Genomic DNA, 144,179 nt, shown 5'->3' on the forward strand with positions numbered 1-144,179 from the left:
TAAGCATCCCAGAGCGATAAAATGTATATACAGTTCACTCATTACTTACCTTAAAATATTTGCAGTCTTAATGTAGGGTCAGGAGTAAGTAAATGAGATAAAACAAATAAATGGGAGAGAGAAAGAATGAGTGCATGAGAGAGGACAGGCGCAGAGTTATGTAAACAAACCAGGCGAAGGTAAGTTTTGTAAACGAAGTGTACACGTCTGGTTTGTGTACAAGTTACATTGTGTACAGGTTGTCTCTACATTGATACGGTAGAATAAATAAAGAATACTCCCATTCTCATGTAACATCATTTTGAGAAGAAATGATGCTCTGAGTGAAGGCAATGAAAATAAGTCACTCTGTCTGACTTTTTTGGGTTATCCTAGGTTCTCTACACATATGTTGTTATGTATGATAATATATGTAACTGTATTTGTGTATACCTGAATAAACTTACTTACATACATACGAAAGGAATAATTTTCTACAGTTACCCCCAGTAACACATTTTCTCTTATGTTAGATTAGAGAAAATGTTATTCTTGCCATCACTTGTACAAGTTATCTGGCTACCACATCTCATATTTGTTTATTTATTCTATTGTGGGGTGTATTTATCATCTTTATATGTTATGTTTATGTTTATTATATAATTTTGAAAAAATATCAAAGATGGATTAATGAAAATGTGTATTTAACGTAATATACGACATTTAAATGAGACTCGGTGATTATTATTATCATTACTAATATGACATCTGGAGACATAAAACACTCTTACTTATTTTAATGTGTACCTGCATGCCAGCACAGTGTGTAAGTTTATTTAAGTACAGGTATACATAAGTATAATTATCAGAGTATATATAAAATATGAAATAACTTTTAAAAACACTTAAAATTTTGGAGTTTCCAGACATAATGGAGAGACTTAGTGCTTACGGATCTCACAGAGAATGTAAACACACTGGGTGGGGCACAGTGACTGTATTAGAAAGTCAGGTGGGGGAGCCGTATAGCGAGTTTTGGTCATAATTTGAAATGACCGTATTAGCGGAACGCCGTAAAGCGAAACGCCGTAAAGCAGGGCCCTACTGTATGTTTATTATGCACACCATACCCATCCTGTGGGTGGTATTTACCCCATACCCATCCTGTGGGTGATAGCTAAAGGATTACAGAGGTACATAATGGGTCCAGGGATTGTACCTCAACATTACAGAGGTGCACAATGGGTCCAGGGATTGTACCTCAATATTACAGAGGTATATAATGGGTCCAGGGACTGTACCTCAACATTAGAGGTACATAATGGGTCCAGGAATTGTACCTCAACATTACAGAGGTATATAATGGGTCTAGGGACTGTACCTCAACATTAGAGGTGCATAATGGATCCAGGAACTGTACCTCAACATTACAGAGGTATATAATGGGTCCAGGGACTGTACCTGAACATTACAGAGGTATATAATGGGTCCAGGGATTGTACCTGAACATTACAGAGGTATATAATGGGCCCAGGGACTGTACCTCAACATTACAGGTACATAATGAGTCCAGGGACTGTACCTCAACATTGCAGAGGTATATAATGGGTCCAGGGACTGTATCTCAACATTACAGTGGTATATAATGGGTCCAGGGATTGTACCTCAACATTACAGAGGTGTATAATGGGTCCAGGGACTGTACCTCAACATTACAGAGGTATTTAATGAGTCCAGAGACTGTACCTCAACATTACAGAGGTATATAGTGGGTCCAGGGACTGTACCTCAACATTAGAGGTACATAATGGGTCCAGGGACTGTACCTCAACATTACAGAGGCACATAATGGGTCCAGGAACTGTACCTCAACATTAGAGGTACATAATGGGTCCAGGGACTGTACCTCAACATTACAGAGGTATATAATGGGTCGAGGGACTGTACCTCAACATTAGAGGCACATAATGGGTCCAGGGACTGTACCTCAACATTACAGAGGTACATAATGGGTCCAGGGACTGTACCTCAATATTACAGAGGTACATAATGGGTCCAGGGACTGTACCTCAATATTACAGAGGTACATAATAGGTCCAGGGACTGTACCTCAACATTACAGAGGTACATAGTGGGTCCAGGGACTGTACCTCAACATTACAGAGGTACATAATGGGTCAAGGGACTGTACCTCAACATTACAGTGGCATATAATGGGTCAAGGAACTGTACCTCAACATTACAGAGGTATATAATGGGTCCAGGGACTGTACCTCAACATTACAGAGGCATGTAATGGGTCCAGGGACTGTACCTGAACATTACAGAGGTACAAAATGGGTCCAGGAACTGTACCTCAACATTACAGAGGTACATAATGGGTCCAGGGACTGTACCTCAACATTACAGAGGTACATAATGGGTCCAGGGACTGTACCTCAACATTACAGAGGTATATAATGGATCCATTGACTGTACCTCAACATTACAGAGGCACATAATGGGACCAGGGACTGTACCTCAACATTACAGAGGTACATGATGGGTCCAGGGATTGTACCTCAACATTACAGAGGTATATAATGGCTCCAGGGACTGTACCTCAACATCAGAGGTACATAATGGGTCCAGGGACTGTTATTCAACATTACAGAGGTACATAATGGGTCCAGGGACTGTACCTCAACATTACAGAGGTATATAATGGGTCCAGGGACTGTACCTCAACATTACAGAGGTATATAGTGGGTCCAGGGACTGTACCTCAACATTAGAGGTACATAATGGGTCCAGGGACTGTACCTCAACATTACAGAGGCACATAATGGGTCCAGGAACTGTACCTCAACATTAGAGGTACATAATGGGTCCAGGGACTGTACCTCAACATTACAGAGGTATATAATGGGTCGAGGGACTGTACCTCAACATTAGAGGCACATAATGGGTCCAGGGACTGTACCTCAACATTACAGAGGTACATAATGGGTCCAGGGACTGTACCTCAATATTACAGAGGTACATAATGGGTCCAGGGACTGTACCTCAATATTACAGAGGTACATAATAGGTCCAGGGACTGTACCTCAACATTACAGAGGTATATAGTGGGTCCAGGGACTGTACCTCAACATTACAGAGGTACATAATGGGTCAAGGGACTGTACCTCAACATTACAGAGGTATATAATGGGTCAAGGGACTGTACCTCAACATTACAGTGGCATATAATGGGTCAAGGAACTGTACCTCAACATTACAGAGGTATATAATGGGTCCAGGGACTGTACCTCAACATTACAGAGGCATGTAATGGGTCCAGGGACTGTACCTGAACATTACAGAGGTATACAATGGGTCCAGGAACTGTACCTCAACATTACAGAGGTACATAATGGGTCCAGGGACTGTACCTCAACATTACAGAGGTACATAATGGGTCCAGGGACTGTACCTCAACATTACAGAGGTATATAATGGATCCATTGACTGTACCTCAACATTACAGAGGCACATAATGGGACCAGGGACTGTACCTCAACATTACAGAGGTACATGATGGGTCCAGGGATTGTACCTCAACATTACAGAGGTATATAATGGGTCCAGGGACTGTACCTCAACATCAGAGGTACATAATGGGTCCAGGGACTGTTATTCAACATTACAGAGGTACATAATGGGTCCAGGGACTGTACCTCAACATTACAGAGGTATATAATGGGTCCAGGGACTGTACCTCAACATTACAGAGGCACATAATGGGTCCAGGGACTGTACCTCAACATTACAGAGGTACATAATGGGTCCAGGGATTGTACCTCAACAATACAGAGGTATATAATGGGTCCAAGGACTGTACCTCAACATTAGAGGTATATAATGGGTCCAGGGACTGTACTTCAACATTACAGAGGTACATAATGGGTCCAGGGACTGTACCTCAACATTACAGAGGCACATAATGGGTCCAGGAACTGTACCTCAACATTAGAGGTACATAATGGGTCCAGGGACTGTACCTCAACATTACAGAGGTATATAATGGGTCGAGGGACTGTACCTCAACATTAGAGGCACATAATGGGTCCAGGGACTGTACCTCAACATTACAGAGGTACATAATGGGTCCAGGGACTGTACCTCAATATTACAGAGGTACATAATGGGTCCAGGGACTGTACCTCAATATTACAGAGGTACATAATAGGTCCAGGGACTGTACCTCAACATTACAGAGGTACATAGTGGGTCCAGGGACTGTACCTCAACATTACAGAGGTACATAATGGGTCAAGGGACTGTACCTCAAAATTACAGTGGCATATAATGGGTCAAGGAACTGTACCTCAACATTACAGAGGTATATAATGGGTCCAGGGACTGTACCTCAACATTACAGAGGCACGTAATGGGTCCAGGGACTGTACCTGAACATTACAGAGGTACATAATGGGTCCAGGAACTGTACCTCAACATTACAGAGGTACATAATGGGTCCAGGGACTGTACCTCAACATTACAGAGGTACATAATGGGTCCAGGGACTGTACCTCAACATTACAGAGGTATATAATGGGTCCATTGACTGTACCTCAACATTACAGAGGCACATAATGGGTCCAGGGACTGTACCTCAACATTACAGAGGTACATGATGGGTCCAGGGATTGTACCTCAACATTACAGAGGTATATAATGGGTCCAGGGACTGTACCTCAACATCAGAGGTACATAATGGGTCCAGGGACTGTTATTCAACATTACAGAGGTACATAATGGGTCCAGGGACTGTACCTCAACATTACAGAGGTACATAATGGGTCCAGGGACTGTACCTCAATATTACAGAGGAACATAATGGGTCCAGGGACTGTACCTCAATATTACAGAGGTACATAATAGGTCCAGGGACTGTACCTCAACATTACAGAGGTACATAGTGGGTCCAGGGACTGTACCTCAACATTACAGAGGTACATAATGGGTCAAGGGACTGTACCTCAAAATTACAGTGGCATATAATGGGTCAAGGAACTGTACCTCAACATTACAGAGGTATATAATGGGTCCAGGGACTGTACCTCAACATTACAGAGGCACATAATGGGTCCAGGGACTGTACCTGAACATTACAGAGGTACATAATGGGTCCAGGAACTGTACCTCAACATTACAGAGGTACATAATGGGTCCAGGGACTGTACCTCAACATTACAGAGGTATATAATGGATCCACTGACTGTACCTCAACATTACAGAGGCACATAATGGGTCCAGGGACTGTACCTCAACATTACAGAGGTACATGATGGGTCCAGGGATTGTACCTCAACATTACAGAGGTATATAATGGGTCCAGGGACTGTACCTCAACATCAGAGGTACATAATGGGTCCAGGGACTGTTATTCAACATTACAGAGGTACATAATGGGTCCAGGGACTGTACCTCAACATTATAGAGGTATATAATGGGTCCAGGGACTGTACCTCAACATTACAGAGGCACATAATGGGTCCAGGGACTGTACCTCAACATTACAGAGGTACATAATGGGTCCAGGAACTGTACCTCAACATTATAGAGGTATATAATGGGTCCAGGGACTGTACCTCAACATTACAGAGGCACATAATGGGTCCAGGGACTGTACCTCAACATTACAGAGGTACATAATGGGTCCAGGGATTGTACCTCAACATTACAGAGGTATATAATGGGTCCAAGGACTGTACCTCAACATTAGAGGTATATAATGGGTCCAGGGACTGTACTTCAACATTACAGAGGTACATAATGGGTCCAGGGACTGTACCTCAACATTAAAGAGGTATATAATGGGTCCAGGAACTGTACCTCAACATTAGAGGTATATAATGGGTCCAGGGATTGTACCTCAACATTGGAGGTACATAATGTGTCCAGGAACTGTACCTCAACATTACAGAGGTATATAATGGGTCCAGGGACTGTACCTCAACATTACAGTGGTATACAATGGGTCCAGGGATTGTACCTCAACATTACAGAGGTATATAATGAGTCCAGGGACTGTACCTCAACATTAGAGGTACATAATGGGTCCAGGGACTATACCTCAACATTGGAGGTACATAATGGGTCCAGGGACTGTACCTCAACATTACAGAGGTACATAATGGGTCCAGGGACTGTACCTCAACATTACAGAGGCACATAATGGGTCCAGGGACTGTACCTCAACATTACAGAGGTACATAATGCTTCCAGGGATTGTATCTCAACATTACAGAGGTACATAATGGGTCCAGGGACTGTACCTCAACATTACAGAGGTATATAATGGGTCCAAGTTTATTAAGCACCCAATACCTAACTAGAGTGTGGTGGTCAAAAGATTACAGAGGCACATAGGGACCCAAGAAAAAAAAAAAAGATTGTGCTTGCTAGAAGTGCAATATAATGGCTGGGATAACTTGTAATGCACCTTGGAGTCTGAAGCAACAATGAATAGAGATGGATAGCTGTGAGTATAGCATCAAATTCTGTTGTGTAAATACTGGCAGACTCTAGCCTAATTTCCTATAATTGCTCATCTGGAAAAACAGCTGTACACCCTACTCCACCTGGGGATTTGGAATTGACGATGTACACTACAGTAATACGAGAGGGTGATTACAAATTTCAATGAAGAAATAGTAGGCATGCAAGCCTTCATGTATAGGAGGAGGAAAGAACAATCCTGTATCACTTTATTATCATTATTATATTCATGGGCGAGTGCTAAACTTATAGGGGTCAGAGCACCTGGGAGAATTTAAGGAATTCAGATTTGATTCTAGTAATTAGAGTACAGGTACAGTTTCTTGCATAAGGAGCCCCTGACCAGTACCAAGTCAGGATGAAAAATAAGATATAGTGACATGGAAGAAAATACATTAAAAGATGTAGTCAGATTTTGAATGTGGAAAATTGTGTTGCAATAAATGGGGTAGACTATTTAATAAACTTTTCTGGTGTCCTTCTCATGCCATTGCAGTTTACACTGATGTTCTAAATCCTGTGACAGTGTTGGATTTGCAGCAGTGTTCCTGGAAAGTGTTGTGCCAAGTCACTAATTAGACTCGGCTAGCATTTTCACATCTGAACAGTATGCAATTCTCATAGCGATTATGCATATTGCGTCCAGGCAATGCATATAATAGTCTCTGTGAGTTAAAGACCTGGGAGTGATCATGTCGGAGGATCTCTCCTTCAAGGACCATAACATTGTATCAATCGCATCTGCTAGAAAAATGACAGGATGGATAATGAGAACCTTCAAAACTAGGGATGCCAAGCCCATGATGACACTCTTCAGGTCGCTTGTTCTATCTAGGCTGGAATATTGCTGCACACTAACAGCACCTTTCAAGGCAGGTGAAATTGCTGACCTAGAAAATGTACAGAGAACCTTCACGGCGCGCATAACGGAGATAAAACACCTCAATTACTGGGAGCGCTTGAAGTTCCTGAACCTGTACTCCCTGGAATGCAGGTGGGAGAGATACATGATTATATACACCTGGAAAATCCTAGAGGGACTAGTACCGAACTTGCACACGAAAATTACTCCCTAAGAAAGCAAGACTCGGCAGACAATGCAACATCCCCCCAATGAAAATCAGGGGTGTCACTAGCATGTTAAGAGACAACACAATAAGTGTCAGGGGCCCAAGACTGTTTAACTGCCTCTCAGCATATAATAAGGATTACCAATAGACCCCTGGCTGCCTTCAAGCAGGCACTGGACAAGTACCTAAAGTTGGCACCCGACCAGCCAGGCTGTGGTTTATATGTTGGATTGCATGCAACCAGCAGTAACAGCCTGGTTGATCAAGTCCTGATCCACCATTAGGCCTGGTCACAGACCGGGCCATGGGGGCGTTGACCCCCGGAACTCTCTCCAGGTAAACTCCAGGGTCCCTGGTCATGTGGGTGTTCAGGACAATGAGCAGACAGCCTCTGTTCATGACCTTGGCTTCATATAGGAATATTCCATTCTCAGACTATTTTACTGTAATCTCTAGCCATCTTTGCAACTATTGGCAACAACCTCCATTGAAGATACCACGAGACTCCAAGTGGATATCAACCAAATCTTCGAAAGGGCCACTCAAAACAATATGAAGTTCAACGACGAGAAATTTCAACTACTACTCAGATGCGGGAAACTTGAGGAAATTAAAAATGTATCAGGGTATACGACAAATTCTAACCATGCAATAGAGCGGAAAAGTAATGTGAAGGACCTGGGAGTGATAATGTCAGAGGACCTCACCTTCAAAGACCACAACAATGTATCTACCTCATCTGCAAGGAGAATGGTAGGATGGATAATGAGAACCTTCAAAGCTAGGGATGCCAAGCCCATGATGATTCTCTTCAAATCACTTGTGCTCTTTAGGCTGGAATACTGCTGTACACTAACAGCCCCCTTCAAGACTGGCGACATTGCAGACCTGGAGAGTGTACAAAGAACTTTCAAGGCACATATAAGCACGATAAGGCACCTAAATTTTTGGGAACGGTTGAAGGTCCTTGATCTGTATTCCCTGGAATGCAGGCGAGAGAGATTCATGATAATATACACCTGGAAGGTCCTGGAGGGGTTGATACCAAACCTGCACACGAAAATCAATCCCCATGAAAGCAAAAGACTCAGCAGGAGATGCAACATTTCCCCAATGAAAAGCAGGGACGCAACGAGTACATTGAGAGACAACACAATAAGTGTCCGGGGTCCAAGACTGTTCAACTGCCTCCCAGCCTACATAAGGGGGATTACCAATAGACCCCTGGCTGTCTTTAAGAAAGCACTGGACAGGCACCTAAGTGTGTCTTGTAAGACTGTAGTGTGTCTTGTATGACTCTAGTGTGTCTTGTAAGACTAGACTCTGTCTTGTAAGACTGTAGTGTGTCTCGTAAGACTCTAGTGTGTCTTTTAAGACTGTTGTGTGTCTTGTAAGACTAGTGCGTCTTGTAAGGCTGTACCTGACCAACTGGGCTGTGGTTTGTACATCAGCTTGCATGCGGCCAGTAGTAAGAGCCTGGATGATCAGACCCTGATCCACTATGAGGCCTGGTCTCAGACCGAGCCACGGGAGCGTTGACCCCCGAAACCCTCTCCAGGTAAACATTAGTCTGAGTTGATTCATAACAAGTTATATTCTATTAAGCCTTGTTTAGGTTCTTGGTCTCTTCTTACCATAGATGTTGTTGTTGGGAAACTACACTCTCCTGTCTTTGCATCGAGCACATAGGTCTCGCTCGTGGGTATCTCACAGAGGTGCCCAGTTCCACTATGTGAGAATTGTAAAGTTCCAATAGCAGTTTGCCATATTTTATTACTGTCCTGTATACCAGCAAGCACACATAATTTACATCCAATGTCACCACCAGAGCTGGATTAATATTTTGTAGGCCCCTGGGCTACAGGTACTGAGGGGCCCCCAGTGATATTTTCAAAAGGAAAAAAGTTAATCACAACAGTCAACAGTTCATCATATATGTAATATAATAACGATTATTATTATAAATTTACAGCAGTAACTGTGAACACTTTTCACTTAATCTCTGGAGACCCTCCAGCTGGCAGAGGCCCCTGGATTGCAGCCCCCTAAAGTTCATGCCTTAATCCAGCCTTGGTCACCTTTAACATCCTTTATCTTCCCTCCTAGTTGATGGCCCCACCTTTGACAGACAGAGCTTTGTTACACCAACTTTAATTATACTTCATTTAGCACTCCTCACTGCCCTTACTAACTCTGCCTCTGTTATACTCTTCACCCTCACTGATCTCTGATCAGGCATATTACACCTAAAAGGTGTAATATGCAGCAGTATATAACACTTATGGGTTTAGTACCTGGTTATGATTATAAAATAATAAATGAACTAGTCTTACTGAAATCTATTGTTAGTCTGTAAAAGGATCATGAAGGTTATGGACGTAAACAAGACAACGAATACAATGGGACATTTGGTTCATTGTCGTTTCTAAAACACATTGAAGAATCTTATTACGTATGTGGAAGTAAATGTTGCTGGCCCATAGTTGCTGTGCCAAGGGGGTCTGAAGCCCCCGTCATCTTCCCCAGCCCACCCTCCAAAATAATAATAACTCGGCTTCCAGACAGGTCCCAAAACCCACTTCCAACAAAATTTCCATGCATAAGCCCTTCTTAGATAGAAATTCTGGAGATGGCCATAATGGGCCATTTGAGCTTAATACAGCTGCTGTGGGTATCAGTAGCATCCATTTTATAAGGGCAGGGACACCAGTAGCTGTATACAAGTTTTTCTGCTGTTAACATTTTAATGTAAAATACAGCCTCTCCTCACTTAGCAACGTACAATGGACCCCCGCTTAACGATCACCTCCCAATGCGACCAATTATGTAAGTGTATTTAAGTAAGTGCATTTGTATGTGTATGTTTGGGGGTCTGAAATAGACTAATGTACTTCACAATATTCCTTATGGGAACAAATTCGGTCAGTACTGGCACCTGAACATACTTCTGGAATGAAAAAATATCGTTAACCGGGGATCCACTGTACTTGTTTACCGACCACTCAGACTTACGACCAGCTCTCCAACCAGTATGCAAACCTAAATAATGTATATTAGAGCTGATTTCCCGTATTCTGTTTATTACAGTATACCTGGAGTTTACCTGGAGAGAGTTCCGGGGGTCAACGCCCCCGCGGCCCGGTCTGTGACCAGGCCTCCTGGTGGATCAGAGCCTGATCAACCAGGCTGTTGCTGCTGGCTTCACGCAAACCAACGTACGAGCCACAGCCTGGCTGATCAGGAACTGACTTTAGGTGCTTGTCCAGTGCCAGCTTGAAGACTGCCAGGGGTCTGTTGGTAATCCCCCTTATGTGTGCTGGGAGGCAGTTGAACAGTCTCGGGCCCCTGACACTTATTGTATGGTCCCTTAACGTGCTAGTGACACCCCTGCTTTTCATTGGGGGGATGGAGCATCGTCTGCCAAGTCTTTTGCTTTCGTAGTGAGTGATTTTCGTGTGCAAGTTCGGTACTAGTCCCTCTAGGATTTTCCAGGTGTATATAATCATGTATCTCTCCCTCCTGCGTTCCAGGGAATACAGGTTTAGGAACCTCAAGCGCTCCCAATAATTGAGGTGTTTTATCTCCGTTATGCGCGCCGTGAAAGTTCTCTGTACATTTTCTAGGTCGGCAATTTCACCTGCCTTGAAAGGTGCTGTTAGTGTGCAGCAATATTCCAGCCTAGATAGAACAAGTGACCTGAAGAGTGTCATCATGGGCTTGGCCTCCCTAGTTTTGAAGGTTCTCATTATCCATCCTGTCATTTTTCTAGCAGATGCGATTGATACAATGTTATGGTCCTTGAAGGTGAGATCCTCCGACATGATCACTCCCAGGTCTTTGACGTTGGTGTTTCGCTCTATTTTGTGGCCAGAATTTGTTTTGTACTCTGATGAAGATTTAATTTCCTCATGTTTACCATATCTGAGTAATTGAAATTTCTCATCGTTGAACTTCATATTGTTTTCTGCAGCCCACTGAAAGATTTGGTTGATGTCCGCCTGGAGCTTTGCAGTGTCTGCAATGGAAGACACTGTCATGCAGATTCGGGTGTCATCTGCAAAGGAAGACACGGTGCTGTGGCTGACATCCTTGTCTGTCGGATATGAGGATGAGGAACAAGATGGGAGCGAGTACTGTGCCTTGTGGAACAGAGCTTTTCACCGTAGCTGCCTCGGACTTTACTCTGTTGACGACTACTCTCTGTGTTCTGTTAGTGAGGAAATTATAGATCCATCGACCGACTTTTCCTGTTATTCCTTTAGCACGCATTTTGTGCGCTATTACGCCATGGTCACACTTGTCGAAGGCTTTTGCAAAGTCTGTATATATTACATCTGCATTCTTTTTGTCTTCTAGTGCATTTAGGACCTTGTCGTAGTGGTCCAATAGTTGAGACAGACAGGAGCGACCTGTTCTAAACCCATGTTGCCCTGGGTTGTGTAACTGATGGGTTTCTAGATGCGTGGTGATCTTGCTTCTTAGGACCCTTTCAAAGATTTTTATGATATGGGATGTTAGTGCTATTGGTCTGTAGTTCTTTGCTGTTGCTTTACTGCCCCCTTTGTGGAGTGGGGCTATGTCTGTTGTTTTTAGTAACTGTGGGACGACCCCCGTGTCCATGCTCCCTCTCCATAGGATGGAAAAGGCTCGTGATAGGGGCTTCTTGCAGTTCTTGATGAACACAGAGTTCCATGAGTCTGGCCCTGGGGCAGAGTGCATGGGCATGTCATTTATCGCCTGTTCGAAGTCATTTGACGTCAGGATAACATCGGATAGGAATGTGTTAATCAAATTTTGTGGCTCTCTCATAAAAAATTCATTTTGATCTTCGACTCTCAGTCTGGTTAGCGGCTTGCTAAAAACTGAGTCATATTGGGACTTGAGTAGCTCACTCATTTCCTTGCTGTCATCTGTGTAGGACCCATCTTGTTTAAGTAGGGGCCCAATACTGGACGTTGTTCTCGATTTTGATTTGGCATAGGTGAAGAAATACTTTGGGTTTCTTTCGATTTCATTTATGGCTCTTAGTTCTTCCCGCGATTCTTGACTCCTAAAGGATTCTTTTTATTTATTTATTTATTTATTTATTATAAATTTGTGCACACATACAGAGGTACAAAAAAATACAGATAAGAGCAGTATGCCAAAGCCACTTATACTATGCATAGCATTACGGGCTGGCTTAAAATTAACTTAAGATTAACTAAGCAATGATGAAGTCAGTGATAAAACATTAATGTAAACAGATTACTATAAAGCACAAGTGAGTATTACAAAGACAGGTCATATGAAGGATTCTGTTAGGTAGTGTATTTAAAAAATAATAAAGTTAGATTGGGTTTTAGGTTTAACATTTATGTGATATAATTGTGAGAAACATTTAAGATATACAATTTATAAGGTTCAGTTATTCAGTATTTATTTGGTTTTGGGTGAGTAAGTGATCTTTGAGTAGAGACTTGAATTTATAAACAGGTAGTGTTTCTTTTATATTTACAGGTAATGAATTCCAGATTTTAGGGCCTTTTATGTGCATTGAGTTTTTGCATAGTGTGAGATGAACACGAGGAACATCAAAGAGTGATCTGTGCCTTGTGTTATGGTCATGTGTTCTGTTGAGGTTGGCAAGGAGATGTTTGAGGGGAGGGTTAATATCAGAGTTAAGTGTTCTATGTATGTAATAGGTGCAGTAATAAGTATGGATGTTTTGTATGGTGAGTAGGTTTAGTGTATTGAATATTGGTGGAGTGTGCTGCCTGTAGTGAGAATTTGTTATCATTCTAACTGCAGCCTTTTGTTGGGTAATTAGTGGTCTGAGATGGTTAACTGTTGTTGAGCCCCATGCACAAATTCCATAGGTGAGATAGGGGTAAATAAGAGAGTGATATAGGGCCAGGAGGGCTGACTGTGGAACATAGTACCGTATCTTCGATAGTATGCCTACAGTCTTGGAAATTTTCTTAGAAATTTGTTGTATATGTGTATGAAATTTGAGTCTATTATCAAGGTGGATTCCTAAGAATTTTCCCTCTGTTAGCTTTGTGATAGGTGATCCGTTTATCATTATGTTAAGAGGGACATCTGTAGCTCTGTTACCAAACTGAATGAAGTAGGTTTTGTCAATGTTTAGTGTAAGTTTGTTAGTCCTCATCCAGGTAGATATTTTCTGTAATTCGGTATTTACAGTATTGGCTAGTGTGACTGGGCTCGGGTGAGAGAAGACGTATGTAGTGTCATCTGCAAATAGTGTGGGTTTGAGTAATTGCGAAGCATTTGGAAGGTCATTTATGTATAGGAGAAAGAGAAGAGGGCCAAGGACACTTCCCTGTGGGACACCAACTGTAATTGGTTGCGCAGAAGAGTTTGCCCCATTTGCGTACACATATTGGCTTCTGTTGCTGAGGTATGACTTGAGGTAATTGAGGGAGTGCCCTCTTATACCATAGTGTGACAATTTTACGTGGAGCAAGTCATGGTCAACTGTATCAAAAGCTTTACGTAAGTCAATGAAGATCCCCAGTGGGACTTCTTTTTTTTCTATTGCAGTGTATATATGTTCTAGCATGTGTATAATAGCATCATTAGTATTTTTATTAGGCCTGAATCCAAATTGGCAGGGGTTGAGTATGTTTTGGGAGATAAGGTAGGAGTAGATTCGTTTGTGAATTAGTTTTTCAAAGATTTTTGAGAGAGGGTGTAAGTTGGATATTGGCCTATAGTTATTCAACTCTGTTTGGTCTCCTCCTTTGTGGATCGGGGTGACCCTTGCTATTTTGAGTACTGTAGGGAAGGTGGAGGATTCAATGGATTTGTTAAAGAGTGTTGCAATGATTGGAGATAGCACTTGTGACACTTTTTTATATATAAAGGGTGGTAAGGTACTTAAATCTCCTGCCTTGTTTTTTAGTGCATTGATAATAAGGGAGACTTCATATGGGTTAGTCGGAGCTAGGAACAGTGTGTTCGGGTAGTTGCCGGTGAGGTAGTTATTTGGTGGGGTATCTGAGCTTGGGATTTTATGGGCAAGGTTTTGTCCTATAGTGGAGAAGAAATCATTGAGTCTGTTTGCTGTTTCTGTTGGTGGGAGTTGGGGTTCATCTGATTTTGCTAATTTTATTTCGCTATTTCGTGATATCTTTTTTGTTCCCAGAATTTCAGATAGTGTTTTCCAGGTCTTTTTTATATCACCTCGTAAGTTGGATAATCTGTTCTCATAATACAATTTTTTTGCCCTTCTTATCAGGCTGGTTAGGATTGACGAGTAACGTTTTGTTTGGTCTCTGGTTATGTGACCCATTCTGTACTGTTTTTCATATTGGTGTTTTGTATTTATGGATTTGAGAATGCTGGGTGTTAGCCAGGGACTGTTCAGTCTCTTTGCTGTCATCTGTTTAGTTTTTTTAGGGCAGTGCTTGTTATAGAGGTATTGGGTCTTTTTTAGAAAATTATTAATACATTCGTCAATATCTGTATAGATTTCTAGCTCAGTGTGCCAATCAATGTTTGCTAATGCTGTTGCGAAGTTATTAATGGCTGCCTCATTGTGAAGTCTGAAGGTGACTTTAGTAGTGTCTTGGGGTAGTTTACCAAGAGTTGTTATGAGGAAAGTAGGGTAGTGGTCTGTGGTATTATCTGTAATTATGCCTGATTTTAAAGGGGATATGGTGTTGGTCCAGATGTGGTCAAGTAGGGAAACACTAGTCTCTGTAACTCTTGTAGGTTTTGTTACTGTTGGTAGTAACATACAGTTACTCATTGTGTTTGTGAATTCAGTAACGTGTGGGTCCTGGTCTTGCAGGAGATTTATATTGAAGTCACCTGAGAGTAGTAAGTGATCTTTGTTCATGCGTGCATCAGTTATCATACTTCCTAGATTTTGACTAAATTGGCTAATGTTTGACTGTGGAACTCTGTAGATGTTTATCAATGTGAGAGGTTTTTGTAGGTATTTGGATTTGAATTTAGCTATTATATATTCCCCATGTTCATCCCTTGTGCAAGTATTAGTGATACATTCTAGTTGGTCTGAGTAGTATATGGCTGTGCCACCCCCTTGTTGGTCTGGCCTACAGTTGTGTATGGCTGTGTAACCAGGAATGGCATAGACATCTGTACTATCAGGCTTTAGCCAGGTTTCAGTTAGTGTAATGATGGACATATTGGCATGTAAGGAATTTAGTAATGCTATGAGGTCATCGTAATGCTTGCTTAAAGATCTGATATTGTAGTTAAAGATAGTTATGTTGTTGTTGGCACTGAGAAGTGCCTTTGATTGTTCTGCAGTGTAGTAATTACAGTAACTGTTTGATTCATTTAAGTCATTAAATAAGAGGTTGGTATCAGGATCAATGCTTGTAATCATAAGATTTGTAGTGAATCTATAGTTAGAATTAAGTATAAAACAAAGTAAATAGTCTTAAGCTAAAAAATAGCACCTGAATTATTTAACAAATGTAAAATAATGAGCTAAGGGACTAATACAAATAAAGTGATGATCATATAATAGTGCTTGGGAATATGATAGTAGGTAGTACTATAAAGGTAATTTTTTAAAGTTATAATTATAGTTTAAAATTATAATAAAAAGGGACTAATATAGGTTGTGAATAAATGAGCTTTAGAATATAATGGCAAGATTGTGAGCTTATTCTACTTTAGCACCTGAGAATAGCACCTTGATTATTTTAACAGTTGTGGATATATAAACTAGGATAGTTATATAAAGCTAAAATAAAGGAGAAAATATAAAAGGGACTAAAATTAAGTAATGGTAAGCAAAGTTAAATGGACAGATGGTAGGAATTATAATATAAACTTATAATATAAAAATACAATTTGAAATGGTACTTGCAATTGCACTAGAGTCTGGTATGGGTTGTTGACAAGATCAAGGTTATAACTATAGATTTAAATTGACAAAATAAAATTCACAATTAAAGTACCAAAAGAATAATAGTAAAAAATCACAATGGTAATGTCTTGGTTATAATATGATAGTAAGATGGTAGACAGGTACCCAGGTACACAGGTACAAAGGATAATACAAGGTTGGGGTTGAATATAAAAACTTGAAAATTTGGCAACAAAATGTTATGGGATGCTTGCTATTTCTCTGACCAGTGTCTCCCTACGCATTTCAGATATATTGACCTCTTTTAGCCGCTCTGTTATTCTTTTCCGTCGCCTGTAAAGGGGGCGCCTGTCTCTTTCTGTTTTACATCTACTCCTCCTTTTTCTTAGAGGAATAAGCCTTGTGCATACATCGAGTGCCACCGAGTTAATCTGTTCTAGGCATAAGTTGGGGTCTGTGTTGCTTAGTATATCTTCCCAGCTTATATCGGTTAGGACTTGGTTTACTTGGTCCCACTTTATGTTTTTGTTATTGAAGTTGAATTTGGTGAATGCTCCCTCGTGACTAATCTCATTATGTCGGTCTGGGGCTCCGCGCATACATGACTGAACCTCAATTATGTTGTGATCTGAGTATATTGTTTTTGATATGGTGACATTTCTTATCAGATCATCATTGTTAGTGAAGATGAGGTCTAGTGTATTCTCCAGTCTAGTAGGCTCTATTATTTGCTGGTTTAAATTGAATTTTGTGCAGAGATTTAAAAGCTCGCGTGAGTGTGAGTTTTCATCAGAGCTGCCTCCTGGTGTTATTACTGCAACAATATTATTTGCTATATTCCTCCATTTTAGGTGCCTTAAGTTGAAATCCCCCAGGAGCAAGATGTTGGGTGCAGGAGCTGGAAGGTTTTCCAGACAGTGGTCAATTTTTAACAGCTGTTCCTGGAATTGCTGGGATGTTGCATCCGGAGGCTTGTAGACTACCACAATGACTAGGTTTTGGTTCTCGACCTTTACTGCTAAAACTTCCACTACATCATTTGAGGCATTTAGCAGTTCTGTGCAAACAAGTGACTCTGCAATGTACAGGCCAACCCCCCCCTTTTGCCTGTTCACTCTGTCACATCTGTATAGGTTGTAACCTGGGATCCATATTTCGTTGTCCAAGTGATCCTTCATGTGGGTCTCAGTGAAAGCCGCGAACATTGCCTTTGCCTCTGCAAGCAGTCCACGGATGAAAGGTATTTTGTTGTTTGTTGCTGGCTTTAGACCCTGTATATTTGCAAAGAAGAATGTTATCGGACTGGTGGTATTGTTGGTACTGGGGGGGGATTTTTTTTCCGGCATTAGTATCTGTATCTGTTGGTTTGGAGTGGAGGCCATCGACTGTGGTTCCACTCCAGGAATGACTGGATTTGGTGTACGATTTCTGCCATTTCCTGCCAGTTTTTTTTCCTTCCTGGCACTAAAAAACCTCTCCCTCTTGAGTGGCTGTGGCTACCCAGGTTTTCCCATGGCCTGGATGTTTTGTATCTTTTTGTTCCCTTTAGATGGTATGCCTGGCAATTTAAGTTATAGCACAGTCTTTCCTGTACTGAGGAGGTACACAGTTCAGGGTGAAAAAGCTTACAGGAAGGGAGTTTGCATTTTCCTGTTGTCATATGGGCATGGCATTTTCTAGGGTGGTCATAGTTGCACGTCCCATCTGTTTTTCCAGATTTCCCATGCCAGCAGATACCGAGTGCATAGTATGTGCACAGGCTTGGTTTCCGTTTGCCTTGGGTTTCTGTGACTGTATTCCCTGTTGGTGCATGTTTCCCTGTCTTACTTCTATCCTCCCTAGCACCAACAATGGAGCTCCCACCAGTTGTTTTTGGTAATATATCCTCACTATTGCTAGTGGAGTCCTCTTGTTTGCTATTTCCTGCGGTATTTCTAGTTTGCAATATTGGTTTTATCTTATCTTTGACTACACTTGTTTCCCTACTATGGCTCCTGTCCCCTATGAGGTCATTTATATGTATTCCTTCCTGCGTATAATTCCCGACTACCTGGACAAAATCTCCAGCTTCACCATTACTGTCTCCCAGGACAGCATCTCCAGCTTCCCCATTACTGTCTCCCAGGACAGCATCTCCAGCTTCACCATTACTGTCTCCCAGGACAGCACCTCCAGCTTCACCATTACTGTCTCCCAGGACAGCACCTCCAGCTTCACCATTACTGTCTCCCAGGACAGCACTATCAGCCCCCCATTTACTGACTACCAGGACATCATCTCCAGCCTTACAGTTTCTGACTACATGGCCAGTATCAAGGGCAGTACCATTCAGCCCAGACTTTTTATGTTCCCATCTGTTGTAGAAAGCTTCCAGGTTTTCTATGAAAGCAGCTTTGATGTTGACCTCTTTTAATACCCTTGTGATTTTAGTCCACAGATTTATCTCATTTGGGCATACCCAAAAACACTTCCCTGTTTTAATACTGCTTGTAGCTAGTTCTTGGATATCTGCACAAGGGGCGTGACACCAATTTCCACAGAAATGACAATTTATGCATGTGGAAGCCCGTTTGTTTGACTGACCACAGACTACACACAGCTTCATAATGATCTGAATGGTTGATTTACTGCAATTCTACTAGCAACCTCTTGAATATTCTATTAATAACCTGCTAGGTAGTGCACAACGAAACCGTTTGAAACCAGTCCAGGGTTCGGACCAGTCAAGGGTTCGGACCAGTCACTACAGTACACTACTGTACAAACATTTAAAAATATACTAGAAATGTTATAAATGGTGCAAAGTTGCCATTAAAAATATATCTAAAGATGGTTGACACAGTACCGGTATGCTCCTCACTTAACAACCAGTTCACTTACCAACCTACTCTTAGGAACGGAAACCCATTGTTAAATGAAGAGGCTGTAATACATATTAAGACACAATACAACTAGACACATTTACTATGTCAGTTGTCTTAAAACACCAACCAGTTTATTCTATCTTAAGCAACCTTCCCATTGTCAACCAAGTCACATTGTATTCTAAATTACCCCATTATGTACAGAAAATATTTGTATCTTGCCAGTGATCCAAGCGTTATCATGAGGTTCCTTTCCTAAGTGCTGCTGAAATCATGCTGAAATGTCACATAAAAGCTAAATATTTTTTATCTTTTAACACAATGGCTATCTTCCACCAACGTAGACTAAAAAAAAATGGAAACAAATACAGTGGAACCTCCTGCGTTTATCGGCCAATTCGTATTTAGGCTGTTTTTTTTTGCAGAAATTTTGCTCCATATTTCGGCCATTGCCTCGTATATCAGCCATATTAGGAAACTGATGTGGCTTGTTTATTAAGGCGACTGCAAAATAAGCCACCATGGGCAGGGAGTGTAGCAGGCAAGCAGGGAGTGTAGCATGCAGGGAGTGTAGCAGGGAGGCAGGGAGCATGGCAGGCAGGGAGTGTAGCAGGCATGCAGGGAGTGTGGCAGGGAAACAGGGAGTGTAGCAGTGAGCGTGGCAGGGAAACAGGGAGTGTAGCAGTGAGTGTGGCAGGGAAACAGGGAGTGTGGAAGGGAGGCAGGGAGTGTAGTATGGAGGGAGGGAGTGTAGCAGGCATGCAGGGAGTGTAGCATGGAGGGAGGGAGTGTGGCAGGGAAACAGGGAGTGTGGAAGGCAGGCAGGGAGTGTAGCAGGCCTGCAGGGAGTGTAGCATGGAGGGAGGGAGTGTAGCAGGGAGGAAGGGAGTGTGGCAGGGAAACAGGGAGTGTGGAAGGCATGCAGAGAGTGTGGAAGGCATGCAGAGTGTGGAAGGCATGCAGGGAGTGTAGCAGGCATGCAGGGAGTGTAGCAGGCATGCAGGGAGTGTAGCAGGGAGGCAGGGAGTGTGGCAGGCAGGCAGGCAAGGAGTGTAGCAGGTAGGCAGGGAGTGTGGCAGGCAGGGAATGTAGCATGGAGGGAGTGTAGCAGGCATGCAGGGAGTGTGGCAGGAGGCAGGGAGTGTGGCAGGGAAACAGGGAGTGTAGCATGGAGGGAGTGTAGCATGGAGGGAGTGTAGCATGGAGTGAGTGTAGCAGCGAGTGTGGCAGGGAAACAGGGAGTGTGGAAGGGAGGGAGGGAGTGTAGCAGGCATGCAGGGAGTGTAGCATGGAGGGAGCATAGCAGGGAGGCAGGGAGTGTGGAAGGCATGCAGGGAGTGTAGCAGGCATGCAGGGAGTGTGGAAGGGAGGCAGGGAGTGTAGCAGGCAGGCAGGGAGTGTAGCAGGCAGGCAGGGAAGTAACCCCAGAGAGGGTTTTGATACCTAAAGTCCTTATGGAGCGGGATTTCCCTTCCAAACAATAATCAGTCCTCCGTCTCTCCATAAGCCAACAAGAGTCTTCAATAAAGGTATGTAATAGTGATTTAAATGTTCATTTATCTATGTATTTAGTTCTCATTGTTTTGTGTATGTAAAACTATAATTAATCTTTAAAAAATGTATTTTTTGTTAATATTTTTGGGTCTCCAATGGATTAGTTGTACTTACATTAATTCTTATGGGAAATATTGCTTCAAATTTAGGCCGACCTTTTGGAACAGATTACAGCAAAAAAACGAGGTTCCACTGTACATTGAAAATCATTCATTCAATAGCTGTCTTACCTTAAAGTGTGCAGACATCATACAACATCCCCACCCCTCCTTCAATTCAGGCACTGTACTTCCCACCTCTAGGACAGAAGCATATCATTCTTACCTAATTACCTATACTAATTATTATTCGTATTATGATCATAACTAAGTGCTAAACTCATAAGGTTCATACAGTGCTGCCCATTAGTTCATAAGTACTAGTTTGTCTGAAATGCTTGACCCAACAAAGGCATTCCTTACAGCATGCAAAACTGTAATGAATTAACCATACCCCCGGCCGGGATTGAACCCGCGGTCATAGAGTCTCAAAACTCCAGCCCGTCGCGTTAGCCACTTGAGTCTGTAATGAATTGTAATTCATTATAATATTTATGCAAGTTTTAAATTATTATATTAACTTGGAGGAATGGGAAACAAGCAGGTATGATTCAAGGAAAGAGAACAAATACAATTCCTTGGCTAAAGTCCCTTGTTGACATCAACTGGCTGCATTCATGGGGAGTGTTAAACACATAGGGATCAAACAGCACCTGGTAAAATGGGAGGAATTCAGGTTCAGTCTACAGAAGAATGCAGCTGCAAGTCTTTACCAGCATTAAGCAACCTTCCTTGAGAAGCCTATGTATTATTTTTTAAATGCCAGCTGTCTCCCACCAAGGCAGGGTGAGCCAGAAAAGAAGAAACAAAAGCTTCTTTTTTGCATTTAGTAATTTATACAGTAGTAGTTACTAGTCCCTCACTCCCAGCATTTTTGTTGCCTCTTATGACATGCATGGATTACAGAGGAAGTATTCTTCTCTACTTTCCCATGGAAATTATTATCATGGTGTGCTTTGACTATTGTGGTTTACCTCTATATGTATTTACTGATTTATTCTTTTTATTTTATTAATTTGAACATGATACAGAGAAGTACAAAAGAATACAGTTAAATGCAGCATGCCAAAGCCACTTGAATGCATAGCATTACGAGCAGGCTTAAAATTAACTAAGATTAACTAAGCAATGAAGTATTCAGTGGTAAAACATTATTGTAAACAGATAACAATTAAGCACAAATGAGTATTACAAAAACAGGTCGTATGCTTGCTTGCATTGCTGTATAATCAGTATTTATTTATTTATTTAATTTGAACATGATACAGAGAAGTACAAGGAATACAATTTTTAAAGTGCAGCATGCCAAAGCTCTTTGTTTGCAGAGCATTATGGGCAGGCTTAAAATTAACTTAAGATTAACTAATAACTAATTAATAGATATCCACCACACATCTAGTTACTAGGTACATAAAGGACACAAAAAATTGTCAAAAAGTTATTTATTTAAAATTGCATATACAGTACAGTACCTGTACTGGCATTTCTGAGGTGTTCATGTAATACAGTTGAAGAAACTGTACATTCAACAATATAAATTCAAAAATTAACTGTTTAAATAAACCCACTTTCATGGTTTGATAAAGATGGTTATAATTTAATCAGTACAGTCTATGTTAAAATTAAAGACAACAAAGACTTCGAACATTCAAGATATAAATGTACTAGAAGAAACTGGTAAAAGAAAAGTACTTAAAAGTACATCAAAATACTTAACACTAATATTAAAACTAAGAACTCAAATCTGCTATAAATGTTTTATTATTGCTACTATTATTATTAAAGCTTAAAGCTTATGAACATTTTTGTTAGATATAATAAAAAAAATCTGGTTAAGGATTACTAAATACTCTTTGTCAAATAGCTACATAAATAATAAGTACCAACAATGGCGCATAAAGAGGCACTGTCATTAACATTATAGTCATCACATCAATGGACGAGGACTAAGCCCGTGTGGGTCGTGCAGGGCCGACAGTGGTTCACAAAAAGTGATTAATTAAGGCACATAAGGGAAGGCTCTAGTTTTAAATGGGAAGACATAGTCATCTATGCTTCATCTGTCACTGGCTTAGCAGGTGTCACAGTCCATCACACATGTCACAACTGGCTTCAACACTGTTGCTTGTTAATACATAACAATCGATGTACATAAACTACAGTGTTGTGAATTACAAGACACAATATAACAAACTCTTGTAAAGGTAAATGTAACTAAAAAAGTTCCTACAAAATTAAACGGCTTGTACTATGAAAGCCTTTCCACGTGCTATACAGTTCTTAATGTATTTTTCAATCACAATTATAAAAAAACACTATATAGAGTAGCTTTATAAGAAAGCTGACTGTACAGTGCTCATCACGGCATTATGCCGTGGCGCTCACCCGGCATTATGCCGTGGCGCTCACCCGGCATTATGCCGGGGCGCTCACCCAGCATAATGCCGTGACGAGCACTGTATACTTACATCATATATTAGTTCAAATAATACAAAACAAACTAATACAGTACAACAAATTTTCCCATTCAACATGAGGGTTGTATAAATATAATTTTAAACAAAGTGCCAACCAGGTTAAAGCATAAATTTAATACAATTTTTCCCTATACACAATGGATCTATTTATAAAAATGCAGTACACAAAAAGTTTAATGTAGTTAATTCTCATTTCAAGGCAATACGCTGTATAGCCCTTGTGGCTTAGCGCTTCTTTTTGATTATAATAATAATCAAGACAATACAAGTCAAGGCAAAAATATGATCTCAAGCTTTTGAGACAAATATATTAGTAAAAAAATGTAGAAAGTAATGTATTTTCTGGCATATAAGGTGCACTTTTCCCCCCAAAAATCTTGGAAAATCAGCCTGTGCCTTAGATGCTCAAGGTCTGGGGTCAAGGGTTGGCTTTTGTTACACTTTAGCAGTGTTTATTAACGTTATGTTACAACTGCTCGGAAACGTCGTCTTGAATGTCTTGTATGCTCGTGCATCTTATATGCAGGAAAATACAGTAGGTAATCCAATCTTACCTTTCTAAAATACATTAACATCACTAGCAAGTTTCATGAGGAAAGTAACTGGTTACACCAGTGGTCTCCAACCAATAATCATTATGGAGATTTTCAATTGAAATCTCCTGTATTTTTTGCAACTTTTAATTGTAATAACATTTTGCAGTATTTTTTACAGCTTATTAATTTTAATATTATTTTGACACATCAATAGTCTATATATATATGGTTCTTTTTGTATTAGGGTGATTGAGAACAATATCACCAGTTTCCCTTCCCAGCATCCCACAAAAAATAATTTTATATGAAGGTAGAAGTGTCAGACAGAGAAAATGTATTGAATGTTGATGAAATGAAAGCAAAAATTTTATGCTGTAGATAAGGAGGAATGAGATATATTAGAATGAAGGATGAGGTGAGAGTATGATATTAGTGAGGCTGAGAGAATACTAAAACTCATGAATAAGACAAACATGCAACATTCGGTTATCTTATGCATTTTACTATTTTGAAGTCTTTGATGGAAGATGCCAGCTGTGCAGGCAAATATTTTGTTGTCTAAAGTACACAAGGGACAATAAATAACAAAAAAAGGCACAATACCGTGACTGGAACGATACACAAATAACCCGCACATAAAAGAGAGAAGCTTACGACGACGTTTCGGTCCAACTTAGACCATTGACAAAGTCAATGTGACTTTGTCAATGGTCCAAGTCGGACCGAAACGTCGTCGTAAGCTTCTCTCTTTTATGTGCGGGTTATTTGTGTACACAAGGGACCTATGCCATATATAGCAGAAATTTACTAAACAAGATAGTTAGTTTTGGTGAGATTTATACTATGTGTCATTAAGTGCTTTGTTATTATAATAATAATACACAGTGGAACTTTGGTACTCGAATCTAATTGGTTCCAGATGGCTGTTAGAGTACAAAACGAATTTTGCTTTTGGTTGGCTTGTTATCACTAACCCTCTTAGGCCCCATGGTGACTTATTTATACAAATAATATAAAAAAAATAAAAAAATGCGAAGAAACACGAAATAGTTTACAGTGAAGTTCTGGCAGGTCGTGTTTGTTTGGTTGACTACTGAGCGATTTGTTTACCAAACAAAGCATTCAAATAACGAATTGTTCGAGTATGGACCTGTTCGAGTACCGAGGTTCCATTGTGTTGCGTGTCTTGTTTATCAACTTTTCGGTACTGTACATATACCATTGATAATATAAATGGTTGGAGTGATGAGTAATGTATAGAAAGCAAGCGGGGAGAAAAAAGTTTGAACGACTGGTTTGTTAACCCTTTCACTGTCGGTCCTGTAATACGTATTATGGTTTGCAAGCCAGTGTCGGTCCCATATTATTACGGTTTGCAAGCCAGTGTCGGTCCCATATTATTACGGTTTGCAAGCCAGTGTCGGTCCCATAATAGTACATCAAAATTCTAACGGCTTCCACTCTTGTTGGAGATAGCTGGTAGGCCTACATATGAGAGAATGGGTTTAGGTGGTCAGTGTGCAATATAAAAAAAAAAAATCCTGCAGCACAGAGCATAATGAGAAAAAACTGTGTGTTTTTGGTTTAAAACAAGAGACTTTGCAGTGTGTTTTTGTATGGCATTTATGGTTGTACAGTGGACCCTCGACTAACGATCAGCTCCCAACTCGACCAGTTATGTAAGTGTATTTTTGTAAGTGCTTTCGTACGTGAATTTTTGGGGGTCTGAAACGGACTAATCTATTTCATAATATTCCTTATGGGAACAAATTCGGTCGGTAACGGCACCCAAACAGACATCTGAAATGAAATAATATCGTTAGTCGAGGGTCCACTGTATTCTCATTTTCTTGGTCCCATTTGATAGTGGAAGATATACATATCACAGAAATAGATGATTTTGATTGGTTTACAGATAAGTACCCTGAAAATGAGCTCAAAATAGCAGGAATGTTCAATTTTTGCCGATGTTCAAGAGTAAACAAATCACGTCACGTGTCCAATACATGTCAACTGGTGGGTCCAATATGCTTTCACAAATGCACTGATATTATTTATACTGTTTTTACAATAATGCAGTAGTCTGCATAACAGCAAATCTTCTATTTTGTGTGAATAAAAATTTAAAATGGAAAGCATGCATAATATAAGAGGCCTGGAAACGTGACTAATGAACAGAGAAAATGTTATTTTAGTGCTAGGAATGTCTGCATTATCGTATTGTGTTGCTTATAAGACTTGTTTTAGTTTCAATGGCTCGGCATCAGACGTAGTTGGGAGAGCTACAGCCCACCCCATACCTCAAACTTATAGTTCCTGTCACTGACCTACGGTTTATAGGATGCAGGGTGGTTTTTGGAAACATGTAAAAAAAAAAAATTTAATAAGCTGTGAAATACGGTAATTCTGGACCCTATGATTACTTTATTGGGTAGCTGAAATAGGTAAATGGGCGATTTCTTGTACTCAGTCGTTAGAACAAAAGAAGCTCTATAAAAAATAGCTAAGAGTTTGGGCGACTGGCACAATGGCATTGGCCAAAAATAGGACCCAAAGTGGGTGAAATCACTGCTGCAAAAATATCGCCGAGACAGCTAACTTTGCAAGAGTGTAATTCCGTAAGTTTTCCACCAAATTACATACTTTTGGTTTCATTACCATCGGGAAAAGATTATCGTTTCAAAAAAAATTTTTTTTTATTTAAAATCTTCGACATTGAGAGCAAGTTTGCAAGCAGGGGTCTCGACGGTGAAAGGGTTAACCCTTTCAGGGCCCAGAGGCTAAATTTCAAAGTGTGCACCAGTGTCCAAGAAAATTTAAAAAATAACTTCGTTATTTTTTCTTATGAAATGGTAGAGAATCATTTTCTAAAGGTAATAAAACAAAAAGACTGAAATTTGATGAAAATTGATGAAATTATGCTCTCGCGAATTTTGAGGTGTCAGCAACATTTACGCATCGGCGATTTTGCCGACTTTGACTCCCATTTTAGGCCAATTACATTATTCCAGTCGACCAAATTCTTAGCTATTTCGCTAGTATTACTTCTTTTCTATCGATTGAGCACAAGAATTCGCCAAGTCAACTGTCTCAACTACAAAATAAAGTGATGGGAAATTTGTAATTAGGCCAATTTAATGCAAAGTTCAAAATTCTCCAATTTCAAAATAGGGTCCAGAATAAACAATGAAGGCATTCCTGGCACTAAACTAACATTTCCTCTGTTCATTTGTTACGTTTTGAGGCTTTACCAATGAATTCCATTTTTATTTTTTATTCGCATAATGAATTTTTATTCAAACCAAAAAATAGAAGATTTACTGTTATGCAATATTGTAATAATTATATAAATAATATCACCACATTTGTGAACATATATAAGACCCAACAGCTGGCGTGTATTCGACGTGTGAGGTCATTTGTTTACTCTTGAACATCAGCAAAAACTTTAACATTTCTGCAACTTTGAGCTGTTTCAAGCCATTTTCAGTGCTAAAACCAATCAAAATCTTCTCTATTTCTGTAATATATCTTCCATTCTATCAAATGAGACCAAGAAATTGCAAATACAACTATAAAAACATACGAAAAAACACTGCAAAGTCACTGTTTTAATTGAAAATTACGGTCTCGGTTCTTTTCTCTCATTATGCACTGTGTGCTGCAGGATTTGTTGTATGTCCTGCACACATACCACACAGATGTATTCTCTCATATCTAGGCCAAAATTTACCGCTCACAGCTTATCAGAGTGAGCTGAGCTTGTGACGTAGATCTACGGTTTGGACCCTCAAAGGGTTAAATACATGTATGAAAGAAAAGAAAGATGTTAAGTTCTTCCAGAGACCATACCAGTGAGTGATCCAAGACCAGATTTCCCACTGACAGCATGAGCAACTGGGCCATTGCTGCCATCAGATTGGAGGCCTACAAAGATTATCATCCAGCACTTTTTGTAGGAAGCAGTTAGTCTATACAACACTTCTATAATCATGGGAAGCATTACTCGTAGGAAACGCACAGCACTTAGGGAATGGAAGGTAAATATATTTGATCTGAGGAAAGGGAAGGTAGTACCAATTTCTTGGATCAAGAACCTTCCAACAGTGTGAAGGCAACTCCCTATAAGGTGTTACTCTGTACAAAGTGGATAGTTTAAGACAGCCACATAATAAATCTCAAGTTACTATTTTAATGGATATGTCTATTACTAGACTACCGATCCTCAGACACCAAGTAATTACTCTCAACACTTACCTACAACTGTCATCATTGAAAACACTCAAATTTAAAATAATGTCCATTGTTTTACCAAATTTGTTCATACTTTGTATGTACATGTATAGAGTGCTTACATTTGGCAGAGATTGGTCAAGAACTATAGATTTAATATTTAAGATTTTCTTAAAGCCGAACTATAAATACATATTTATTCTTGCTTAGCGTTTTACCAAGTATATTCATACTTTGTCCATGTTCATTTTATACTCATAGAGAGAACTCAGGTTTAATATTTGCAATGCAGCGCTCTATGGACCTTGTAGGTTTAGTGATTAGTTTTGATAATAATATTTAAGATTGGCTGAAGGCTGAATTATACAATAAACCACTTATTAATATGACATTAAATTGAGCAATGCACTTTTGTGCATGCTCTTACACTGAATCAACATGAGAGGATTGATTTATGAGGAAATTTGTGGTAATGCATGTGGTGGGTTTTTTCCCTCTGACTTGCTGAGCATATGGTTCTAGTGTTTTGGAGAGGTCTAGCTCCTCCCCTTCCTGTACCACCATCCAAGGTGTCTATGCTGCATTGCGGAAGCATCTTGTGTGCTATTCATTGTGTTCATGGAAGGATTTTGCATCTTTTCATCAGCCCATACTGTAAAGAATGATAAACAGACCAAAAGGGCCGAATAAGACTGAGAAAGCAAGGAAAGGGGTCTCACTTTATGGTCAGATTATAGAGCGAAAAGAACTAACCTATTATAAAAGTGTGTGAGGACAGAGAGCATTCCCAACACTGTACATATAGTGCTGGATGATTTGAAAGAGTTAGATACCTGGCTTCATTAAGCTTAGTTGTGAGAGCGTAAGAGCTGTTTATGCTGCTGCTGTGCATGCATTTTTCCTGCTGACTTTGTACAAATTATTTGAGACAGCTAGTCCTGAGCAATTTAATGTCAGAGACAGCTATGTTCAAACCATAATACATATATACGGTGCTGTAGCTGTGGTTCGTTTCAACTTTTTTTTTTTTTGTCTTGCTGGCCATCTCCCACCTCGCCTTTACACTTTGTTTCCCACCTCCAGGACTCAAGTCCAGCTAACTCATTTCCTGAATCCCTTCACAAAACGTTACCTTGCTCACCCTCCAACAGCTCATCAAGTCCCAAAAATCATTTGCCTCCACTCCTAACATGCTCACACATGCCTGCTGGATGTCCAAGCCTCTTGCACATAAAACCACCTTTACTCCCCCATCTTTTCCTATTCCGAGAATATTTGGGTAAATATTCTCACCTTAATAAATGACATTGCAATGGAATATTGACTCAAATTACAATTTTAACATCACAAGTGGGGGGTGGACCTATTCATGTATTAAAATCATACATGAATATGTATGTCAACAGGGCATTTTCAAAATCTCTATATATGAACAGAAGAAAAAAGTAAATTTTGTTTAGCATTTCCCTACTGGATCCACCCACCATTAACATGGTTGTGACAAAATAGGTCTCAAAAACAACAGAAAATAGGACCAAGAGAAATATAAAAAAATATTAGAGAATAAAGTGAAGGATTAGTGAAAAAAAAATTAAATGTAGTGCAAAACAAAGATGGAAATAGAAAAATTATTTCCAGCTTTTGAGATGAAACCTAATATATCCTGATCAGGTTTATACGTGTAACAAAGATAAAACTGCCATCTGGATTTTCTTCAATTTTCTTGCTAGTTCTTGCTCTTATTTTCTCTTATCTCAGTAGGGAAGTGGAAAAGAATTCTTCCTTCATAAGTCATGCATGTCGTAAGAGGTGACTAAAGTATAAATTACTAAATTTAAAAAGAAAAACTTTCTTTTTAGGTCACCCTGCCTCAGTGGGATACAGCCAGTTCATTAAAAAAAAAAAATCAACACGTCAGCCATCTCCCACCAAGGCAGGGTGACCCAAAAAAAAAAAGTTCACCATCATTCACACATAATCTCCCAAACCCCTCCTTTAAAGTGTGGGCACTATACTTCCAACCTCCAAGACTTGAGTCCATCTAACTGGTTTCCCTGAATTCCCTCCACAAAATATTAACCTGCTCACACCCAACAGCTCGTCAGGTCCCAAAAACCATTCGTCGCCATTCATTCCTATTGTGTTACACACACACACATGCCTGCTGAATGTCCAAACCCCTTGCATACAAAACCTCTTTTACCCCCTTCCTCCATCCTTTCCTAGGATGACTCCTACCCCTCCACTACAGATTTGTACACCCTCCAAGTCATATATAAAACAGTAAAACAAAACTGAAGTATAAATAGTGTAGCATGCACCAATCTGTATACACTGTAGGAATAAAACACTCATGAACAACAAACATTGAAGAAAACTTTCTGCCACAAAGTGGTGAAACATCTCCTTTAATGTTTTGATTGTGATATTCATTTTATTCACACAGTCTGCCAGTAAAAACAAACTGTACTTGTATGCACTGTGGATTCAGCCACTGCCTACTGCCAGAGTGAAAAGTTGCCAGACTGGCAGCAACTTGTTTCGGTCAGAGTGAGTTGGTGTGGTTCGGCTGGCAAATGGTAACGACATGTATGATAGACAGTATGATAGACATGTATGATAGACAGTGTTGTTTTATTACGAGTCATGATGGTAGCTTTGAGGGGACTTGAGCTAGAGTTCACCACAGCCACTCTGGTGTGAGATCTATCTGTATAACCCTCCATTTGTGATCACAGTGGGACTTAGTATATTTCTATACACTGTAGGGAAATTAACATTAGAGAATTTTAGGACTCGCTTGCTATAGGTTCAAACCTCACCTGTTAAAGGTACACGCTTATACAGTATTTAAGTGGCGCAGTACCGAATAAACAATGTTAAAATGAACATCCAAACTAATCACTAAAACATCAACAATAATTACTGTGTGATTAATTTTAAAATTAAAAATAATAAAGTGAACAAAACCAAAACTAGCAGCAGCCAACTATTACAAGATCAGTATAGAAATGAGAAATATTCCAGGAGCATCATTAATGCTGCTCAGCTGCATGCTATGAGATAAAAATACATATTATAACCTAGTTTTACTAATACAGTATACCATATGCATTATAATAAATGTTACTTTTTTTACTTTCCCTCAGTTATCTACAATTTTATATTATAATAAAAGAAGTGCTAAACCCTACATTTTTATGTACATTTTGACCCAATGTCTTATTTTGCCTGCATTTTTAATCGCATTTCACAGTAGCCATCAGTAGAAAAACACCGAAGACCCTTGGGTTGCAAACTGTTGACAAATTGTTAAATACACACAAAATGATCTGGATTGTTTAAAATCCTTCCAACAAACCTTACAGCTAGAAGTACAGTTAACAGTAGTCTTTACTGTATATCTATATAACAAATCCAACATGGTATCTAAATATAATATTGAAGCACCACAGTCTAAGTTCAACTGCTATATATTTTAAGGTATAAAATTGGAAATCTTTTAGGAAGACATTTAAATACAGCCAAAAGGCATGGTCCCTCTGAAGGCACAAACAGTATGTAATGGAAGGCACGTGTTTAACTTGTTTTAACCTTATGTGATCGTTTAGCACTCTCTCTCTTTACTTTTCCCACAGCATCATCATCATTGACCTCATCAACATCAACAAAGTTGATGGGTTGGTAATTTTCTGTACCCTTATTCCTTGTAGATCTTTTAGCTGGAGATTTTTTCGGAGGCTCAGCATCAAGATGTTTCATTATGTGCTTCTCTAAGGAAGTTTTGAGGTTGGTGCGATAGCTACATATATCACAGAAGAAGCTGCGCTCACCAGTGTGCTGCTTCTGATGTATATAGAGTTGTGACTGGTATGGAAAAACTCTGTCACACTGCTGACACTTAGGAAGCTTGTGAGGCCCAACATTAAAAGGCTTATTGTTGCGTAATATGAGTCCTTCAAGATCTTTTTCACTGTGTTTTTGCATACAGTGGATAATGATGTTTGCACGGGCCCACTCTCTATGCCCACACTCAACGCAAGAGAATGGCAAAGCCTCTTGATGGGTTCTCTTCTTGTGTTGCTTTAAGTGATAATTATCTGTAAATTTCTCCTCACAGTATTCACATTTGAACTCCCGCTGTGGCATGCTAAGCTCAACATGTCCTACTGTTCCATCAATACACACCGTACGTAGGAGAATTTTGGGGTTATCACAGTTCTTGTGTTTGCGATGAATGTGATCACGAATAGTCATCTTGCTAGTAGCATAAAATGAGCATACACTGCACCCAAAGGGTTTGACACCTGTATGTGATCGCCTGTGCACTTTATATTTCCAAGTGTCATGGAAGACTTTGGAGCAATCAGGGCAGGTTATGACCATCTTGCGGGATACACTGGTCTTCTTTGAGACAGTTACAATGAGGTGGACCTTAGAGCCATCACCATTATCCAAAGATTCAATATGAGCATTAGGGTGCTTTGCTCTGATGTGCTCTACAAGGTCTGTCTTATGGGTAGCCTTCATTCCACAGGCAGCACATTCAAAACGTTTTCGTAAGATATTACGCCTCTTCTTTCCACCTGATGTAGTAGTATCAGTTGTGTCTGAAGAGTTTATGCTACAGTCTGGGCTCACATCTTCATTTCCTTCTCCAGTTTCATTTTTGTCATTTCCATTTTCATTATTAGTATTTTCATTTTTGTTTCTATTTTCATTTCTATTTCTATTTTCATTTCTATTTCTGTCTTCATTTTTGTTTTTATTTTGAGGGTCAATTTCAATTACATCTTCATTTCCAGCATCTGCATCTTTCTCTTTTTCTTCTTTGTCATCCTCTGTTGATACATTTTTTTCTTCAGTCTTCTTTCGGTTTCTGGGAATATATTTCAGTTTAGGCTCATCTGAATGCACAATAAGATGAACACTAGTCATGTGGCGCTGCATGTGTTCTCGATAACTTGTAGCAAAACTACAAACATCACATGCGTATGGTTTCTCTCCCGTGTGACATCGGACATGTCGCTCAAGGGAATATTTACTTGTGTATATGCGATCGCACATTGCACAAACAAAACGCATCTTGTTGCTGGCATCTCGTCCGAGAGCAACTCCATCCTCCATCATGACTTTTCGAGGTGCCTGTTTTGACATGAGCTCATCCAGATCAATCTTAATATCATCAAGTGACACTGGCTCAACGCGCTCCTTTTTTATGACGTGTTGCTTGATGATATGACTCTTCAACTTCTCCGGGTTCACAGAAACAAAGGAACACACACGGCATTCATAAAGCTGGTTTTCATGTTCAATCAACATATGTTTTTGAAGGAAGTACCGATTTGGAAACCACTGATCACAAGCTTTGCAATTAAAACTTGTCCTTTTTACCTGAAATAAAACAAAATAAAATAAAATCTGCTGCAATCAAATTTTATTTTCAAAATGCACATACCGTTCAAAATTTTTTAAAAAATTTGGTGACATTTATTTTCTAAAATTTGAAAAACCTGGTGTTAGCAGAGCATTATGGGCAGAGAAAAACAGACTTGAATAGTTTCTTCAATTATCTGAACATTTTTTTAATGTTAAGTTTAATATAATTAAGTTGGAAATCACCGCCTTACTTGCCAATGGAGGATAAATTTGCTTTCTTCCCAAATAGTTGGTTGATCAAATTATAACTGTATCAAAGTTTATATTGTTAATTTTTTATGGAATAATATAATCAAGGTACTGCATGAAAAAACAAAAAGTATAGCTAGGCAATAAATTATTGTACATAAATCAATATGATTCAAATACAGTATATCATCCATTAAAATGTGACCTTATAGGATTTTTAGGTTTTTTGATGGTTACAAAATTGATGAATTTTCTTTATCATGACTCCATGAAGTCACAACTGTGCAATTTTAGGGTAAAAATATGGAACTGTACTGGGGAAAGTTCCACTCCATCTTGTGGGTCAGGCCATTGTCTTTAAGAGGCAAGCCTAGCTGCACTTAATGTACACAACCTTTCATGCCACACTGCATAAATATCTCATACCATCCTCAGCTCTTTTGTTTTTTTTTTTTATTATCACACTGGCCGATTCCCACCAGGGCAGGGTGGCCCGAAAAAGAAAAACTTTCACCATCATTCACTCCATCACTGTCTTGCCAGAAGGGTGCTTTACACTACAGTTTTTAAACTGCAACATTAACACCCCTCCTTCAGAGTGCAGGCACTGTACTTCCCATCTCCAGGACTCAAGTCCGGCCTGCCGGTTTCCCTGAATCCCTTCATAAATGTTACTTTGCTCACACTCCAACAGCACGTCAAGTATTAAAAACCATTTGTCTCCATTCACTCCTATCAAACACGCTCACGCATGCCTGCTGGAAGTCGAAGCCCCTCGCACACAAAACCTCCTTTACCCCCTCCCTCCAACCCTTCCTAGGCCGACCCCTACCCCGCCTTCCTTCCACTACAGACTGATACACTCTTGAAGTCATTCTGTTTCGCTCCATTCTCTCTACATGTCCGAACCACCTAAACAACCCCTCCTCAGCCCTCTGGACAACAGTTTTGGTAATCCCGCACCTCCTCCTAACTTCCAAACTACGAATTCTCTGCATTATATTCACACCACACATTGCCCTCAGACATGACATCTCCACTGCCTCCAGCCTTCTCCTCGCTGCAACATTCATCACCCACGCTTCACACCCATATAAGAGCGTTGGTAAAACTATACTCTCATACATTCCCCTCTTTGCCTCCAAGGACAAAGTTCTTTGTCTCCACAGACTCCTAAGTGCACCACTCACTCTTTTTCCCTCATCAATTCTATGATTCACCTCATCTTTCATAGACCCATCCGCTGACACGTCCACTCCCAAATATCTGAATACGTTCACCTCCTCCATACTCTCTCCCTCCAATCTGATATTCAATCTTTCATCACCTAATCTTTTTGTTATCCTCATAACCTTACTCTTTCCTGTATTCACCTTTAATTTTCTTCTTTTGCACACCCTACCAAATTCATCCACCAATCTCTGCAACTTCTCTTCAGAATCTCCCAAGAGCACAGTGTCATCAGCAAAGAGCAGCTGTGACAACTCCCACTTTGTGTGTGATTCTTTATCTTTTAACTCCACGCCTCTTGCCAAGACCCTCGCATTTACTTCTCTTACAACCCCATCTATAAATATATTAAACAACCACGGTGACATCACACATCCTTGTCTAAGGCCTACTTTTACTGGGAAAAAATTTCCCTCTTTCCTACATACTCTAACTTGAGCCTCACTATCCTCGTAAAAACTCTTCACTGCTTTCAGTAACCTACCTCCTACACCATACACTTGCAACATCTGCCACATTGCCCCCCTATCCACCCTGTCATACGCCTTTTCCAAATCCATAAATGCCACAAAGACCTCTTTAGCCTTATCTAAATACTGTTCACTTATATGTTTCACTGTAAACACCTGGTCCACACACCCCCTACCTTTCCTAAAGCCTCCTTGTTCATCTGCTATCCTATTCTCCGTCTTACTCTTAATTCTTTCAATTATAACTCTACCATACACTTTACCAGGTACACTCAACAGACTTATCCCCCTATAATTTTTGCACTCTCTTTTGTCCCCTTTGCCTTTATACAAAGGAACTATGCATGCTCTCTGCCAATCCCTAGGTACCTTACCCTCTTCCATACATTTATTAAATAATTGCACCAACCACTCCAAAACTATATCCCCACCTGCTTTTAACATTTCTATCTTTATCCCATCAATCCCGGCTGCCTTACCCCCTTTCATTTTACCTACTGCCTCACGAACTTCCCCCACACTCACAACTGGCTCTTCCTCACTCCTACAAGATGTTATTCCTCCTTGCCCTATACACGAAATCACAGCTTCCCTATCTTCATCAACATTTAACAATTCCTCAAAATATTCCCTCCATCTTCCCAATACCTCTAACTCTCCATTTAATAACTCTCCTCTCCTATTTTTAACTGACAAATCCATTTGTTCTCTAGGCTTTCTTAACTTGTTAATCTCACTCCAAAACTTTTTCTTATTTTCAAGAAAATTTGTTGATAACATCTCACCCACTCTCTCATTTGCTCTCTTTTTACATTGCTTCACCACTCTCTTAACTTCTCTCTTTTTCTCCATATACTCTTCCCTCCTTGCATCACTTCTACTTTGTAAAAACTTCTCATATGCTAACTTTTTCTCCCTTACTACTCTCTTTACATCATCATTCCACCAATCGCTCCTCTTCCCTCCTGCACCCACTTTCCTGTAACCACAAACTTCTGCTGAACACTCTAACACTACATTTTTAAACCTACCCCATACCGTAAGTAAATCAATTTTCTATCTTTTGATCTTATCTTGTGTCTGCATAGTAACCATAGCACCCAGGAAGAATTTGAGTGATGCTGGTAGTGGCTAGATGCATTCAAGTCTTGGTATTATGAATATTATTATAATCAAGGGGGAAGCGCTAAATCTGCAGGATTATACAGTGTCCCGGTGGTCTGGTGGCTAAAGCTCCCGCTTCACACACGGAGGGCCCGGGTTCGATTCCCGGCGGGTGGAAACATTTGACACGTTTCCTTACACCTGTTGTCCTGTTCACCTAGCAGCAAATAGGTACCTGGGTGTTAGTCGACTGGTGTGGGTCGCATCCTGGGGGACAAGATTAAGGACCCCAATGGAAATAAGTTAGACAGTCCTCGATGACGCACTGACTTTCTTGGGTTATCCTGGGTGGCTAACCCTCCGGGGTTAAAAATTCGAACGAAATCTTATCTTATCTTATCTCGGGAGGGGGGGGGGGTGCGGAAGGTATTCAGGTTTAATTCAGGGAACTGGAGCACATATCCAATTCCCTAAATGAAGAGCCCCTCACCAGCATCAAGGAACCTTCCTTGAGGGTGGTGTCATGAAGAAAATTGAGATACATTACAGAAGTTTAAAAGTGGTGCAAGTATCGTGGAGTCAGCAAGAGCCTATGGGTTCAGTGAAGGATCAGTTTGAGAGCTATAATATAAAATATGCAGATAGAAACAGATACGGGGTGGGGTGCTTATAAAAAGTGACAGCTTACAACCATAACACAATTTGAACAATCTCCAGAATCAAGGGTTTGAAGTGTTGCTGTTCAAAATGAAACCAATACTAGTAGGAACTGTTTACCACGCTTCCAATTATAACAAGTTTTTCAAACACTTTGCAAGAGTATTGTCTGAACTGAACCCAAATGTTAGAATAATACTGGGTGAATTCAATAGCTGATTTCAACACAATAAGCTATATATGTGTATAAGCAAATCCAAGGATTAAATAATTAAATTAATGAAGCAACCCAGACTATGCAGTTCTCATAGCATGTGACTGCTATGAAAACAAAAACTAAAGTCAATCAGGCATCATTTGCATAGGATTTAGTGACCATATTATCACTAATCACCTAAGAAGTATGGTAAAGAAGCACTATAAAATATTCAAGCTGAAAAATGGTGACTAGTGTGTAATAACAAGTTTCATAATCACAGAACAGGTGGGGGGCTTGAAGCCATGGTAAGCTAGTGTTAAAACCACCTGGCTGGTAGACAACACAATGGCCTGGTAGTTTAAGGCTAGACTGCCACAGGTCTGAGCCCGACTCACCCTGATTTTTTTTTTTAATGAGCTGGCTATATTCCACCAAGGCAGGGTGACTCAAAAAGAAAAACAAGTTTTTCTTTTTAAATTTAGTAATTTATACAGGAGAAGGGGTTACTAGCCCCTTGCCCCTGGCATTTTAGTCGCCTCTCATACAGATCCACATCCCTTTATCTGAAATTCAAAAAGTTCTGAAAACCGAAAGTTCCAAAAGCATGGGTAACCCGATAAATGTTTTCCGACTGGTTCAATAACCACTTCGTACCAGCTGCACAAGCTCATTGCAGGCGAGCTGGACTAGAAGAAGACTGTAAAATTTTATTGTTCCTGGATAATTGCTCTGCACATCCCCTTGCCAAACTTCTTGTGAAAAGTAATGTTTTTGGCATCTACTTGCCCCCTAATGTGACATGTGTATTACAGCCTTGTGACCAAGGAAATTTATGCTCCATGAAGAGTAAGTATAAAGACTATTTTTTAAACTGTATACTTGGTGCAGTCAACAGAGGAGTAGGAATCCAAGACTTCCTGAAAGAGTTCAGTGTTAAGGATGCCATTTATGCAGTTGTTTTCTCTAACATAAGCCCCCAAGACAGAGATAGGAGAATGATATTTGTATACCATATCCTCTTCATACCTTCGTCAAACTGCTCGGTGTTATGCCAAATATTATTTATTCTGGAGTATTTAACATGTTTAACCCTTAAACGGTCCAAATGTATATATACGTTCACTCGCGTAGTGCCCCAAATTTTTTGAGAAAAAAAAAAAAAAAAAATTTTTTAAAGAAAAAAAAGAGCATATGGTACCCAGGCATCCCCAATTATTTTAACATGGTACACAGTGAGTGCGCACACCCATTCTCTCATGTCTAGGTGACTCAGGCTTATCATGGCAATGTTGAATGAATGACAAAGAAAACGTATATAGTATACGTTTGGGGCGCTATGCGCGTGAACGTATACTATATACGTTTGGACCGTTTAAGGGTTAATGTTATTTATGTTGTTTATTATGCCATATTAAATCAATTGTGATAGGCAAATAAGCTGTAGTGTTGATATTAGCGTAATAATAAAGTGTATTCTCCTGCTTCGTGAGACTGAGCTCATGGCAACCGACAGTGGCTTCAAAGCCACCCTATCTTTAATGGATAATGTACTGTGTAGGTGCTTTACATAATGAGAAGCATTTCTTGTATTCATTGGAATCATGGCTAGGGCTAAAAGCAAGCAGGTTAAAAAAATAAATGGAGAAAAAGAAGCTGGCATGACTTATGCAGCAACTAGTGCCACCAAACAGTACCAGCAGGTTCGTGTGGCGACCCTGGAAATTTGAAATTATACTAGCCAAAATTAGTGCCGAATAACTGAAGGAACCGAATAACTGATTGCCGGATTTGTGATGGCGGACCTGTAGTGAGTTACTAAATGCTGTAAAGAGGTTTAATGAGGATAGGTTTGAGCGTGCAGGAGAGAGGGTGATTACTTCCCGGTAAAAGTAGGTCTTAGCCAAGGATGTGTAATGTCACCATGGTTGTTTAATATATTTATAAATGGGGTTGTAAAAGAAGTAAATGCAAGAGTGTTGGGGAGATGGGTGGGATTAAATTTTGGGGACTCAAATACAAAATGGGAGTTGACACAGTTAATTTTTGCTGATGATACTGTGCTTTTAGGAGACTAAAGAAAAGTTGCAAAGGTTAGTGGATGAGTTTCAGAGGGTGTGTAAAGGTAGAAAGTTGAAAGTGAACATAGATAAGAGTAAGGTGATGAGGGTATCAAATGATTTAGATGAAGAAAAATTGGATATCACATTGGAGAGAGGGTGTATGGAAGAAGTGAATGTTTTCAGATATTTGGGAGTTGACTTGTCAGTGGATGGGTTTGCAAAGGATGAGGTTAACCAAAGAATTGATGAAGGAAAGGTGAGTGGTATGTTGAGGTATCTGTGGAGACAAAAAATGTTATCTATGGAGGCAAGGAAGGGGATGTATGAAAGTTTAGTGGTACCAACACTCTTATATAGGTGTGAAGCTTGTGTTGTAAATGCTGCGGCAAGGAGGCAGCTGGATGCAGTGGAGATATCCTGTCTAAGGGTAATGTGTGGTGTAAATATTATGCAGAGAATTCAGTGTGTGGAAATTAGGAGGATGTGTGGTCATTAGAAGTATTAGTCAGAGGACTGAAGAGGGGTTGTTGAGGTGGTTTGGTCATTTAGAGAGAATGGATCAAAGTAGAATGACTTGGAAGAGCATATAAATCTGTAGGGGAAGGAGGGGTAGGGGTCGTCCTCAAAAAGGTTGGAGGGAGGGGGTAATAGAGGTTTTGTGGGTGAAGGGCTTGGACTTCCAGCAAGCGTATGTGAGTGTGTTAGATAGGAATGAATGGAGACGAATGGTTTTTTTGACCTGACGAGCTGTTGGAGTGTGAGTAGGGTAATACAGTGGACCCCCGGTTAACGAACTTTTTTCATTCCAGAAGTATGTTCAGGTGCCAGTACTGACCGAATTTTTTCCCATAAGGAATATTGTGAAGTAGATTAGTCCATTTCAGACCCCCAAACATACACGTACAAACGCACTTACATAAATACACTTACATAATTGGTCGCATTTGGAGGTGATCGTTAAGCGGGGGTCCACTGTATTTAGTGAAGGGATTTAGGGAAACCGGTTAGCCAGACTTGAGTCCTGGATATGGGAAGTACAATGCCTGCACTTTAACCCTTTGACTGTTGCGGCCCCAAATCCTAAGTGTCTCTTGTGTCACAAAATATCCAAACAATAAACTATTTTTTCTTATGAAATGATAGAGAATCTTTTCCCGATGGTAATGGCACCAAAAGTACGAAATTTGATGGAAAACTTACGGAATCATGCTCTCGCGAAGCTAGTGATGTCAGCGACATACATGCATAGGCGATTTCACTCACTTTGAGCCCTATTTTCGGCCAATTCCATTGTTCCAGCTGGCCAAACTCATACCTATTTCTTTAGAAGTCCATCTGTTCTATCAACTGAGTAAAAGAAACTGCCCATTTACCAATTTCAGCTACCAAATAAAGTGGTCAAATTGGCAATTTAGCCAATTTCACACAAATTAAAAAAGATGCCATTTACAAAATAGGGTCCAGAATAAACAATGCAAACATTCCTGGCACTAAAATAACATTTTCTCTGTTCATTAGTCATGTCTCCAGGCCCCTGTTATATTACTCTTGCTTTCTATTTTGAATTTTTATTCACACAAAAAATAGATTTACTGTTTTGCAGACTAATGCATTATTGTAATAGTTGTATAAATAATGTCAACCCATTCGTGATTGTGTATTAGAATGGCTAGTTGGACACATATTGGAGTATGACATCATTTGTTTACTCTTGAACATTGGCAAAAATCGAACATTTCTGCTAATCTGAGCTCAATTTCAAGGTCCTTTTCATCATCAAACCAATCAAAATCATCTATATATCTGTAAAATGTCTTCCATTCTATCACATGAGACCATAAATACTATATGAAAATAAACCTCAAATTCAGCATTTTAATCCAAAAACACGGTCGGAGTTTTTATTTTCTCGTTATGAAATGTGTGCTGCAGGATTTTTTAATACTGCGCAAACTGGCCACACAGACCCATTCTCTCACATTGGGGCCTACCAGCTTACTCCTGCTTGATCTGAAGCTGTTGGAATTTTGGCGTATTAATACGTCAAAAACACTGGCTCGTAAGACGTATATACAGTGGTCCCTCGATAATCATCGGGCTCGATAGTCATCCTTTTCAGAAATAGTTGCGTTATTTTCGTCCAAACATTGGCTCGCAAATGATCGGTTGACTCGATAATCGTCGTTCGTCCTGGACGCGTACTCACAGCTCTGAGCCGCCTCGGCCTCCCTTCCCAGCCAGTGTGCCATTGTTTACCAGTGAGCGACAGTCCCCTCACTTGTTCATACAAAATATTTCATAATATTCCATTCATTTTAGTGCTTGCAAGTGCTAAATAAGCTACCATGGCTCCAAAGAAAGCTCCTAGTGCCAAGCCTTTGGTAAAGAAGGTGAGAAATACAATTGAATTTAAGAAAAACATCATCAAACAATATGAAAGTGGCGTACGTGTGGCCGAACTGGCCAGGATTTATAACAAACCCCATACCCATATCTTCCATCGTGGCAAAGAAAAAGGAAATCAAGGAAGCTGACCCTGATGAGCCTATGTCAGCTGTGAAATCTATTGTGGCATTGGGAAGTTCCATGGGGTTGGATGTGAGTTTGGAGGATGTGGAAGAGTTGGTGGAGGACCACAACAAAGAGCTAACCACTGAGGAGCTGCAAGAGCTTCAGCAGGAACAGCAACAGATCGCAGCTCAGAATCTTGCTGCAGAGGAGGAGGAAGAGAGATGGAAGAAGGTGCCTTCTTCAGAAATTAAGGAGATTTTTGAAATGTGGGGTAGGATGGAAAGATTTATGGAGAAACATCACCCTGAGAAGGATGTTGCAAGTCATATTGGCAACTTGTACAGTGACAGAGTCTTAGCCCATTTTAGGGAAGTTTTAAAGAGATGCCAGAAACAGAGCTCTCTGGACACTTTTTTTGCCAGACAGTACTCCAGTGACTCTCAAGCTGGTCCTAGTGGCATTAAGAAACAGAGAAGAGAAGTATGTAACCCCAGAAAAGGACTTGGTACCTGAGGTGTTGATGGAATGGGATTCCCCTTCCAAACAGTAACTAATCCAATCTGTCTCCTCCTCCAGTCTTCCATACACTAAGAAGAATCACCAATAAAGGTAAGTGTTATGCTGTTAATGTTTCATTCATCATGTGCCATTGTATTGTTTATGTACTACATCTATATTTCATGTAAAAAATTTTTTTGTTTTAATACTTCTGGGTGTCAGGAACGGGTTAATTGTATTTACATTATTTCTTATGGGGAAAATTTATTCGAAAATCATCTATTTCGATAACCGTCGCACTTCCAAGAACGGATTAACAACGATAAACGAGGGACCACTGGATATAACTGAAACAGAGGGTTAAAAGAGGGGTTTGGGATATTGACAGTCTGGAGGGACTTCTAAACTGTCGTATATGAGTGCCTCTGCAAAGACAGTGATGATGCATGAGTAAAGTGAAAGTGTTGAATGATTAAAGTATTTTGTTTTGGGGATTTTCTTTCTTTTTTGGGTCACCCTGCCTCGGTGGGAGACGGCCGACTTGTTGAGAGAAAAAAAAGACTAATCAAAATACTATTTTCTTATCCAAGAACACTACAGTGTACAGTATCATTATTCTAATACTTAGTGAGTAATACTAAACTACAATAATGGAAGAGGTGGCAGGTAATCAGGTTTGATTTGAGGGAGGAAAGGGTAGCTCCAATTCCTTGAATCATGAGCCTTTTGCCATCATCAAACCAACCCTCTCTAAACCAGGGATGAAATCCTCACCTTGTTCACTGAACCTGAAGACATTAATATCTTGGCATCATTGGATGGAGAACCAGAAAGTGAGTCATCCTCGTCGGGACTATCCAGGGTGTCACTTCCTAGGTCTTCGACATCCTTTTCTTCCCCATCATCTGGTTTACTGATAGTCCCATCATCTTCAGGTACAAAAGCCATTACGTCTTTATTTGATGCAATATTCACTGCTGCTTTTTCCACATTTCCAGGATCAGCGGGTCCAATAATTTGCCCGTGCTCAAGATTATCAGGCACAATAAGTTCTCCATATTCATCAGAGACAACAACTTCTTCATTTTCATCTGGTACAACAATAAGTCTTCTTCTATCTGTCTTCATTTTTTTTACCGTTGTCTTGTTTACCTCAGCAAACATTGCTTTGATGACTTCACGTTCGATCAATTGCTTTGACTTCTGAGTTGATTTTTTTGAAAGAGTCCTTTTCGTCTCATTGTTGTTATTATTTGCAGATTTTGCAAAACTTTTGTTACTGTTTGCAGATTTTTCAGGATTTTTGTTACTGTTTGCCGATTTTTCAGGATTTTTTTTACTGTTTGCAGATTTTTCAGAATTTTTGTTACTGTTTGCAGATTTTTCAGGATTTTTGTTACTGTTTGCAGATTTCTTATAAGTTCTGATATTTGTGGATTTTTCTTGGATTTTACTGTTTGTGGATTTTTCTTGAGCTTTATTGCTGTTTGTAGATTTTTCAGGAATTTTGTTATTATTATTGTTGTTGTTGTTGTTGTTGTTGTTGTTATTGTTTGCAATTTTTACAGTTTTGTTTGCTGATTTTTCAGTTTTCTTTGCAGATTTTTCAGTTTTTACAGATTTTTCAGAAGTTTTGTTTAGAGATTTTTCAGTTTTGCCGTTTGCAGGTTTTTCCATTTTTTTCTTGTGTGTGTTTTTTTCTGGAACTCTGCTGTTTGCATGGTTTTCTGTAGTCTTGTTTATAGGTTTTTCCGGAGTTTTGTCATTTGTGGGTTTTTCCGGAGTTTTGTTGTTTGTAGGTTTTTCCGGAGTTTTGTCATTTGTAGGTTTTTCCAGAGTTTTGTTATTTGTGGGGTTTTCTGGAGTTTTGTTTGTAGGTTTTACCTGAGTTTTGTCATTTGCAGGGTTTTCTGGGGTTTTGTCATTTGCAGGTTTTTCCGGAGTTCTGTTATTGTTTGCAGCTTCCTGGTAAGTACTATCAACTATTTCCTTTGCCTTTTTCTTGGGGGACTCAATTCCATTCTTCTCCGGACTATGTTCACTCACTTCATCTTCTCTTCCTCTTTTCTTCGTCTTTGTCACAGGAGAGAAGAAATCTTTAATAAGCTGTTGTTTTCTGGGTGATTCTCTTTTTTTACCTTTTGGTGACATTTCCTTACTTTTCTTGATCCTTTTCTCTGGAAAACAAAAATAATATATTCAGACAACACAAGTGAAAAGCATTGCAGTTATTACTGTTACTAATACTTTATTAGATTATCCTGGGTGGCTAATCCTCTAGGTTAAAAATCCACACAAAATCTTAACTTACTAAGAAATAAGCTGTTTTAACCCTAGTGTCATTTAAACCCTAGAGGGAGAAAGATTAAGGACGTGACAATACCAAAATTTTTGCTGATACCAAAACTCAATTTTAGGTTGAAAGTGATAATATCAAGATTAGCAGACACCCATGACTTATGATGTGGTTATGTAACAATGAACCCATCATTAGTTGAAAATAATTAAAGTTGAACATGAATATATGATAAATAAGTTAATAAATAACTACTCTCACTGAATAATTAAATACGTAAATAATTACTGTAACTACTGAAATACAGTTGAGAATCTTTCATCCAAAATACTTGGGACTGGAAGTTTCAGATTTTGTAACATTTGAATATGTACTGTACAGGTACTACATTATTATTATAATCAAAAAGAAGTGCTAAGCCACAAGGGCTATACAGCTACAGGTACTACAAAAAAAAAAAGATCCCTGCTTACGAAAAGAAGATAAATGCCCCCAATTCTGACTGGCTAAGGTTTGGATATAAAGGACTCTCCTAAAATGTGCTGAAATGCACTAAATTTGAGTGAAACAATGCTCAATTTATGCGAATTATTATTATAATAAAAAAGAAGTGCTAAGCAACAAGGGCTATGCAGCTAAATTTATGCGAAACACTAAAAAAATGTGCAGATACTATTAGCTGCAAAAATAACACATGCATTGCTCTCATTCTCAAGTAAGTATACAGATTATTCTAGATCTGCTAAATCACAATCAAGCTTCTGTTCCTCAGTGTGTGCAGCTGTTTCTTGTTGTGATTGGCTGTGTTCTTTCTACTCACTGTCTCGATTCGTGAAAGTTTGTGACTATGGCTATGGCTACACATTGATTTTTGATGTTTTTTTCATGCATTTAAAAAAATGCATGATTTTACTATTTAATAAGTAGTAGATTTACTGTTATGGAGGCAACTGCATTATTGTAATAGTAACTGTATAATGTCAGTGCACAAGTGAACATGTATTAGACCAGCCAGTTGGACACATGTTAGATGAGTGATGTCATTAGTGTCTTCTGAAATATTGACAAAAATCAAAAATTCTGCTAATTTGAACTCAACTTCTGGCTACTTCCAGTCCTCAAACAAATCAAAATCAACTCTATTTTTATCAGTCACCCAGGATAACAAAAGAAAGGCAGTACATCATCGAGACTGTCTTATTTCCATTGGGGTCCTCAGTCTTGTCCCCCAGTATGCGACCCACACCATTTGACTAACACACAGCTACCTACCTACCTACTTGTTAGGTGAACGGGGACAACAGGTGTAAGGAAACACACCCAATGTTTCCACCCTTGCCAGGGATCAAACCATGGACAGTGTTTTTGAAGTGAGAGCATTGCCTACCATATGTTTTGGCTTCAATGACATTACTCATGAGTTTAACCATTACCAAACCAATGCTTTTCTTATCTTTTTCAAATCTAAATTTTTCCAACTCGAAACCATTGCTGCAAGTTCTGTCTTGGTTAGATATTTTTAGCACATTATTTACATTTCCTTTATTTATTCCTATTTTACATTTATACACCTCAATCATATACCCCCTAATTCTATGCCTTTCTATTATTACTATTATAATCAAAAAGAAGCACTAAGCCACAAGGGTTATACAGCACTGCTATGCCTTTCTAGTGTATGCAGATTCAGGGCCCTCAGTCTGTCATCGTAGGTAAGATTGCCGACACGTGGAATCAACTTTGTCATCCTTCTTTGTATGTTTTCCAGTGCATTTATATCCATTCTGTAATATGGTGACCATATGAATGAGGCCTAATCAATGATATATAGAACTGAAGAATAACCGGAGGGCTTGTTATTTATACTTCGTGATATGAATCCAAAAATTCTATTTGCTTTATTGCAAACACATACTGTTGTCTTGCAGTTAGGTTACTGCTAACCAGACCTACATCTTTTTTGCAGTCAGTGATATTAAGATCTACATTACTTAGTTTATAAGTGTCATGGTTATTTTTTTTTTTCACTTAGAACTTTGCATTTGTCTATACAGCCTCTCTTCACTTAACGACGGAGTTATATTCCTAGGACCACGTCGTTAAATGAATTTGTTCGCTAAGTGAGGAGCATACTATAATGGTAGTGAGTTTGTGTCAACCATCTTTGATATTGTTTTAATGTCATCTTTGCACCATTTATAACATTTCTGGTATATTTTTAATTGCTTATACAGTAGTGTACTGTATATTGAAATAAACAAAATAGAGGAAATCTCTAATATACATTATTTAGGTATAAATACTGGTCAGAGAGCCCGTCGTAAGTCCAAGGCGTCCGTAAACGAGTACATCGCTAAGTGAAGAAAGGCTGTATTAAACTGCATCTGCCGCTTCTCCGACCACTGCATCAGTCTATTCAGATCTTCCTGCAGTGCTCTAGTGTCCTTGTCAGTTGTCATGGTGTCATCGGAAAATCTGCTTATATTGCTATTTATTCCCTCATCTGTGTTGTTTATATAAATTGTGAACAAGGGGCCCAACACTGAACCCTTGTGATTTCTCCCCACTTTTACTTTTTACAATTTTGGTCCAGGACAGGCCAAAATGCTATTATCAAGTGTGGGTTTTTGATTACGAGCACCATAATTTTTCTTAGCATGGGCCACCATCTGTGTTGTTTATATAAATTGTGAACAAGGGGCCCAACACTGAACCCTGTGAAACATTGCTTGTGATTTCTCCCCACTTTTACTTTTTACAGTTTTGGTCCAGGACAGGCCAAAATGCTATTATCAAGTGTGGGTTTTTGATTACGAGCACCATAATTTTTCTTAGCATGGGCCACCAGTAATTCATCATTGTGTCCTTATACTGGGAAAAAGTAAACCAGAACACACACACACAAAAAAATACAGAACAAGTTATGCCGATTGCAAAGACAAGAATACTCATTAAAAAAATCTAGATCGGATTAAATTAGATTCTTTATTTCCAAACAGTCTTTACGAAATACATAATAATCAGAAATCCTTTTGGAGGCAAAAGATTTCAGGCAAAACTTAGTCTAGTTTTAAGAACGACATGTTTATCTCTTTCATGAAAAAATCTAATAAGTTATGTAACTAATAATAATGCGCTATTTCTTAATTATGTATTTCCAATTTATTTCGTGCAGAAGAAACAGGAGACATAATTAGAGAATTGTTGAAGAGAGGTAGGGTGCTCATGGCTCAAGTGGTTGCTGTCTCGGCTCACAACTGAGGGACCCGGGTTCACTCCCCAGGCAAGAAGAAACATTGGGAATGCTTTCTTACTTCTGCTAGCCCCATTCGCTAGCAGTAAGTAGAAGCCTTGATGCTAGGCAACTGTTTTAGGTCTAGTCTAAGAGGTCTGGAAGTAGCACAGATCTGCCAGAAGCGGAGGTCTGGGGAAAGCACTGGTCTGAGAGAAGCACTGGTCAGGGAGAAGCACAGGTCTGGGAGAAGCATAGGTCTGGGAGAAGCACCGGTCTGGGAGAAGCATAGGTCTGGGAGAAGCACAGGTCTGGGAGAAGCACTGGTCTGGGAGAAGCACAGGTCTGGGAGAAGCACAGATCTGGGAGAAGCACAGATCTGGGAGAAGCACAGGTCTGGGAGAAGCACAGATCTGGGAGAAGCACAGATCTGGGAGAAGCACAGGTCTCGGAGAAGCACAGGTCTGGGAGAAGCATAAGTCTGGGAGAAACACCGGTCTGGGAGAAGCACAGGTCTGGGAGAAGCACAGATCTGGGAGAAGCACAGATCTGGGAGAAGCACAGGTCTGGGAGAAGCACAGATCTGGGAGAAGCACAGGTCTGGGAGAAGCACAGGTCTGGGAGAAGCATAAGTCTGGGAGAAACACCGGTCTGGGAGAAGCATAAGTCTGGGAGAAGCACAGATCTGGGAGAAGCACAGATCTGGGAGAAGCACAGGTCTGGGAGAAGCACAGATCTGGGAGAAGCACTGGTCTGAGAGAAGCACAGGTCTGGGAGAAGCACTGGTCTGGGAGAAGCACAGGTCTGGGAGAAGCACAGGTCTGGGAGAAGCACAGGTCTGGGAGAAGCACAGATCTGGGAGAAGCACAGATCTGGGAGCACAGGTTTGGGAGAAGCACAGATCTGGGAGAAGCACAGGTCTGGGAGAAGCATAAGTCTGGGAGAAACACCGGTCTGGGAGAAGCACAGGTCTGGGAGCACAGGTCAGGGAGAAGCACAGGTCTGGGAGAAGCACAGGTCTGGGAGAAGCACAGGTCTGGGAGAAGCACAGGTCTGGGAGAAGCACTGGTCTGGGAGAAGCACAGGTCTGGGAGAAGCACAGGTCTGGGAGAAGCACTGGTTTGGGAGAAGCACAGGTATGGGAGAAGCACTGGTCAGGGAGAAGCACAGGTCTGAGAGAAGCATAGGTCTGGGAGAAGCACCGGTCTGGGAGAAGCACAGGTCTGGGTGAAGCACAGGTCTGGGAGAAGCACAGATCTGGGAGAAGCACAGATCTGGGAGAAGCACAGGTCTGGGAGAAGCACAGATCTGGGAGAAGCACAGATCTGGGAGAAGTACATGTCTGGGAGAAGCACTGGTCTGGGAGAAGCACACAGGTCTGGGAGAAGCACAGGTCTGGGAGAAGTACATGTCTGGGAGAAGCACTGGTCTGGGAAAAGCACAGATTTGGGAGAAGCACAGGTCTGGGAAAAGCACAGGTCTGGGAGAAGCACAGGTCTGGGAGAAGCACAGGTCTGGGAGAAGCACTGGTCTGGGAGAAGCACAGGTCTGGGAAAAGCACTGGTCTGGGAGAAGCACAGGTCTGGGAAAAGCACTGGTCTGGGAGAAGCACAGGTCTGGGAGAAGCACAGGTCTGAGAGCACAGGTCTGAGAGAAGCACAGGTTTGGGAGAAGCACTGGTCTGGGAGAAGCACAGATCTGGGAGAAGCACTGGTCTGGGTGAAGCAGAGGTCTGGGAGAAGCACAGGTCTGGGAGAAGCACTGATTTGGGAGAAGCACAGGTCTGGGAGAAGCACTGGTCAGGTTGAAGCACAGGTCTGGGAGAAGCACTGGTTTGGGAGAAGCACAGGTCTGGGAGAAGCACAGGTCTGGGAGAAGCACAGGTCTGGGAGAAGCACAGGTCTGGGAGAAGTACATGTCTGGGAGAAGCACAGGTCTGGGATTATTATTACAATCAAGGGGGAAGTGCTAAACCCGGAGGATTATACAGCGCCTGGGGGGGATGTGGAAGGCATTCAGGCTTAATTTGGGGAACTGGAGCACAGATCCAATTCCCTAAATCAAGAGCCCCTCACCAACATCAAGGAACCTTCCTTGAGGGGACAGGTCTGGGAGAAGCACTGGTCTTGGAGAAGCACAGGTCTGGGAGAAGCACTGGTCTGGGAGAAGCACTGGTCTGGGAGAAGCACAGGTCTGGGAGAAGCACAGATCTGGGAGAAGCACAGGTCTGGGAGAAGTACATGTCTGGGAGAAGCACTGGTCTGGGAGAAGCACACATCTGGGAGAAGCACAGGTCTGAGAGCACAGGTCTGAGAGAAGCACAGGTTTGGGAGAAGCACTGGTCTGGGAGAAGCACAGATCTGGGAGAAGCACTGGTCTGGGTGAAGCAGAGGTCTGGGAGAAGCACAGGTCTGGGAGAAGCACTGATTTGGGAGAAGCACAGGTCTGGGAGAAGCACTGGTCAGGTTGAAGCACAGGTCTGGGAGAAGCACTGGTTTGGGAGAAGTACTGGTCTGGGAGAAGCACAGGTCTGGGAGAAGCACAGGTCTGGGAGAAGCACAGGTCTGGGAGAAGCACAGGTCTGGGAGAAGTACATGTCTGGGAGAAGCATTGGTCTGGGAGAAGCACAGGTCTGGGAGAAGCACAGATCTGGGAGAAGCACAGGTCTGGGAGAAGTACATGTCTGGGAGAAGCACTGGTCTGGGAGAAGCACACATCTGGGAGAAGCACAGGTCTGGGTGAAGTACAAGTCTTGGAGAAGCACTGGTCTGGGAGAAGCACAGATATGGGTGAAGTACATGTCTGGGTGAAGTACATGTCTGGGAGAAGCACTGGTCTGGGAGAAGCACTGGTCTATGAGAAGCACAGGTCTGGGAGAAGCACAGGTCTGGGAGAAGCACAGGTCTGGGAGAAGCACAGGTCTGGGAGAAGCACTGGTCTGGGAGAAGCACAGGTCTGGGAGAAGCACAGGTCTGGGTGAAGCACAGGTCTGGGAGAAGCACTGGTCTGGGAGAAGCACAGGTCTGGGAGAAGCACTGGTCTGGGAGAAGCACAGGTCTGGGAGAAGCACAGGTCTGGAAGAAGCACAGGTCTGGAAGAAGCACTGGTCTGGGAGAAGCACTGGTCTGGGAGAAGCACTGGTCTGGGAGAAGCACAGGTCTGGGAGAAGCACTGGTCTGGGAGAAGCACAGATCTGGGAGAAACACAGGTCTGGGAGAAGCACTGGTCTGGGAGAAGTACATGTCTGGGAGAAGCACTGGTCTGGGAGAAGCACAGGTCTGAGAGAAGCACTGGTCTGGGAGAAGCACAAGTCTGGGAGAAGCACAGGTCTGGGAGAAGCACAGCTCTGGGAGAAGCACAGGTCTAGGAGAAGCACTGGTCTGGGAGAAGCACAGGTCTGGGAGAAGCACAGGTCTGGGAGAAGCACAGGTCTGGAAGAAGCACTGGTCTGGGAGAAGCACAGATCTAGGAGAAGCACAGCTCTGCGAGAAGCACTGGTCTGGGAGAAGCACAGCTCTGGGAGAAGCACTGGTCTGGGAGAAGCACAGCTCTGGGAGAAGCTCCGGTCTGGGAGAAGCACAGCTCTGGGAGAAACACTGGTCTGGGAGAAGCACAGGTCTGGGAGAAGCACTGGTCTGGGAGAAGCACAGGTCTGGGAGAAGCACTGGTCTGGGAGAAGCACAGGTCTGGGAGAAGCACAGCTCTGGGAGAAGCACTGGTCTGGGAGAAGCACAGGTCTGGGAGAAGCACTGGTCTGGGAGAAGCACTGGTCTGGGAGAAGCACTGGTCTGGGAGCACAGATCTGGGAGAAGCACTGGTCTGGGAGAAGCACTGGTCTGGGAGAAGCACAAATCTGGGAGAAGCACTGGTCTGGGAGAAGCACTGGTCTGGGAGAAGCACTGGTCTGGGAGAAGCACAGATCTGGGAGAAGCACTGGTCTGGGAGAAGCACAGGTCTGGGAGAAGCACTGGTCTGGGAGAAGCACAGATCTGGGAGAAGCACTGGTCTGGGAGAAGCACATATCTGGGAGAAGCACTGGTCTGGGAGAAGCACTGGTCTGGGAGAAGCACTGGTCTGGGAGAAGCACAGATCTGGGAGAAGCACTGGTCTGGGAGAAGCACTGGTCTGGGAGAAGCACTGGTCTGGGAGAAGCACAGATCTGGGAGAAGCACTGGTCTGGGAGAAGCACTGGTCTGGGAGAAGCACTGGTCTGGGAGAAGCACAGGTCTGGGAGAAGCACTGGTCTGGGAGAAGCACAGATCTGGGAGAAGCACTGGTCTGGGAGAAGCACTGGTCTGGGAGAAGCACTGGTCTGGGAGAAGCACTGGTCTGGGAGAAGCACTGGTCTGGGAGAAGCACAGATCTGGGAGAAGCACTGGTCTGGGAGAAGCACTGGTCTGGGAGAAGCACAGATCTGGGAGAAGCACTGGTCTGGGAGAAGCACAGATCTGGGAGAAGCACTGGTCTGGGAGAAGCACTGGTCTGGGAGAAGCACTGGTCTGGGAGAAGCACTGGTCTGGGAGAAGCACTGGTCTGGGAGAAGCACAGGTCTGGGAGAAGCACTGGTCTGGGAGAAGCACTGGTCTGGGAGACCTTTACTTCGAATGTGAGTCAGTCTTTTTGATACGAGGAAAGTGAAAGCTACCTCAGTTCCTCGGATCAAGAACCTTCATATGTGGACTGAACGTAGCAGCGCTTATGACCCCTGTCGGTTTAGCGCTTCACTACGAATATAAGAAACTGAACGTAATTTATCTAGGAAACATTATACCCACAGGGACCACACAGCGCCCTGGGGGGACTGGGAGACGCCCAGGGTCGATCCAAGGAAGTGGAGGGGACTCAAATTACTCGGATCAAGAGCTCTCCGACAACCCAAAACATACAATATAAAATCCACGGAAGCACCATCCTCGGGCCTCAACATGGCTGTGTGGTCCACGTAGACTGTTGTTTCTCTATTTTCCCTAATTATTCCTAGTAATTACCCATAAATTACACAGCTAAATGCGCCTACGTGTGAGTATAATCATGTTTAGTGTCTGCCAAGTGAAACGAATAAAGAATAAAGGAGAAATAAGCAAAAATAACAGAGAATCACCCGGGAAGGGAAGGTAAACACAAGAGAAACAAACTAAAATGGCTGGGTAGTTTACGTAGACTAAATTTACTTTTTTGAAACTAACGTAAGAATATTCTGGGGTTACTTGTAGCTTTTATTACTTTTATTGTAATTTATGAAGGTTATTAAAGTCACGTGTGAGGTGCGTCGTTGTTGTATTGAGAAAATTCAGCAATTGTGAATTCTTGTAATTAACGAATTTATGGAGTTTGTGATGCTATGTAAATATTAATAATATAAGTAAATATGTAAGTAAATATATAAGTAAATAAGTAATCTAGCTTATATAACTTATATAGAATGATGAAGACCATTAATTAGTACTAATTATGAGGAAATTCAGCAGATATGAAAATATATTGGTATATTTGGAGTATTAATGATATATAACATTGTAATAAGTGTTATATCAGGTGGAACAACAATTTTTGGGAATTTTGATAAACCCGGAGCTTATAAAACTTAGAAAAAGTAGAAATAATGTTTGTATTTTACTAAAGCAGATATCTAAATATAATTTATATTAGTGTTTTAATGATATACGAGGTTGTTATTAGAGTTATATTAAGCAGAATATGAGTTGATGTGAATTTTCAAAAAGTGGGATGCTATAAAAGTGAGTAAATATGGTAAAAATAAAAGTTTGGTTTAGTAATCCTTGTGTGCTAGAGGGATATATAATGTTGCTTTTTGAAAGATTATATTAAATGGAATAGAAGTTAGAGAGAATTTTGATAAAGCAGGTTATAAAAGTGGGAGAAAATGCATTACGGATGATTCCATATTTAACGTTCAACCCATGTATACGTTGTTATTAGAGTTATATTAATTGGAACATGAATTTAAACGAATTTTAATAAAGCAGGAGGTTATAAAAGTGGAAAAATATGGTGGAAATGTTTGGAATAGTGATCCTTGTGTGTGAGAGTGCGTGCGGGCGCGCGGGCGCACTTCTTCATCACAGCAGCCATGTCGAAGAGAGGTGGGTGACTTGCTGTACTTTTATCTCTCTATTTCCGTATCATCCGTCAATTACGGCGTGTGATGGTGATTTGGTGGGGAAGATATATTGTTCACCTTCTCCCCCGCCATGGTTTTGATCCATAGAAGCCCGTGATGGAGGGAGGATTTTGTGTTTTGCGGGAGGTGTGTTGGTTCCCAGAGACGAGTGTTGGTGACCAATTAGAAAATATTCCACAATAATAATAGTAATATCAATTCATAATAAATAAGTGGTACAGTAAATTGAAAGGCTACTGTAAGCCATTTTAACAAAGCCACTGTACGTAGAGATATTCTGTTGACTAGTGACTAGAATTAGTGGATATATTTCGTGTAATAACATTTGTTAATATTTGAGTTAAATATTTGTTAAATAGACAATATATTATTTATGGCTTTAGGAAAAGACGTTTCGCCCGCCAGGGATTTTGTGGGAATTGATAAAGTCCCGATTGTTGGGTAAAGTCTTAAGTGGGCGAAACGTCTTCAGTAAATTACCTTAAACCTTATATTGTTCTATTATCATTATTGCTGGTATATAATAATAATGTTAATTATTGCATCTTAGGTCTAAAGTTTGTTATAGGTTGTTGGTAGGCCTAGCCACAGGAAAATACTTACGATATTCCAGAAATAGTAAATTATATAGAACAGGATGATGATAAACTATGTACAATTATGGTCATAAGTATAACATTGTTCTTAGGCAAATATAGAAACTAAAACCTAACAGATCCACAGGTCCTGATGAACTGTTTGCAAGGATGTTCAAGGAATGTTAAGAGGAACTTAGCAAACCTTTGGCTAATTTTTTTAACATATCACTACAACCGATCTACCGATAATCAAGGGGAAGCGCTAAACCCGTAGGGTTATACAGCGCCTGGGGGGGGGATGTGGAAGGCATTCAGGCTTAATTCGGGGAACTGGAGCACAGATCCAATTCCCTAAATCAAGAGCCCCTCACCAATATCAAGGAACCTTCCTGAGGGGTCAACATATCAGTACAGACTGGCATAGTGCTTAATAGGTGGAAAATGGCAAATGTGGTACCTATTTACAAGGCAGGTGACAGGTTCTTAGCATGAAAGTACTGTATGTAATAAAGATGTGTAAAGGTAGTTATTATAGGAAAGTAGGTGACCTGACCTGACTAGGTTGGGTGAATTGGCTTAAGCCGGTAGGAGACTTGGACTTGCCTCGCATGGGCCGGTAGGAGACTTGGACCTGCCTCGCATGGGCCGGTAGGAGACTTGGACCTGCCTCGCATGGGCGGGTAGGAGACTTGGACCTGCCTCGCATGGGCTGGTAGGAGACTTGGACCTGCCTTGCATGGGCCAGTAGGCCTTCTGCAGTGTTCCTTCGTTCTTCGTTCTTATGTTAAGATATACGTTAACATAAAGTAGTTATTCAGGGTTCTTACATGTGTGGTCTGCTAGCCTTCATCACTGTTAGGTATGAGAGGGGATGGGGGAGGACCTGTTGCCTGGTTCCTTGTTATTGAGTTTATAAGACAAACAGCAAAGACCACAGTTACAGTTGAGTTAGATAATACAAGAGGGCAGAGCAGGTGCAGAGTGTGAAGGTCAGCATTACTGGACTTGTATTATCTGCTATAATACTTGCTGCATTACTACAAAAATTGCAATTTCAACTTAAGTTTAAAATGTAGTTATGTGGCTGTGTACATTGTTTTCAACCCCCCTCCCCCCCCCCTTTTTTTTTTTAGTAGCAATCTGAAATTTGTTTTTACTATTTGACTTGCTGATGAGCAATGTTTTGTTGACTGTCATGATTGTTTAGACTAACAAAATGATTTATAAACATTCACTACAAGTTTGATGAGAAAATTTTAAAAGAGCGGTTTAACTTAGCTGATGTTAAAAAGTGGCAATTTTGGTAAAGCTAATAAATGGAGGCATACAGTAATGGCTGGTACACTTATTAGTTTTGAATGTCTTGACAATTTCATGTGTGAATGGTTGGATTAGTAGGCTTGACCTAGCATGGTCCAGAAGGCCTACTACTGTGCCATTTTTTTTTTTTTCCCCTCAGAACTTGATCCAAAGATTTTGAACTTCCCAAAATATTCTGCTGTATTTTATAGTTAAGCTTTAAATAATAAGAAATTAAAGGGAACTAAATGGAAATAAGTTTAACTTTTTGGGGTTATCCTGGTGAGTACCTTATACATGTTACTATGTATGATAATTGTAATCTAAATTTGAATAGTTGTACTTGTATGTATCTAAGTAAACATCCTGCAAAAATTGCTTCTGTATGTTGACAAAAGGAATTTTTTGCAAAAGTTATTTTGTAGAATTTTCAGTACTGTAACTGGTCTTGTTGTTGTTTATAATATATATCAATGATCTTGATGAGGGAATTACTAGTGATATGAGCAAATTCGCCGATGACACAAAGATATGTAGGATAATTGATTCAAACGTAGATGTTATGGAACTTCAGGAGGATTTAAACAAACTCTATTCTTGGTCAGAAAAGTGGCAGATGCAGTTCAATGTAGATAAATGCAAGGTTCTGAAGCTTGGGAGTGCCCATAACCCTAGTACTTACAAGTTAAATGATGTAGAACTTAGCCATACAGATTGCAAAAAGGACTTGGGGGTTATGGTGAGCAGCAACCTTAAACCAAGACAGCAATGCCTAAGCGTACGTAATAAGGCAAATAGATTACTGGGATTTATATCAAGAAGTGTAAGCAACAGAAGTCCAGAGGTCATACTGCAGCTTTATACATCATTAGTAAGGCCTCACCTAGATTATGCAGCTCAATTTTGGTCTCCATATTACAGAATGGACATAAATTCGTTAGAAAACATTCAGCGTAGGATGACTAAATTAATACATAGCATTAGAAATCTTCCTTATGAAGAAAGATTGAAGACTCTTAAGTTACATTCACTTGTTAGACGTAGAATGAGGGGAGACCTGATCGAAGTGTATAAGTGGAAGATAGGTATTAATAAAGGGGATATTAATAAGGTCTTGAGGATGTCTCTCCAAGAGAGAACCCGCAGTAATGGGCTGGGGGCTGGAGTTTTGAGACTATGACCGCGGGTTCAATCCCGGCCGGGGGTATGGTTAGATAAGTTTAGATTTTGAAAGGACATAGGAAAGTATTGGTTTGGAAATAGGGTAGTTGATGAGTGGAACAGTCTACCTAGTTGGGTTATTGAGGCTAGGACTTTGGGTAGTTTCAGATTTAGGTTGGATAAGTACACGAGTGGGAGGGGTTGGATTTGAGTGCGACTTTCACATCAGAGCTTATTTCTTGGGTGGCATTGAAAATTGGGTTGGGCAAATGTTTTGTTAGTGGGATGAATTGTAAAGGACCTGCCTAGTATGGGCCAACAGGCCTCCTGCAGTGTTCCTCCGTTCTTATGGTCTTGGAAACATTATTATAAAGAAGTAATCCTTTGAAAAATATAATCTTATATACATAGGCTGTTTTTAATCATTCTTTGTGAAGTTTGATTAATTTTCTCTCGTCAGGACGTGGAGCGTCTTGTGGCGGGAAGTTCCGCATTTCCCTCGGTCTGCCTGTGGGTGCAGTCATGAGCTGTGCAGACAACACAGGTACATATATAGTGTCTATATATACAAAAATTGTACTTATAAATTTTAATTAATGCAATTCTTAATTGTACCTTGTATTGATGCCCCTTATAATTTCTTCAGATCTAGATTGTTTTCCATTGTTTCCAGTTTTTTTTTTTAACCATCTGCCATATTTCATCAAGGTAAGATAAGGTGACATCTCCCCAAAGGAAAAAAAGATTGATTCAATAGCTGTCTTATCAGAAGGGCACAGATTCAGTATTGCAGTTCAAAAATGGAAATGACTGTCTGCAACTTAGCCCACCCCTCCTTCAGAGTACAGGCACTTATTCCCTCCAAGGACTCAAATTCGGCTAACTTTTCCTTGATTTCCTTCAAAAAATTACTTCACTCACAGAATGTCATCAAATCCTTAAAACCCACTTTTCTATGTAAATAATTATTTTTACAAGTACATGTACAAGGTATACAGGCCTAGCTGACATCAATGACATTACTACATAGAAAGCTGCTTGTTATGCACAGCATTTCGGGCAAATTAGGTCAATTTTGTCCTAGCATGTGACCCACAGTAGTCAAGTAACACCCAAGTACCCATTTTTACTGATGGGTGAACATGGACAAACAGTGTAGGGAAACACGTCCAATGTTTCAACCATTGTAGGAATCGAACCCAGACCCTTGGTGTGTGAAGCAAGAGCTTCTGCCACTTGGCCCAGTGGCAAAATAAACACACACACGAGGTGTCCCGTAGCTCAATTGCCATAATACTCAGCTCTCACGCTTAGGTCTGGGGGTTGATCCCTGGTATGGGTGGAAACATTAAAACACCAGCGCAACTATGCTGACAAGCTGTCCATATTCACCTATCAGTAAAATAAGTAGTACCTGGGTGTTAGTCGACTGGTGTGGGTCTCATCCTGTGAACAAAATCGACTTAATTTGTCTGAAATGCTCAGCATAACAAGAGACTTTATATGTAGTAGTATATCATTGATGTCAGCCAGATCTGTATACCTAGTACATGTACTTGCAGAAATAGAGATTACGTCTGCAGGATGTTCAATTTCCTACCACCTAACTCTCTCACTCCCTCCAACTGCTCTTGGGACAACCCCTGATTTATATAGTAATTTTACGTATCATTCAACCTGCCTTGCAGAAGAGTGCTTGCTTGAGGGAATTCAGGTCGTTAGCAGAAAGTCAAGATTCCAATGCCTAAGTGTTTGTGATAAAGCTAATAGTCTAATTGGCTCTATATCAAGAACTAGAAATTTTAGAAGTCCCAACTTTAATATTTCTTGGGTAAGGCTTCTTTCAGATTATACAGATTAATTATGATCCCCATATTACTAAATGAACATAAATGGGCAAGAAAATATTAAAGCAGAATTACAAAGTTAATCTTGTGTATATAAAACCTCTGCAACAAAGATAGGATAAAGGCACTAAGTTAACACTTTAGGAAACATGAATAGGACACTGATAAAGCACTCAGTATTGAATGTAAATTGAGAAATTTAATTTTAGAAAGGATCTAGAAAAGTGGTGGTTTGTCATTAGCTTGTAGGACAAGCAGCATCATTGAAGTGATAAATTTGGGTAACTTTTAAGACTAGATTATGAACTACACTGGAGTGGCTTGGTATAGTGATAAAGGGAAGTAAGCAAAATTAAATTGATAATTATAAAATAACTTCTCTCGCATTTTTGGGAAACTATGCGGTATATTATTTTGCACCCCATCAACGTTGAAATTAGTTTGCCATTTACATGTATGTATTTGTTAGTTGTACCAAGTTTACTTGCAGTCATGGACAGTCCGGTAGCATTACTTTGCTCCATAGTTGTACAGTAAAATTCTCTATCACTTGTGCATTTCCAGAAGAAAATTAGTTTAAAGACTGACGAATGTGGTAAGTCCTGCCACTGATGATCTCTTAAAGGCTACTTGTCTGCATCCTGATACATAACACAGTCCAGAACTACTACAGTACTCTTCTATTATACCACAGGTTGGGGTTCAGTTCCTGCCCATGGTATGGTTTGTTTACGATAGTGTCATTACAATTTCGTGAGTCGCTATTATGTTCCTGTATTCTAATATTTAGTATGGTATGTACTGTACAGTTTTAATTAGTAAAAAAAAATATTTTTAATGGATGTGCTGTTGGAATGTGAGCAAGGTAACAGTTATGAGGGAGTCCAGGGCAACCAGTTAGCTGGAGTTGAGTCCTGAAGGTGGGACTGCAGTGGTTGCACTGAAGGAGGGGTGGAGATGTCTCAACTGGAGTTTAATCTGAAATGTGAAGTTTTCACACCTCTGACTAGACACCAATTGAATGAATAATGGCAGGTGAGTTTCCTTTTTTGGGTCATCATGCTTGATGACTGGCGAGGTAAAGCATTCAAAAGATCACTTGCTTTGAAATCTATGCCGGAGCAAGAAATAAAACAAGCAGATTGCCTTTGCAGGCACTATGTTGTGGTTTAATTTTTGTTAGAACACTCCTGTTGAGTGCGATGTGGATCTGAAGTTATTTCTTACAAATAGAAGCGGAGTGGTGGAATGGCCAGGGAAGTTTTAATTGTGCCAGAAAAATGTATAAAGTCTGAAGGAACAAACAATTTATGAAATAGTTTTGTGTAGGACCTAAGCAAATCTTGTTTGTGTTATAGAGACTTCCCACACTTAAACAAGAGTCATGGTAAAGTATTTTGGGATAACATTATTTAATCCTCAAGACAGAAAAATGTTACATGTTAGTTATTATTATTATTATTATTATTATAATCAAAAAGAAGCGCTAAGCCACAAGGACTATACAGCGCTGCTACATGTTAGTGAAATTTTACTTCTGCTAAATTGATCGTGGTATAGTATTTTCACAGTTGGTGATAGACTTTCTAAGGGGCAGTTGAAGACAGCCTAATAAGTGGCTGAACTGACTGCAAGCATCATATATTCCTCAGAAATAGATCATACATAATAGACCCTAAATAGATAAAAACATACCATCTTTGTAAAAGAAATGAGCCACTTACAGGCACAAAAAGGGTCATCTTAGCTACCACCATTATGTTTATGTTAACCCTTAAACTGTCCAAATGTAGATCTACATTTTTTCAACATTTGAAAGTATGTAAAAAAAGTAGATCTTTTTGTTATTTTTACATTTGAAAACGTATAAAAAAAACTTTGATCTATTTTTTTTTTTTTTTTTTTTTTTTTTTTTTTTTTTTTTGTTACATTTGAAAATATGTAAAAAAAACAGATCTACTTTTGGAGCACTACGCATGTGAACATAGATCTGTTTGGACAGTTTAAGGGTTAACAGATGCTAGGTGTGTAGGATTCTGGGTTGTGGAACACACATTGCATATGCTGGAGGAGTTTCAGGGTAGAATGATATGTATTGTTAACAGTATAGCTATGACTGAGTCCTCGTTTAAGCTGTGTAGGTCTACCATGGGCTGGTGAGGTGACCCATGCAGTTGCTGTGAGCCTAGGACATCACAAGCAGACGTCTGGGTAATCACCGACTCTGGCACAAATCCAAGAAGGGATAAAAATACTGTAAATGTTAAACTGCTAGGAAATCTTTTTAAAAGTCAATTCCTAAGGCTTCTTCCAGGTATATAGGGCTAAGATTTGAAGATAGTCCACTGTAATGTAAGACAACTTACCAATAAATGTAGGCTTTTGAGTTATGCTTGTTTTTTACTTGTATGAACATAAATTTGAATAATTATAGAGGACTAAAATTATGAAATATCAATGACTACCTCTCAGGTAATGAATAGATTTGTAGACTTCAGCTATCGGGGAGTTACTCCTGTACTGTCACAAGTGTGAATTGGAAGTCTGCTGAACATTTTGCACTGGCAAAATTGCATGTCTTTTTGTTTCATGGTCGTGTAAGATGATGGCCAAATATTACAAACTTGTACTAACATTGTACCCTTTACTTTCTTACATTTCATGAATGTTCTTTTTCTTAAAATTGCCTTCTCAATTTTAGAGTCCTGGTCAGAGACCAATATAGTATTCTTAAAACTGACAGGACAAATTTGAACAATACTACTTAATTGCCTTTGACAATTTTCAAGAGTTTTTTGAGACATGTAGAAACTAACTCATGAAATTATAATGACACGATGACAAACAAACCTTACCACGGGCGGGGATAGAATCCGTGATCAGAGAGTTATAAAACTAGCTCATTGGTCTGGAGTTTTATAACTGACAGCGGGTTCTATCCCCGCCCATGGTATGGTATGTAGAGACTAGTTAAATTTAAAAAATTGCATGATTTCAGCATGTGGGCAAGTTACTGGAATCATTTCTGTGATTGTGTGATGCAATTGGAGCTACCTTCATATAAATAATTTGACCAATGTCCTAACAATTTGAGAGTTTTCTGAACAACTTATTGGTTTCACACACAAGTTTTTGAAAGTGGTGGATCATGATAAGCTACATAAATAAATGTGTGGGAATAAATAGTGACCTAAAGATAAGTTTCTCTCCTTGTTAAGTAGAATACAGTGGACCCCCGGTTTACGATATTATTTCATTCCAGAAGTATGTTCAGGTGCCATTACTGAACGAATTTGTTCCCATAAGGAATATTGTGAATTAGATTAGTCCATTTCAGACCCCCAAACATACACGTACAAACGCACTTACATAAATACACTTACATAATTGGTCGCATTGGGAGCTGATCGTAAACCGGGGGTCCACTGTACTTGGTTTTCTTTCTTATGTACCCTGTTGGGTAGTGTAACCACCTAATAGGTAGTTCAGGTGCACTCGCCTGGTGGCTACCAGCCCAGTTTTCTGCACGTGTTGACCCAGTTAATAGATAATAAATTCAGTGAAGAAGATACTGAATTTGCCCTCTAGAAAGACAAAATTAGGGGGCAATATGATTGAAGTGTACTAATTAAAAACTATAATGAAGTATATAAATGGCAAGTTGACAATATCTAATTAAGACTGGACTTGTAACAATGAATTAGACAAAGAACAGAGGAATGCCTGATTTGGCAATATTGTGGATGAATGGAACAAACTAGATCAGCTGGACAGGTATGAGTAGGAGTGATTTTGTGAGACAAACCAGTAGGCCTACTTCAGTGCTTCGCTTCACTGTTCTTATGTCCTTTTGAGTTCCATCAAATTTATAAGTGTAAAATATGTAGTACTACTAAATATACTTTTTTTGAGTTTATATGTGGCAAATATTTCACAATTAATTTTTGGTGAATTAAATAGTCTTTATTAATTGCACGAACTTAGAACACTTGCATTTTGGTAGGGAACATGCTGTGTTGATTTAAAGATCAGTAATACTTTACATGAATCCACTTTTTAAGCTCAGTAGTATCATAAACACTATTCTGTAGTTACTTTTTTTGTCATTAAAGGTTAAATCATAATGCAGTATTATGATTTATAATTTTTAAATGCTTGAGCAAAATTTTGCTGTTTTAGGGACCTGTTGTACGACAGTGATGAAAGATGTAATTAAATATTTGTGTATTGTTCCAGTCATGGTATTGTGCCTTTTTGTTATGTTATTTATTAAATATTTGGTTTCCATTCTTTACCAAAGCTACTTAAACCTGCACTAATACTCTGTATCACTGCTCTAGGTGTCCTGAAATCTTTATGAATGCTTCTCGCTTGGAAAAACAATTCATGGTTTGATTGGCCTAAAATTGTTCCAGAATGTAATTTATAATTTTTCTTTACAGGGGCTAAAAATCTCTACATAATTGCTGTTCAAGGGGTAAGAGGTCGTCTGAATCGTTTGCCTGCTGCTGCTGTTGGCGACATTGTGGCAGCCACAGTAAAGAAGGGAAAGCCGGAGCTCAGGAAAAAAGGTGTGTTATACAAGGAAAAATAATATATTGGAAAAGTTAACTTGTTAGCAGTTACTATGCTTTATTTTTCATTTTTAATATATAAATAGGGTCCAAATGTTGCACCATTGATAATGGTAAATAAGACATGTGCAGAACATGATTTTACTGATATTGACTAAAAAGCTTAGTCTACACAGTGAAAACTTGCAGTATTGATAAAAGCTGGCCTGCAAAATATTTGTCACAAATGCATGAGTAGTTTGTTAGTTTTCAGTGGTTGTGATGCCTGTTGCTTCGATTTCTCTCAGTCCACTAAGTTTGATAATCCAGTGTATTTGTCAGGAAGCATCTCCCCCTCCCCAACAAACCGGTCATATCCCACTGAGGCACGGTGACCTAAAAAGAAAAACGCAAGTTTTTCATTTTAAATGTATTAATGTATACAGGAGAAGGGGTTACTAGCCCCTTTCTCCCAGGCATTTTAGTTGCCTCTTATGACATGCATGGCTTGAGGAGGAGGAATTCTGTTCCACTTCCTCATGGAGAGGAAGCATCTTATTCTTTTATCATTTTACTTAAATATTGTTTTCTTGGTCTCTTCATTTTCTCCTCCATGTCTCCATTTTCCTAAGATTAGTTAGTAGAACATCTGTATGCCATTTTTTGTGTGATCTTTGGGATGGTGGGAGGAGTACTTTAGTTCATTTGTTTGGTTTTGACCTTTCCAGTTCATAAGGTTTATTTTGTTGGTTTAGGAACTTTTTCATTGCAGATCAGCAAGAAGTACTAATGTCAGACACTGAAGGTAGAGGTTCAAGTCTTACTATGTGATGGATGTGCATGTGTCAGAGAGTGCCAGTACAAAGTGACCATGAACTGAGAATGAATGTGGATGTTTCAGATTCTATATCTTATTCTGTTTTAGTCAGTTTGAATTTTATTTTTGTATTCTAAAGGTGATGCCCTATTGGTTTGCTTCTTTGTCTATCTGCTTACCTTTCCAATATTGTTGAACATTTTGAACTCTACATTGTTCCCATGATAATGGGTTCCTTACCCACAGGATACAAAGTGACTTTTAGATAAATTGCTCGACTAGAGATGCCCATTCATATTTTTACTGCAATTAGGTCACTGGGCTCTTTAAGACATTTGCAGAGATTAGATGTAGACTATGGTTTAGTAACTTTTAAACCTTTAACTGTCTGTCACATTGAACTGCGTCATTGAGGCCAGGGTCCCTGACGTAGTTCTACGTCATGAGCTCAGCTCGCTCAGATAAGCAGCGAGCACTAAATTTTGGGGTCTGTGGTGAGTGCACAGTAAAAAGAAAGAAGAACCTGCCTCATGCAGTGCATGATCGGAAAACAAGCGACTGAGGTTTTTATGGCTTTATTGGTGGTTTTTTGATATCTTTTTTTGTAGAAAGACATACTACTGAAATACAGATGATTTTGATTGGTTTCACTACTGGAATTAGCTTGAAATTCAGCTCAAAGTAGCAGAAATATTTGATTTATGCCAACATTCCTGAGGATGGGTGAGGCCCCTCTCCCCTTCTGTTTTATGGGTTTTTAATAGATCTGATTAAATTATTGGGATGCTGTAAACCATGATCAGTCATTCCTGGTTATATTACCTGGAGAGAGTTCTGGGGGTCAACGCCCCCGCGGCCCGGTCTGTGACCAGGCCTCCTGGTGGATCAGAGCCTGATCAACCAGGCTGTTACTGCTGGCTGCACGCAAACCAACGTACGAGCCACAGCCCGGCTGATCAGGAACCGACTTTAGGTGCTTGTCCAGTGCCAGCTTTAAGACTGCCAGGGGTCTGTTGGTAATCCCCCTTATGTATGCTGGGAGGCAGTTGAACAGTCTCGGGCCCCTGACACTTATTGTATGGTCTCTTAACGTGCTAGTGACACCCCTGCTTTTCATTGGGGGGATGTTGCATCGTCTGCCAAGTCTTTTGCTTTCGTAGTGAGTGATTTTCGTGTGCAAGTTCGGTACTAGTCCCTCTAGGATTTTCCAGGTGTATATAATCATGTATCTCTCCTGCCTGCGTTCCAGGGAATACAGGTTCAGGAACCTCAAGCGCTCCCAGTAATTGAGGTGTTTTATCTCCGTTATGTGCGCCGTGAAGGTTCTCTGTACATTTTCTAGGTCAGCAATTTCACCTGCCTTGAAAGGTGCTGTTAGTGTGCAGCAATATTCCAGCCTAGATAGAACAAGTGACCTGAAGAGTGTCATCATGGGCTTGGCATCCCTCGTTTTGAAGGTTCTCATTATCCATCCTGTCATATTTCTAGCAGATGCGATCGATACAATGTTATGGTCCTTGAAGGTGAGATCCTCCGACATGATCACTCCCAGGTCTTTGACGTTGGTGTTTCGCTCTATTTTGTGGCCAGAATTTGTTTTGTACTCTGATGAAGATTTAATTTCCTCGTGTTTACCATATCTGAGTAATTGAAATTTCTCATCGTTGAACTTCATATTGTTTTCTGCAGCCCACTGAAAGATTTGGTTGATGTCCGCCTGGAGCCTTGCAGTGTCTGCAATTGAAGACACTGTCATGCAGATTCGGGTGTCATCTGCAAAGGAAAACACGGTGCTGTGGCTGACATCCTTGTCTGTCAGATATGAGGATGAGGAACAAGATGGTAGCGAGTACTGTGCCTTGTGGAACAGAGCTTTTCACCGTGCCTGCCTCGGACTTTACTCTGTTGACTACTACTGTGTTCTGTTAGTGAGGAAATTATAGATCCATCGACCGACTTTTCCTGTTATTCCTTTAGCACGCATTTTGTGCGCTATTACGCCATGGTCACACTTGTCGAAGGCTTTTGCAAAGTCTGTATATATTACATCTGCATTCTTTTTGTCTTCTAGTGCATCTAGGACCTTGTCGTAGTGATCCAATAGTTGAGACAGACAGGAGCGATCTGTTCTAAACCCATGTTGCCCTGGGTTGTGTAACTGATGGGTTTCTAGATGGGTGGTGATCTTGCTTCTTAGGACTCTTTCAAAGATTTTTATGATATGGGATGTTAGTGCTATCGGTCTGTAGTTCTTTGCTGTTGCTTTCCTGCCCCCTTTGTGGAGTGGGGCTATGTCTGTTGTTTTTAGTAACTGTGGGACGACCCCTATGTCCATGCTCCCTATCCATACGATGGTATGGGCTCGTGATAGGGGCTTCTTGCAGTTCTTGATGAACACGGAGTTCCATGAGTCTGGCCCTGGGGCAGAGTGCATGGGCATGTCATTTATCGCCTGTTCGAAGTCATTTGGCATCAGGATAACATCAGATAGGCTTGTGTTAACCAAATTCTGTGGCTCTCATAAAAAATTCATTTTGATCTTCGACTCTCAGTCTGGTTAGTGGCTTGCTAAAAACTGAGTCATATTGGGACTTGAGTAGCTCACTCATTTCCTTGCTGTCATCTGTGTAGGACCCATCTTGTTTAAGTAAGGGCCCAATACTGGACGTTGTTCTCGACTTTGATTTGGCATAGGAGAAGAAATACTTTGGGTTTCTTTCGATTTCATTTATGGCTTTTAGTTCTTTCCGCGATTCCTGACTCCTATAAGATTGCTTTAGCTTAAGTTCGATGTTTGCTATTTCTCTGACCAATGTCTCCCTACGCATTTCAGATAGATTGACCTCTTTTAGCCGCTCTGTTATTCTTTTCCGTCGCCTGTAAAGAGAGCGCCTGTCTCTTTCTATTTTACTTCTACTCCTCCTTTTTCTTAGAGGAATAAGTCTTGTGCATACATCGAGTGCCACCAAGTTAATCTGTTCTAGGCATAAGTTTGGGTCTGTGTTGCTTAGTATATCTTCCCAGCTTATATTGGCTAGGACTTGGTTTGCTTGGTCCCACATTGTTTTTGTTATTGAAGTTGAATTTGGTGAATGCTCCCTCATGACTAATCTCATTTTGTCAGTCTGGGGCTCTGCGCATACATGTCTGAACCTCAATTATGTTGTGATCTGAGTATATTGTTTTTGATATGGTGACATTTCTTATCAGATCATCATTGTTAGTGAAGATGAGGTCTAGTGTATTCTCCATTCTAGTAGGCTCTATTATTTGCTGGTTTAAATTGAATTTTGTGCAGAGATTTAAAAGCTCATGTGAGTGTGAGTTTTCATCAGAGCTGCCTCCTGGTGTTATTACTGCAACAATATTATTTGCTATATTCCTCCATTTTAGGTGCCTTAAGTTGAAATCCCCCAGGAGCAAGATGTTGGGTGCAGGAGCTGGAAGATTTTCCAGACAGTGGTCAATTTTTAACAGCTGTTCCTGGAATTGCTGGGATGTTGCATCCGGAGGCTTGTAGACTACCACAATGACTAGGTTTTGGTTCTCGACCTTTACTGCTAAAACTTCCACTACATCATTTGAGGCATTGAGCAGTTCTGTGCAAACAAGTGACTCTGCAATGTACAGGCCAACCCCCCCCTTTTGCCTGTTCACTCTGTCACATCTGTATAGGTTGTAACCTGGGATCCATATTTCGTTGTCTAAGTGATCCTTTATGTGGGTCTCAGTGAAAGCCGCGAACATTGCCTTTGCCTCTGCAAGCAGTCCACGGATGAAAGGTATTTTGTTGTTTGTTGCTGGCTTTAGACCCTGTATATTTACAAAGAAGAATGTCATCGGACTGGTGGTATTGTTGGTACTGGGGGGGGATTTTTTTTCCGGCATTAGTATCTGTATCTGTTGGTTTGGAGTGGAAGCCATCGACTGTGGTTCCACTCCAGGAATGACTGGATTTGGTGTACAATTTCTGCCATTTCCTGCCAGTTTTTTTCCTTCCTGGCACTAAAAAACCTCTCCCTCTTGAGTGGCTGTGGCTACCCAGGTTTTCCCATGGCCTGGATGTTTTGTATCTTTTTGTCCCCTTTAGATGGTGTGCCTGGCAATTTAAGTTATAGCACAGTCTTTCCTGTACTGAAAAGGTACACATTTCAGGGTGAAAAAGCTTACAGGAAGGGAGTTTGCATTTTCCTGTTGTCGTATGGGCACGGCATTTTCTAGGGTGGTCATAATTGCACGTCCCATCTGTTTTTCCAGATTTCCCATGTCTGCAGATACCAAGTGCATAGTATGTGCACAGGCTTGGTTTCCGTTTGCCTTGGGTTTCTGTGACTGTATTCCCTCTTAGTGCATGTTTACCTGTCTTCCCTAGCACCAACAATGGAGCTCCCACCAGTTGTTTTTGGTAATATATCTTCACTATTGCTAGTGGAGTCCTCTTGTTTGCTATTTCCTGTTGTATTTCTTGTTTGCAATATTGGTTTTATCTTATCTTTGACTACACTTGTTTCCCCACTATGGCTCCTGTCCCCTATGAGGTCATTTATATGCATTCCTTCCTGCGTATAATTCCCGACTACCTGGACAAAATCTCCAGCTTCACCATTACTGTCTCCCAGGACAGCACCTCCAGCTTCACCATTACTGTCTCCCAGGACAGCATCTCCAACTTCACCATTACTGTCTCCCAGGACAGCATCTCCAGCTTATCTGAGAAAGAGTTAGTCTTCTATTTTTGTGTGATTAAGAACTCAAAACAGAAGGCAAGTGTAATATAGGAGAGGCCTGGACTACAGGTGCGTCTTGACTTATAATGGGGTTACGTTCTGATGAACTCATCGCGAGTCAAAAATATCGTAAGTCGATTATGAATATGATTGCACCTTGATCCATAGGTTGGACGAGTGTAGTTTTGTTTAGCGGCAAAAACACAGCCTTTACATCAGGATGCAGGTCACCAAGATGCTGTGGATGTCCTGGAGCATTATCTAAAATCAGGAGAATCTTGTCTACCGAGGTGGCTCGGTAGATGTGAGGTTGCTATCCCAGATTACTGGTTTACTGGCATGAAGGGTAGGGTATGGCACAGGTTTCATGCTGCATCTGCACTACTTGCGGTGCTGGGGTTGTCTTGGGCGAGGGAGAGGGATTTACAGCCCTTTCATTCCTCCTAGGAGGTATCCCTCCCTGTCCTCCCCCCCTCCCCCTTTTTTATCTCTAAAAAAACAAAAAGAAAGAAATGACATAACCATGGAGTCCCAAGTCCATGAAACAACTTTCCCCCCGGGTCCCTTTCTGCTACCACACCTCGTTCCGACCCTACCTCGTTATTTGACCACTCTTTGTACCCCTGTGCCTCCTGCTGGTGCCATTTTGTCACCTGCTCCGGGTACTGGGGTTCCGCCTGACTCCTTTGATAACTCTGACCTCCGCACTTCTTTGACCATGCGTCCGGCTTCTCCCTCTATGCTGCTGCGATTTTTTTGGATCGCCCGCCCATCACAAGTCAGACAACTCTGGTCCCACACCTAAACGCCCAAGACCATTACCTGATGATACCCCTTCGCTTCCTTCTTGTTCTGCCCAGAAAAGACCAGTACAACACTACCTCCCCTTACACCCCGTTTCAAAATGCACAGTAGACTAAGTTTTTTACTCTGCGACCGACTTCTGACAATCTTTCCAATCGTAGTATTAGGAAGGCGCTCCTATGTCACGTTGGTCGAGATGTATCCTTTCATGCTCTCAAGCTGTGCATGCTTCGTCAAGGTACAGAATGCTATCCATGCTCATGATCTTTCTCTCCATACAACCATAGATGCTATTCCTGTAACTGTTGAAAAGCATCATTCTCTCAATTCTTGTAGTGGTACTGCCATTCTACTTCACCATTGTCCAACAGAATTTCCAAACATATGGTGATGACATTCTGTTCTCACCTCTTCCTCTTCTCACTTGCAAGTTTGTGTCTACAAGATCTCGTACAACTCCTCCTCCTCCTCTATCATCCCTCTACTTCTCCAAAGTCCAAAAAATCACTATTGTTAAAAATCTCATTTAACCCCTCCTCCCCTTATTCTACCTGAATATTTTTCCTTTCCAGTCTCTGTACCTGATTCTTCACCTCTAACTGGCTCTGTTACGAGCGTGGAGGTTCATCCTTCTCGTACAATACCTTCCTCCCCTGTCCCCTCCCAAGTTTCTTCCTCTTCTGTGCCCTCCCAGGTCGCTTCCTCTCCTGTCCCCTCCCAAGCTGCTTCTCCAGTCCCCTCTACCCTTTTTTCCCCCCTCCCCTACTTTGGTACATTCCATCGTTGCCCCCGATCTTTACTCACCCCCCCCCCCTCCAATATCATCCCACATACAACGTCCTTGTCCTGTGAAAGACTTGAAGCTATCTCTGAATATATTGAGGGGACTAGACCATTGATGGACACCGATCTACCTCCTATTCCTCCTCTTCACTCTTCTCCGTCTGCACAGCTCCTTTCTATGCAGCGTCCCAATCCTTCGCTGCTTGTGCGTTTGATGTGGTACCTATAAACACACAATAGTCTCTACTAATTAATATGGCTTTCATAAGGGCCGTTCTCCCATTGACTCCTTACTACGCTTGGTACGTATGACTCGGGAAATAGTAATGACACAACTGAATTGTATGCCATTCTCATAGCACTTATCCGTATTGCATCTATACCTGTGTCACCATTGGCCGTTTCAGACTCCCTTAGTGCTTTACAGGCTATAAGAAAATTTGATACACCTCATCCCCTGGTTCTTCATATCCATCTTTGGTTATGACTCATCTCTATCAAGCACAAAGTTATTGTGTTTTGTGGGGTCCCTGGTTGTGTTGATGTACAGGGCAATGAACAGGCAGACACTACTGTGCAGTCAGCAGTACCTGAGGTCCCAGTTTTGTAGAGAGGTGTTCCGTTCAGACAATTTTGCTGTAATTGTCACCCACCTTCGCACCCATTGGTAACAACGTTGGTCTGAAATGCTACATAACAAATTACCGTGTATTAAATCAAGTACCATGGTACCTTGACTTACGAGTATACAGTAATTTGTTGCATGACCGAGCTCGTAACTCAATTTGATCATACAGTAGGGCCCCACTTGTACGGCAGGTTAGGTTCCAGGCTACTGCCGTAAAGAGGAAATCGCTGTAAAGTGGAACACCCTTTTCTTTTTTTCCTTATAAATGCATACAAATACTAGATAACAAGTTTACACTAACATATATTAAGTTACCAATAGAACTAGGCATCAAAAAAACAATAAAGTACAATACACACACAGTGCACTCATTACTTACCTTAACCCTTCCAGGGTTTCGGACGTACTACTACGGCTTACGCACCAGGGTTTTTGACGTACTAGTACGCCTAAATTCTAGCGCCCTCAAACCTAGTGCGAGAAAGCTGGTAGGCCTACATATGAAAGAATGGGTCTATGTGGTCAGTGTGCACAGTACAAAAAAAATCCTGCAGCACACAGTGCGTAATGAGAAAAGAAAAACTTCGACCGTGTTTTTGGATTAAAACAGTGACTTTGCACTGTATTTTCGTATGGTATTTGTTGTTTTAGTCTAGTTTTCCTGGTCTCATTTTATAGAATGGAAGACTTGTTACAGAAATTGAGATGATTTTGACTGGTTTTATAATGAAATGTACCTTGAAATTGAGCTCAAAGTAGCAGAAATGTTCGATTTTTACCAAAGTTCAAAAGTAAACAAATCATGCTGAGCATCCAATACACGTCAACTGGTGAGTCTAATATTCTTTCAAAAGTGTGCCGATATTATTCATACCATTTCTACACTAATGCAGTAGTCTGCATAACAGTAAATCTTCTATTTTTTATGAGAAAAATTCAAAGTGGAAAGCAGAAGAATGTAAGAGGGGTATGGGGACGTGACTAATGAAAAGAGGAAATGTTATTTTAGTGCCAAGAATGTCTTTGTTTATTCTGGACCCTATTTGGAAATTGGCATCTTTTGAAATTTGTGTGAAATTGGCAAAATTGCTAAATTCTGACTACTGTATTGGATAGTTGAAATTGGTAAATGGGTGGTTTCTTGTACTCATTCGATAGCAAAAATGGAGTTCTAGCAAAGTAGTTATGTTTTTTGTCGACTAGTACACTGGAATTGGCCGAAAATAGGGCTCAAAGTAGGCAAAATCGCCGCTGCGTAAACATCGTCGAGACCGCTAACTTCGCGAGAGCATGATTCCGTAAGTTTTCCATCAAATTTCATACTTTTGGTATCATTATGATTGGGAAAAGATTCTATATTTTCATAAGTGTGTGTGTGTGTGTGTGTGAGAGAGAAAGATATATATATAGAGAGAGATATATATAGATATATATATATAGAGATAGATATATATAGAGATAGAGAGAGATATATATATATAGAGATATATATATATAGAGATATATATATATATATATATATACAGTGGACCCCCGCATAACGATGGCATCACATAGCGATTATTTCGCATACCGCTTACTTTAATCGCAAAATTTTTGCTGCGCATACCGATTAAAAACCCGCTCACCGATTTTCGTCCGAGACGCGTCCAATGTGCGCCCTCAGCCAGCCTCACATGTGCCGCCCGTGCCATTGTTTACCAGCCAGCCTCCGCGCTAACATCCAAGCATACACTCGGAATATTTCGTATTATTACAGTGTTTTCGGTGCTGTTTCTGGAAAATAAGTGACCATGGGCCCCAAGAAAGCTTCTAGTGCCAACCGTACACCAATAAGGGTAAGAATACCCATTGAAATGAAGAAAGAGATCATTGATAAGTATGAAAGTGGAGTGCGTATCGCCGACCTAGTCAAGTTGTACAAGAAACCCCAATCAACCATCGCTACTATTGTGGGCACCAAAAAGACAATCAAGGAAGCTGTTCTTGCCAAAGGTTTAACTGTGTTTTCGAAACAAAGATCGCAAGTGATGGAAGATGTTGAGAGACTCTTATTGGTGTGGATAAATGAAAAACAGCTAGCAGGAGATAGCGTCTCTCAAGCGATAATATGTGAAAAGGCTAGGAAGTTGCATGACGATTTAATTAAAAAAATGCCTGCAACTAGTGATGATGTGAGTGAATTTAAGGCCAGCAAAGGTTGGTTTGAGAGATTTAAGAAGCGTAGTGGCATCCATAGTGTGATAAGGCATGGTGAGGCTGCCAGTTCGGACCACAAAGCGGCTGAAAAATATGTGCAGGAATTCAAGGAGTACATAGAAACTGAAGGACTGAAACCTGAACAAGTGTTTAATTGTGATGAAACAGGCCTGTTCTGGAAGAAAATGCCAAGCAGGACCTACATTACTCAGGAGGAAAAGGCACTCCCAGGACATAAGCCTATGAAAGACAGGCTTACTCTTCTCATGTGTGCCAATGCTACTGGTGATTGCAAAGTGAAGCCTTTATTAGTGTATCACTCTGAAACTCCCAGAGCGTTCAGGCAAAAGAATGTCCTCAAGGATAATTTGTGTGTGCTGTGGAGGGCAAACAGTAAGGCATGGGTCACTAGGGAATTTTTCTATAACTGGTTACACCATGCATTTGCCCCCAATGTGAAAGATTACCTAACTGAAAAGAAATTAGAACTTAAGTGCCTCCTGGTGTTAGACAATGCCCCTGGTCATCCTACAGACGTGGCAGAGCGACTTTATGGGGACATGAGCTTCATTAAGGTGAAGTTTTTGCCTCCTAATACCACTCCTCTCCTGCAGCCCATGGACCAGCAGGTTATTTCCAACTTCAAGAAACTGTACACAAAAGCTCTGTTTGAAAGGTGCTTTGTAATGACCTCAGAAACTCAACTGACTCTAAGAGAGTTTTGGAGAGATCACTTTAATATCCTCAATTGTGTAAACCTTATAGGTAAGGCTTGGGAGGAAGTGACTAAGAGGACCTTGAACTCTGCTTGGAAGAAACTGTGGCCAGAATGTATAGACAAAAGGGATTTTGAAGGGTTTGAGGCTAACCCTGAGAATCCTGTGCCAGTTGAGGAATCCATTGTGGCATTGGGAAAGTCCTTGGGGTTGGAGGTTAGTGGGGAGGATGTGGAAGAGTTGGTGGAGGAGGACAATGAAGAACTAACCACTGATGAGCTGATAGATCAACTTCAAGAGCAAGAGGCCAGACCTGGGGAAACTGGTTCAGAGGAGGGGAGAGAGAAATTGAAGAAGTTGCCTACTACAAAGATAAAGGAAATCTGTGCAAAGTGGCTTGAAGTGCAAACCTTCATGGATGAAAATCACCCTCACACAGCTATTGCAAGCCGTGTTGGCAACCTGTACACTGACAATGTTGTGAAACACTTTAGGGAAGTGATAAAGGAACGAGAGGTACAGGCCACTATGGACAGATATCTTGTGCGAAAGAAGTCCAGTGACTCTGAAGCTGGCCCTAGTGGCATTAAAAGAAGAAGGGAAGTAACCCCAGAAAAGGACTTACTACCTCAAGTCCTAATGGAAGGGGATTCCCCTTCTAAACACTAACACTCTCTCTCCCCTCCTCCCATCCCATCAATCATCACCAGATCTTCAATAAAAGTAAGTGTCATGTAAGTGTGCATGCCTTTTTCAGTTTGTGTGTATTAAAATTAATATTTCATGTGGTAAAAAAAATTTTTTTTTCATACTTTTGGGTGTCTTGCACGGATTAATTTTATTTCCATTATTTCTTATGGGGAAAATTCATTCACATAACGATTATTTCGCATAACAATTACCCCTCTTGCACGGATTAAAATCGTTAACCGGGGGTCCACTGTATATATATAGATATATATATATATATATATATATATATATATAGATAGAGATATATATATAGATAGATATATAGAGATAGAGATATATGGAGATAGAGATATGTAGAGATAGAGAAAGAGATAGATATAGAGAGATAGATATAGAGAGATAGATATAGATAGATAGATATATAGAGATAGATATATAGAGAGAGATATATATATAGAGAGAGATATATATATATAGAGAGAGATATATATAGAGAGAGAGATATATATAGAGAGAGAGATATATATAGAGAGAGAGATATATATAGAGAGAGAGATATATATAGAGAGAGATATATATAGAGAGAGATATATATAGAGAGAGAGATATATAGAGAGAGAGATATATAGAGAGAGAGATATATAGAGAGAGAGATATATAGAGAGAGAGATATATAGAGAGAGAGATATATAGAGAGAGAGATATATAGAGAGAGATATATAGAGATATATATATAGAGATATTAGAGATATATATATAGAGATATATATATATAGATATATATATATAGATATATATATATAGATATATATATATATATATATATATATATATATATATATATATATATATATATATATATATATTATATATATGCAATAAGATCACAGTAAACAGGTGATTTCAGAATATGCAAAACAACCACTCTGAAAGAATAGAGAAATTCCAAGCGCTTTCGTGACTACTCACATTATCAAGGAACTATGTGGTTGTTTTGCATATATATATATATATATATATATATATATATATATATATATATATATATATATATATATATATATATATATATATATATATATATATATATATATATATATATATATATATATATATATATATATATATATATATATATATATATATATATATATATATATAGAGAGAGAGAGAGAGAGAGATATAGAGATATGTAGAGATAGACATGTAGAGACAGATAGATAGATATAGACATAGATAGGTAGACATAGATAGAGAGAGATAAATTTGGGGGACCCTGAGAACAAGTCTGAGAGGGCCTGTGCACCCTGAAAGGGTTAAAATATTTATAGTCTTAATCTAGGGTGAGACAAGTAGTGTTTATTGTAAGAAATCAAGTGTGGTATGTATGATAGTCAGCCAGGCTACCATACCACACCACCCCACCTACACATAATATTCTATTACATTTAAGCATCCCAGAGTGATAAAATGCATATACAGTTCACTCATTACTTACCGTAAAATATTTGTAGTCTTAATGTAGGGTCAGGAGTGAGTAAAGGAGATAAAACGAATAAATGAGAGAGAAAGAGAGAGAGAACGAGTACATGAGGGAGGACAGGCACAGAGTTATGCAAAAAAGCAGGTGAACACAAGTTTTGTAAACAAACGAAGTGTACACGTCTGGTTTGTGTACAAGTTGTCTCTACATTGATACAGGAGAATAAATAAAGAAGAACACTCCCATTCTCGTGTAACACCATTTTTAGGAGAAATGACGCTCAGAGTGGAGGCAATGGAAATAAGTCACTCCGACTTTTTTGGGTTATCCTAGGTTCTCTACACACATGCTGTTATGTATGATAATCTTTGTAACTGTATTTGTGTATACCTGAATAAACTTGCATACATATGAAAGGAATCTCCAGCTAGCGTGGCCGTGATGAACTCTATCTCAAGTCCCTTCACTGCCGTCAACATGACTCACGAAATCGTAATGACACGATTGCAAACAAACCATACCCCGGCCGGGATTGAACCCGCGGTCAGAGAGTCTCAAAACTCCAGCCCGTCGCGTTAGCCACTAGACCAGCTAGCCACAATAAGATTCGTCCAACTAGGTATATTTCTACACCATAGGAAGTTTAGCACAGGCACCACTGTGCCATTACTTGTACAAGTTATCTGGCTACCACATCTCATATTTGTTTATCCTATTGTGGGGTGTATTTATCATCTTTATATGTTATGTATCGTGTTTATTATATAATTTTGAAAAAATATCATAGATGGATTAATGAAAATGTGTATATTAACGTAATATACGACATTTAAATGAGACTAGGTGATTATTACTATCATTAATACTCTAATGTCTTGAGATATAAGAGAGACTTATTGATTTTAATGTGTACCTGCATGCCAGCACAGTGTGTAAGTTTATTTAAGTACAGGTATACATAAGTAAAATTATCAGAGTATATATAAAATATGAAATAACTTTTAAAAACACTTGAAATTTTGGAGTTTCCAGACATAATGGAGACTTAGTGCTTATGGTTCTCACAGAATGTAAACAAACCGGGTGGGGCGTGGTGACTGTATTAGAAAGTCAGGTGGGGGAGCCGTATAGCGAGTTTTGGTCATAATTTGAAATGACCGTATTAGCAGAACGCCGTAAAGCGGGGCCCTACTGTATATCAAATCAATTTTCCTAATTAAAATTAATTGAAATGCCATTAATCCATTCCAGCCCCCCAAAAACCACCCCAGAGGCAGAAGATACTTCAGCACAGTGGACCCCCGCCTTACGAACGCGTTGCGTTACGTTAAATCCGCCATACGAAGCATTTGAGTGCAAAAATTTTGCCTCGCCTCACGATAAAAAACTCGCCTTACATGATTCGTCTGGGACGTGTCCCACATGTGGCCTCAGCGCTAGTGTTTACAAGCCAGCCAGTGCGGTTGCATCTACGCATAGACTCGGTACATTTCACATTATCCCAGTGTTTTTAGTGCTTGTAACTACAAAATAAGTCACCATGGACCCCAAGAAAGCTTCTAGTGCCATCCCTGTGGTAAAAAGGGCGAGAATTAGTATGGAATTGAAAAGAGAGATTAAGGAAATGTGTGCAAAGTGGGTTGAACTGCAAACCTTTACGGATGAAAATCACCTTGACACAGCTACTGCAAGCTGTGTTGGCAACCTGTACAATGACAATGTTATGGCCCATTTTAGGAAAGTCTTAAAGGAATGGGAGGTACAGAGTTCTATGGACAGATTTGTTGTGCGACAGAGGTCCAGTGACTCAAGCTGGTCCTAGTGGCATTAAAAGAAGGGAAGTAACCCCAGAAAAGGACTTGCTACCTCAAGTCCTTATGGAAGGGGATTCCCCTTCTAAACAATAACTTCCACACACTCCCCTCCTCCCATCCCATCAATCACCACCAGATCTTCAATAAAGGTAAGTGTCATGTATTCTATTCTTAGTAGAGTAGTAATAGTGCATGTCTTCTTCAGTTTGTGTATATTAAAATTAATATTTCATGTGGTAAAAAAAAATTTTTTTTCATACTTTTTGGTGTCAGGAATGGATTAATTTGATTAACACTATTTCTTATGGGGAAAATTAATTCGGCTGACAATAATTTTGGCTTACAATGAGCTCTCACGAACGGATTAATATCGTAAGGCGGGGGTCCACTATATAGCGCCAATATATTCTATGGCTTATTTATCTATCAGAATTGATCTAATATGACATAATAAACACTAAGTAACATAGAAACATGATATATACTCTAGAATGAATAAAATAGGTCATAATATGGCAAGTGTCCAGGACCAGTCCGAGCATATAAAATTATTTTAGATGAATGGTTCACAGAACCCACACGTTGATAAATTAGACACATGTGCAACTCTTGGGTATCTTTATTGAAGAAACGTTTCGCGCCACAGTGGCTTCATCAGTCCATACAAAGGAGAATCTTGAGGAACAGGAGGAGAATGAGGTAATCAGTCCCTCAACCTTGAGTCGATGTGGTCAGTCCATCAATCTTGAATAGAATATGGCATATGAGCAGAGAAGGAGCTTATAAACCTGTCAGACACTGCAACTTCTTGGGATCTTAATACTTGGGAATTCTTCGCTTGCCTAACCCTTGTGCACGACCTACTTCCACATTGAACAAATGTGACACCATCTACAACTGCTGCACCTCTCCTGCCTACGGTTTATAAGCTGCTTCTCCGCTCATATGCCGTATTCTATTCAAGATTGATGGACTGACCACATCGACTCAAGGTTGAGGGACTGATTACCTCATTCTCCTCCTGTTCTTCAAGTTTCTCCTTTGTATGGACTGATGAAGCCACTGTGTGGCGAAACGTTTCCTCAATAAAGATACCCAAGAGTTGCACATGTGTCTAATTTATCATATAAAATTATTACTGCTCCTTCCTATAATGTGTTCTTTGGTCCTGGGTAAGAGAAAATAGTTTTTGAGAGGCTAACTGCACTAGATTACTAGTTTCACAAGGAAAAGGCTGACACAAAAGCAATTTTCTCTGAATATCTCTGAAGTAAGTTATTGACTTATTTCATGAAGCCCACCATTTACTATTGAAGTAAATGCAATAATATTGACAGGAATCATAAAAAAATTGACTGTTCTATAATTGGCTTGTGGAATATTGGAAATATTCCAAATAATTTGGGATTTGTGTGGGAGTAAAGGACAAGATATTTTTGCAAATGTCAAAAACTTGGCAACTTTATTTTTTCATAGAATAGCTGAAGATAATTACACGATTACCTCCAGTGAGAACATCACACTAGCATTGTTTTATAAGTATCAAGTCCCAACTTTTGTTGTGCCTTTTAGGCTGGGGTTCTTGCAAAATGTCATTTTCAGTAATTTTTTTATTTGTTTTTTGCCAAAATAACTGCACAAAATGCAAGCACAACACGAGAGATGCTTCCACGGCGAGGTGGCCACTTGTACTGAACAAGCGAGACATGGGATGCTGGGTGGATGTTGTGGCATTCGCTGCGCCACCTAATGGTGGCGTATCTGAAACTCACTCGTAGCCCGGATTTTGGCTCGCAACTCAAAGCAAAAAATCAACTGAGCAACGGCTCGTAACTCTGAAAACTCGTAAGTCAAGGTACCACAATAGGTTTCTGGCTGTTATCTTTTCATCAATGTCAAGGTTGGGAGACTATTCTCTCCCATCTTCACATCAGCCACTCTCGTCTTATTCATGGGTATGTCATGGAGAGGCACCCTGTTCCACTGAGAATTTTCAGGTTCCAGTTTCTGTTAGCCATATTTTGTTGGACTGCCTCTATCAATGAGTCACTGCTCTGGTACCATTACTTTACCTTCCCTTCTTGGTGATGGATCCTCCTTTAACCCAGACTCTTTCACTGACTTTTTGACAGAAACTGATTTACTGCACAAACTCTGATGATGATGCCTCTAGTACTCCTCACAGCCCTTTCTCCCTCAACCCCTTGCTACCCTCTACCCTTGCACTATCTACTGCCCCACTGCACCTTGACCTAATAATAATCCCTCTCCCTCTTGCTACCCAATACCCCTGCACCCTTCCCTTCCCTGTTGCACTGTATGGCCCTTGTAGGTTTAGCACTTCTATTTTATTATAATGTAGATTCCAGATTTTGTCCATAGTGATAGTGCCCGATAGTCTTCGGTCTCAATGGACCAACTCTGATGATGCCAATGTTGGTACATATGAGCCAGTGTATGCTCATTAGAGACTCGTCTTCATTGTTCTCCAGCCATAGGCTGCCCATGTCAGTTTCTGTGCTAGTTCACACGTACATTTGTCATTCACACTCCAATTTTCCCTGGATTTGCATTGTTTTGTGTGACTAACATTAAGTAAAGTAACTCAAGGAAAGTTGAGTCTAGCATCTTGGTGGTATGGGTATGACAGATTACACCTTATCTCTGTAAATTACTGTAAATTTTGAATACTGCTGTACATGTGTAGTACAGTTGTACAGTACTTTCAGCTACCCCCTCCCTCATTTGTTTGTTAATTGGAGGGTTGTCTGTATTTTATTAATGCTTGTGTTTATCATCAAAATTTTTTTCAGTGCATCCTGCCGTAGTTGTGAGGCAGAGGAAGCCTTACCGTAGGAAGGACGGGGTGTTCATCTACTTTGAAGATAATGCTGGGGTCATAGTTAACAATAAAGGAGAAATGAAAGGTAATAGTTTTGATTTATTTAATGTGTAACACCAGACTCAAGTGTCTTGCACAGCATATAATAATTATGTAGCAAATTTTCAACCTGTTGATTGTCATATTTTCTCTCCAATTCATTGAAACTACCAAAAAACTTGTGATTAACTTCATGAAACCTTGGAAACCTTCATGAAACCTTGGAATAATATATAAATCATGTAAAATTTATAAATAAATTAGGGATTTTTTATCATAGCTGTTTTTTGCCCACAGGCTCAGCCATCACTGGCCCAGTGGCTAAGGAGTGTGCTGACTTGTGGCCCAGGATTGCTTCAAATGCTGGTTCAATTGCATAAATTTACCAATAAAGAAAAAAATAAATTTGTTAATGTTTTATTTCTTAAGTGCTATAAGACAATTTTAAGGATTTTAGTGCTTCAGATTTCTGGAAGCTTGTACACACAGCTTAGTACTGCCCAAGTGTAAACACTGTGCCTTTATGGACCACAGTTTGAGCCTCCTTTTCATCCTTCTATTTATTTACTCCCCTGCAGCGCTGTATAGCCCTTGTGGCTTAGCGCTTCTTTTTGATAATAAATAATTTACTCAGTCGTTCGTGATTGTATGTATATTGCTCTGGCAGGATCAATGCTTCGATCCGATGTTCCTCTCAGGGAGGTACCTTAATACTGGTGACACTTGATGCAAGGAATTGTACTTGTGCTCTTCCTTGGATTGAACCTGAATGCCCCATTTCCCAGGTGCTATATTACCCCAACGGGTTTAGCACATCCTGTCCCCATGACTGCAAGTGCTCTAAGGAGGTGATTTGATCTCTCACCTTTGGATCAAGCATAATTGTCCCCTAGCCCCAGGTATGTGCTGTTACCTAATGGGTTTACTGCATGAAAATAAATTGACTTCATAGTTTGTTGGTAGTGCTGTTGCTGCTGAAGGTCTTGATCCAAGGAACTGGCATTAACCCTATCATTTATATGAATAAGATCTGATTGGCTCTCATTCCCAAGTCACTGCAACCTTAGAGAGACTGTGCATCTCCTTGATTATAAAGGAAACAAAGTATGCTTCAAGCCCATTTTAAATGATCCATGACAAGCTACCACATGCTCCTCTCATTGCTTCTGCTTTCAATTGGTCTTGATCTAAGGAACTGACTGACCCTCCCCTCAAATTGGAGTCCTTGTGGCTTAGCGCTTCTTTTTGATTATAATAATAATAATAATCCCCTCAAATTGAACCAGAATGCCTTGCATTCACATTAAAAACATCTTGTCACTGTGCCTTAATCCCAGGGGTTGGAAGTTTTTGTAGACCGGCCAGAATGTGAATAATTCAAGTGGGGGCCAAGATTGATAAAATTAAGGATAGGTATACAAAAGACATTTCAAATACAGTAGAGTGTTGATTAAAATGGTTTCTCCATTACATTATTGTCAAATTGTGGCATATTTTAATTTTACAATATGTAAAATTCAAATTAAACGGTTCTGCTTCTTGGTGGGGAAAAAATTTCAGCACTGCAAGCTTGACGGCGGGGATCTTTCCCTATGTGTAGTGAGCGCTAGGCAGTTTGCCTGTGGGTCATGCCATTGTCTTTTACGGGGAGAGGCCTTAGTTTCCTACCGTACCACCTCTACCAGTGCTCGGTGCATTCAGTGGAGTACCCAGCATTGTTTGTGAATTGGGTTTCGGTCTTATCACTATCATACATTGCATCTGGCAGGTAACCATGACACCCAGGAGGTATGCAAGTAATGCAGGAAGTGGCAAGACAAAGTAAAAAGAACTTTAAGTCTTGGAATTATGAAGAAAATCGAGATATTAGACAGGCTTAAATGTGGTGGACATGGCGAGAGCTTATGGCCGTTTTGAAGCATTGGTTCGTAAGATTAAAAAGAGTGAAGCAAATAGTCTTGTTCAATGAATAACCTGGGCTGTCATTTGATTTACTGACTTTATTTTCTGAATGCCTTTACTGACATATTGAATTGAGTGACTACTGACTTGATTGACCAACCTATTGACTCGCTTGACTGAACCGACTGATTGGACTACCATCCACCTCAGCCCAGATGGGCCTCAGCATACCTCTCCACTCCGTCACAATCATCAAGAAACTCCAGCAACCACAATTTAATGTAAGAAATATTTCTGTTGCATTTGTAGCCTTGAACAACAGAAAAAGCATACATAGCAATGAACAATTACATTATCATTGTTATTTGTGTAAGATTTGGAGACCTTTAAAAAAAAAGGTGCTGGGGGGGGGGCGTCCCAGGAGAATAACCCTATTTTTCCCAGAAGTTCTTCAGTTCCTTTTACACTGATTTGTCAAACGCTGCATTTTCAGGAACCTAACTACCGTCTTCATCGACGATCTACTGTATATTACCATGATGCAAGTATGTATTGTAGTGTAATTAGGTGGCAACCATACCTAGTTTGATGGGCTGTAGTCTGCCGACCCTGTCTAAACCCTCAGTCTTATCTTGAAGATCTACTGATGTCAGGGTTGCTATGCATTGAAGTTTTAAGATAAACTCCCTCATATAAGCTGAGGTAAACTTTGGTCTTGGGTCTTGGGTCTTTGGTATGAGTGAATGTGTGCGGCTACTGCAGTATAAAATCCTGCCCCACGCGGTGTATGTAATGGGAAGAGTAAAAAACTGACCTTGTGCTCTGTTTTTATGGTTTTATTGGCTGTTGGTATCATTTGATAGAATGTAAGATATATTACTAAAAGAAGATATAATTTTGGTTGGTTTTAGGACCGGAAGTAGGAAATCAGGTTCAAAATAGCAGACATTTGATTTTGTATTTTCCTGAGAATGGGTGAGGCCCCTACACCCCCGGTCTCATTTTTTATAAGTTTGATTCAATTATTTAGACGTCATAATAAATGACCGATCATTCCTGGTTATATTTTTTTATCAAGAGATTTGGTACTTTTTTGTAGCGAACACAAAATGGAAGGAAAGTGTATTGTACGAGAGGCTTGAGGTGATCAATAAGCAGAGGAAGTGGTTTAGTGCCTGTAGTATCTACAGTGATTATTTTGTACTATTTTTTTAAATTAATTTTCTTGAATTTGTAAAATTGGGCAAATTACCGACTTCTCATTTTATAGGGTTGTTCTTATAGTTGAATTGTTAGTTTTTTGTGCTCAATCCATAGAACGGAATGTATACTAGCGAAATAGCAAAGAACTTAGTAGAATTTAATAATGGAGTTGTCTTAAAATATGACTTAAAGTGGGCGAAATCGCCGATGCGTAAATTCCACAGACCACTAACTTCGCGCATGCGTAATTCCGTAAAATTTCCATCGAATTTCATATTCTTGGTGTCACTGCAATCAGAGAAAAATTCTCTACCATTTCAGAATATTTTCTTAATGCCGACAATGGTGAGTATATTTAATTTCAAGGCATGTGAGAGTCACAAGGTTATCACATTGACTACCTTCAGTGACCATCATAGTCCATAAACACTTCTCCTACATCACCATTTCTAGCAAACAATAATATTAATATTACAATGCCTTAGATAGAAGAACACGGGCAACTAAAGTGAATAACAAAAAAAAAAAAAAAATACCGTGGCTGGAACGATACACAACCCGCACATAAGGAGAGGAGCTTAGCACGACGTTTTGGTCCGACTTGACCAATTACAAAGTGTGACTTGGTGAATGGTCCCAATCGGACCGAAACGTCGTCGTAAGGACCTTTTATTCTGTGCGAGTTATTTGTGCAACTCCCCTCAAGGAAGGTTCCTTGATGTTGGTGAGGGGCTCTTGATTTAGGGAATTGGATCTGTGCTCCAGTTCCCCGAATTAAGCCTGAATGCCTTCCACATCGTCCCCCCCCAGGCGCTGTATAATCCTCCGGGTTTAGCGCTTCCCCCTTGATTATAATAATAATTTGTGCAACTAAAGTGACATTGTGGCAACGTTTCACTGAACAGGAGCTTTATCAAGTTGTTACAAACATTACATGGACACACACGGTATATATAGATATTTAAAAAAAAAAAAAAGCTGAAAATAATAGTTTTACGTAGCAGTACTATTAGTGGTGGTATTATTTGTACTCAGTAGTACTACAAGCAAGAATAGTAAAAGTACTCGTAGTAAAAATAAGAAAAGTAGTACTAAAACTAAGAATAGTACTCAGTAGTAATTACTACGCAATACTACTCTAGTACTATCATTACTCGTAGTAGTATTAGTATGCTATATAAGCCTTGTGGTTTAGCGCTTCTTGTCGATTAGTAATAGTAGTAGTACTTTTAGTACTCACACTACTTGTACAAGACTGATCTACTGGTTACTTCGGTTGTACCTCGTTACTGATGTTACCTTCAGTCCCAAAACCATACCCCCGGCCGGGATTGAACCCGCGGTCATAGACGGACTGGAGTTTTGAGACTCTATGACCACGGGTTCAATCCCGGCCGGGGGTATGGTTTATTTGCAATCGTGTCATTACGATTTCTTAAGTCAAGTCTCGTTACCTTCAGTCGCCTCTCAGTATTTGACTGATGAAGTCTACCGTGTAGGCGAAAAGTTTAAACAGTAGACTGTTGTTGATATCTTACTAATTAGCCTGAACAATACTTAGATAATTAAGAGAGATATCCATCAGTTTGATATCTTTGTCATCAAAATAAAGATATCTTTCGATATTGTATACTTTTATTAAACTCTCAACGAAGCTATCACAAGTATGTTTTCCTAGTTAAGAGTACAACAGTTCTCAACCTTCAGCCCAGATAACCTCTCATTCCCTTACGGGTTAAGCGCATTCTTAGCAATGTGATAATTTATAACTATTAATTCTCGTTATTAACAGTGTTTATATAGGAAATATTTTAGATCAATAAGAAGCGGTGAGCGGCCCTGTTGATTGTTGCAGCAGTTGTGTGGACGCTGTTACACAGGTTGCTGGTGACCACTAGTGTGGACGCTGTTGCACAGGTTGCTGGTGACCACTAGTGTGGACGCTGTTGCACAGGTTGCTGGTGACCACTAGTGTGGACGCTGTTGCACAGGTTGCTGGTGGCCACTAGTGTGGACGCTGTTACACAGGTTGCTGGTGACCACTAGTGTGGACGCTGTTGCACAGGTCGCTGGTGACCACTAGTGTGGACGCTGTTGCACAGGTTGCTGGTGACCACTGTAGTGTAGACGTTGTTGCACAGGTTGCTGGTGGCCACTAGTGTGGACGCTGTTGCACAGGTTGCTGGTGACCACTGTAGTGTGGACGCTGTTGCACAGGTTGCTGGTGGCCACTAGTGTGGACGCTGTTGCACAGGTTGCTGGTGGCCACTAGTGTGGACGCTGTTACACAGGTTGCTGGTGGCCACTAGTGTGGACGCTGTTACACAGGTTGCTGGTGGCCACTGTAGTGTAGACGCTGTTGCACAGGTTGCTGGTGGCCACTGTAGTGTAGACGCTGTTGCACAGGTTGCTGGTGGCCACTGTAGTGTAGACGCTGTTCAACAGGTTGCTGGTGACCACTGTAGTGTAGACGCTGTTGCACAGGTTGCTGGTGACCACTGTAGTGTAGACGCTGTTGCACAGGTTGCTGGTGACCACTGTAGTGTAGACGCTGTTGCACAGGTTGCTGGTGACCACTGTAGTGTAGACGCTGTTGCACAGGTTGCTGGTGGCCACTGTAGTGTGGACGCTGTTGCACAGGTTGCTGGTGGCCACTAGTGTGGACGCTGTTGCACAGGTTGCTGGTGGCCACTGTAGTGTGGACGCTGTTGCACAGGTTGCTGGTGGCCACTGTAGTGTGGACGCTGTTGCACAGGTTGCTGGTGGCCACTGTAGTGTGGACGCTGTTGCACAGGTTGCTGGTGGCCACTGTAGTGTGGACGCTGTTGCACAGGTTGCTGGTGGCCACTGTAGTGTGGACGCTGTTGCACAGGTTGCTGGTGACCACTGTAGTGTAGACGCTGTTCAACAGGTTGCTGGTGACCACTGTAGTGTAGACGCTGTTGCACAGGTTGCTGGTGGCCACTGTAGTGTAGACGCTGTTGCACAGGTTGCTGGTGACCACTGTAGTGTAGACGCTGTTGCACAGGTTGCTGGTGGCCACTGTAGTGTAGACGCTGTTGCACAGGTTGCTGGTGGCCACTGTAGTGTGGACGCTGTTGCACAGGTTGCTGGTGGCCACTGTAGTGTGGACGCTGTTGCACAGGTTGCTGGTGGCCACTGAAGTGTAGACACTGTAGTGTAGACGCTGTTTCACAGGTTGCTGGTGGCCACTGTAGTGTAGACGCTGTTGCACAGGTTGCTGGTGGCCACTGTAGTGTAGACGCTGTTGCACAGGTTGCTGGTGGCCACTGTAGTGTAGGACGCTGTTGCACAGGTTGCTGGTGGCCACTGTAGTGTGGACGCTGTTGCACAGGTTGCTGGTGGCCACTGTAGTGTAGACGCTGTTGCACAGGTTGCTGGTGACCACTGTAGTGTAGACGCTGTTGCACAGGTTGCTGGTGGCCACTGTAGTGTAGACGCTGTTGCACAGGTTGCTGGTGGCCACTGTAGTGTAGACGCTGTTGCACAGGTTGCTGGTGGCCACTGTAGTGTGGACGCTGTTGCACAGGTTGCTGGTGGCCACTAGTGTGGACGCTGTTGCACAGGTTGCTGGTGGCCACTGTGTGGACGTGTTGCACAGGTTGCTGGTGGCCACTGTAGTGTGGACTGTTGCACAGGTTGCTGGTGGTGTGGACGCTGTTGCACAGGTTGCTGGTGGCCACCACTTGCTGGTGAGTAGTGGACGCTGTTGCACAGGTTGCTGGTGGTAGTGTAGACGCTGTTGCACAGGTTGCTGGTGGCCACTGTAGTGTGGACGCTGTTGCACAGGTTGCTGGTGGCCACTGTAGTGTGGACGCTGTTGCACAGGTTGCTTGTGGCCACTGTAGTGTGGACGCTGTTGCACAGGTTGCTGGTGGTGTAGACACTGTGTAGTGTAGTGGTGGCCACTGTAGTGTGACGCTGTGGCACAGGTTGCTGGTGGCCACTGTAGTGTGGACGCTGTTGCACAGGTTGCTGGTGGCCACTGTAGTGTAGACGCTGTTGCACAGGTTGCTGGTGGCCACTGTAGTGTAGACGCTGTTGCACAGGTTGCTGGTGGCCACTGTAGTGTGGACGCTGTTGCACAGGTTGCTGGTGGCCACTGTAGTGTAGACGCTGTTGCACAGGTTGCTGGTGGCCACTGTAGTGTGGACGCTGTTGCACAGGTTGCTGGTGGCCACTGTAGTGTGGACGCTGTTGCAGAGGTTGGGGGTGGCCACTGTTGCAGTGTGGACTGCTGTTGTTGCACAGGTTGCTGGTGGCCACTGTAGTGTGGACGTTGTTGCACAGGTTGCTGGTGGCCACTAGTGTGGACGCTGTTGCACAGGTTGCTGGTGGCCACTGTAGTGTGGACGCTGTTGCACAGGTTGCTTGTGGCCACTGTAGTGTGGACGCTGTTGCACAGGTTGCTGGTGGCCACTGTAGTGTGGACGCTGTTGCACAGGTTGCTGGTGGCCACTGTAGTGTGGACGCTGTTGCACAGGTTGCTTGTGGCCAGTAGTGTGCTGGTGCACTAGTGTGGACGCTGTTGCACAGGTTGCTGGTGGCCACTGTAGTGTGGACGCTGTTGCACAGGTTGCTGGTGGCCACTGTAGTGTAGACGCTGTTGCACAGGTTGCTGGTGGCCACTGTAGTGTAGACGCTGTTGCACAGGTTGCTGGTGACCACTGTAGTGTAGACGCTGTTGCACAGGTTGCTGGTGGCCACTGTAGTGTAGACGCTGTTGCACAGGTTGCTGGTGGCCACTGTAGTGTAGACGCTGTTGCACAGGTTGCTGGTGGCCACTGTAGTGTAGACGCTGTTGCACAGGTTGCTGGTGGCCACTGTAGTGTAGACGCTGTTGCACAGGTTGCTGGTGACCACTGTAGTGTAGACGCTGTTGCACAGGTTGCTGGTGGCCACTGTAGTGTAGACGCTGTTGCACAGGTTGCTGGTGGCCACTATAGTGTAGACGTTGTTGCACAGGTTGCTGGTGGCCACTGTAGTGTGGACGCTGTTGCACAGGTTGCTGGTGGCCACTAGTGTGGACGCTGTTGCACAGGTTGCTGGTGGCCACTGTAGTGTGGACGCTGTTGCACAGGTTGCTGGTGGCCACTGTAGTGTAGACGCTGATGCACAGGTTGCTGGTGGCCACTGTAGTGTAGACGCTGTTGCACAGGTTGCTGGTGACCACTGTAGTGTAGACGCTGTTGCACAGGTTGCTGGTGGCCACTGTAGTGTAGACGCTGTTTGCTGGTGACCACTGTAGTGTAGACGCTGTTGCACAGGTTGCTGGTGGCCACTGTAGTGTAGACGCTGTTGCACAGGTTGCTGGTGGCCACTGTAGTGTGGACGCTGTTGCACAGGTTGCTGGTGGCCACTAGTGTGGACGCTGTTGCACAGGTTGCTTGTGGCCACTGTAGTGTAGACGCTGTTGCACAGGTTGCTGGTGACCACTGTAGTGTAGACGCTGTTGCACAGGTTGCTGGTGGCCACTGTAGTGTGGACGCTGTTGCACAGGTTGCTGGTGACCTCTGTAGTATAGACGCTGTTGCACAGGTTGCTGGTGGCCACTGTAGTGTGGACGCTGTTGCACAGGTTGCTGGTGGCCACTGTAGTGTGGACGCTGTTGCACAGGTTGCTGGTGGCCACTGTAGTGTGGACGCTGTTGCACAGGTTGCTGGTGACCACTAGTGTGGACGCTGTAGTGTGGACGCTGTTGCACAGGTTGCTGGTGACCTCTGTAGTGTGGACGCTGTTGCACAGGTTGCTGGTGACCACTGTAGTGTGGACGCTGTTGCACAGGTTGCTGGTAACCTCTGTAGTGTGGACGCTGTTGCACAGGTTGCTAGTGGCCACTGTAGTGTAGACGCTGTTGCACAGGTTGCTGGTGGCCACTGTAGTGTAGACGCTGTTGCACAGGTTGCTGGTAACCTCTGTAGTGTGGACGCTGTTGCACAGGTTGCTGGTGGCCGCTGTAGTGTAGACGCTGTTGCACACGTTGCTGGTGGCCACTGTAGTGTGGACGGTTGCACAGGTTGCTGGTGGCCACTGTAGTGTGGACGCTGTTGCACAGGTTGCTGGTGGCCACTGTAGTGTAGACGCTGTTGCACAGGTTGCTGGTGGCCACTGCAGTGTGGACGCTGTTGCACAGGTTGCTGGTGGCCACTGTAGTGTGGACGTTGTTGCACAGGTTGCTGGTGGCCACTAGTGTGGACGCTGTTGCACAGGTTGCTGGTGGCCACTGTAGTGCGGACGCTGTTGCACAGGTTGCTGGTGGCCACTGTAGTGTGGACGCTGTTGCACAGGTTGCTGGTGGCCACTAGTGTGGACGCTGTTGCACAGGTTGCTGGTGGCCACTGTAGTGTGGACGCTGTTGCACAGGTTGCTTGTGGCCAATGTAGTGTACACGCTGGTGCACAGTTTGCTGGTGACCTCTGTAGTGTGGACGCTGTTGCACAGGTTGCTAGTGACCTCTGTAGTGTAGACGCTGTTGCACAGGTTGCTGGTGGCCACTGTAGTGTAGACGCTGTTGCACAGGTTGCTGGTGGCCACTGTAGTGTAGACGCTGTTGCACAGGTTGCTGGTGGCCACCGTAGTGTAGACGTTGTTGCACAGGTTGCTGGTGGCCACTGTAGTGTTGACGCTGTTGCACAGGTTGCTGGTGGCCACTAGTGTGGACGCTGTTGCACAGGTTGCTGGTGGCCACTGTAGTGTGGACGCTGTTGCACAGGTTGCTGGTGGCCACTGTAGTGTGGACGCTGTTGCACAGGTTGCTGGTGGCCACTAGTGTGGACGCTGTTGCACAGGTTGCTGGTGGCCACTGTAGTGTGGACGCTGTTGCACAGGTTGCTGGTGGCCACTGTAGTGTAGACGCTGTTGCACAGTTGGCTGGTGACCTCTGTAGTGTAGACGCTGTTGCACAGGTTGCTGGTGACCACTGTAGTGTGGACGCTGTTGCACAGGTTGCTGGTGACCACTGTAGTGTAGACGCTGTTGCACAGGTTGCTGGTGACCACTGTAGTGTAGACGCTGTTGCACAGGTTGCTGGTGGCCACTAGTGTAGACGCTGTTGCACAGGTTGCTGGTGGCCACTAGTGTAGACGCTGTTGCACAGGTTGCTGGTGGCCACTAGTGTAGACGCTGTTGCACAGGTTGCTGGTGGCCACTGTAGTGTAGACGCTGTTGCACAGGTTGCTGGTGGCCACTGTAGTGTAGACGCTGTTGCACAGGTTGCTGGTGACCACTGTAGTGTAGACGCTGATGCACAGGTTGCTGGTGACCACTGTAGTGTAGACGCTGTTGCACAGGTTGCTGGTGGCCACTGTAGTGTAGACACTGATGCACAGGTTGCTGGTGACCACTGTAGTGTAGACGCTGTTGCACAGGTTGCTGGTGACCACTGTAGTGTAGACGCTGTTGCACAGGTTGCTGGTGGCCACTGTAGTGTAGACGCTGATGCACAGGTTGCTGGTGACCACTGTAGTGTAGACGCTGTTGCACAGGTTGCTGGTGGCCACTGTAGTGTAGACGCTGTTGCACAGGTTGCTGGTGGCCACTGTAGTGTGGACGCTGTTGCACAGGTTGCTGGTGGCCACTAGTGTGGACGCTGTTGCACAGGTTGCTTGTGACCACTGTAGTGTAGACGCTGTTGCACAGGTTGCTGGTGACCACTGTAGTGTAGACGCTGTTGCACAGGTTGCTGGTGGCCACTGTAGTGTGGACGCTGTTGCACAGGTTGCTGGTGACCTCTGTAGTATAGACGCTGTTGCACAGGTTGCTGGTGGCCACTGTAGTGTGGACGCTGTTGCACAGGTTGCTGGTGGCCACTGTAGTGTGGACGCTGTTGCACAGGTTGCTGGTGGCCACTGTAGTGTGGACGCTGTTGCACAGGTTGCTGGTGACCACTAGTGTGGACGCTGTAGTGTGGACGCTGTTGCACAGGTTGCTGGTGACCTCTGTAGTGTGGACGCTGTTGCACAGGTTGCTGGTGACCACTGTAGTGTGGACGCTGTTGCACAGGTTGCTGGTAACCTCTGTAGTGTGGACGCTGTTGCACAGGTTGCTAGTGGCCACTGTAGTGTAGACGCTGTTGCACAGGTTGCTGGTGGCCACTGTAGTGTAGACGCTGTTGCACAGGTTGCTGGTAACCTCTGTAGTGTGGACGCTGTTGCACAGGTTGCTGGTGGCCGCTGTAGTGTAGACGCTGTTGCACACGTTGCTGGTGGCCACTGTAGTGTGGACGGTTGCACAGGTTGCTGGTGGCCACTGTAGTGTGGACGCTGTTGCACAGGTTGCTGGTGGCCACTGTAGTGTAGACGCTGTTGCACAGGTTGCTGGTGGCCACTGTAGTGTGGACGCTATTACACAGGTTGCTGGTAACCTCTGTAGTGTGGACGCTGTTGCACAGGTTGCTGGTAACCTCTGTAGTGTGGACGCTGTTGCACAGGTTGCTGGTAACCTCTGTAGTGTGGACGCTGTTGCACAGGTTGCTGGTGGCCGCTGTAGTGTAGACGCTGTTGCACAGGTTGCTGGTGACCACTGTAGTGTAGACGCTGTTGCACAGGTTGCTGGTGGCCACTGTAGTGTAGGCGCTGTTACACAGGTTGCTGGTGGCCACTGTAGTGTGAACGCTGTTGCACACTTTGCTGGTGGCCACTGTAGTGTAGACGCTGTTGCACAGGTTGCTTGTGGCCACTGTAGTGTGGACGCTGTAGCACAGGTTGCTGGTGGCCACTGCAGTGTGGACGCTGTTGCACAGGTTGCTGGTGGCCACTGTAGTGTGGACGCTGTTGCACAGGTTGCTGGTGGCCACTGTAGTGTGGACGCTGTTGCACAGGTTGCTGGTGACCTCTAGTGTGGACGCTGTTGCACAGGTTGCTGGTGACCTGTGTAGTGTAGACGCTGTTGTACAGTTTGCCGGTGACCTCTGTAGTGTAGACGCTGTTGCACAGGTTGCTGGTGACTTCTGTAGTGTAGACGCTGTTGCACAGGTTGCTTTGTGACCTCTGTAGTGTAGACGCTGGTACAGGGGTTACTGGTGACCTGTGCAATGTTGAAGCTGATATCTAGGCTACTGGTGATGTTTGTATTGTAGATGTTGGTGCAGAGGTTACTGGTGACCTCATTGTAGTGTAGATGTCGGTATACAGGTTACTTGTGACGTCACTGTAGTGTAGACGCTGTTGCGGGTGACCACTGTAGTGTACACGTTGTTGCACAGGTTGCTGGTGTACTTAGTGTAGTGTAGACGTCGGTATACAGGTTACTGGTGTCCTTAGTGTAGTGTAGACGTCAGTATACAGGTTACTGGTGACCTTAGTGCAGTGTTGACGTCAGTATACAGGTTACTGGTGTCCTTAGTGTAGTGTTGACGTCAGTATACAGGTTACTGGTGTCCTTAGTGTAGTGTTGACGTCAGTATACAGGTTACTGGTGACCTTAGTGTAGTGTTGACGTCAGTATACAGGTTACTGGTGTCCTTAGTGTAGTGTTGACGTCAGTATACAGGTTACTTGTGTCCTTAGTGTAGTGTAGACGTCGGTATACAGGTTACTGGTGACCTCAGTGTAGTGTTGACGTCAGTATACAGGTTACTGGTGTCCTTAGCGTAGTGTTGACGTCAGTATACAGGTTACTGATGTCCTTAGTGTAGTGTTGACGTCAGTATACAGGTTACTGGTGTCCTTAGTGTAGTGTAGACGTCGGTATACAGGTTACTGGTGACCTCAGTGTAGTGTTGACGTCAGTATACAGGTTACTGGTGTCCTTAGTGTAGTGTTGACGTCAGTATACAGGTTACTGGTGTCCTTAGTGTAGTGTAGACGTCAGTATACAGGTTACTGGTGTCCTTAGTGTAGTGTTGACGTCAGTATACAGGTTACTGGTGTCCTTAGTGTAGTGTAGACGTCGGTATACAGGTTACTGGTGTCCTTAGTGTAGTGTAGACGTCGGTATACAGGTTACTGGTGTCCTTAGTGTAGTGTTGACGTCAGTATACAGGTTACTGGTGTCCTTAGTGTAGTGTTGACGTCGGTACACAGGTTACTGGTGTCCTTAGTGTAGTGTAGACGTCGGTATACAGGTTACTGGTGTCCTTAGTGTAGTGTTGACGTCGGTATACAGGTTACTGGTGTCCTTAGTGTAGTGTAGACGTCGGTATACAGGTTACTGGTGACCTCAGTGTAGTGTTGACGTCAGTATACAGGTTACTGGTGTCCTTAGTGTAGTGTAGACGTCGGTATACAGGTTACTGGTGTCCTTAGTGTAGTGTTGACGTCAGTATACAGGTTACTGGTGTCCTTAGTGTAGTGTAGACGTCGGTATACAGGTTACTGGTGACCTCAGTGTAGTGTTGACGTCAGTATACAGGTTACTGGTGTCCTTAGTGTAGTGTAGACGTCGGTATACAGGTTACTGGTGTCCTTAGTGTAGTGTTGACGTCAGTATACAGGTTACTGGTGTCCTTAGTGTAGTGTAGACGTCGGTATACAGGTTACACGTGTCCTTAGTGTAGTGTAGACGTCGGTATACAGGTTACTGGTGACCTCAGTGTACTGTTGACGTCGGTATACAGGTTACTGGTGACCTCAGTGTACTGTTGACGTCGGTATACAGGTTACTGGTGACCTCAGTGTACTGTTGACGTCGGTATATAGGTTACTGGTGACCTCAGTGTAGTGTTGACGTCGGTATACAGGTTACTGGTGACCTCAGTGTAGTGTTGACGTCGGTATACAGGTTACTGGTGACCTCAGTGTAGTGTTGACGTCGGTATACAGGTTACTGGTGACCTCAGTGTAATCAGACGTTTCTCTCTCAGATTCCTTCGTCTATACTGCAGTGTTGTATCACCCATACGTTTCTAGTGATTATCCTGGCAAATAAATCAAGCTTTCTTCACTTCAGCTCTAAGCTTCGTCTCAGTTCCAAGCTCCACTATCATGGAAGAGCCCAAGGTTAGTGAATGCTGGTTCACCTTGTTATATTAACCCTCTAGTGAGGCCTTGAAGAAGAGTTGTTACAGTGTAGCCTTAAAGGAGGGTTGTAGTGAAGCCTTGGAGGGTTGTAGTGAAGCCTTGAAGGAGGGTTGTGGTGAAGCCTTGAAGGAGGGTTGTAGTGAAGCCTTGAAGGAGGGTTGTAGTGAAGCCTTGAAGGAGGGTTGTAGTGAAGCCTTAAAGGAGGGTTGTAGTGAAGCCTTGAAGGAGGGTTGTAGTGAAGCCTTGAAGGAGGGTTGTAGTGAAGCCTTGAAGGAGGGTTGTAGTGAAGCCTTGAAGGAGGGTTGTAGTGAAGCCTTGAAGGAGGGTTGTAGTGAAGCCTTGAAGGAGGGTTGTAGTGAAGCCTTGAAGGAGGGTTGTAGTGAAGCCTTGAAGGAGGGTTGTAGTGAAGCCTTGAAGGAGGGTTGTAGTGAAGCCTTGAAGGAGGGTTGTAGTGAAGCCTTAAAGGAGGGTTGTAGTGAAGCCTTGAAGGAGGGTTGTAGTGAAGCCTTGAAGGAGGGTTGTAGTGAAGCCTTGAAGGAGGGTTGTAGTGAAGCCTTGAAGGAGGGTTGTAGTGAAGCCTTGAAGGAGGGTTGTAGTGAAGCCTTGAAGGAGGGTTGTAGTGAAGCCTTGAAGGAGGGTTGTAGTGAAGCCTTGAAGGAGGGTTGTAGTGAAGCCTTGAAGGAGGGTTGTAGTGAAGCCTTGAAGGAGGGTTGTAGTGAAGCCTTGAAGGAGGGTTGTAGTGAAGCCTTGAAGGAGGGTTGTAGTGAAGCCTTGAAGGAGGGTTGTAGTGAAGCCTTGAAGGAGGGTTGTAGTGAAGCCTTGAAGGAGGGTTGTAGTGAAGCCTTGAAGGAGGGTTGTAGTGAAGCCTTGAAGGAGGGTTGTAGTGAAGCCTTGAAGGAGGGTTGTTACAGTGAAGCCTTGAAGGAGGGTTGTTACAGTGAAGCCTTGAAGGAGGGTTGTTACAGTGTAGCCTTGAAGGAGGGTTGTTACAGTGAAGCCTTGAAGGAGGGTTGTTACAGTGAAGCCTTGAATGAGAGTTGTTACAGTGAAGCCTTGAAGGAGGGTTGTTACAGTGAAGCCTTGAATGAGAGTTGTTACAGTGAAGCCTTGAAGGAGGGTTGTTACAGTGTAGCCTTGAAGGAGGGTTGTTACAGTGAAGCCTTGAAGGAGGGTTGTTACAGTGAAGCCTTGAAGGAGGGTTGTTACAGTGTAGCCTTGAAGGAGGGTTGTTACAGTGTAGCCTTGAAGGAGGGTTGTTACAGTGTAGCCTTGAAGGAGGGTTGTTAGTGTAGCCTTGAAGGAGGGTTGTTACAGTGTAGCCTTGAAGGAGGGTTGTTAGTGTAGCCTTGAAGGAGGGTTGTTACAGTGTAGCCTTGAAGGAGGGTTGTTAGTGTAGCCTTGAAGGAGGGTTGTTACAGTGTAGCCTTGAAGGAGGGTTGTTAGTGTAGCCTTGAAGGAGGGTTGTTACAGTGTAGCCTTGAAGGAGGGTTGTTAGTGTAGCCTTGAAGGAGGGTTGTTAGTGTAGCCTTGAAGGAGGGTTGTTAGTGTAGCCTTGAAGGAGGGTTGTTAGTGTAGCCTTGAAGGAGGGTTGTTAGTGTAGCCTTGAAGGAGGGTTGTTAGTGTAGCCTTGAAGGAGGGTTGTTAGTGTAGCCTTGAAGGAGGGTTGTTAGTGTAGCCTTGAAGGAGGGTTGTTAGTGTAGCCTTGAAGGAGGGTTGTTAGTGTAGCCTTGAAGGAGGGTTGTTAGTGTAGCCTTGAAGGAGGGTTGTTAGTGTAGCCTTGAAGGAGGGTTGTTAGTGTAGCCTTGAAGGAGGGTTGTTAGTGTAGCCTTGAAGGAGGGTTGTTAGTGTAGCCTTGAAGGAGGGTTGTTAGTGTAGCCTTGAAGGAGTGGCCTTGAAGGAGGGTTAGTGTAGCCTTGAAGGAGGGTTGTTAGTGTAGCCTTGAAGTGTAGTGTAGCCTTGAAGGAGGGTTGTTAGTGTAGCCTTGAAGGAGGGTTGTTAGTGTAGCCTTGAAGGAGGGTTGTTAGTGTAGCCTTGAAGGAGGGTTGTTAGTGTAGCCTTGAAGGAGGGTTGTTAGTGTAGCCTTGAAGGAGGGTTGTTAGTGTAGCCTTGAAGGAGGGTTGTTAGTGTAGCCTTGAAGGAGGGTTGTTAGTGTAGCCTTGAAGGAGGGTTGTTAGTGTAGCCTTGAAGGAGGGTTGTTAGTGTAGCCTTGAAGGAGGGTTGTTAGTGTAGCCTTGAAGGAGGGTTGTTAGTGTAGCCTTGAAGGAGGGTTGTTAGTGTAGCCTTGAAGGAGGGTTGTTAGTGTAGCCTTGAAGGAGGGTTGTTAGTGTAGCCTTGAAGGAGGGTTGTTAGTGTAGCCTTGAAGGAGGGTTGTTAGTGTAGCCTTGAAGGAGGGTTGTTAGTGTAGCCTTGAAGGAGGGTTGTTAGTGTAGCCTTGAAGGAGGGTTGTTAGTGTAGCCTTGAAGGAGGGTTGTTAGTGTAGCCTTGAAGGAGGGTTGTTAGTGTAGCCTTGAAGGAGGGTTGTTAGTGTAGCCTTGAAGGAGGGTTGTTAGTGTAGCCTTGAAGGAGGGTTGTTAGTGTAGCCTTGAAGGAGGGTTGTTAGTGTAGCCTTGAAGGAGGGTTGTTAGTGTAGCCTTGAAGGAGGGTTGTTAGTGTAGCCTTGAAGGAGGGTTGTTAGTGTAGCCTTGAAGGAGGGTTGTTAGTGTAGCCTTGAAGGAGGGTTGTTACAGTGTAGCCTTGAAGGAGGGTTGTTAGTGTAGCCTTGAAGGAGGGTTGTTAGTGTAGCCTTGAAGGAGGGTTGTTAGTGTAGCCTTGAAGGAGGGTTGTTAGTGTAGCCTTGAAGGAGGGTTGTTAGTGTAGCCTTGAAGGAGGGTTGTTAGTGTAGCCTTGAAGGAGGGTTGTTAGTGTAGCCTTGAAGGAGGGTTGTTAGTGTAGCCTTGAAGGAGGGTTGTTAGTGTAGCCTTGAAGTGTAGTGTAGCCTTGAAGGAGGGTTGTTAGTGTAGCCTTGAAGGAGGGTTGTTAGTGTAGCCTTGAAGGAGGGTTGTTAGTGTAGCCTTGAAGGAGGGTTGTTAGTGTAGCCTTGAAGGAGGGTTGTTAGTGTAGCCTTGAAGGAGGGTTGTTAGTGTAGCCTTGAAGGAGGGTTGTTAGTGTAGCCTTGAAGGAGGGTTGTTAGTGTAGCCTTGAAGGAGGGTTGTTAGTGTAGCCTTGAAGGAGGGTTGTTAGTGTAGCCTTGAAGGAGGGTTGTTAGTGTAGCCTTGAAGGAGGGTTGTTAGTGTAGCCTTGAAGGAGGGTTGTTAGTGTAGCCTTGAAGGAGGGTTGTTAGTGTAGCCTTGAAGGAGGGTTGTTAGTGTAGCCTTGAAGGAGGGTTGTTAGTGTAGCCTTGAAGGAGGGTTGTTAGTGTAGCCTTGAAGGAGGGTTGTTAGTGTAGCCTTGAAGGAGGGTTGTTAGTGTAGCCTTGAAGGAGGGTTGTTAGTGTAGCCTTGAAGGAGGGTTGTTAGTGTAGCCTTGAAGGAGGGTTGTTAGTGTAGCCTTGAAGGAGGGTTGTTAGTGTAGCCTTGAAGGAGGGTTGTTAGTGTAGCCTTGAAGGAGGGTTGTTAGTGTAGCCTTGAAGGAGGGTTGTTAGTGTAGCCTTGAAGGAGGGTTGTTAGTGTAGCCTTGAAGGAGGGTTGTTAGTGTAGCCTTGAAGGAGGGTTGTTAGTGTAGCCTTGAAGGAGGGTTGTTAGTGTAGCCTTGAAGGAGGGTTGTTAGTGTAGCCTTGAAGGAGGGTTGTTAGTGTAGCCTTGAAGGAGGGTTGTTAGTGTAGCCTTGAAGGAGGGTTGTTAGTGTAGCCTTGAAGGAGGGTTGTTAGTGTAGCCTTGAAGTGTAGCCTTGTAGGATGGTTGTTAGTGTAGCCTTGAAGGAGGGTTGTTAGTGTAGCCTTGAAGGAGGGTTGTTAGTGTAGCCTTGAAGGAGGGTTGTTAGTGTAGCCTTGAAGGAGGGTTGTTAGTGTAGTGTAGCCTTGAAGGAGGGTTGTTAGTGTAGCCTTGAAGGAGGGTTGTTAGTGTAGCCTTGAAGGAGGGTTGTTAGTGTAGCCTTGAAGGAGGGTTGTTAGTGTAGCCTTGAAGGAGGGTTGTTAGTGTAGCCTTGAAGGAGGGTTGTTAGTGTAGCCTTGAAGGAGGGTTGTTAGTGTAGCCTTGAAGGAGGGTTGTTAGTGTAGCCTTGAAGGAGGGTTGTTAGTGTAGCCTTGAAGGAGGGTTGTTAGTGTAGCCTTGAAGGAGGGTTGTTAGTGTAGCCTTGAAGGAGGGTTGTTAGTGTAGCCTTGAAGGAGGGGTGTTAGGTAGCCTTGAAGGAGGGTTAGTGTAGACTTGTAGGATGGTTGTTAGTGTAGCCTTGAAGGAGGGTTGTTAGTGTAGCCTTGAAGGAGGGTTGTTAGTGTGTTAGTGTAGCCTTGAAGGAGGGTTGTTAGTGTAGCCTTGAAGGAGGGTTGTTACAGTGTAGCCTTGAAGGAGGGTTGTTACAGTGTAGCCTTGAAGGAGGGTTGTTAGTGTAGCCTTGAAGGAGGGTTGTTACAGTGTAGCCTTGAAGGAGGGTTGTTACAGTGTAGCCTTGAAGGAGGGTTGTTACAGTGTAGCCTTGAAGGAGGGTTGTTACAGTGTAGCCTTGAAGGAGGGTTGTTACAGTGTAGCCTTGAAGGAGGGTTGTTACAGTGTAGCCTTGAAGGAGGGTTGTTAGTGTAGCCTTGAAGGAGGGTTGTTACAGTGTAGCCTTGAAGGAGGGTTGTTAGTGTAGCCTTGAAGGAGGGTTGTTAGTGTAGCCTTGAAGGAGGGTTGTTAGTGTAGCCTTGAAGGAGGGTTGTTAGTGTAGCCTTGAAGGAGGGTTGTTAGTGTAGCCTTGAAGGAGGGTTGTTAGTGTAGCCTTGAAGGAGGGTTGTTAGTGTAGCCTTGAAGGAGGGTTGTTAGTGTAGCCTTGAAGGAGGGTTGTTAGTGTAGCCTTGAAGGAGGGTTGTTACAGTGTAGCCTTGAAGGAGGGTTGTTACAGTGTAGCCTTGAAGGAGGGTTGTTACAGTGTAGCCTTGAAGGAGGGTTGTTACAGTGTAGCCTTGAAGGAGGGTTGTTACAGTGTAGCCTTGAAGGAGGGTTGTTACAGTGTAGCCTTGAAGGAGGGTTGTTACAGTGTAGCCTTGAAGGAGGGTTGTTACAGTGTAGCCTTGAAGGAGGGTTGTTACAGTGTAGCCTTGAAGGAGGGTTGTTACAGTGTAGCCTTGAAGGAGGGTTGTTAGTGTAGCCTTGAAGGAGGGTTGTTAGTGTAGCCTTGAAGGAGGGTTGTTAGTGTAGCCTTGAAGGAGGGTTGTTAGTGTAGCCTTGAAGGAGGGTTGTTACAGTGTAGCCTTGAAGGAGGGTTGTTACAGTGTAGCCTTGAAGGAGGGTTGTTACAGTGTAGCCTTGAAGGAGGGTTGTTACAGTGTAGCCTTGAAGGAGGGTTGTTACAGTGTAGCCTTGAAGGAGGGTTGTTACAGTGTAGCCTTGAAGGAGGGTTGTTACAGTGTAGCCTTGAAGGAGGGTTGTTAGTGTAGCCTTGAAGGAGGGTTGTTAGTGTAGCCTTGAAGGAGGGTTGTTAGTGTAGCCTTGAAGGAGGGTTGTTAGTGTAGCCTTGAAGGAGGGTTGTTACAGTGTAGCCTTGAAGGAGGGTTGTTAGTGTAGCCTTGAAGGAGGGTTGTTAGTGTAGCCTTGAAGGAGGGTTGTTAGTGTAGCCTTGAAGGAGGGTTGTTAGTGTAGCCTTGAAGGAGGGTTGTTAGTGTAGCCTTGAAGGAGGGTTGTTACAGTGTAGCCTTGAAGGAGGGTTGTTAGTGTAGCCTTGAAGGAGGGTTGTTACAGTGTAGCCTTGAAGGAGGGTTGTTACAGTGTAGCCTTGAAGGAGGGTTGTTAGTGTAGCCTTGAAGGAGGGTGTAGCCTTGAAGGATGGTTGTTACAGTGTAGCCTTGAAGGAGGGTTGTTAGTGTAGCCTTGAAGGAGGGTTGTTACAGTGTAGCCTTGAAGGAGGGTTGTTAGTGTAGCCTTGAAGGAGGGTTGTTAGTGTAGCCTTGAAGGAGGGTTGTTACAGTGTCAGTCTGAGCTGACAGACCTCAGTGGCTGTAGTCAAGTTTTCTAGTGAAGGTTTATCATTCCAGCACAGTAACCAGTTCCTCATACTCCAGACTGACCTGACTCCACCAGTTCCTCATACTCCAGACTGACCTGACTCCACCAGTTCCTCATACTCCAGACTGACCTGACTCCACCAGTTCCTCATACTCCAGACTGACCTGACTCCACCAGTTCCTCATACTCCAGACTGACCTGACTCCACCAGTTCCTCATACTCCAGACTGACCTGACTCCACCAGTTCCTCATACTCCAGACTGACCTGACTCCACCAGTTCCTCATACTCCAGACTGACCTGACTCCACCAGTTCCTCATACTCCAGACTGACCTGACTCCACCAGTTCCTCATACTCCAGACTGACCTGACTCCACCAGTTCCTCATACTCCAGACTGACCTGACTCCACCAGTTCCTCATACTCCAGACTGACCTGACTCCACCAGTTCCTCATACTCCAGACTGACCTGACTCCACCAGTTCCTCATACTCCAGACTGACCTGACTCCACCAGTTCCTCATACTCCAGACTGACCTGACTCCACCAGTTCCTCATACTCCAGACTGACCTGACTCCACCAGTTCCTCATACTCCAGACTGACCTGACTCCACCAGTTCCTCATACTCCAGACTGACCTGACTCCACCAGTTCCTCATACTCCAGACTGACCTGACTCCACCAGTTCCTCATACTCCAGACTGACCTGACTCCACCAGTTCCTCATACTCCAGACTGACCTGACTCCACCAGTTCCTCATACTCCAGACTGACCTGACTCCACCAGTTCCTCATACTCCAGACTGACCTGACTCCACCAGTTCCTCATACTCCAGACTGACCTGACTCCACCAGTTCCTCATACTCCAGACTGACCTGACTCCACCAGTTCCTCATACTCCAGACTGACCTGACTCCTCCAGTTCCTCATACTCCAGACTGACCTGACTCCACCAGTTCCTCATACTCCAGACTGACCTGACTCCACCAGTTCCTCATACTCCAGACTGACCTGACTCCACCAGTTCCTCATACTCCAGACTGACCTGACTCCACCAGTTCCTCATACTCCAGACTGACCTGACTCCACCAGTTCCTCATACTCCAGACTGACCTGACTCCACCAGTTCCTCATACTCCAGACTGACCTGACTCCACCAGTTCCTCATACTCCAGACTGACCTGACTCCACCAGTTCCTCATACTCCAGACTGACCTGACTCCACCAGTTCCTCATACTCCAGACTGACCTGACTCCACCAGTTCCTCATACTCCAGACTGACCTGACTCCACCAGTTCCTCATACTCCAGACTGACCTGACTCCACCAGTTCCTCATACTCCAGACTGACCTGACTCCACCAGTTCCTCATACTCCAGACTGACCTGACTCCACCAGTTCCTCATACTCCAGACTGACCTGACTCCACCAGTTCCTCATACTCCAGACTGACCTGACTCCACCAGTTCCTCATACTCCAGACTGACCTGACTCCACCAGTTCCTCATACTCCAGACTGACCTGACTCCACCAGTTCCTCATACTCCAGACTGACCTGACTCCACCAGTTCCTCATACTCCAGACTGACCTGACTCCACCAGTTCCTCATACTCCAGACTGACCTGACTCCACCAGTTCCTCATACTCCAGACTGACCTGACTCCACCAGTTCCTCATACTCCAGACTGACCTGACTCCACCAGTTCCTCATACTCCAGACTGACCTGACTCCACCAGTTCCTCATACTCCAGACTGACCTGACTCCACCAGTTCCTCATACTCCAGACTGACCTGACTCCACCAGTTCCTCATACTCCAGACTGACCTGACTCCACCAGTTCCTCATACTCCAGACTGACCTGACTCCACCAGTTCCTCATACTCCAGACTGACCTGACTCCACCAGTTCCTCATACTCCAGACTGACCTGACTCCACCAGTTCCTCATACTCCAGACTGACCTGACTCCACCAGTTCCTCATACTCCAGACTGACCTGACTCCACCAGTTCCTCATACTCCAGACTGACCTGACTCCACCAGTTCCTCATACTCCATACTCCAGACTGACCTGACTCCACCAGTTCCTCATACTCCAGACTGACCTGACTCCACCAGTTCCTCATACTCCAGACTGACCTGACTCCACCAGTTCCTCATACTCCAGACTGACCTGACTCCACCAGTTCCTCATACTCCAGACTGACCTGACTCCACCAGTTCCTCATACTCCAGACTGACCTGACTCCACCAGTTCCTCATACTCCAGACTGACCTGACTCCACCAGTTCCTCATACTCCAGACTGACCTGACTCCACCAGTTCCTCATACTCCAGACTGACCTGACTCCACCAGTTCCTCATACTCCAGACTGACCTGACTCCACCAGTTCCTCATACTCCAGACTGACCTGACTCCACCAGTTCCTCATACTCCAGACTGACCTGACTCCACCAGTTCCTCATACTCCAGACTGACCTGACTCCACCAGTTCCTCATACTCCAGACTGACCTGACTCCACCAGTTCCTCATACTCCAGACTGACCTGACTCCACCAGTTCCTCATACTCCAGACTGACCTGACTCCACCAGTTCCTCATACTCCAGACTGACCTGACTCCACCAGTTCCTCATACTCCAGACTGACCTGACTCCACCAGTTCCTCATACTCCAGACTGACCTGACTCCACCAGTTCCTCATACTCCAGACTGACCTGACTCCACCAGTTCCTCATACTCCAGACTGACCTGACTCCACCAGTTCCTCATACTCCAGACTGACCTGACTCCACCAGTTCCTCATACTCCAGACTGACCTGACTCCACCAGTTCCTCATACTCCAGACTGACCTGACTCCACCAGTTCCTCATACTCCAGACTGACCTGACTCCACCAGTTCCTCATACTCCAGACTGACCTGACTCCACCAGTTCCTCATACTCCAGACTGACCTGACTCCACCAGTTCCTCATACTCCAGACTGACCTGACTCCACCAGTTCCTCATACTCCAGACTGACCTGACTCCACCAGTTCCTCATACTCCAGACTGACCTGACTCCACCAGTTCCTCATACTCCAGACTGACCTGACTCCACCAGTTCCTCATACTCCAGACTGACCTGACTCCACCAGTTCCTCATACTCCAGACTGACCTGACTCCACCAGTTCCTCATACTCCAGACTGACCTGACTCCACCAGTTCCTCATACTCCAGACTGACCTGACTCCACCAGTTCCAGTTCCTCATACTCCAGACTGACCTGACTCCACCAGTTCCTCATACTCCAGACTGACCTGACTCCACCAGTTCCTCATACTCCAGACTGACCTGACTCCACCAGTTCCTCATACTCCAGACTGACCTGACTCCACCAGTTCCTCATACTCCAGACTGACCTGACTCCACCAGTTCCTCATACTCCAGACTGACCTGACTCCACCAGTTCCTCATACTCCAGACTGACCTGACTCCACCAGTTCCTCATACTCCAGACTGACCTGACTCCACCAGTTCCTCATACTCCAGACTGACCTGACTCCACCAGTTCCTCATACTCCAGACTGACCTGACTCCACCAGTTCCTCATACTCCAGACTGACCTGACTCCACCAGTTCCTCATACTCCAGACTGACCTGACTCCACCAGTTCCTCATACTCCAGACTGACCTGACTCCACCAGTTCCTCATACTCCAGACTGACCTGACTCCACCAGTTCCTCATACTCCAGACTGACCTGACTCCACCAGTTCCTCATACTCCAGACTGACCTGACTCCACCAGTTCCTCATACTCCAGACTGACCTGACTCCACCAGTTCCTCATACTCCAGACTGACCTGACTCCACCAGTTCCTCATACTCCAGACTGACCTGACTCCACCAGTTCCTCATACTCCAGACTGACCTGACTCCACCAGTTCCTCATACTCCAGACTGACCTGACTCCACCAGTTCCTCATACTCCAGACTGACCTGACTCCACCAGTTCCTCATACTCCAGACTGACCTGACTCCACCAGTTCCTCATACTCCAGACTGACCTGACTCCACCATACTCCAGACTGACCTCTCTCATACTCCAGACTGACCTGACTCCACCAGTTCCTCATACTCCAGACTGACCTGACTCCACCAGTTCCTCATACTCCAGACTGACCTGACTCCACCAGTTCCTCATACTCCAGACTGACCTGACTCCACCAGTTCCTCATACTCCAGACTGACCTGACTCCATTCCTCATACTCCAGACTGACCTGACTCCACCAGTTCCTCATACTCCAGACTGACCTGACTCCACCAGTTCCTCATACTCCAGACTGACCTGACTCCACCAGTTCCTCATACTCCAGACTGACCTGACTCCACCAGTTCCTCATACTCCAGACTGACCTGACTCCACCAGTTCCTCATACTCCAGACTGACCTGACTCCACCAGTTCCTCATACTCCAGACTGACCTGACTCCACCAGTTCCTCATACTCCAGACTGACCTGACTCCACCAGTTCCTCATACTCCAGACTGACCTGACTCCACCAGTTCCTCATACTCCAGACTGACCTGACTCCACCAGTTCCTCATACTCCAGACTGACCTGACTCCACCAGTTCCTCATACTCCAGACTGACCTGACTCCACCAGTTCCTCATACTCCAGACTGACCTGACTCCACCAGTTCCTCATACTCCAGACTGACCTGACTCCACCAGTTCCTCATACTCCAGACTGACCTGACTCCACCAGTTCCTCATACTCCAGACTGACCTGACTCCACCAGTTCCTCATACTCCAGACTGACCTGACTCCACCAGTTCCTCATACTCCAGACTGACCTGACTCCACCAGTTCCTCATACTCCAGACTGACCTGACTCCACCAGTTCCTCATACTCCAGACTGACCTGACTCCACCAGTTCCTCATACTCCAGACTGACCTGACTCCACCAGTTCCTCATACTCCAGACTGACCTGACTCCACCAGTTCCTCATACTCCAGACTGACCTGACTCCACCAGTTCCTCATACTCCAGACTGACCTGACTCCACCAGTTCCAGTTCCTCATACTCCAGACTGACCTGACTCCACCAGTTCCTCATACTCCAGACTGACCTGACTCCACCAGTTCCTCATACTCCAGACTGACCTGACTCCACCAGTTCCTCATACTCCAGACTGACCTGACTCCACCAGTTCCTCATACTCCAGACTGACCTGACTCCACCAGTTCCTCATACTCCTTACTCCAGACTGTCCTGACTCCACCAGTTCCTCATACTCCAGACTGACCTGACTCCACCAGTTCCATCATACTCTCCACCAGAGTGACATGACTCCACCAGTTCCTCATACTCCAGACTGACCTGACTCCACCAGTTCCTCATACTCCAGACTGACCTGACTCCACCAGTTCCTCATACTCCAGACTGACCTGACTCCACCAGTTCCTCATACTCCAGACTGACCTGACTCCACCAGTTCCTCATACTCCAGACTGACCTGACTCCACCAGTTCCTCATACTCCAGACTGACCTGACTCCACCAGTTCCTCATACTCCAGACTGACCTGACTCCACCAGTTCCTCATACTCCAGACTGACCTGACTCCACCAGTTCCTCATACTCCAGACTGACCTGACTCCACCAGTTCCTCATACTCCAGACTGACCTGACTCCACCAGTTCCTCATACTCCAGACTGACCTGACTCCACCAGTTCCTCATACTCCAGACTGACCTGACTCCACCAGTTCCTCATACTCCAGACTGACCTGACTCCACCAGTTCCTCATACTCCAGACTGACCTGACTCCACCAGTTCCTCATACTCCAGACTGACCTGACTCCACCAGTTCCTCATACTCCAGACTGACCTGACTCCACCAGTTCCTCATACTCCAGACTGACCTGACTCCACCAGTTCCTCATACTCCAGACTGACCTGACTCCTCCAGTTCCTCATACTCCAGACTGACCTGACTCCACCAGTTCCTCATACTCCAGACTGACCTGACTCCACCAGTTCCTCATACTCCAGACTGACCTGACTCCACCAGTTCCTCATACTCCAGACTGACCTGACTCCACCAGTTCCTCATACTCCAGACTGACCTGACTCCACCAGTTCCTCATACTCCAGACTGACCTGACTCCACCAGTTCCTCATACTCCAGACTGACCTGACTCCACCAGTTCCTCATACTCCAGACTGACCTGACTCCACCAGTTCCTCATACTCCAGACTGACCTGACTCCACCAGTTTCTCATACTCCAGACTGACCTGACTCCACCAGTTCCTCATACTCCAGACTGACCTGACTCCACCAGTTCCTCATACTCCAGACTGACCTGACTCCACCAGTTCCTCATACTCCAGACTGACCTGACTCCACCAGTTCCTCATACTCCAGACTGACCTGACTCCACCAGTTCCTCATACTCCAGACTGACCTGACTCCACCAGTTCCTCATACTCCAGACTGACCTGACTCCACCAGTTCCTCATACTCCAGACTGACCTGACTCCACCAGTTCCTCATACTCCAGACTGACCTGACTCCACCAGTTCCTCATACTCCAGACTGACCTGACTCCACCAGTTCCTCATACTCCAGACTGACCTGACTCCACCAGTTCCTCATACTCCAGACTGACCTGACTCCACCAGTTCCTCATACTCCAGACTGACCTGACTCCACCAGTTCCTCATACTCCAGACTGACCTGACTCCACCAGTTCCTCATACTCCAGACTGACCTGACTCCACCAGTTCCTCATACTCCAGACTGACCTGACTCCACCAGTTCCTCATACTCCAGACTGACCTGACTCCACCAGTTCCTCATACTCCAGACTGACCTGACTCCTCCAGTTCCTCATACTCCAGACTGACCTGACTCCCTCAGCACTTGGTGTCCTCAACCACAACATACCTCAGTGTTCAACACTTACTTGGTCCACTGACTCCCTCAGCACTTGGTGTCCTCAACCACAACATACCTCAGTCTTCAACACTTACTTGGTCCACTGACTCCCTCAGCACTTGGTGTCCTCAACCACAACATACCTCAGTGTTCAACACTTACTTGGTCCACTGACTCCCTCAGCACTTGGTGTCCTCAACCACAACATACCTCAGTGTTCAACACTTACTTGGTCCACTGACTCCCTCAGCACTTGGTGTCCTCAACCACAACATACCTCAGTCTTCAACACTTACTTGATCCACTGACTCCCTCAGCACTTGGTGTCCTCAACCACAACATACCTCAGTCTTCAACACTTACTTGGTCCACTGACTCCCTCAGCACTTGGTGTCCTCAACCACAACATACCTCAGTCTTCAACACTTACTTGGTCCACTGACTCACTCAGCACTTGGTGTCCTCAACCACAACATACCTCAGTCTTCAACACTTACTTGGTCCACTGACTCACTCAGCACTTGGTGTCCTCAACCACAACATACCTCAGTCTTCAACACTTACTTGATCCACTGACTCCCTCAGCACTTGGTGTCCTCAACCACAACATACCTCAGTCTTCAACACTTACTTGGTCCACTGACTCCCTCAGCACTTGGTGTCCTCAACCACAACATACCTCAGTGTTCAACACTTACTTGGTCCACTGACTCCCTCAGCACTTGGTGTCCTCAACCACAACATACCTCAGTCTTCAACACTTACTTGGTCCACTGACTCCCTCAGCACTTGGTGTCCTCAACCACAACATACCTCAGTCTTCAACACTTACTTGGTCCACTGACTCCCTCAGCACTTGGTGTCCTCAACCACAACGTACCTCAGTCTTCAACACTTACTTGGTCCACTGACTCCCTCAGCACTTGGTGTCCTCAACCACAACATACCTCAGTCTTCAACACTTACTTGATCCACTGACTCCCTCAGCACTTGGTGTCCTCAACCACAACATACCTCAGTCTTCAACACTTACTTGGTCCACTGACTCCCTCAGCACTTGGTGTCGTCAACCACAACATACCTGTCTTCAACACTTACTTGGTCCACTGACTCCCCCAGCACTTGGTGTCCTCAACCACAACATACCTCAGTCTTCAACACTTACTTGGTCCACTGACTCCCTCAGCACTTGGTGTCCTCAACCACAACATACCTCAGTCTTCAACACTTACTTGGTCCACTGACTCACTCAGCACTTGGTGTCCTCAACCACAAAATACCTCAGTCTTCAACACTTACTAGATCCACTGAATCCCTCAGCACTTGGTGCTAAGGGAGTCAGTGGACCTGGCTTTCAGGCCCTTATCTTACCTCCAACTCCTCTGAAAACTATGTATGGATCCCACCGGTACCACTTCACTGTCTACATTGTTCCACTTCCTGGCAAATCAAAGGCTGAAGAAATACTTCTTAATAAGTACCATACACAACATGTAGTCACTGTGATAAGTGCCACACACAACGTGTAGTCACTGATAAGTGCCACACACAACATGTAGTCACTGTGATAAGTGCCACACACAACGTGTAGTCACTGATAAGTGCCACACACAACATGTAGTCACTGTGATAAGTGCCACACACAACATGTAGTCACTGTGATAAGTGCCACACACAACATGTAGTCACTGTGATAAGTGCCATACACAACATGTAGTCACTGTGATAAGTGCCACACAACATGTAGTCACTGTGATAAGTGCCATACACAACATGTAGTCACTGTGATAAGTGCCACACAACATGTAGTCACAGTGATCAGTGCCATACACAACATGTCACTGTGATAAGTGCCACACACAACATGTAGTCACTGATAAGTGCCACACACAACATGTAGTCACTGTGATAAGTGCCATACACAACATGTCACTGTGATAAGTGCCACACACAACATGTAGTCACTGTGATAAGTGCCATACACAACATGTAGTCACTGTGATAAGTGCCATACACAACATGTCACTGTGATAAGTGCCACACACAACATGTAGTCACTGTGATAAGTGCCACACACAACATGTAGTCACTGTGATAAGTGCCACACACAACATGTCACTGTGATAAGTGCCACACACAACATGTAGTCACTGTGATAAGTGCCACACACAACATGTAGTCACTGTGATAAGTGCCACACACAACATGTAGTCACTGTGATAAGTGCCACACACAACATGTAGTCACTGTGATAAGTGCCACACACAACATGTAGTCACTGTGATAAGTACCACACACAACATGTCACGGTGATAAGTGCCATACACAACATGTAGTCACTGTGATAAGTGCCACACACAACATGTCACCGTGATAAGTGCCACACACAACATGTAGTCACTGTGATAAGTGCCACACACAACATGTCACTGTGATAAGTGCCATACACAACATGTCACTGTGATAAGTGCCACACACAACATGTAGTCACTGTGATAAGTGCCACACACAACATGTAGTCACTGTGATAAGTGCCATACACAACATGTAGTCACTGTGATAAGTGCCATACACAACATGTAGTCACTGTGATAAGTGCCACACACAACATGTAGTCACTGTGATAAGTGCCACACACAACATGTAGTCACTGTGATAAGTGCCATACACAACATGTAGTCACTGTGATAAGTGCCACACACAACATGTCACTGTGATAAGTGCCACACACAACATGTAGTCACTGTGATAAGTGCCATACACAACATGTAGTCACTGTGATAAGTGCCATACACAACATGTCACTGTGATAAGTGCCACACACAACATGTAGTCACTGTGATAAGTGCCATACACAACATGTAGTCACTGTGATAAGTGCCATACACAACATGTCACTGTGATAAGTGCCACACACAACATGTAGTCACTGTGATAAGTGCCATACACAACATGTAGTCACTGTGATAAGTGCCACACACAACATGTAGTCACTGTGATAAGTGCCATACACAACATGTAGTCACTGTGATAAGTGCCATACACAACATGTAGTCACTGTGATAAGTGCCACACACAACATGTAGTCACTGTGATAAGTGCCACACACAACATGTAGTCACTGTGATAAGTGCCATACACAACATGTAGTCACTGTGATAAGTGCCACACACAACATGTAGTCACTGTGATAAGTACCACACACAACATGTCACTGTGATAAGTGCCACACACAACATGTCACTGTGATAAGTGCCACACACAACATGTAGTCACTGTGATAAGTGCCACACACAACATGTAGTCACTGTGATAAGTACCACACACAACATGTCACTGTGATAAGTGCCATACACAACATGTCACTGTGATAAGTGCCACACACAACATGTCACTGTGATAAGTGCCATACACAACATGTAGTCACTGTGATAAGTACCACACACAACATGTCACTGTGATAAGTGCCACACACAACATGTAGTCACTGTGATAAGTACCACACACAACATGTCACTGTGATAAGTGCCATACACAACATGTAGTCACTGTGATAAGTGCCACACACAACATGTCACTGTGATAAGTGCCATACACAACATGTAGTCACTGTGATAAGTGCCACACACAACATGTAGTCACTGTGATAAGTGCCATACACAACATGTAGTCACTGTGATAAGTGCCATACACAACATGTCACTGTGATAAGTGCCATACACAACATGTCACTGTGATAAGTGCCACACACAACATGTAGTCACTGTGATAAGTGCCACACACAACATGTAGTCACTGTGATAAGTGCCACACACAACATGTAGTCACTGTGATAAGTGCCACACACAACATGTAGTCACTGTGATAAGTACCACACACAACATGTAGTCACTGTGATAAGTGCCACACACAACATGTAGTCACTGTGATAAGTGCCACACACAACATGTAGTCACTGTGATAAGTACCACACACAACATGTAGTCACTGTGATAAGTACCACACACAACATGTAGTCACTGTGATAAGTGCCATACACAACATGTACTGTGATAAGTGCCACACAACATGTAGTCACTGATAAGTGCCACACACAACATGTAGTCACAAAGTACATGTAGTCACTGTGATAAGTGCCACACACAACATGTAGTCACTGTGATAAGTGCCATACACAACATGTAGTCACTGTGATAAGTGCCACACACAACATGTAGTCACTGTGATAAGTGCCATACACAACATGTAGTCACTGTGATAAGTGCCACACACAACATGTCACTGTGATGTAGTCACTGTGATAAGTGCCACACACAACATGTAGTCACTGTGATAAGTGCCACACACAACATGTAGTCACTGTGATAAGTGCCATACACAACATGTAGTCACTGTGATAAGTGCCACACACAACATGTAGTCACTGTGATAAGTGCCACACACAACATGTAGTCACTGTGATAAGTGCCATACACAACATGTAGTCACTGTGATAAGTGCCACACACAACATGTAGTCACTGTGATAAGTGCCACACACAACATGTAGTCACTGTGATAAGTGCCACACACAACATGTCACTGTGATAAGTGCCACACACAACATGTAGTCACTGTGATAAGTGCCACACACAACATGTAGTCACTGTGATAAGTGCCACACACAACATGTAGTCACTGTGATAAGTACCACACACAACATGTAGTCACTGTGATAAGTACCACACACAACATGTAGTCACTGTGATAAGTACCACACACAACATGTAGTCACTGTGATAAGTGCCACACACAACATGTAGTCACTGTGATAAGTACCACACACAACATGTAGTCACTGTGATAAGTACCACACACAACATGTCACTGTGATAAGTGCCACACACAACATGTAGTCACTGTGATAAGTGCCACACACAACATGTAGTCACTGTGATAAGTGCCACACACAACATGTAGTCACTGTGATAAGTACCACACACAACATGTCACTGTGATAAGTACCACACACAACATGTCACTGTGATAAGTGCCACACACAACATGTAGTCACTGTGATAAGTACCACACACAACATGTCACTGTGATAAGTGCCACACACAACATGTAGTCACTGTGATAAGTACCACACACAACATGTAGTCACTGTGATAAGTACCACACACAACATGTCACTGTGATAAGTACCACACACAACATGTCACTGTGATAAGTACCACACACAACATGTCACTGTGATAAGTGCCACACACAACATGTAGTCACTGTGATAAGTGCCACACACAACATGTAGTCACTGTGATAAGTACCACACACAACATGTAGTCACTGTGATAAGTGCCACCACACACAACATGTACACACAACATGTTGTCACTGTGATAAGTACCACACACAACATGTAGTCACTGTGATAAGTACCACACACAACATGTAGTCACTGTGATAAGTGCCACACACAACATGTAGTCACTGTGATAAGTACCACACACAACATGTAGTCACTGTGATAAGTACCACACACAACATGTAGTCACTGTGATAAGTACCACACACAACATGTCACTGTGATAAGTGCCACACACAACATGTAGTCACTGTGATAAGTGCCACACACAACATGTAGTCACTGTGATAAGTGCCACACACAACATGTAGTCACTGTGATAAGTGCCACACACAACATGTCACTGTGATAAGTGCCACACACAACATGTAGTCACTGTGATAAGTGCCACACACAACATGTAGTCACTGTGATAAGTGCCACACACAACATGTAGTCACTGTGATAAGTGCCACACACAACATGTAGTCACTGTGATAAGTGCCACACACAACATGTAGTCAATGTGATAAGTACCACACACAACATGTCACTGTGATAAGTAGTCACTGTGATAAGTGCCACACACAACATGTAGTCACTGTGATAAGTGCCACACACAACATGTAGTCACTGTGATAAGTGCCACACACAACATGTAGTCACTGTGATAAGTGCCACACACAACATGTAGTCACTGTGATAAGTACCACACACAACATGTAGTCACTGTGATAAGTGCCACACACAACATGTAGTCACTGTGATAAGTGCCACACACAACATGTAGTCACTGTGATAAGTGCCACACACAACATGTAGTCACTGTGATAAGTGCCACACACAACATGTAGTCACTGTGATAAGTGCCACACACAACATGTAGTCACTGTGATAAGTACCACACACAACATGTCACTGTGATAAGTGCCACACACAACATGTAGTCACTGTGATAAGTACCACACACAACATGTCACTGTGATAAGTACCACACACAACATGTCACTGTGATAAGTGCCACACACAACATGTAGTCACTGTGATAAGTGCCACACACAACATGTAGTCACTGTGATAAGTACCACACACAACATGTAGTCACTGTGATAAGTGCCACACACAACATGTAGTCACTGTGATAAGTGCCACACACAACATGTAGTCACTGTGATAAGTGCCATACACAACATGTAGTCACTGTGATAAGTGCCACACACAACATGTCACTGTGATAAGTGCCACACACAACATGTCACTGTGATAAGTGCCACACACAACATGTAGTCACTGTGATAAGTGCCACACACAACATGTAGTCACTGTGATAAGTGCCACACACAACATGTAGTCACTGTGATAAGTACCACACACAACATGTAGTCACTGTGATAAGTGCCACACACAACATGTCACTGTGATAAGTGCCACACACAACATGTAGTCACTGTGATAAGTGCCACACACAACATGTAGTCACTGTGATAAGTGCCACACACAACATGTAGTCACTGTGATAAGTGCCACACACAACATGTAGTCACTGTGATAAGTGCCACACACAACATGTAGTCACTGTGATAAGTGCCACACACAACATGTAGTCACTGTGATAAGTGCCACACACAACATGTAGTCACTGTGATAAGTGCCACACACAACATGTAGTCACTGTGATAAGTGCCACACACAACATGTAGTCACTGTGATAAGTACCACACACAACATGTAGTCACTGTGATAAGTGCCACACACAACATGTAGTCACTGTGATAAGTACCACACACAACATGTAGTCACTGTGATAAGTGCCACACACAACATGTAGTCACTGTGATAAGTGCCACACACAACATGTCACTGTGATAAGTACCACACACAACATGTCACTGTGATAAGTACCACACACAACATGTCACTGTGATAAGTACCACACACAACATGTCACTGTGATAAGTGCCACACACAACATGTAGTCACTGTGATAAGTGCCACACACAACATGTCACTGTGATAAGTACCACACACAACATGTCACTGTGATAAGTGCCACACACAACATGTAGTCACTGTGATAAGTACCACACACAACATGTAACTGTGATAAGTACACTGTGATAAGTGCCACACACAACATGTAGTCACTGTGATAAGTACCACACACAACATGTAGTCACTGTGATAAGTGCCACACACAACATGTAGTCACTGTGATAAGTGCCACACACAACATGTAGTCACTGTGATAAGTGCCACACACAACATGTAGTCACTGTGATAAGTGCCACACACAACATGTAGTCACTGTGATAAGTGCCACACACAACATGTCACTGTGATAAGTACCACACACAACATGTCACTGTGATAAGTGCCACACACAACATGTAGTCACTGTGATAAGTACCACACACAACATGTAGTCACTGTGATAAGTGCCACACACAACATGTAGTCACTGTGATAAGTGCCACACACAACATGTAGTCACTGTGATAAGTACCACACACAACATGTCACTGTGATAAGTACCACACACAACATGTCACTGTGATAAGTGCCACACACAACATGTAGTCACTGTGATAAGTGCCACACTCACTGTGATAAGTGCCACACACAACATGTAGTCACTGTGATAAGTGCCACACACAACATGTAGTCACTGTGATAAGTGCCACACACAACATGTAGTCACTGTGATAAGTGCCACACACAACATGTAGTCACTGTGATAAGTGCCACACACAACATGTAGTCACTGTGATAAGTACCACACACAACATGTAGTCACTGTGATAAGTGCCACACACAACATGTAGTCACTGTGATAAGTGCCACACACAACATGTAGTCACTGTGATAAGTGCCACACACAACATGTAGTCACTGTGATAAGTGCCACACACAACATGTAGTCACTGTGATAAGTGCCACACACAACATGTAGTCACTGTGATAAGTGCCACACACAACATGTAGTCACTGTGATAAGTGCCACACACAACATGTAGTCACTGTGATAAGTGCCACACACAACATGTAGTCACTGTGATAAGTGCCACACACAACATGTAGTCACTGTGATAAGTGCCACACACAACATGTAGTCACTGTGATAAGTGCCACACACAACATGTAGTCACTGTGATAAGTGCCACACACAACATGTAGTCACTGTGATAAGTGCCACACACAACATGTAGTCACTGTGATAAGTGCCACACACAACATGTAGTCACTGTGATAAGTGCCACACACAACATGTGCCAGTCACTGTGATAAGTTCCACACACAACATGTAGTCACTGTGATAAGTGCCACACACAACATGTAGTCTCTGTGATAAGTGCCACACACAACATGTAGTCACTGTGATAAGTACCACACACAACATGTAGTCACTGTGATAAGTGCCACACACAACATGTAGTCACTGTGATAAGTGCCACACACAACATGTAGTCACTGTGATAAGTGCCACACACAACATGTAGTCACTGTGATAAGTGCCACACACAACATGTAGTCACTGTGATAAGTGCCACACACAACATGTAGTCACTGTGATAAGTGCCACACACAACATGTAGTCACTGTGATAAGTACCACACACAACATGTAGTCACTGTGATAAGTGCCACACACAACATGTAGTCACTGTGATAAGTGCCACACACAACATGTAGTCACTGTGATAAGTGCCACACACAACATGTAGTCACTGTGATAAGTGCCACACACAACATGTAGTCACTGTGATAAGTACCACACACAACATGTAGTCACTGTGATAAGTGCCACACACAACATGTAGTCACTGTGATAAGTGCCACACACAACATGTAGTCACTGTGATAAGTGCCACACACAACATGTAGTCACTGTGATAAGTACCACACACAACATGTAGTCACTGTGATAAGTGCCACACACAACATGTAGTCACTGTGATAAGTGCCACACACAACATGTAGTCACTGTGATAAGTGCCACACACAACATGTAGTCACTGTGATAAGTGCCACACACAACATGTAGTCACTGTGATAAGTGCCACACACAACATGTAGTCACTGTGATAAGTACCACACACAACATGTAGTCACTGTGATAAGTGCCACACACAACATGTAGTCACTGTGATAAGTGCCACACACAACATGTAGTCACTGTGATAAGTGCCACACACAACATGTAGTCACTGTGATAAGTGCCACACACAACATGTAGTCACTGTGATAAGTGCCACACACAACATGTAGTCACTGTGATAAGTGCCACACACAACATGTAGTCACTGTGATAAGTGCCACACACAACATGTAGTCACTGTGATAAGTGCCACACACAACATGTAGTCACTGTGATAAGTGCCACACACAACATGTAGTCACTGTGATAAGTGCCACACACAACATGTAGTCACTGTGATAAGTGCCATACACAACATGTAGTCACTGTGATAAGTGCCACACACAACATGTCACTGTGATAAGTACCACACACAACATGTCACTGTGATAAGTGCCACACACAACATGTCACTGTGATAAGTGCCACACACAACATGTCACTGTGATAAGTACCACACACAACATGTCACTGTGATAAGTACCACACACAACATGTCACTGTGATAAGTACCACACACAACATGTCACTGTGATAAGTACCACACACAACATGTCACTGTGATAAGTGCCACACACAACATGTCACTGTGATAAGTACCACACACAACATGTCACTGTGATAAGTGCCACACACAACATGTAGTCACTGTGATAAGTGCCACACACAACATGTAGTCACTGTGATAAGTGCCATACACAACATGTAGTCACTGTGATAAGTGCCACACACAACATGTCACTGTGATAAGTACCACACACAACATGTCACTGTGATAAGTGCCACACACAACATGTCACTGTGATAAGTACCACACACAACATGTCACTGTGATAAGTACCACACACAACATGTCACTGTGATAAGTGCCACACACAACATGTAGTCACTGTGATAAGTACCACACACAACATGTCACTGTGATAAGTACCACACACAACATGTAGTCACTGTGATAAGTGCCACACACAACATGTAGTCACTGTGATAAGTACCACACACAACATGTAGTCACTGTGATAAGTACCACACACAACATGTAGTCACTGTGATAAGTGCCACACACAACATGTAGTCACTGTGATAAGTGCCACACACAACATGTAGTCACTGTGATAAGTGCCACACACAACATGTAGTCACTGTGATAAGTACCACACACAACATGTCACTGTGATAAGTACCACACACAACATGTCACTGTGATAAGTGCCACACACAACATGTAGTCACTGTGATAAGTACCACACACAACATGTCACTGTGATAAGTGCCACACACAACATGTCACTGTGATAAGTGCCATACACAACATGTAGTCACTGTGATAAGTGCCACACACAACATGTCACTGTGATAAGTACCACACACAACATGTCACTGTGATAAGTGCCATACACAACATGTAGTCACTGTGATAAGTGCCACACACAACATGTCACTGTGATAAGTGCCATACACAACATGTAGTCACTGTGATAAGTACCACACACAACATGTCACTGTGATAAGTGCCATACACAACATGTCACTGTGATAAGTGCCACACACAACATGTATTCACTGTGATAAGTGCCACACACAACATGTAGTCACTGTGATAAGTGCCATACACAACATGTAGTCACTGTGATAAGTGCCACACACAACATGTAGTCACTGTGATAAGTGCCACACACAACATGTCACTGTGATAAGTGCCACTGTCACTGTGATAAGTGCCACACACAACATGTAGTCACTGTGATAAGTACCACACACAACATGTCACTGTGATAAGTGCCACACACAACATGTAGTCACTGTGATAAGTGCCACACACAACATGTAGTCACTGTGATAAGTGCCACACACAACATGTAGTCACTGTGATAAGTGCCACACACAACATGTAGTCACTGTGATAAGTGCCACACACAACATGTAGTCACTGTGATAAGTGCCACACACAACATGTAGTCACTGTGATAAGTGCCACACACAACATGTAGTCACTGTGATAAGTGCCACACACAACATGTAGTCACTGTGATAAGTGCCACACACAACATGTAGTCACTGTGATAAGTGCCACACACAACATGTAGTCACTGTGATAAGTACCACACACAACATGTAGTCACTGTGATAAGTGCCACACACAACATGTAGTCACTGTGATAAGTACCACACACAACATGTAGTCACTGTGATAAGTGCCACACACAACATGTAGTCACTGTGATAAGTACCACACACAACATGTAGTCACTGTGATAAGTGCCACACACAACATGTAGTCACTGTGATAAGTGCCACATACAACATGTCACTGTGATAAGTGCCACACACAACATGTAGTCACTGTGATAAGTACCACACACAACATGTAGTCACTGTGATAAGTACCACACACAACATGTCACTGTGATAAGTACCACACACAACATGTAGTCACTGTGATAAGTGCCACACACAACATGTAGTCACTGTGATAAGTGCCACACACAACATGTAGTCACTGTGATAAGTGCCACACACAACATGTAGTCACTGTGATAAGTACCACACACAACATGTCACTGTGATAAGTGCCACACACAACATGTAGTCACTGTGATAAGTACCACACACAACATGTCACTGTGATAAGTGCCACACACAACATGTCACTGTGATAAGTGCCACACACAACATGTAGTCACTGTGATAAGTGCCACACACAACATGTAGTCACTGTGATAAGTGCCACACACAACATGTAGTCACTGTGATAAGTACCACACACAACATGTAGTCACTGTGATAAGTGCCACACACAACATGTCACTGTGATAAGTGCCACACACAACATGTAGTCACTGTGATAAGTGCCACACACAACATGTAGTCACTGTGATAAGTGCCACACACAACATGTAGTCACTGTGATAAGTACCACACACAACATGTAGTCACTGTGATAAGTGCCACACACAACATGTCACTGTGATAAGTACCACACACAACATGTAGTCACTGTGATAAGTACCACACACAACATGTCACTGTGATAAGTGCCACACACAACATGTAGTCACTGTGATAAGTGCCACACACAACATGTAGTCACTGTGATAAGTGCCACACACAACATGTAGTCACTGTGATAAGTGCCACACACAACATGTAGTCACTGTGATAAGTGCCACACACAACATGTAGTCACTGTGATAAGTGCCACACACAACATGTAGTCACTGTGATAAGTGCCACACACAACATGTAGTCACTGTGATAAGTGCCACACACAACATGTAGTCACTGTGATAAGTGCCACACACAACATGTAGTCACTGTGATAAGTGCCACACACAACATGTAGTCACTGTGATAAGTGCCACACACAACATGTCACTGTGATAAGTGCCACACACAACATGTCACTGTGATAAGTGCCACACACAACATGTAGTCACTGTGATAAGTGCCACACACAACATGTAGTCACTGTGATAAGTGCCACACACAACATGTAGTCACTGTGATAAGTGCCACACACAACATGTAGTCACTGTGATAAGTGCCACACACAACATGTAGTCACTGTGATAAGTGCCACACACAACATGTAGTCACTGTGATAAGTGCCACACACAACATGTAGTCACTGTGATAAGTACCACACACAACATGTAGTCACTGTGATAAGTGCCATACACAACATGTCACTGTGATAAGTGCCACACACAACATGTCACTGTGATAAGTACCACACACAACATGTCACTGTGATAAGTGCCACACACAACATGTCACTGTGATAAGTGCCACACACAACTGTGATGTGCCAGTCACTGTGATAAGTGCCACACACAACATGTAGTCACTGTGATAAGTGCCACACACAACATGTAGTCACTGTGATAAGTGCCACACACAACATGTAGTCACTGTGATAAGTGCCACACACAACATGTAGTCACTGTGATAAGTGCCACACACAACATGTAGTCACTGTGATAAGTGCCACACACAACATGTCACTGTGATAAGTGCCACACACAACATGTAGTCACTGTGATAAGTGCCACACACAACATGTAGTCACTGTGATAAGTGCCACACACAACATGTAGTCACTGTGATAAGTGCCACACACAACATGTAGTCACTGTGATAAGTGCCACACACAACATGTAGTCACTGTGATAAGTGCCACACACAACATGTAGTCACTGTGATAAGTGCCATACACAACATGTCACTGTGATAAGTGCCACACACAACATGTAGTCACTGTGATAAGTGCCACACACAACATGTAGTCACTGTGATAAGTACCACACACAACATGTAGTCACTGTGATAAGTACCACACACAACATGTAGTCACTGTGATAAGTGCCACACACAACATGTAGTCACTGTGATAAGTACCACACACAACATGTCACTGTGATAAGTACCACACACAACATGTAGTCACTGTGATAAGTGCCACACACAACATGTAGTCACTGTGATAAGTACCACACACAACATGTAGTCACTGTGATAAGTGCCACACACAACATGTAGTCACTGTGATAAGTGCCATACACAACATGTAGTCACTGTGATAAGTGCCACACACAACATGTAGTCACTGTGATAAGTACCACACACAACATGTAGTCACTGTGATAAGTGCCATACACAACATGTAGTCACTGTGATAAGTGCCACACACAACATGTAGTCACTGTGATAAGTGCCACACACAACATGTAGTCACTGTGATAAGTACCACACACAACATGTAGTCACTGTGATAAGTACCACACACAACATGTCACTGTGATAAGTACCACACACAACATGTCACTGTGATAAGTACCACACACAACATGTCACTGTGATAAGTACCACACACAACATGTCACTGTGATAAGTACCACACACAACATGTAGTCACTGTGATAAGTGCCACACACAACATGTAGTCACTGTGATAAGTGCCACACACAACATGTAGTCACTGTGATAAGTGCCACACACAACATGTAGTCACTGTGATAAGTGCCATGTAGTTACTGTGATAAGTGCCACACACAACATGTCACTGTGATAAGTACCACACACAACATGTCACTGTGATAAGTGCCACACACAACATGTAGTCACTGTGATAAGTGCCACACACAACATGTAGTCACTGTGATAAGTGCCATACACAACATGTCACTGTGATAAGTACCACACACAACATGTAGTCACTGTGATAAGTGCCACACACAACATGTCACTGTGATAAGTACCACACACAACATGTCACTGTGATAAGTACCACACACAACATGTCACTGTGATAAGTACCACACACAACATGTCACTGTGATAAGTACCACACACAACATGTCACTGTGATAAGTACCACACACAACATGTCACTGTGATAAGTACCACACACAACATGTCACTGTGATAAGTGCCATACACAACATGTCACTGTGATAAGTACCACACACAACATGTCACTGTGATAAGTGCCATACACAACATGTCACTGTGATAAGTACCACACACAACATGTCACTGTGATAAGTGCCACACACAACATGTCACTGTGATAAGTACCACACACAACATGTCACTGTGATAAGTACCACACACAACATGTCACTGTGATAAGTGCCATACACAACATGTCACTGTGATAAGTACCACACACAACATATAGTCACTGTGATAAGTGCCATACACAACATGTCACTGTGATAAGTACCACACACAACATGTCACTGTGATAAGTACCACACACAACATGTCACTGTGATAAGTGCCATACACAACATGTCACTGTGATAAGTGCCATACACAACATGTCACTGTGATAAGTGCCATACACAACATGTCACTGTGATAAGTACCACACACAACATGTCACTGTGATAAGTGCCACACACAACATGTCACTGTGATAAGTGCCACACACAACATGTAGTCACTGTGATAAGTGCCATACACAACATGTCACTGTGATAAGTACCACACACAACATGTCACTGTGATAAGTGCCACACACAACATGTCACTGTGATAAGTACCACACACAACATATAGTCACTGTGATAAGTGCCATACACAACATGTCACTGTGATAAGTGCCATACACAACATGTAGTCACTGTGATAAGTACCACACACAACATGTCACTGTGATAAGTGCCACACACAACATGTCACTGTGATAAGTGCCACACACAACATGTCACTGTGATAAGTGCCACACACAACATGTAGTCACTGTGATAAGTGCCACACACAACATGTAGTCACTGTGATAAGTGCCACACACAACATGTAGTCACTGTGATAAGTGCCACACACAACATGTAGTCACTGTGATAAGTGCCATACACAACATGTAGTCACTGTGATAAGTGCCACACACAACATGTAGTCACTGTGATAAGTGCCATACACAACATGTAGTCACTGTGATAAGTGCCACACACAACATGTAGTCACTGTGATAAGTGCCATACACAACATGTAGTCACTGTGATAAGTACCACACACAACATGTAGTCACTGTGATAAGTGCCACACACAACATGTCACTGTGATAAGTGCCACACACAACATGTAGTCACTGTGATAAGTGCCACACACAACATGTAGTCACTGTGATAAGTGCCACACACAACATGTAGTCACTGTGATAAGTGCCATACACAACATGTCACTGTGATAAGTGCCACACACAACATGTAGTCACTGTGATAAGTGCCACACACAACATGTCACTGTGATAAGTGCCACACACAACATGTAGTCACTGTGATAAGTGCCACACACAACATGTAGTCACTGTGATAAGTGCCACACACAACATGTCACTGTGATAAGTGCCACACACAACATGTAGTCACTGTGATAAGTGCCACACACAACATGTAGTCACTGTGATAAGTGCCATACACAACATGTAGTCACTGTGATAAGTGCCACACACAACATGTAGTCACTGTGATAAGTGCCACACACAACATGTAGTCACTGTGATAAGTGCCACACACAACATGTCACTGTGATAAGTGCCACACACAACATGTAGTCACTGTGATAAGTGCCACACACAACATGTCACTGTGATAAGTGCCACACACAACATGTAGTCACTGTGATAAGTGCCACACACAACATGTAGTCACTGTGATAAGTACCACACACAACATGTAGTCACTGTGATAAGTGCCACACACAACATGTAGTCACTGTGATAAGTGCCACACACAACATGTAGTCACTGTGATAAGTACCACACACAACATGTAGTCACTGTGATAAGTACCACACACAACATGTAGTCACTGTGATAAGTGCCATACACAACATGTCACTGTGATAAGTGCCACACACAACATGTAGTCACTGTGATAAGTGCCACACACAACATGTAGTCACTGTGATAAGTGCCACACACAACATGTAGTCACTGTGATAAGTCCCATACACAACATGTCACTGTGATAAGTGCCACACACAACATGTAGTCACTGTGATAAGTACCACACACAACATGTAGTCACTGTGATAAGTGCCACACACAACATGTAGTCACTGTGATAAGTGCCATACACAACATGTCACTGTGATAAGTGCCACACACAACATTTAGTCACTGTGATAAGTACCACACACAACATGTAGTCACTGTGATAAGTGCCACACACAACATGTAGTCACTGTGATAAGTGCCACACACAACATGTAGTCACTGTGATAAGTACCACACACAACATGTAGTCACTGTGATAAGTGCCACACACAACATGTAGTCACTGTGATAAGTGCCACACACAACATGTAGTCACTGTGATAAGTGCCACACAACATGTCACTGTGATAAGTGCCACACACAACATGTAGTCACTGTGATAAGTGCCACACACAACATGTCACTGTGATAAGTACCACACACAACATGTCACTGTGATAAGTGCCACACTCAACATGTAGTCACTGTGATAAGTGCCACACACAACATGTAGTCACTGTGATAAGTGCCATACACAACATGTAGTCACTGTGATAAGTACCACACACAACATGTCACTGTGATAAGTGCCACACACAACATGTAGTCACTGTGATAAGTGCCACACACAACATGTAGTCACTGTGATAAGTGCCACACACAACATGTCACTGTGATAAGTGCCACACACAACATGTAGTCACTGTGATAAGTGCCACACACAACATGTAGTCACTGTGATAAGTACCACACACAACATGTAGTCACTGTGATAAGTGCCACACACAACATGTCACTGTGATAAGTGCCACACACAACATGTAGTCACTGTGATAAGTGCCACACACAACATGTCACTGTGATAAGTGCCACACACAACATGTAGTCACTGTGATAAGTGCCACACACAACATGTCACTGTGATAAGTGCCACACACAACATGTAGTCACTGTGATAAGTGCCACACACAACATGTAGTCACTGTGATAAGTGCCACACACAACATGTAGTCACTGTGATAAGTGCCACACACAACATGTAGTCACTGTGATAAGTGCCACACACAACATGTAGTCACTGTGATAAGTGCCATACACAACATGTAGTCACTGTGATAAGTGCCACACACAACATGTAGTCACTGTGATAAGTGCCATACACAACATGTCACTGTGATAAGTGCCACACACAACATGTAGTCACTGTGATAAGTGCCACACACAACATGTAGTCACTGTGATAAGTGCCATACACAACATGTAGTCACTGTGATAAGTACCACACACAACATGTAGTCACTGTGATAAGTGCCATACACAACATGTAGTCACTGTGATAAGTGCCACACACAACATGTCACTGTGATAAGTACCACACACAACATGTAGTCACTGTGATAAGTGCCATACACAACATGTAGTCACTGTGATAAGTGCCACACACAACATGTAGTCACTGTGATAAGTGCCACACACAACATGTAGTTACTGTGATAAGTGCCACACACAACATGTAGTCACTGTGATAAGTGCCACACACAACATGTAGTCACTGTGATAAGTACCACACACAACATGTAGTCACTGTGATAAGTGCCACACACAACATGTCACTGTGATAAGTGCCACACACAACATGTAGTCACTGTGATAAGTACCACACACAACATGTAGTCACTGTGATAAGTGCCACACACAACATGTAGTCACTGTGATAAGTGCCACACACAACATGTAGTCACTGTGATAAGTGCCACACACAACATGTAGTCACTGTGATAAGTGCCACACACAACATGTAGTCACTGTGATAAGTGCCACACACAACATGTAGTCACTGTGATAAGTGCCACACACAACATGTAGTCACTGTGATAAGTGCCACACACAACATGTAGTCACTGTGATAAGTGCCATACACAACATGTAGTCACTGTGATAAGTGCCACACACAACATGTAGTCACTGTGATAAGTACCACACACAACATGTAGTCACTGTGATAAGTACCACACACAACATGTCACTGTGATAAGTGCCACACACAACATGTAGTCACTGTGATAAGTACCACACACAACATGTAGTCACTGTGATAAGTACCACACACAACATGTCACTGTGATAAGTGCCACACACAACATGTAGTCACTGTGATAAGTACCACACACAACATGTCACTGTGATAAGTGCCACACACAACATGTCACTGTGATAAGTACCACACACAACATGTAGTCACTGTGATAAGTGCCACACACAACATGTCACTGTGATAAGTACCACACACAACATGTCACTGTGATAAGTGCCACACACAACATGTCACTGTGATAAGTACCACACACAACATGTAGTCACTGTGATAAGTGCCACACACAACATGTCACTGTGATAAGTACCACACACAACATGTAGTCACTGTGATAAGTACCACACACAACATGTCACTGTGATAAGTGCCACACACAACATGTCACTGTGATAAGTACCACACACAACATGTCACTGTGATAAGTACCACACACAACATGTAGTCACTGTGATAAGTACCACACACAACATGTAGTCACTGTGATAAGTGCCACACACAACATGTAGTCACTGTGATAAGTACCACACACAACATGTAGTCACTGTGATAAGTGCCACACACAACATGTAGTCACTGTGATAAGTACCACACACAACATGTAGTCACTGTGATAAGTGCCACACACAACATGTCACTGTGATAAGTACCACACACAACATGTCACTGTGATAAGTACCACACACAACATGTAGTCACTGTGATAAGTACCACACACAACATGTAGTCACTGTGATAAGTGCCACACACAACATGTCACTGTGATAAGTACCACACACAACATGTAGTCACTGTGATAAGTACCACACACAACATGTCACTGTGATAAGTGCCACACACAACATGTCACTGTGATAAGTACCACACACAACATGTCACTGTGATAAGTACCACACACAACATGTAGTCACTGTGATAAGTACCACACACAACATGTCACTGTGATAAGTGCCACACACAACATGTCACTGTGATAAGTACCACACACAACATGTCACTGTGATAAGTACCACACACAACATGTCACTGTGATAAGTACCACACACAACATGTCACTGTGATAAGTGCCACACACAACATGTAGTCACTGTGATAAGTGCCACACACAACATGTAGTCACTGTGATAAGTGCCACACACAACATGTAGTCACTGTGATAAGTGCCATACACAACATGTAGTCACTGTGATAAGTGCCACACACAACATGTAGTCACTGTGATAAGTGCCATACACAACATGTAGTCACTGTGATAAGTGCCACACACAACATGTAGTCACTGTGATAAGTGCCACACACAACATGTAGTCACTGTGATAAGTGCCACACACAACATGTAGTCACTGTGATAAGTGCCACACACAACATGTAGTCACTGTGATAAGTGCCACACACAACATGTAGTCACTGTGATAAGTGCCACACACAACATGTAGTCACTGTGATAAGTGCCATACACAACATGTCACTGTGATAAGTACCACACACAACATGTAGTCACTGTGATAAGTACCACACACAACATGTCACTGTGATAAGTACCACACACAACATGTCACTGTGATAAGTACCACACACAACATGTAGTCACTGTGATAAGTGCCACACACAACATGTAGTCACTGTGATAAGTGCCACACACAACATGTAGTCACTGTGATAAGTGCCACACACAACATGTAGTCACTGTGATAAGTGCCACACACAACATGTAGTCACTGTGATAAGTGCCACACACAACATGTAGTCACTGTGATAAGTGCCACACACAACATGTAGTCACTGTGATAAGTACCACACACAACATGTAGTCACTGTGATAAGTGCCACACACAACATGTAGTCACTGTGATAAGTACCACACACAACATGTAGTCACTGTGATAAGTGCCACACACAACATGTAGTCACTGTGATAAGTGCCACACACAACATGTAGTCACTGTGATAAGTGCCACACACAACATGTAGTCACTGTGATAAGTGCCACACACAACATGTAGTCACTGTGATAAGTGCCACACACAACATGTAGTCACTGTGATAAGTGCCACACACAACATGTAGTCACTGTGATAAGTACCACACACAACATGTAGTCACTGTGATAAGTGCCACACACAACATGTAGTCACTGTGATAAGTGCCACACACAACATGTAGTCACTGTGATAAGTGCCACACACAACATGTAGTCACTGTGATAAGTACCACACACAACATGTAGTCACTGTGATAAGTGCCACACACAACATGTAGTCACTGTGATAAGTGCCACACACAACATGTAGTCACTGTGATAAGTGCCACACACAACATGTAGTCACTGTGATAAGTGCCACACACAACATGTAGTCACTGTGATAAGTACCACACACAACATGTAGTCACTGTGATAAGTGCCATACACAACATGTAGTCACTGTGATAAGTGCCACACACAACATGTAGTCACTGTGATAAGTGCCACACACAACATGTAGTCACTGTGATAAGTACCACACACAACATGTAGTCACTGTGATAAGTGCCACACACAACATGTAGTCACTGTGATAAGTGCCACACACAACATGTAGTCACTGTGATAAGTGCCACACACAACATGTAGTCACTGTGATAAGTGCCACACACAACATGTCACTGTGATAAGTACCACACACAACATGTCACTGTGATAAGTACCACACACAACATGTAGTCACTGTGATAAGTGCCACACACAACATGTAGTCACTGTGATAAGTGCCACACACAACATGTAGTCACTGTGATAAGTACCACACACAACATGTAGTCACTGTGATAAGTGCCACACACAACATGTAGTCACTGTGATAAGTGCCATACACAACATGTAGTCACTGTGATAAGTGCCACACACAACATGTCACTGTGATAAGTACCACACACAACATGTAGTCACTGTGATAAGTACCACACACAACATGTAGTCACTGTGATAAGTGCCACACACAACATGTAGTCACTGTGATAAGTACCACACACAACATGTAGTCACTGTGATAAGTACCACACACAACATGTAGTCACTGTGATAAGTGCCATACACAACATGTAGTCACTGTGATAAGTGCCATACACAACATGTAGTCACTGTGATAAGTACCACACACAACATGTAGTCACTGTGATAAGTGCCACACACAACATGTAGTCACTGTGATAAGTACCACACACAACATGTAGTCACTGTGATAAGTACCACACACAACATGTAGTCACTGTGATAAGTACCACACACAACATGTAGTCACTGTGATAAGTGCCACACACAACATGTAGTCACTGTGATAAGTGCCACACACAACATGTAGTCACTGTGATAAGTGCCATACACAACATGTAGTCACTGTGATAAGTGCCACACACAACATGTAGTCACTGTGATAAGTACCACACACAACATGTAGTCACTGTGATAAGTGCCACACACAACATGTAGTCACTGTGATAAGTGCCACACACAACATGTAGTCACTGTGATAAGTGCCACACACAACATGTAGTCACTGTGATAAGTGCCACACACAACATGTAGTCACTGTGATAAGTGCCATACACAACATGTAGTCACTGTGATAAGTGCCATACACAACATGTAGTCACTGTGATAAGTGCCATACACAACATGTAGTCACTGTGATAAGTGCCATACACAACATGTAGTCACTGTGATAAGTGCCATACACAACATGTAGTCACTGTGATAAGTGCCATACACAACATGTAGTCACTGTGATAAGTGCCACACACAACATGTAGTCACTGTGATAAGTGCCACACACAACATGTAGTCACTGTGATAAGTGCCACACACAACATGTAGTCACTGTGATAAGTGCCATACACAACATGTAGTCACTGTGATAAGTGCCATACACACAACATGTAGTCACTGTGATAAGTACCACACACAACATGTAGTCACTGTGATAAGTGCCATACACAACATGTAGTCACTGTGATAAGTGCCACACACAACATGTAGTCACTGTGATAAGTGCCACACACAACATGTAGTCACTGTGATAAGTGCCACACACAACATGTAGTCACTGTGATAAGTGCCACACACAACATGTAGTCACTGTGATAAGTGCCACACACAACATGTAGTCACTGTGATAAGTGCCACACACAACATGTAGTCACTGTGATAAGTGCCACACACAACATGTAGTCACTGTGATAAGTGCCACACACAACATGTAGTCACTGTGATAAGTGCCATACACAACATGTAGTCACTGTGATAAGTGCCATACACAACATGTAGTCACTGTGATAAGTGCCATACACAACATGTAGTCACTGTGATAAGTACCACACACAACATGTAGTCACTGTGATAAGTGCCATACACAACATGTAGTCACTGTGATAAGTGCCACACACAACATGTAGTCACTGTGATAAGTGCCACACACAACATGTAGTCACTGTGATAAGTGCCACACACAACATGTAGTCACTGTGATAAGTGCCACACACAACATGTAGTCACTGTGATAAGTGCCACACACAACATGTAGTCACTGTGATAAGTGCCACACACAACATGTCACTGTGATAAGTACCACACACAACATGTAGTCACTGTGATAAGTGCCACACACAACATGTAGTCACTGTGATAAGTGCCATACACAACATGTCACTGTGATAAGTACCACACACAACATGTAGTCACTGTGATAAGTGCCACACACAACATGTCACTGTGATAAGTACCACACACAACATGTAGTCACTGTGATAAGTGCCATACACAACATGTAGTCACTGTGATAAGTGCCACACACAACATGTAGTCACTGTGATAAGTGCCACACACAACATGTAGTCACTGTGATAAGTGCCATACACAACATGTAGTCACTGTGATAAGTGCCACACACAACATGTAGTCACTGTGATAAGTGCCACACACAACATGTAGTCACTGTGATAAGTACCACACACAACATGTAGTCACTGTGATAAGTGCCACACACAACATGTAGTCACTGTGATAAGTGCCACACACAACATGTAGTCACTGTGATAAGTGCCACACACAACATGTCACTGTGATAAGTACCACACACAACATGTAGTCACTGTGATAAGTGCCATACACAACATGTAGTCACTGTGATAAGTGCCACACACAACATGTAGTCACTGTGATAAGTGCCACACACAACATGTAGTCACTGTGATAAGTGCCATACACAACATGTAGTCACTGTGATAAGTGCCACACACAACATGTAGTCACTGTGATAAGTGCCACACACAACATGTAGTCACTGTGATAAGTACCACACACAACATGTAGTCACTGTGATAAGTGCCACACACAACATGTAGTCACTGTGATAAGTGCCACACACAACATGTAGTCACTGTGATAAGTGCCACACACAACATGTAGTCACTGTGATAAGTGCCACACACAACATGTAGTCACTGTGATAAGTGGCACACACAACATGTAGTCACTGTGATAAGTGCCACACACAACATGTCACTGTGATAAGTGCCACACACAACATGTCACTGTGATAAGTGCCACACACAACATGTCACTGTGATAAGTGCCACACACAACATGTCACTGTGATAAGTGCCATACACAACATGTCACTGTGATAAGTGCCACACACAACATGTCACTGTGATAAGTGCCACACACAACATGTCACTGTGATAAGTGCCACACACATGTTCTCACTGCAAATGTTCTTATCTACCATCTTTGTTGCATGTGTTTCTTTAATCATCTGACACCTTATTATCTCCCACTCGACAGTTTTCTACAGTTATGTCACAGTCACAGTTATGTCACAGTCACAGTTATGTCACAGTCACAGTTATGTCACAGTCACAGTTATGTCACAGTCACAGTTATGTCACAGTCACAGTTATGTCACAGTCACAGTTATGTCACAGTCACAGTTATGTCACAGTCACAGTTATGTCACAGTCACAGTTATGTCACAGTCACAGTTATGTCACAGTCACAGTTATGTCACAGTCACAGTTATGTCACAGTCACAGTTATGTCACAGTCACAGTTATGTCACGCTCACAGTTATGTCACAGTCACAGTTATGTCACAGTCACAGTTATGTCACAGTCACAGTTATGTCACAGTCACAGTTATGTCACAGTCACAGTTATGTCACAGTCACAGTTATGTCACGGTCACAGTTATGTCACAGTCACAGTTATGTCACAGTCACAGTTATGTCACAGTCACAGTTATGTCACAGTCACAGTTATGTCACAGTCACAGTTATGTCACAGTCACAGTTATGTCACAGTCACAGTTATGTCACAGTCACAGTTATGTCACAGTCACAGTTATGTCACAGTCACAGTTATGTCACAGTCACAGTTATGTCACAGTCACAGTCATGTCAGTCACAGTTATGTCACAGTCACAGTCATGTCACAGTCACAGTCATGTCACAGTCACAGTCATGTCACAGTCACAGTCATGTCACAGTCACAGTTATGTCACAGTCTCAGAGGACTGGAAAGATTCACACTTGAAGAACGTAGTTTTACACTCAACCTTAACTTTATTAAGGTTACGTTCTTGTCTCAGGTACCTAGATACTACATCATACTCTTTAATCTACATCAAACTGAAGAGTAGCTTTTGTTTAGGAATATTTCGTTTGAGTTTTGTGGAATGTGGTGGGTAACTATTTCATTTTATTTTTGAAGAATATAAAAGCTATTATTTTGGGAGATGCTAACTATTATTTTTTTGATGACTGTGAAACATAACTATTTTTTTTGAGAATTATAAAGGGTAACTATTTTATTTTTCGAGTAATATGATAAGTAATTATATTAATTAAAGTGGCTTCAGTGTTTACCAGATGATCAAGTAAATGTAACCATGACAAGCGGAATAACACAAGAAGTCAGCAGTGTTTGTATATATCATCAGCGTCCATCATGTATTGACAACCTCTCAAACTAGAACATCTTAAGCTTTCTATTTTATGCACAGATTGAATATTTTACTATCGACATTATATTTTTAACACACAGGTCGTCTCCCACTGAGGAAGTATGACTGAGAAAGAAGAAACAAAAGGTTTTCTTTTTACATTTAGTAATTTATACAGAAGGGGTTACTAGCACCTTGTTCCCGGCATTTTAGTCGTCCCTTACGACAAGCACGACTTACACAGGAAGGATTCCACTCCACTTCCCCATGGCATATTGATTATATATATATATATATATATATATATATATATATATATATATATATATATATATATATATATATTATATATATATATTATATATATATATATAATATATATGTAAACACTGATCTCTGGCTGAAGGAGACTCGAACCTACAAACCTTAGGACAAGGTACGCAATGCTTTACCAATCTACACACACTGGACAATACCTTGGCGTGTAGCTTGCGCTACACGTTTGATCCAAGGCAGCCAGCCAGCCAAGGCTTGGCGTGTAGCTTGCGCTACACGCCAAGGTATTGTCCAGTGTGGGTAGATTGGTAAAGCACTGCGTACCTTGTCCTAAGGTTCGTAGGTTCGAGTCTCCTTCAGCCAGAGATCAGTGTTTGTGTATATTTCGCCTGCTCTCGCAAATTCCTTGCATATATATATATATATATATATATATATATATATATATATATATATATATATATATATATATATATATATATATATATATACATACAGTGGTGTCCTGTACTTAACTCTGTGAAGAAGTGTCTTGTGTGCTCCCCGTGGACTGAACCAAGATGCCCTCCATCGAGCAACTTTACCAGCAGCTTAAGGAAGAATTGAGGATAGCGAAGATGGAGATACGGCGATTGACCGAGGAAAACAAGAGGATTCGTAGTAGTCCTGTTTCGAGTCCTCAGGTCAAAAAGGGATCGTGATCAGTGGCTGGACAGCAGGGGACGAAGTTGACGATCAAGAAGACGAATGGAAAGCCAGAAACTATGAAGAAGAAAGAGACTGCTGTGGAAACTCTTGTGGAAACCTCCAACGCATTCTCGGTGCTACCCGACGAATGTGAGTCGACTACTAGGATCGTCACGATGAACGACAACAAGGAAGGTAAGAATCTTGTTGTTGTTGAGGATAGCCAGGTTAGATACATGGATAGGGCATTCTGCTTGAAGGACAGGAGTAGGAGACAGAGGGTTTGCTTTCCTGGGGCTGGGATGGAGGATATTGTTAGCCAGCTTGACATCATGAACGGTAATGGGATCAGTCCTATTATTTGCCTCAGTGCTGGAGGCAATGATGTAGGCAAGTGTAGAAGTGAGGATTTAGCTAGAAAGTTCAGGACAGCTATAGACATAATTAGGAAGAAGGGGGGGCACCCTGTTATATGTGGCACTTTGCCAAGAAGAGGTGTTGGTAATGAATGGTTGTCCAGAGCAATTGGTATTAATTGTTGGCTGGATAAACACTGTAAGAATAATGCAGTACCATTCATTAACAACTGGGACAACTTCTATGGCCGAAATGACATGTATGCCAGGGATGGGGTTCACTTATCCAGGGCAGGTGTGGGTTTTCTTGCTAACTCAGTTGAGGGGGTTGTTAGGACTTTAAACAAGGATTGGTTAGAGGTATGGGTTTAGAAATGATAAATAATGAGTATGGATATATTGACTTATGCTCTGATATTAAGAATCTTAATAGTAACTGTCATGGAGTAACTCTGGGTAATGATAATTTCAGAAATTGTGTAAAAACAAAGGTGAATAGGAAAAATGTGCAGAAGAAAAAACATATGATGGTATTTTATGCTAACAGTCGAAGTGCAAGAAATAAAATTAATGAACTACGTTTGGTAGCATGTGCTGGGAACTTTGATATCATTGCATTAACTGAAACATGGTATGATTTAAAGAGTCGGGATATGACTGCTGAGTGTAATATTCAGGGATTTAAATTGTTCAATGTGGATAGATGTAATGGGAAGGGGGGAGGAGTTGCATTATATGTTCGAGAAAATATTAATTGTTGCATAAAAACAGGTATAAAAATAGATGGAGCAGTAACAGAATCTGTTTGGGTAGAGTTTGTAGAGGGTCAAGAAAAACTAATTCGAGGTGTAATATACCGACCTTCAGGCTTGGATCATGATAGTTGGAGACTTCTTTGGGACGAAATTGTTAGGGCTTCTAGACACAATAACATAGTCATAGTAGGGGACTTTAACTTTAGTCAAATTGACTGGAATTCTTTGACAGGTAATCTAGAGTCCAGTGACTTTATGGAAACAGTTCAGGACTGTTTTCTGAACCAGAGCGTAACAGAGCCTACCAGGGGTAATAATTTGCTAGACCTAGTCTTGTCAAATAAGGAAACACTCGTGAATAATCTGGAGATCACTGAAGAGCTTGGCGCAAGTGATCACAAATCCATCACTTTTAGCATTAACTGGGAATGCAAGAATAATGATAATACAGTAAAAATCCTTGATTTCCGTTCTGCCGACTGTAATGGACTTAGGGAACATCTGTCTAATCTTGATTGGGGTTATCTAGCTAATGATTTTATTGGCGATAATCATACTTATGATTATGAAGGGATCTGCTTTTATGATTGTTTTTCTTAATAATGTACACCATGCCCAGAGTATATACATTCCCCAGAGAGATATTAGGTCTAATAATAACGATCCCAAATGGGTTAACAGTAGGTTAAAGCATCTATTAGGGGAGAAAAGGGGAATTTATAGGCGCATCAGAAGAGGAGAGGTTAACCTTAGTGACCAATATGTTCAGCTTAAAAGAGAAGTAAAAAAGGGGATTAGAAAGGCTAAACGTGACTATGAAATTAGAGTTGCTAATGAATCAAAGACTAATCCAAAGGGGTTCTTTCAAGTGTATAGGACGAAGGTGAAGGAAAAAGTAGGACCTCTGAAAATTGGGAATGGACAACTGATGGATAACGAACTGGAAATATGTTCCTTATTTAATGACTATTTTTTGTCAGTTTTTACACAGGAAGATGTAAATGAGATTCCAGTAATTAACAATTATTTAGTTCCTGATGAATTTAAATTAACTAATATTACTGTCACGAGGGACATGGTTATTAAACAGATAGACAAACTGAAGCAAAATAAGTCCCTGGAACCCGACGAGTTGTTTTCCAGGGTACTTAAGGAATGCAAGATGGAGCTTAGTCAGCCATTAACGAGTGTGTTTAATGCGTCCATCCTTACCGGTGTTGTGCCAGAGTTGTGGAAGATGGCTAATGTGGTTCCTATATTCAAATCAGGGGATAAGTCCGTTCCTTCAAATTACCGTCCAATAAGCCTGACATCTATAGTGGGCAAGTTATTAGAATCACTTATAGCTGACATTATTAGAAGTCACCTTGAAGAGCATAACTTGATAAATGAATCTCAGCATGGATTCACGAGAGGTCGTTCCTGCCTGACAAACTTACTGACGTTCTTCAATAGAACATCTGAGGCAGTTGACAGTGATAAGGAATATGATATTGTTTATTTGGATTTTAGTAAAGCCTTCGATAGAGTACCTCACAAGAGACTTAAGAAAAGTAGCAGCTCATGGTATAGGAGGTAAAGTTCTATCATGGATAGAGGCATGGCTTACCAATAGAAAGCAGAGAGTTACCATTAATGGAGTGAAATCTGAATGGGGATTAGTTTCTAGTGGCCTCCCACAAGGATCAGTTTTAGGCCCTCTCTTATTCATAATTTACATTAATGACCTTGATTAAGGGATTACGAGTGACATGAGTAAGTTTGCTGATGATACAAAGATAGGCCGCATAATTCACCCTGAGGAGGATATCAATGAACTCCAGGACGATTTAGACAAATTAATGTCTTGGTCTGAAAAATGGCAGATGAAGTTCAATGTGGATAAGTGTAAGGTACTTGCCCTTGGTAATGAAAATAACCCTCGAAGCTATAAACTAGGTGAAGTAGAGCTTGATCATACAGAATGTGAAAAAGACTTGGGATTCATGGTGAGCAGGAATCTAAAGCCAAGACAGCAGTGCCTTAGTGTGCGCAACAAGGCCAACAGATTACTTAGATTTATCTCAAGAAATGTAAGTAACAGAAGTCCAAAAGTTATTTTACAGCTCTATACATCACTAGTGAGGCCTCATTTAGATTATGCTGCTCAGTTTTGGTCCCCTTACTACAGGATGGACATAGACTCATTAGAGAACATACAAAGAAGAATGACTAAAATGATTTACTGTGTAAGGAACCTCCTGTATGAAGATAGAATTAAAGCCTTAAATCTCCACTCTCTGGAGAGGCGTAGAATAAGGGGAGATATCATTGAAGTGTATAAGTGGATGACGGGCATAAACAAGGGAGATATTAATAAAGTACTGAGGGTGTCGAACCAGGTAAGAACCAGAAATAATGGATTTAAGTTGGATAAATTTAGATTTAGAAAGGACATAGGTAAGTACTGGTTTTCTAACAGAGTTGTAGATGCGTGGAACAGTCTTCCCAGTGGGGTGATAGAGGCTAGGACCTTGGGTAGCTTTAAGAAGAGATTGGACAAGTAAATGAGTGGGAGGGGCTGGGTTTGATTGGGGTCATTGGGTACGGGAGTTATTTCTTGGGTAGCTTTAGTTAGAGGTTGTTTTGATAAGGACCTGCCTCGCATGGGCCAGTAGGCCTTCTGCAGTGTTCCTCCATTATTATGTTCTTATATATATATATATATATATATATATATATATATATATATATATATATATATATATATATATATATATATATATATATATATATATATATATATATATATATAAAGTCGGCCGTCTCCCACCGAGGCAGGGTGACCCAAAAAGAAAGAAAAAATCCCCCAAAAAGAAAATACTTTCATCATTCAACTCTTTCACCTCACTCATACATAATCACTGTTTTTGCAGAGGTGCTCAGAATACAACAGTTTAGAAGCATATACGTATAAAGATACACAACATATCCTTCCAAACTGCTAATATCCCGAACCCCTCCTTTAAAGTGCAGGCATTGTACTTCCCATTTCCAGGACTCAAGTCCGGCTATATAAAAATAACCGGTTTCCCTGAATCCCTTCACTAAATATTACCCTGCTCACACTCCAACAGATCGTCAGGTTCCAAATGCCATTCGTCTCCATTCACTTCTATCGAACACGCTCACGCACGCCTGCTGAAAGTCCAAGCCCCTCGTCCACAAAACCTCCCTTACCCCTTCCAACCTTTTCGAGGACGACCCCTACCCTTCCTTCCTTCTCCTACAGATTTAAATGCTCTCCATGTCATTCTACTTTGATCCATTCTCTCTAAATGACCAAACCACCTCAACAACCCCTCTTCAGCCCTCTAATACTTTTATTAACTCCACACCTTCTCCTAATTTCCACACTCCGAATTTTCTGCATAATATTTACACCACACATTGCTCTTAGACAGGACATCTCCACTGCCTCCAACCGTCTCCTCGCTGCTGCATTCACAACCCAAGCTTCACACCCATATAAGAGTGTTGGTACTACTATATTTTCATACATTCCCTTCTTTGCCTCCATAGATAGTTTTTTGTCTCCACATATACCTCAACGCACCACTCACCTTTTTACCCTCATCAATTCTATGATTAACCTCATCCTTCATAAATCCATCTGCCGACATGTCAACTCCCAAGTATCTGAAAACATTCACTTCTTCCATACTCCTCCTCCCCAATTTATCCAATTTTTCTTTATCTAAATCATTTGATACTCTCATCACCTTACTCTTTTCTATGTTCACTTTCAACTTTCTACCTTTACACACACTCCCAAACTCGTCTACTAAACTTTGCAATTTTTCTTTAGAAACTCTCATAAGCACAGTATCATCAGCAAAAAGCAACTGTGTCAATTCCCATTTTGTATTTAATTCCCCATAATTTAATCCCACCCCTCTCCCGAACACCCTAGCATTTACTTCTTTTACAACCCCATCTATAAATATATTAAACAACCATGGTGACATTACACATCCCTGTCTAAGATCTACTTTTACTGGGAAGTATTCTCCCTCTCTTCTACACACCCTAACCTGAGCCTCACTATCCTCATAAAAACTCTTTACAGCATTTAGTAACTTACCACCTATTCCATATACTTGCAACATCTGCCACATTGCTCCCCTATCCACTCTATCATATGCCTTTTCTAAATCCATAAATGCAATAAAAACTTCCCTACCTTTATCTAAATACTGTTCACATATATGCTTCAATGTAAACACTTGATCTACACATCCCCTACCCACTCTAAAACCTCCTTGCTCATCCACAATTCTACATTCTGTCTTACCTCTAATTCTTTCAATAATAACCCTACCGTACACTTTTCCTGGTATACTCAGTAAACTTATTCCTCTATAATTTTTACAATCTCTTTTGTCCCCCTTCCCTTTATATAAAGGGACTATACATGCTCTCCGCCAATCCCTAGGTACCTTCCCCTCTTTCATACATTTATTAAACAAAAATACCAACCACTCCAACACTATATCCCCCCCTGCTTTTAACATTTCTGTCATGATCCCATCAGTTCCAGCTGCTTTACCCCCTTTCATTCTACGTAATGCCTCACGCACCTCCTCCACACTCACATCCTGTTCTTCTTCACTCCTAAAAGATGGTATACCTCCCTGGCCAGTGCATGAAATTACCGCCTCCCTTTCTTCGTCGACATTTAAAAGTTCCTCAAAATATTCTCGCCATCTACCCAAAACCTCCCTCTCCCCATCTACTAACTCCCCTACTCTGTTTTTAACTGACAAATCCATTTGTTCCCTAGGCTTTCTTAACTTGTTTAACTCCAAAATTTTTTCTTAGTTTCATTAAAATTTCTTGACAGTGCCTCTCCCACTATATCATCTGCTCTCCTTTTGCACTCTCTCACCACTCTCTTCACCTTTCTTTTACTCTCCATATACTCTGCTCTTCTTATAACACTTCTGCTTTGTAAAAACCTCTCATAAGCTGCCTTTTTCTCTTTTATCACACCCTTTACTTCATCATTCCACTAATCACTCCTCTTTCCTCCTGCACCCACCCTCCTATAACCACAAACTTCTGCCCCACATTCTAATACTGCATTTTTAAAACTATTCCAACCCTCTTCAACCCCCCCACTACTCATACTTGCACCAGTCCACCTTTCTGCCAATAGTTGCTTATATCTCGGCCGAACTTCCTCCTCCCTTAGTTTATACACTCTCAGCTCTCTCTTACTTGTTGCCATTTTCCCCTTTTCCCATCTACCTCTTACTCTATCTGTAGCTACAACTAGATAATGATCCGATATATCAGTTGCCCCTCTATAAGCATGTACATCCTGGAGCCTACCCATCAACCTTTTATCCACCAATACATAATCTAACAAACTACTTTCATTACGTGCTATATCATACCTTGTTTATTTATCCTCTTCTTCATCAAATATGTATTACTTATTACCAAACCTCTTTCTACACATAGCTCAATTAAAGGCTCCCCATTTTCATTTACCCCTGGCACCCCAAATTTACCTACTACTCCCTCCACAACATTTTTACCCACTTTAGCATTAAAATCCCCAACCACAAGTACTCTCACACTTGGTTCAAAACTCCCCACGCAATTACTCAACATTTCCCAGAATCTCTCTCTCTCCTCTACACTTCTCTCTTCTCCAGGTGCATATACTCTTACTATAACACACTTTTCACATCCAACCTTAATTTTACTTCACATAATCCTTGAATTAATACATTTATAGTCCCTCTTTTCCTGCCATAACTTATCCTTCAACATTATTGCTACTCCTTCTTTAGCTCTAACTCTGTTTGAAACTCCTGACCTAATCCCATTTATATATATATATATATATATATATATATATATATATATATATATATATATATATATATATATATATATATATATATATATAAGGTCGTGCCGAATAGGCAGAACTTGCGATCTTGGCTTAAATAGCAACGCTCATCTTGACATACAGGACAAATGAAAAATTGTGTATGCAATAAATTCTCCAAAATTATTCTGAACCCAATGAAAAAAATATTTTTGATTGTGTTTGTTTAGTACTAAATTATTGTAAACGTATTTAAAATATATTTAGTTGGGTTAGGCAAAAATAAATTACTGTTGTTATAATAAGGTTAGGTACGTTTTCTAAGATTCTTTTGGTGCAAAATTAAAATTTTTTGCATTAACATTAATGAAAAATATATATCTTTAAACGTATAAGAGAAAATTTCAGAAAGGACTTAATTTTAAATGAGTTCTTGCTAACTGACCAGTTTTACATATTCGGCGCATATATATATATATATATATATATATATATATATATATATATATATATATATATATATATATATATATATATATATATATATCTATATATATATATATATATATATATATATATATATATATATATATATATATATATATATATATATATATATATATATTCATTCAACAAGTCGGCCGTCTCCCACCGAGGCAGGGTGACCCAAAGAGAAAGAAAATCCCCAAAAAGAAAATACTTTCATCATTCAACTCTTTCACCTCACTCACACATAATCACTGTTTTTGCAGAGGTGCTCAGAACACAACAGTTCAGAAGTATATACGTATAAAAATACACAATATATCTCTCCAAACTGCTAATATCCCGAACCCCTCCTTTAGAGTGCAGGCATTGTACTTCCTATTTCAGGACTCGAGTCCGGTTATATAAAATAACCGGTTTCCCTGAATCCCTTCACTAAATATTACCCTGCTCACACTCCAACAGATCGTCAGGTCCCAAATACCATTTGTCTCCATTCACTCCTATCTAACACGCTCACACACGCTTGCTGGAAGTCCAAACCCCTCGCCCACAAAACCTCCTTTACTCCCTCCCTCGAACCTTTTCGAGGACGACCCCTACCCCGCCTTCCTTCCCCTACAGATTTAAATGCTCTCCATGTCATTCTACTTTGATCCATTCTCTCTAAATGACCAAACCACCTCAACAACCCGTCTTCAGCTCTCTGACTAATACTTTTATTAACTCTACACCTTCTCCTAATTTCCACGCTCCGAATTTTCTGCATAATATTTACACCACACATTGCTCTTAGACAGGACATCTCCACTGCCTCCAACCGTCTCCTCACTGCAGCATTTACAACCCAAGCTTCACATCCATATAAGAGTGTTGGTACTACTATACTTTCATACATTCCCTTCTTCGTCTCCATAGATAACATTTTTTGCCTCCACATATACCTCAATGCGCACCACTCACCTTTTTTCCTTCATCAATTCTGTGATTAACCTAATCCTTCATAAACACATCCGCTGACACGTCAACTCCCAAATATCTGAAAACATTCACTTCTTCCATACTCCTCCCCAATTTGGTATCCAATTTTTCTTTATCTAAATCATTTGATACTCTCATCACTTTACTCTTTTCTATGTTCACTTTCAACTTTCTACCTTTACACACATTCCCAAATTCGTTCACTAACCTTTGCAATTTTTCTTTAGAATCTCCCATAAGCACAGTATCATCAGCAAAAAGTAACTGTGTCACTTCCCATTTTGTATTTAATTCCCCATAATTTATTCCCACCCCTCTCCCGAACACCCTAGCATTTACTTCTTTTACAACCCCATCTATAAATATATTAAACAACCATGGTGACATTACACATCCCTGTCTAAGATCTACTTTTACTGGG

General features: G+C 42.4%; 2 protein-coding genes across 2 annotated transcripts; one reads left to right on the plus strand and one right to left on the minus strand.

The window, feature by feature from the left end:
- Positions 1–22,368: 22,368 nt before the first annotated feature.
- Positions 22,369–53,214, minus strand: LOC128699897 (zinc finger protein 780B). The gene is made up of 3 exons (XM_053792717.2): positions 53,174–53,214; positions 43,319–44,721; positions 22,369–33,581 (listed from the first exon to the last, which is right to left on the minus strand). Exons 2-3 carry the CDS (start codon positions 44,693–44,695, stop codon positions 31,767–31,769), a joined length of 3,192 nt encoding a protein of 1,063 aa, XP_053648692.2. The 5' UTR covers positions 44,696–44,721; positions 53,174–53,214; the 3' UTR covers positions 22,369–31,766.
- Positions 53,215–54,104: 890 nt separating this feature from the next.
- Positions 54,105–81,602, plus strand: RpL23 (ribosomal protein L23). Its single transcript, XM_053792716.2, has 5 exons — positions 54,105–54,176; positions 57,713–57,796; positions 63,542–63,670; positions 81,130–81,243; positions 81,495–81,602. The coding sequence occupies exons 1-5, from the start codon at positions 54,164–54,166 to the stop codon at positions 81,575–81,577; spliced, it is 423 nt and encodes a 140-aa protein (XP_053648691.1). The 5' UTR covers positions 54,105–54,163; the 3' UTR covers positions 81,578–81,602.
- The last annotated feature ends 62,577 nt before the right edge of the window (positions 81,603–144,179 follow it).

Source organism: Cherax quadricarinatus, chromosome 81 (assembly GCF_038502225.1).
Source record: "Cherax quadricarinatus isolate ZL_2023a chromosome 81, ASM3850222v1, whole genome shotgun sequence".
Classification (NCBI taxonomy): domain Eukaryota; kingdom Metazoa; phylum Arthropoda; class Malacostraca; order Decapoda; family Parastacidae; genus Cherax; species Cherax quadricarinatus.

Coding starts and splice junctions, on each gene's coding strand:
- LOC128699897 (XM_053792717.2), bottom strand. CDS start 44,695: ATGTCACCAAAAGGTAAAAAAAGAGAATCACCCAGAAAACAACAGCTT. Junction 33,582..43,318: donor CTTCAGGTTCAGTGAACAAG/GTGAGGATTTCA, acceptor GTTTTATTTCAG/GTAAAAAGGACAAGTTTTAA.
- RpL23 (XM_053792716.2), top strand. Junction 57,797..63,541: donor GAGCTGTGCAGACAACACAG/GTACATATATAG, acceptor TTTTCTTTACAG/GGGCTAAAAATCTCTACATA. Junction 81,244..81,494: donor CAATAAAGGAGAAATGAAAG/GTAATAGTTTTG, acceptor TTTTGCCCACAG/GCTCAGCCATCACTGGCCCA.